We start from the raw sequence: 135,058 nt of genomic DNA on the forward strand, positions 1-135,058 counted from the left end.
TATTCATCTCCGGGTGAAGTTTTGTAGCGGCCCCGCCTCGTGATGATGGCGTGAGGCCCTTTAGAATCCCAGCCCCGATCAGGGCTCCAATTATCTGAGCCACAATGTACAAGATAGTCCGAGCCAAACTCACTCGCCTCGTCACAAAATGAGCAAACGTGATAGAGGGGTTTATGTGACCACCACTCACGTGATTAAACGTCCAGATAACAGTGGCATAGCAAAGCCCAAAACAAAGAGATACCCTCACCACTTTGTTTTCCTTATCCCAATCTATGCACGAACCACAACCTACAAGAATCAGCAGGAGTGACCCGACACATTCGGCCACTACGGCCTTCCAGAAGCGGAGGGATCGAAGGTCGTCAATACTCGTCAACATCCTAAAGCGGCGCTTCCAGTCTCCGGATACGATTCTTTTAGACAAACTTCTCCGAGCAGGTCTTTCCATGAAGCCAAAGGGAAAATGTGACCAGATTCAAATATTGCAGCAAAATAACAATTGTATCGTTTTTGTTTTTATACGAAGTGATCATGATGAGGAAAGTAAAAATGATGGTGTGAGTGTGTGTCGACAAAAGTAGGCCTCTACGCCTGGGGCAGCACTTTGAGTGCATTCATCAGCTCTCACCGTGACAGAAAAGGGCCGGAGTATGGTTCCGTCACGCAAAGCATCACAGACATTTAGATCAGTACTGGGTGATCCATATCCCACCATCAGAAGCCGATGTAACATAAAAATAAGATCCCACAATGCATAGTCCCAGAGAAACTGCATTAGGTTAATCAAATAGATATTGGTCCAACTCAGAAATGTACTGATGGCATTATAATTAGTCGCGGGAATAAAAAAGGCCAGCAAAATATCATCAGATATTAATTTCATCATGTTGTTGTCTTTGATTTATCACATAAAGGTGATATGGTGTTGATACTTTAATTAATCACTAATCTAACTTCTAATGCTACATTATAATGGATATTGTTCCATTCAGGATGAGATATGCTATGAATTGTATGATTTTCATTTATCAAAGTGTACATGTTTTCGCAGAACCTTTGAAGGGAGGTAAACTATTGATGTCAAATAGAATTGATTATAGAGGTAGTATAAAGCATATCTCTGAAGAACACTCATATTTCACCCATATAATACCAAATAATCAAATATCATCCAATATTCAAGTTTCGGGTCAATTACCTTTAGTGATTTCAATATTTTAGAACATATCTTTGTTATCTGATGTATTTCAGATGATGAAATTTCAAAGTTAATGATCAATAACATCAATATTGTAAAATTATGTCTCTGATCCCACCTTTAGAGGTCCGTGTTTACTCTGTTCCAGGTTTGTATTGTTCAGTGACGTTTAAGCTTGAATATACTGTTTGTTATCTCCTTAAAGCTTATTTCATATAAAAGTATGTTTCAGATTTCAGATTTATCAACAAGTCATTGATTTGTACGTTAGGAAATAATTTGTGAAATACATGCTTTGCATTTCAATATTTTTCTTAAAGAATAAACATAGTTTTTGAACAAACAATAAGCAATTTTTGTGAGCTGGATTTGATATAAATAAAAAATATTGACAAGTAATTTTTAAACACGTTGTTGTGAAATGGTATAAACTTAAGCAAATTCTCGACTTTTCTGAAGTAATATTCTGTGGATCATAATCAACCATAAAACTAGATTTTTCAATTTAAAAAAATACACTCTTGAGAAAATTTAGCATCAAAATTCAATGTTCCCATTGCTGACATTTCAATAATTAAGTGTATTTATGCCATTGCAAGTGGAAACATAGACTAATTTTCAATTTGTCTGCTTAGAAAATCTCAAATCTGCAGTAAATTTTCTTGAAACAAACTCATCATAGTTACGGTATTAGAAAAAATACAAAATCACATAAAAATTATACCTCAAACGTAAAAAAAGATATAAACTAAATAAAAAATTAAAATTATTTTACAGAATCTAGACAGTGATTCACTCAGAAATAACAAATAGCAACAAGAATGTTGTGCGCAAAATCACACTGCAAAAAGGGTGTTTTGTTCCTTCTCAATCTGCAGTAAAATGTCGTGCACAATATTGAACAGCAACAAGAATGTTGTGTGCGGCATCACACTACAAAAAGGATGTTTTGCTCATTCCAAAACTGCAGTAAAAATATTGTGGGCAATGTTGAACAGCAACAAGACTTCTTTGCGTAATATCAAAAGCAACCAGATTTCTGCGCAGATTATCAAAAATTTAAAAGAAAATCTGTGTTCAATATCATACTGCGGAAGACCCCTTTGTGCAAATTATCAAATATTTTAGTTACATCTATTGCACACACGACGTAGAGAAAAAAAACATTAAATCTTTCAAGTGTTTTATTATGCTGAAAAGATACATATAATAAAAATATATCAGAAAATATACACTAAAAGTGTTTACTAATCAATGAAACTGATAACCTGTAAATTGTTTGAAGAATTATAAATTTCTCAAACCAAGCACATGTTTATGGAATATATATAATTTTATGGAAGACAAGGATTAAGTTTTTAAACATGTATTGTATATCTTCCACCCTTCCAGAGTCATTACTCGTCATCACAACACATCCTCATTTTTTGCACTCCTTGGGAGTGTCTTTTTTATGACGGCGTGCCCTGAAACTTGGTAGAAATGGAATGTAACTGAAAATGTTATGCCTGTACAAGAAGTCCGTGACGTAGGGTAGTTCATACACCCGAAGTCTTCTCCTCTTGTCGTCTGCTGAGTCAGACGATACCTGCTTCTTCCATTTCAGCATTCCTCGCTCCTCTCGGCTACCTGGGAAAAAGAAAGTCAGCTACAGAATTAGACAATTATCATGTTGTAAATTTTGAATTTACTAGGGAGAGGTAAATGGAAAATTAACGACATGATAACCAAGCAAATAATATAATTTAAGCACACTGATTTTTAATTCTTGTACATAAATTATCTTTTGGAAATTTTCTTTAAAGAAAAGGATAAAAATGAAAAGCTGCTAATAATAATTTTGGAAAGAATAAATTTGTACAGAGAGATTTACTCGTCTAAAAATAAATTAGTGTAAAAGTATTGAAATTAATATTAATTAATTGATTGAGTGAAACTACTACCTATATTCGATTTTTCGAATTAACCTTTCTCAGAAATGCAGTACGAGAAATTTCTAATCTATAATTTATTGAAACGTGTCATCGAAGACTGCCGTTTTCATGAAACACACGCACTCGCTCTTATTTTTGCAAACGAAACTGACAATGGCGACTCATTGATTACATATACGGTTCTTAAAAAAATATTGCATTTGGGGCAGTGAGACTTTTTCTACAATTTATTGTGCGTAGAGATGCGAACGAGTCTGACCAATATTTTCTTCGCTGTTAATATTGACAACTGTTGAAGACTGGGTCTTTATGCCCACTCAAGTAGAATATCTAAATACATTAGGAAATTAACTCTTTATTGATAAAAAGTTCACGCGGGGTTAGAAGACTCGGAATATTATTCAAGTGCAAAGAATTAAAATTGGGAGTTTAAATTTTTCTACATGCGATTTTAAACGCCTTGGTGAATAAACATTCAGTGGCCAACAGTTGGACATTGGTCAATACTAATTCGATCGGATCATAAAAGTACACCAAGAGCAACAGCCATAATGGAATTGCTACATACACTCCAAGAAGAAATCTTGACGTTAAATTGTTTAAATCTGGAATAGTTCCGAAAGGGAATTGTAATCATTCCAATCTATAATAGTTCCGAAAGGGAATTGTACAAAACAGGACGTCTTTGATTTGATTTGATAAATATAATGTAGAATCATCGGTGAATATCTGATTTATTCCACAGACAATTAAAAATATTGGTTACGAGGGCAGCCATGTGAAAAATATACCATTGATTACAAATAGTGGTGTTGAAATTTTCCAAGTGAATGAAAGTCCGTGTAACATGGGGAAGCAGAGCAGTAAACTAGGACCTAGGGAGCTCAGTGACCTTAATCTACAGACCAACTTCACCGAAGAGGAACTTCAGCAATGGTACAAAGGATTCATAAAAGAGTGCCCAAAGGGCAGTCTCACTATGGAGGAGTTCAAGAAAGTTTACGCCAATTTTTTTCCACGTGGAGACGCCACATCATTTGCTGAATATGTGTTCAAGGCTTTCGATGAGAATAAAGATGGTTCGTTAGACTTTAGAGAATTTATGTGTGCTCTCAGCGTCTCTTCAAGGGGAACTTTAGATGAAAAAATACAATTCGCCTTCAGAATCTATGATTTAGATGGAGATGGTTATATTACGAAGCCTGAGATGTTAGAAATCATTAAGGTAAGCCGACACGGGACACATGACTTTAAAACTCAAGTTTAATGTTTATTGATTTTCACAGGTTATGAATAATGGAAAAAACCGTATATGATAAATGCACGTTTCTGATATTTTTGTATTCATATGTGAATCAATATAGGTTCCATTATAAAGACCACTAATGACAATATTTTTAAATTTTCAGGCAATCCATAAAATGGTTGCATCTACAATGAAGTCTGAGCATAAGAAATCTACCCCAGAGGAAAGGACTGAACTCATTTTCAAACGCATGGACAAAAACGCAGACGACAAACTGTCGCTGGCAGAATTTAGGGATGGGGTGAAGGCGGATCAATCCATTGTTAATTTTCTGCAAGGACTGACATAAAATCAAACCACCCATTTGTAAGAATGGTACCGGATAGTGATGTCTGTTACTGTAAGCAGTCTCTGTATTAGGAGATAAAACATTTGTCTATAAATAAGTAAGTGTGGTATTGCAACACTTTCTATCGAATCTTGATTCAAAACACTCTACCGACTCACATCGAAGTTCATATTGAAAAATCAAACCTCGTACATGTATAAGGAGTCATCACAATAACAAAAGAAATAAATTTCAAAGGATTTGTGTATAAACGGAAATTTGGTTTTAAGCTTTAGATCCGTTAAGCAGGAATTCCAGCTTCTGATCAACATATTGCTAAACCTTCGCTGCACATGTATGCTTAATTGGACTTACAGTAAGTTTAAATAAATTAAAGTAAATTTTAGCTGAAGATATTTATCATCCTACTAATTCGCTAAGAGAGTTTTCCCATACTGCTTGAACTTTTTTACATTTAATCACAACCATTAACATAAACATTTAGAAATTTCTTACAAAAACTTTCTGTACAAGTCACCGAACAATCAACGCATGTCTATGCGAGTCTCGACTTTTTTGTACGGAAGATATATTCGTTTATGACGATAGGGAAAGTAACAACATGTTACTCCTAAATCGTAGAACGTAACTTGTCAACAGAAAACTCACCCGGCCTTGTCTGGTCAACTTGTTGTGCAAAAACGATACATTTGTACGTAAATGATCAATATAGCTTATCAACTGTAAGAGAGGATTTTGATTTTTACCTGGCACCGTGTTATCTAGGAGGAAGCCCACCACCCCTCCCACAAACATCGACGTACTCAGTAACACGAGTATCACTTGATCTGCTTCTGCATTGCCTTGGTGAAGTAGATATTAAATTGATTAATCAGTTATTTGTACATTTATAAACTATTGAATTGGAGCAAATAAAGTACGATATTTGTTATGTATATAATTTCTTTATCCATTTTCCTGAGCATCTTATACTGGGGTTACTGTGGAACAAACAGATACAGTAATTCTTACCTGTGTTTATGACCCCTTTTCGTTTGTTGAGGTAATTGGGAATCATAAGTCCTAGCAACAGTGAAAGTCCTATAATGCAGAGATTTCTTCCAGACGACAAGTTCACAAACTGTAAACTGGATAAACCCACTGACGTCACCATTCCAAAACTGATGACGACAATACCTCCCAGAACTGGTTTTGGCATCATAGTCAAAAGAGCGCCAAATTTACCAAATATTCCACACAGGATAAAAATAATTCCAGCTGCCTGAAAGGCTCTTCTACTGGCAATCTTAAAGAAAAAAGTTTTCGATTATTTTCAGCAGAAATAGAATATTGAATGGAAAATGGAAGTGCTGTGAGCAGCAAGCTCACAAAAAGATACCCCTATTCCCCTCTGAGTACAAAAGCAAAGTACGTTTTTTACTTTGATAAAGTCCTAAAATCTGTCTGATCAAAACATTTAGAAGGAGCATATATTAATAAAAATAAAGATTCTGTGAAATCTGAACGAATTTTATTTAGTTAAGTAGCAAAGTAGAAGACTGTTGATGATAAGAGATGAGCATCCCTAAGCGTAACAGACGTACAAAACGACTGACAGACGGAAAGACGGACACCCGCTCATCAAGCGGGGGAGGGAGTATAATAAGCATTCAAGAAGCAATCAGAAAACATACCTTAGTAAAACCAATAGCACCAACGTTTTGACTGTAAGAAGTAGTTGCACCCCCTGAGCCCACCGCTCCTGAGATTAGGCTGCCAAAGCCTTCTATAGCAATGCCTCTGTTTACAGCATGTGCAGGCGGCGGTGATTCGCCGGATATCCGTGCACATGCGTAGTAATCGCCCACAGATTCAATGATAGAAGTTAATGTTGCTGCCATCATACCCATATAGCTTGCTGCACTTACTGTCGGCAGTCCCCACTGACCTAGGTAGGCAATAATTTGTTGCAATTCCCTCATGTAAATTAAAGTTGCTATTTGACTATAACTCCCTCATGTAAATTAAAGTTGCTATATTATTACTATTTATTGTTGGTGCAGAATCTTTACTGAGATGCTTAAAGACATACGGATGCCTTGTAAATTATATGGTTATTAATATTCGCTCACCTGGGTATGGGAAGAAGAACCAGTTGGCGTTGTGTAAGACTTTAACACTGGCATCCGTTCTCGCCTGATACTCCAGAGCCTTAGGATTGTCAGAGAAGGCGCCAGAGATCGTCAGGATACCACATACCAGCCAAGATATCAGTACGGCCAATATAACCTTAAACGGTGGAAAGGATCTCACATCTCAAATAAATGTATGTGCAATTAATAAACCAGACATCTTGATATAATTAACTTTTATTAAACATGGAGAGGTACAGAGAACCGTAATATAATTTCCCTCAATAAACCTACGAAACAGAGAGGATGGTAATTTTCAAAATAAAAAGGAACATTAACTTCCAAGCTGAGCTTAGTTAATGTAGGATATTAACTCACAGGGAGCAGTTTGAAGGCCGGGTAGCTGATGTACACGCATCCTTTCTTTCTCTGGTAGACCTTCATTGGAATAGATACGTTTCCGAGATACAAAGAGAACAGTATAACTAGGAATAACGTCCTGTAAAAGATAGCAAAGTAACAGAAACAAAAGCACAGTATAACCAGGAATAACGTCCTGCAAAAGATAGCAAAGTAACAGAAACAAAAACACAGTATAACTAGGAATAACGTCCTGCAAAAGATAGCAAAGTAACAGAAACAAAAGCACAGTATAACTAGGAATAACGTCCTGCAAAAGATAGCAAAGTAACAGAAACAAAAGCACAGTATAACTAGGAATAACGTCCTGCAAAAGATAGCAAAGTAACAGAAACAAAAACACAGTATAACCAGGAATAACGTCCTGCAAAAGATAGCAAAGTAACAGAAACAAAAACACAGTATAACCAGGAATAACGTCCTGCAAAAGATAGCAAAGTAACAGAAACAAAAACACAGTATAACCAGGAATAACGTCCTGCAAAAGATAGCAAAGTAACAGAAACAAAAACACAGTATAACCAGGAATAACGTCCTGCAAAAGATAACAAAGCAACAGAAACAAACACAGGACAGTATAACTAGGAATAACGTTCTGCAACAAAACAACAACAAAGTAACAGAAACAAAAACACAATGTAGTCGGGAATAACTTTCTACAAAAGGAAACCAAGTAAAAGAAACATACAGTGCCGATTGCGGTTGTGTTTGCATCGCGAGTGATGAAAACATCGAGCTTCGATCAAAAGAGAGAGGGAAAAGTTTAAAAATTAACAGAAACAAATTACTAAAAGTAAGGTCAGTGTGCCTCAAGATTTCAAAACAGTAAAGGGAAAGATCGATAATTTTGGAGAGTTTGTGATTTTTTAGACTAGACAAATACATCTCGTATATGCGAGGGCTGTTCAATAAATAATGTCCTGAACTGTATGACATACAATACAGATATCATAATTATGACATTAAAATTGACTTTCTCTCATTACTGAATCTTTAATGAATTTATAACAGTTTATGTGACCACTTTTCATCACATAGTTTCATCGTGAGAAGCTGGGAAACAAGGGTTATTCGAGACACTGCATTATAAATGAATGGTAAAGAATCAGTGAACTCGAGTGAAAATAAAAACTTCATTAAAGCTGCTTTAAAACTTTTTAAAAATCCCAAAGAAATATTCACTGAAATATGTGACATTTACAGCAACCAATGACTGTTTTATAGACAAATGAGCAGGTGGATTTCAATGATAAAATTTTATATAATGGGCATCAAAAATGGGTACCGTCCTTGCCAACAAAAATCATAACAACTTATGTACTGTTTGCCAAATTTCAACAAATAATATTTAATGATGTACGATTGACTTTAAGACACATAGCAAATTTGATAGACATCATATCGGGAGTAGTTTACACAGTTTTTAAGAAACGTTTGACGGTAAAAAAGCTTGGTACTCAAACGTCACACTATATTTTGAAAAATAAGTGAAAACGACAGCGTGTACGAATGTCTGAACAATTATTTTAAAATATCAGTAATTGTAGTTATCCACGTTTGTTTGATATTCAAACAGATAATGGAACATGAATCTATTGCTTAAAACCCTCAAAACAAAATTTACCATAAGATGTACTTGATAATTTTAAAAACAGCGAAGGTCTGACAAGAGCAAAGATATGCAAGAGAACAAAGACATATTTATATGTAATTTTCTTAAATATAATATTAGTGGTATTGTTGTTCAAATTCGTATTCGGGGAGACAGTTTAATTTCTGGAGGAGTCTAGAAAGCAATTTTTTTGCAAAAAAATCGAAAGGTTTATTAGAGGAAGGACCCAGAATCAGGAATCCACTACAAATTTCTTCATGACAGCTTCCAAACCCGCACACCCTGAAGAGTAAAGGGTTTTCGGGATAAACAGAAAGTTAATGTTTTTTTCACATTAACAATATTTGCCAGATCTTTGACCTTTTGACTTGTTTCTATTTCCAAACTTGAAAAAACACCTTTCAGAAGGAAGAAACAAGTCCAGGAAATTATTGGATCTTCCATTTTCTAGTATACTAAGGGTCATACCCAAAAATGAGTTCTTAAAACAATCAGACATTGGATAAAAAAATGTTACGGACACGTGTTTTAATTAAAAGAGATTAATAAGTAAAATCATGAAGACTAAATCATTGAAAAGCGTCTTTTGCTTCTTTCCGAGCACCTAGGACATTATTTATTGAACAGCCCTCGTATGCTGTACTCAATAGTCTTGTTCGATCAGTATTTCTTGCAGGCCTGTGGAACTACGGGTGTTGGTGCTAGGTCTCCTACTGTTTTGCACTCACAATTTTGGGTGAGGGTGGACAATTTGGCGACGCTATTTCATAAAAAAATTGACCAGTACTTAAAAGAAGACTCTACTCCATCCGGAGTTTTGGCAGTGAATATCTTTGTCTAACTCATATAATTTTTGTGTCCCCGATCGTTGTGACGGACTTGTCTTGTGTTGTATGCCTCATGTTATGATCTTTGAGAAAATAAATACATATGTATCTTTAAGGTTGTTGCTGTCTTTGGAATATTTCGGGTTGATCGATTTCGTAAATATCGGAGTAAAATACGGTACAGCCAGTGTTTAACGTCAGACAAAGGGAAACCAAGTATGGTATAATGAAGACAACAAAAACAAACAGTGCAGGTAGAAATTGTTCTAAATGGGAAATAAAAATGAAAGAAAAATTCATTCAGGAAACAGGGAGTTTTACTGGTTTTTCAAATATCGGAAATTCAAAAAATTGCAAAAAAGGGCAAAAAAGGAAGGATTTTTTTTAGATATTAAAGTAAGAAGCTGTAATTTAAGCTACTCAATAAATTTGCACCTTCATTAAAATACCAGTATATTCCAATGTCTTTCAAAATAATTAAGTTGTCTTACATAGCTGCTATGCCCCAGTGTGTCTCACAGAACACAATGGAGACGTCTATCAGGGACAACCCGACCAGCGTGATAGTAGGCACGATTGTCAGTGGTCCGATAAACTTCAAAAGCCAGCCCAGCAGCCCAGTGGCACCAATCAAAATTTGTGTTAGTGAGGCCAACATTATCCCACCTTGAATCTAAATAAAACATTCAAGATATTGATATATCTATAAATTATACATCCTAGTTTTATGAAATATTCAGGGAAATGTTTACCATAATTTCAAATTACTTCATTTATTCCCACAGTCTTGTAGAAGTTATGTCGCAGCGCAGTTTTGAATATACGACAACGCAATATCATTTTGCATTCTATATTATTTTGTTTTTATATGGTCATTTTAAAATAGAGAGCATGATTTACTGCCTTTAGAAAAAGTTAATTAACGAAATCACACGTGTGCGATATTATAATGACGTTTAACTTGCCTCTCTCATACGTGACTGCCATACTTCAGTAGGGTCGTACACAGGAGGCGAGGTGCCGTTACTGCTACTGTTGGTAATTGTAAGGTTCCCCGATGACGAGGCTGTCAAATTAAAATTAAGAGTTTATGTTTTATCTACAGCGTTTTCCATCCAGTTGAAAGTGTCGAATTTTGATTCATTAAAAGAACCGGATAATGGCAGAAATATGATTACCATATCGTTTGAAGGGGATCAACAGGCCAATCAAAATGATAATGGTTTTAATTGTTTATTTTCTTTAATTTAAAAATAGAATTTAAGTATAAAATCATGGAAGAAAGAAGAAGTTCTGTTAGAATACCTATCTTTTTTCACTCTGTAATTGAGTATTTCTGCTTGTTTAAGAATACCATTATCAAGGTTAAAGTATTTTTTTTTAAAAGAAAAACCTTGGATTTCTGGACACTTCCATATTGGGATGCTCATCAGGGCCGAGATGGCGGGAAGGAACTTATGGCAGCCGCCCTGTATCAGCGGAAGTCTACAACACAGGGGTTCTCATTGACATATGAATAAAGATTTGATTCAAATGTAAGATTTCTTTTATTATTTAGAACTAAGATTTTAATTTGTGGTCATGCAAAAGATAAATGAGGAGATATTTTCAGACCAGCTTGTTGTTATGACATCCGGCTACTTCAGGATATACTTTTAATTTTTTTTATTGATTCATACTTTTTAAAATGTTTATTTTATGATTTTCCTGGAATTGTTCTTGCGCACTGATGACGGGATGGGGGATGGGGGTGGGGATCAATCTAAGCTTCATCCTAAAACGGACCAAATGCAATGAAACTAATCTAAATTGAACTTTACTTGAAAGTCACACACGACCACATTTTATTTAAGTGTGTGCTCTGATCCATGTCAAATAGAACTTAATTATTGAATAACTCGACCAACGACCTTCAAATCTTAATCAATGACCAGAACAGTGGACCTGGCGATATACTACTATATGATTGTGAATGTTTAATTTCAAGGAGAAGAGTGTCTGTTTGTTGATTCCATTATAGAGGCAAACAAAATTATAACTTGCAGAAAGGGCACAAAATGAATTCTGTTGTAAATATATATTTAATGTGTTACAGTTTATATACATCTTAATAGCATTGTCTCGGTATATCCTGTCCAAAGCTTGCATATTGATTTTATAAGTACATGTTGTCAATGTTCAGTTGTATAAATCAGTTTTTTTCATTGATTTTCATAATGAAATAATTATTTCAAAATAATACGTTTTTTAAATTAGATGAGAGTTCTAAGGAAACCCAAATTTTCCATTTCTGTATATCAACTTTAATTTCCAAGTCAATATTAACTTTAAAATACTACAAACTCTAATTTTGTCATATCCCTCCCCAAGTTTACTACTGACCTGTTACCTATTTTATCTTATCAAAATGAACATGCTGTGCCACAGTTTATAACATGTGTCAGGGCAAGTGCTCTACAGATTTGGTTTGGTTTGTACAAAGCCTGAACAAATAACCATTCTTCAATATAACAAAATACATTTAAATCAAATAAAACATAAAAAAAAATCTATCGATAAACATTTTATGAAACTACACAGATATCCCTGCAAATACATGTAGCTTGTTTTTTTTTTTTAAAAAAAATCATATATGTATGTAGCATGTGTATCATTGTTATTTCCCCCAGCAAAGAAATAGACATATTTTATCCCCCGCGCTCCATACTTAGCATTCTTGTGAGGTTAAGTGCTTGACCAGCTGTCTCACCTGACGCCGATCGTACACTGTAGGAACGTACACACGCCGACCATAAACAGGAAAGTGGACATGATCTCCGCCGTCACGAGCTCCATGTCCCCTACACAGATGTAACGACTGACGATAATAGGGATGGAAATCGTCGAACTGATGCTCAGCAGGACTTGCTATTAAAAAGATTTTTAAAATTAAATATTTTCCTCTTAGAGAAAGAGAGAGAGAAAGAGAGAGACTCAGAGAGAGAGAGATTCATTGTCACAATCTTCTCCAAGTTTATACTTGCTACTGTGAAGAAAGTAAGGATAGTGTCGAAGGATAATATTGCTGCTGAAGTCATAAAACACATGTATTTACCTGTAATCCATACACAAAGCATAGATGAATGGGAGGGTCATCGGCCACACGGTATTCCAGCTGGCGGGCTATGTCACTGATACCCTCCTGGGAATCCTCCGCTGGGAGGGGGGCCCCACAGCAGGGCACCGTAACCTCCGTAATCTTAGGGGTAGGGGCTTTAACGCCATTGTCGTCCGATCTGGAAGTAAGAGGAACGCGAACTTCACTATCATTCATGATTGTTTACGAAAAAGCTCTAAAGCAGTACGCACGTACAACGACCTGATTTTTATCACTCGTAAGGCAGGAAAATATGACAAATAGAAAAACTGTCAGTCAACAGGCCGAAGCCAGCTGTGCTCAAAAGACATTAATTAATTACTACAGCTAGTTATTATAAATGCCAATTATTTCACTTTATGATGATTAAGATGCTACACGACTGAGGAAAGGGGGAGGGGGTGACCCATCATTTTGACATTTAATTACATAATAATATATACCCTCCTTCGATATTGAAATTGATGAATTTACTCGTATTGTTCTAAAAATGTTTACTTCTAAATAAGAAGTAGAATCAAAGTCCTTTTATGGCTATCCCTTGTTGGTTAAATATTTACCCATAATCAACTTGTTCTCTAAAAAAAGGTCTAAAAAAGATTTTGAAAATTTGCTCTATGACCCCTCTTTCTCCGAAACAAACATCAGATTGTTGGTAATTCGGTCTCTATATTTTCAGCTCACCCGAGCCAAAGTCTTGATTCAGCTTTCCTTAAAATATACCTGTCATTTGATGTCTGTAGATATTCCAAATTCGCGACTGATGGGTCAATTTCATCTTAGTTTTTTTCCAAAGTGATTTAGTCGAAAAAAATCATTCCGTATTTGCTTATCCTGAATACATTGATTTGGGCTACAAATAACAGTAATAACAGTTTTCCAGAGAGAGAGAGAGACTGCAACCTCAAGCTGTTTTTAACATCTTGTCTTGCTTTCTTGAAAGCATCTTTTATAATCCTGTTTAAGAATTATTTTCTTTAATTTTCCCATGTATTTCTTGTATTTAAAATTTACAGAAATTTTCACAGAATCAAGACAATATCACTAGGTGATGGTATTAGTAGATAAAATTTGGCCGTTTTGCATTTGAGTCAATGCCAGGTCAAGGTCATTATCTTTTCCCAGGACATAGAGGAAAAATATTACTGTTGCCAATCGTTATAAAAAGATCAATTTTTTATATTTATATTTAATTTTTAATCTTTGCTCAAAGCAAAGCCCAGGGGTCTCGGCTTTGAGAAACGAATGGTGTATAGAAAATGCATAGACAAAAGACGAATAGGAAAAGGTAAAATTTGTCAAATCGATATCAAACCTCGATATACTGTAAATTAAGATTGTTTAATTTATGGACTGACAAAATTATTTGCTTCCAAAAATAGGCTGATGATTCAGGTGAGCGGTTTGCCCCACAGGCCTCTTGATGCAATTTTCGCCTTTTCAACACTTTACTCTGTGGTTTGTGACAATATTGATGTTTAATATAGCCTACACCTATCCTAAAGGTAAAGGTCAAATAAACTTACTTCTGGTATTTGAATGATAACATCCAATCGTTACATTATTAAACAATTAACCGATCCTTACTTCTAAATAAGGAAGGAGAAAACACAACCAGCAATACAGAACAATCAGACGTGTATCCATATGTACAATGTATATCAAATTTCCCTTGGAATGTACACATAATAAACCCTTTTTCTCCATAAGAAAGCTTCGTGGTGTTTTGATACTGAAGTATACAATATGTAGAAATCTGTATAATAATATACGTGTAATTATTATAAATATTATATACAATTTACAGAGATTAAAAGATAATTGAAACAAATGGCTAAAACTTCTGTTCTAAATTTTGAATATACCGGATGGTAGTACGTTAAATATAAAATTTAGAACAGGACTCTATTCATTTTTAAGGAAAATCTGTTAACTACATGTAATAATACTATAGCTCTTGTTTGACCATACTTACATTACTGAAAGGCTGAAGTTTTGGGTCATGTTTTCCACAAATCAAAAATAAAAACTGAAAAAAATATAAAAAAAAATATTAAGCAATTGTTGACATTACATTTGATTTAAAAAAAAAATATATATATATATTTCATGTATATACAGGAGTGTGCTTGTTACATTTCGTTTGTCATGTTTTTATTAAAATATTTCTTCTTTTTAAGGTCTTCCGTTTCAGACGGAAGACCTTATAGTGATTCTACTGTTTCTTTTTATTATTATTATTTTTTTCCCCTTTTCTTGTCAGGCGGATTTCTCAGAGATGGATGGACGGATTTTCTTGAAATTTTCAGGGATGATAGAGAATGAAAATACGCTCAGAATATTTTTTCATTTTTTCAAAAATCACTTCCGGTCGTCAGATATGTCCGATTTCCGTCTTATTCAAAAATATTTTGTCATAGTCATATCTCAGAAACGGTAAGAGATTAAGACACCAAACTTATATGAGTAATAGATCTTGATAAGTAGGCGAGTCCATTTGGGTTAAGATTGTCCGCCGTCACTTCCGGTCGTCACAGGAAGTGATCAAAGAAATCGAAAATTTCAACTTTTTCTTTTTTGGAACTTTTTTTGCATCATTTTATAGCATCTTATTTGTAGTTTCGAAATATGTCAGTCCCACCGGAAACAAAAACGACAACTTCCGGTTATTCGAGAAAAACTGCATAATTTGAGTATTTTTCTTTCTCATAAATATTTTTTATAGATTAAGTATTTGTAATGATTTTTGGATATGTAATGCAAACTACAACTGTCTACAATAAAGTCAAATATCTTTTTAAAATTCACTTCCGGTCGCGTGATTTTCTGTCCTCAAAATGAAAAGTTTTCATAGCTAGATCTCATCAACGGTAAAAGATTAAGACACCAAACTTTAACAAGTGGTAGATCTTGAATAGGCAAAACCTCTCACTTCCGGTCGTCACGGGAAGTGATCAAAGAAATCGAAAAATTCAACTTTTCTTAATGAAAACTTTTTTGCATCACATTATAGCATCTTATTTGTAGTTTTGAAATATGTCAGTACCACCGGAAACAAAAACGACAACTTCCGGTTATGAGAGAAAAACTGCATAAATTAAGTGTCGTACTATCCCATAAATATTTTTTGTGGATAAAGTATTTGTAATGATTTTTGGATATGTTTATCAGACTGCAACTGTCTACATTAAAGCCAAAAATCTTTGTAAAATTCAATTCCGGTTGCGTTATTTCCTGTCTTCAAAATGGGAAGTTATCATAGCTAGATCTTGTAAACGGTAAAAGATTAAGACACAAGACTTATAGGAGTGATAGACCTCGACGAGTAGGCAAACTCGTTTGGGTTTCCATTGTCCGCCGTCACTTCCGTTTGTCACAGGAAGTGAACAAATAAATCAAAAATTTCAATTTGTTTTATGGAATCTTTCTTAGTAATACATTTTAGCATCTTATTTGTAGTTTTGGAATATGTCAGTACCACTGGAAACAAAAACGACTTCTTCCGGTTATGAGAGAAAAACTGCATAAATTAAGTGTCGTACTATCCCATAAATATTTTTTTTTTATATAAAAAGAGCATTTGAGATGATTTTAGGGCATGTTATTCACACTGAAATGTCTAGAAAAACCGCAAATATCTTTTCAAAAATTTACTTCCGGTCACGTGATTTCTTGTGATAACATTACGAGATCTCTTAAACTGTAAGAGATCAAAACACTAAACTTTTTTGAATGATATACCATGAAGATAGGGCAACAGATATAGAGTAAATTGCGTTCGACGTCAATTCCAGTCGTCACAGAAAGTGATAAAAACAAGCTAATTCAGAAAATTCGTGTCCCCCGCTTAGGGAAAAAGTCGGATCCCCCTGACTGAATTAGTAGAATTAATAAATGTATACATGTATACTGATGCAAATAAAATACATGTATGTCAATATGCGTATAAAGATTTGATTGCTTATTCTCTATTATGTGTATAGAAGATTCTTTTTATATGGAATATTTATCACACTGTAATAATGCTTTTATAACCTCATAAATTTTTCTTTTTACATGCTGAATACTATCATTTTAAAAAAAAAAAGAAAATTTAAAAAAAAAAGGATCGTCCGAGATTTGATCCCGGGACCTCTCACTTATGAAGCGGGACACATACCACTAGACCACGGAGGCGCTTTAAATGTTGTCGCGTATATGCAGAAGTGAAGTCACATACATGTATATATTCATGCTCGATATTGTCAAAATTTTACACAATCCATGGTGTTTGATTTATTTAGCCTTTATTAAACAGTTCTAATAGATGGTATAAGAATATAAAAACGTGTTTTATACGCAATAACTCTCCGCATGCCCCTGTGCTAAAAATAGCGACATGTAATACTATAAATACTAATAAAACAAACGGGGCGGGGCACTTTGAGAGGGGTGAGAGAGGTCCTAGGGAGTTTTGGTATAAAATTACATTGCATAAGCTCAAAATCTTCTTGAAATATCGCCCGGGAATGATAGTGTTACACACAGACAGAATGTATAAATTTACGACCTTGAACTTTGACCTTTTGACCTCAAAATCGATAGGGGTCTTCCCTAGGCCACTGGGAGTTGTTATGTAAAATTTCATTGCAATAGCTCAAATGGTTCTAGAGATATCGTGTGGAAACGAAAGTGTTATAACAGACAGAATTTGCTTATTTATGACCTTGACCTTTGACCTTTTGACCTCAAAATCAATAGGGGTCTTCTTTAGTCCATAGGGAGTTGCTATGCTAAATTTCATTGCAAAAGCTCAATGGGTTCTCGAGATATCGTGTGGAAACGAAAGCGTTACAGACAGACAGAAAGACGGACGGACAAACCCAAATTAATATCCCCCACTTTTCAAGCGGGGAACAAAAATTGAAAATAATTTTTGTAAATGTAATTAAGACTATCATTGTCTAAAGTAACGTCGAGAATCGAATCTTGGTAAGTTACACCTCCGGCCGTTTGTTTTCCTTAAATCATTTAAAATATTATATGCCTTTTTAACATAGATAAAAGCTCATTCATGCAAATAAATAGAGGAGAACGGAAGACCTTCTTTGTTGCTGTAGCAACAAGAGTTTCTAGTTTTTTATATTTTTTTATTGGCTTTCACAAGTACACAAAGCAGACTATATATATATATATATATATATATATATATATATATATATATATATATATATATATATATATATATATATATATATATATATATATATAAGCAAAGCATATAAACACATATACATGGTGAATGTCTTGATAATTTCGTTCGTTTACAGCAGTACAAAGTTTACTTGTATACGTGAAAGTTATTTTATTTTAAAAGAAAAAAAGGGGGGGGTCAGCAGTAGTAGGAAAATGCATTCAAATGTTTATAATTAACTAATGTAAATCCTAAAAATTAGCATATAATTACATTTTACCATAAAAATAAATGATTTTTTTTTCAAAGTACATCACAGATTTTTTGCCAGTGCCTTTCATATTCCATATATTTACAACTTTGTAATAACAACACCTTTTTTATAAAAATTCTGTCTATAATCCTCTTTAAAATATTTCTTAATTTGCTACAAAAGAGTTTGAAAATCATAAGAATTCGGTTATTCATTGGTGATGCGAAATCCAAAACTCCATACAAAACTGAAAGTAAGCAGAACTGTTATATTTTTAAATATCAGCTAATGGATATGAACTGCTATGTTGTCCTTTGTCAACAACTTTATTACCTGCTTCAATTGACCATTCTGCTTAGCAAGCAAGTTACGTTTGATTTTTGTGACAAATTGCAAGGCAGAAAATTGTGAAATATAGTGTTTCATGTTTTGAAGATTTTTAAAAGAGTGAAAATCGACCAAAGTTTAAAAACTGAGGAGAAGCTTACGTCAAAATTTTAAAATTTAAACATTTCAATTTCTAATTTTAACAAAATGTTTATTAAAATTATGTTTGAGCAATATTTAAGGTTCATTGATACTATGAAAAGAGAGATAACTTTTAACGACAAAAATGCATGTCATTCCTTCATAAATTTGTCTATTGAAGTGTCTTTTTTGGCCAATTTTGCCCTGCAAGCTATGCTAAAAGGATTTTTGAATCTTAAATATTGAAGTTTTTGACTTAAGAGTCAAATACATGAATACTTTAGCTGAAAGCTTATCAATAAAACCTATTTACGCGCATAATGCTTGTATATTAGTTCTGCTTGTGTCGGTTCAATGACCGTTAATAAAGAAATTCGAAACAACAAGCCTGCACAGATATGACTTTTGCAATAATTTTAATATAAAAAATTAAAGTGCATATTTAATGTTCACGCAGAGAAGTTAAAAAAGACAAAACTTAAGATACCGATTAAAAACTTTTAAGCACAGTCATATATATGCATATTTACCCGGTATTATACATGAAACATATCAAATCATTAAAACTGTTGACCACTCACACGACTCTTCACCTTTTGATCTCCATTTGTCCCATCTCTTCTCTGTCTACGATCTAGATCCCGTCTAACTAAAGATGTTTGATAACATTCTCCTTTATAATGTACATTCTTATACTGTGAGATTCCGTGATATGCAAATGTTTTCCTTGAAAAGCATTTCCAGAAAATTTTCGTGCAAATAATGGATTGGTTCGTCTTTAATCAATGAAATTCTAACAACGGGGTTTTATTTCAACGGTAATTGAAATCCTCATTAATAATGATAGAAACCAAACCTTTCAAAAGTTAAACATTTAGCCACTTTAATAATACATGTAATAAAAAAAAGGTTTTTTCAGAACTGTTCCAGGTCATATAAAACAAAATCTACCAACCTTCACAAAAATGAACGACAGCAAATTTTGATTTATTTTGTAAAATAAATATCTGTAAATGTCCGTATTTTAAATACGGTAAATATACACTTCTAGCCATTCTACGTCAGAATCAAGAAGCATCTCAGAAAAATTCATTGAAAATGGAAGAGTCCTAAGGATATATTTCCTTCAAACTTGTTTTTAAAGTAAACATAAATATTTACTTACTCAGTTTAAACAAATTAAAACCTTGAAGTAATGTGACACCCTTACCGGTCACCCACCCGCTCTCTAAGGCCAGCAATTACTCGTGACTGGACAACACTTTCCTCCAAACTAATGTTTACCTGTTTCATCTGCTCGACAGAGCGTCCTCTAGCAACAAAATGTCCTCTTTATCTAGAGTTAGATCTGAAGAACCTTTTTATGGAAGGTTTATAAAGGTAAAAAAGTATTTTCAATAAACGGTGAAAAGAGCACTATTTGTCATATATGTATGTGAAGTTGGTGTCACTCGTCATAAAACATCCAAAAAAAAAAAAAAGGAACAGACGCGACAGTCTTCATGGTCTATATTTTATGTCGAGTTCACCTTGAGAACTGGGGTATATGGTAGCTGCAGAACTGTAGCTCTCCGAAAAAATATTTTGACAGACCGGAGAGCTACATTGCCACCCATTGAAAAAACTGTATATTTATTGCGCACAAAAAAGTGCGCTGTTTATCGATTTATTTCTCAAAGTTTTTAAATCTATCATCTCAAAATATTACTAACCGTGTGTTCCTAACATATTTTTTCACTGTTTCCACAACAAAACATTCCATATAATTGTTGTTAATAGCCCTCCTGGCTCCTGGCCCTGAACACGAGATCATCGAAAATTTCGTCTATTTATACTGCCATTTTGGTTTGCAAGATGATTCGGATTATTGCGCCATGTGTAGATGTCAACTACAAAAGTACTTGATAGAGAAGTACAGAATTTGTCAAAATCCAAATTTTATGCAATTGAGGTAAAAATTTGGAAGAATTAATCCATAACCAAGCGCAACAATAAATATACAGTTTTTTCAATGTGTGTCACTGTAGCTCTCCCGTCTGTCAAAATAATTTTTCGGAGAGCTACAGTTCTGCATCTAGGGTATGTAGACGAAAATAACTATTTCTTTATAAAACATCCAAAAAACGAACAGACGCGACAGACTTCATGGTCTATATTTGATGTCAAGTTCACCTTGAGAACTGGGATATATAGACAAAAACAACTAGTTCTTTATAAAACATCCAAAAAACGAACAGACGCGACAGACTTCCTGGTCTATATTTGATGTCAAGTTTACCTTGAGAACTGGGGTATATAGACGAAAACAACTAGTTCTTTGTAAAACATCCAAAAAACGAACAGACGCGAAAGACTTCGTGGTCTATACTTTATGTCAAGTTCATTTGAGAACTGGGGTAAATAGACGAAAACAACTAGTTCTTTATAAAACTTTGTCGACAGACTACAAGAGTTTTCTTCTCAGTCAGTCACACCAACAAAATTTACCCTTAATGCGGGTGAATGGGTCGAAAAATTTACCAATCGGGGACACATAAAATTAGGAAATTATGAAAAGGAGGAATAATGTGTAACAGATTCAATGATATTAGCATATTCCATGTTTTTTATGCTTTAGATTAGGGGGGATACTCTGAGTACCTGTGGCTGAAACGTGCATAGATAACTCCTATAAAACTTATACTATAGTAGATGATAAAGTTGAGGATAACGAACAATCATAAAGCTAAATAATCAACAGAAAGTACAAATCCGTGAACGGGGCATGAAACTGGACATTTCAGAGTTGGAATCAGATGTCTAAGATAAATAAGCATCCCTTGTTGATCGGACATAAACGCAATGAACCCTTTGATAAGGTAGATAGAATAATCTGTAGTCAAAGTTCAGTATAGAACAAAGCCTAATGAAATCCAATGACATGTTGTTTTTGTTAACAACGTCATTAATGTGACCATAGCATTTACAAAAAAACTTACGTTAAATGAGGTTGTTGACATCCCAGAAGCATTGACATATTTGTCAGTTGCCTGCCTTGGTTACGCAATATATAGAGTACCTTTTAACGAGTGTATCTTCAAATATCAGACGAGGGGGCTTGTCCCATTTTGAAAGAGGCACCATTGTTTATCATAATTATACACTTAGCATGCTTTAACTTTGGTTACTTAATACCCAGAGGTAGATCAGAGTAACAAAGAGAAATTGCATTTCCACTTTATTACTAGTTGTGCACCCCACCCCACACACCCCACAGGAACTACTGACCCTGGTGTCACACATTTCAAAATTTGGAAATTTTATAAATTTTACTTCATCATAAAAGGTTAATTAATACCAAAGAGAAGATTTCAAAGCATTAATTTATTTTCAGACTATGTAACCCCTGACCCAGGGACCCTGAAATTAATTATTTTGGAAGAGGTACTTTCTTAATCATAAATATGTATTTAGATCATTGGCATAATACCCAGGAGCAAAGGAAAAGATTTTCAAAGAAATCATGCATTTTCATTATATAATCAGGGGAGCCCCGCCCTAACACCAGAACCCATGACCCAAGGGTCCTGAAATTCACAAATTTGGAAGAAGCTTCCTTCCTCATTATAATTATGTACAAATGTACATAGCTCATTGGTTAATACCCAGGAGCAGAGGAGAAGATTTTTAAAGAAATTATGCATTTTCACTATACATGTATAATCAATAGAGCCCCACCTTAACACCGAATCCCTGACCTTGGGGCCATGAAATTCACAATTTTGAAAGTGACATTCTCGCTCATCATAACTATGTACTTGGTTAGTTTGTTTAATACCCAAGAACAGAGAGGATTTTCAAAGAATTTATGTACTTTCAGTCTTTCACTATACAATTAATAGAGCCCCGGCCTAACACCAGAACCTCTGACCCAGGGGCCATGAAATTTCACAATATTGGAAGAGGCAGTCTTATTCAAAATAACTACATGTATGTCCTAGTTCTTAGTAGTTTATTTATTGCAGAGGAGCAGGGAAGAAGATTTTCAAAGAAATAATGCATTTTCACTATATATTAGTATATGATTTATTTAGTCCACCCTAGCACTAGAACCCCCTGACCCTGGGGCCACGAATTTCACAATATTGGCAGAGGACTCAATGCTGATTACAATCATGCAAACAGTTTGACAGCTTGATGTTCAGGAGTAAAGAACAAGATTTTCAAAAATTACATTAATTTTTGTGGCTTTGGCCCCACCCCTCAGACCCCAGGGGGCAGGGATCCTGAAATTCACAATTTTTATTTCCTTTAACTATAGATGCTTTATGCCTAATTTGGTTAAAACTGGTTTAGCAGTTCAAGAGAAGAAGCTGAAAATGTTAAAAAATTTACGACCGATTGACGACAAACGACGAACAACGATGGACGAAAACGGACAGCAATAGGTCACTTGAGTGAATCAGGTGACCTAAAAAAGGATAGTTCGGAAGGAAAAGTTAGTCATCTTGTTTTTCATAAACAAGGTGGAACCGGGCAGGAAAATTGCCCTAATCACAACTCTAACAGGATGACAGATATCTTTGGGGATTTAGGTTGAGATGCAAGAAAAACATAAATTATTTTTCAGGATGGGTATGCTTAACGAAAGGAATCATTTAGTTTTCTAGGGCAAAGAAACATTGCATTCCAAACTTCAAATATCTCAAGATTCTTTATAAAGTCAATTTTAGCAAGCTTAGAGTGTTATTGGTGTACATTCCACCGCAGAATGAAAGAATGAAAAGGTGGAGATAACGAACAGCGATCGTTCCAATAAAAACTATAAATAATACAAATCAGGGCATAAACACGGACCTCCGGAAATTGTAGAGGGGGGATCAGGCGCCCGAGAAAAGTGAGCATCCCCTGTTGACCGGTCACACTTAACTCGAGCCCTATGTATTGATCAAATCGATAAAACACTAAGTAGTAAACTCAGTACAAACACAAAGACCCAATAAAACAAGTCAGTCTTAAAATGATCCATTGATTATATTTGCTATAATAAGGTCACTTAAATGACCACAGAAGAACTATGCACGGTAACTCTCGATCCCCGCCTACATTTTACAACCATTTAATTCAATATTGATGACAAGACAATTTGACCATAAAAGCTTTGTTTAATACAAAGAACAGTTCAATTGTAATTGAATAATTATTTTTTGTACCAGTGCTTAATAGTATATTATCCCTAGTTCCAGCTCTTGAATAAGGGGTGGGTGGTAGACGATATTTCCACAGAAATCAGGCTATTACGCATCACCATATTAAGAAATAGTCTTGGATATGAATAAATGTAACAGTTTCTTAAATCTTTTCTTATGTTTTATACATGTAAAATTAAGCATACCGGTATATATTAGTAAAATACAATGTTTCAGTTGTTAAGCACTTAGAAATTGCTAAAAAAAAATAGGCATTTTTGTCGTTTTCTCGTCTATAAATAGATGTTCTTTCCGTGAAACACAAAAAGTCTGGGTATAAATTTGTAAAATAACAGTCCATATTACCCGCAAAAAGGATTTTGACTAGGAGGTAGACGGAAGAACAATATTATCGTTCGCAGGTCTTAAAATCAATGTGACATCAACTTATGTGTGAATATCCCGCAGCAGTTTAAACAAGAAACTTTCAAGATCTGATTGGTCGAGAGTTAGCGTCGCTTTATACGATTTGTAAGACAGTAGACATGTTTTGTAGAGGAGGCTGAGAGAAAATTTACTGTTAGATAAAATCGTTCACCTGAGTAGCTTTGACAATGCTGTTCTTTACTTAATTCCCCCTTGTAATACCTATTGTGACCCACCCTATCCCATGGGTCATAATTTGGACAATTTAAAATCTACACTACCCCGGGATGCTTTCACATAAGTTTCAGCTTTTCTGGCCACGTAGTTCTTGAGAAGAAGAGTTTTAAAGATTTTTTCTTCTATATTTCAATGTAAAACTTGGGTTCCCTACTGTGGCCCCGCCCAACCCCCGGGGATCATGATTTGAACAAATTAGAATCTACACTACCCCAGGATGCTTTACTTAAGTTTCAGCTTTTCTGCCCAATAGTTATTGAGAAGAGAAGATTTTTGAAAAAGTTTCCTATATAGTTCGATGTGAAAATTGGATTCCCTTTTGTGGCCTCGCCCTACCCACGGGGGTCATGATTTGAACAATTTAGAGTTAACACTACCCCAGGATGCTTCCACATATGTTTCAGCTTTTCTGGCTCAGTAGTTATTGAGAAGATGATTTTTTAAGTTTTTCTCATATATATTTCTTTGTAAACCTTCGATTCATTATTGTAGCCCCTTTCAACCCCCTGGGATCATGATTTGTAAAATTTAGAATCTACACTACCCCAGGATGCTTTCACATATTTTTCAGCTTTTCTTGCCTAGTGGTTCTTTTAATGACCCATCCTATTTTTGTATTTCTTGATTATTTCCCCTTGTGAAGGGATTTCGCCCTTCATTTTAACGATTTAAATTCACCCATGGATGCTTTGTACCAAGTTTATTTAAAATTGGCCCATTGGTTCTTGAGAAGAAGTCGAAAATGTGAAAAGTTTACAGACGGACGGACGACGGACAAAATGTGATCAGAAAAGCTCACTTGAGCCTTCGGCTCAGGTGAGCTGAAAATTGAACGTACTCAGACAATACTCTTCAGAATTTAATAAGCTAGGATCGGAATATTATTAAATACGTCTGAAAAAATAATCATTCGGACCAAGCAGTGTCTTCGAGGGGTCTTTTTTGTAGGATTAATTCAAAGAGTTTACGAGTACCATTATGCTCAGGGTTATCATCTGAATTTCATAGACAGCACCTGATGGCACAATTATGGCTCCGACTCGATCTTATATTATCAACGAAGGCTCCTGGAAATACATAGTAAGCAATTCTTTATGTATACTTTTGTAACATAACATCGTCGAAATTTAACATATTTTTCGGCAAAAGAGAAAAGCACAATTTAAAATTACAAAAATTTATTTTGATACTCGTTAGTAATACGTGTTTTACATAATTAAACCCCCGGTACTTACGTGTCTTTAGTTAGATTTTGCAAGCAAAGGAGATCATAATACCAAAAGTTAAAAAAAAATATGTATAATAAATACCACTGTGAACAGGACAGTTGCATGTATCCAATGTATGGATGTCGATAGTCGTCTATATTTGTTTTCAATCAATTCATGTCATGAGCTTATTGACCGAACACATTTCTTCAATGTTCGCAAAGTCTAAATGTTGAAGAAGAACTGTGCGAAGCATTTTTAGCACTTCCAATTTCCTGCTTGATATTGTCAGTAAACGAAGAGACAACAAATTATCTTCGTTTTTTAAGAAAGACAGCGTCTCCGATTCAAAATGGTCATTCATGATCTCCATTATTTTTCTGAAAATAGGAGAATCTGTATTGAGTTTACTGGTTTCATCATTCAGAGACTGTAAGCACAGAAAATAACCCAGCTGACGGGAATCCGTCTCAAAGAAATTAACAGTTCCATGTAAAGGTGCATTTTTAAGATAGCCCAAATGGGGCTCTAGATCAGGTAGCCTTGCTTGTGCTCGAAATCCTTCAATACAACAAGATAGCAAACCAAGCCTCTCACAAGATAGCAAACCAAGCCTCTCACAAGATTCATTCCCAGTAAACAGGTCAAGACTTGGAAACCCGCAATAAGCAGCAAATTCGGCAATGGAATACTTTCCTAAAAATTGTTTAATCAAGTCCTGGACAATTTGCAAAAGGTCAGTGTTCTCCAATAGGATCTGAGAGACAATCGAATGACGACCGATCCACAACAAATGAAGCAACAGAACAGGTGATGAACGTACAGATTCCTTGACTTCATTTGGAAAGCGTGCGAATGCCTTCTCAATAATGTAAATCCCATGATTAGCGGATATTAGAATAGTTTTGATATTTTCATCACTAAAGAAATTCTGTAAGCAGAAAATATCTTTCAATTCAAAAATTAAGTCTACACATAATCTACTTCCCTTGAATAATTTTAACAAATTCCGATTTTCAATATGCAAATGAGCGTATTTTCGGAGAAGATACTCTGCAAACTCTAATTGATTTGAATAACAAGATTCCAAAACTAAACCAATTAAATCCTCGGTTTCTATGTCCAATCCCTGATACGATATAATGTCCATTACAGTTTTTGCTTTTTCTGCTTCTATCGCGTCGTATAAAATTTTCAAGACCGTTCTCTTAAATTCAGAGGCTTTTAGACATCCTTTATACACATTGAGTAGTGCATTGGTTAACTTTGAATGGCCAGCTTTAGATGACCTGAAAATTCCCTCCTTTAATAATTCCAAATCTCGAATGAAACCTTTTTTAAACAATATACTGACTACATCATCGCAACCAAAACTACAAGCCTGTAAGAAATATGGATCAGGTTTCAAATCTTTGACTAAAAGTTCAACAACACTAGCATGATTATTATAACTTGCATAGTTGACCGCTTCCTCTAAAACATGTTGCGGAATACCGGACGAAAAGCAAGTCTTCGCAGTTCTTAGATGACCCCATTTTGATGCTTCTATTAAAATTTGGTAGACATCACTCGGTAGTAAATCCTTATTTACAATAGATGACTCAAGCTGAGAGAAAAACTGTTCAGAAAACTCTGTATCTTCCATGACAGGATGGAATAAAACATGGGGAATAATTTTCTTGTCAAAAATGATTTCTGAAATAAATCGTTTTGCAAGTGATTCAAAACAATCCAAGTCTAATCTTAAGATAACCTCTCCTTCTCTCTCAGTATAACGCTCTGGTCTTATCAGTTGAAACAAAGTATCCTTGTTACAATGCTCCACCACCAGTTCAGGAAAAACCAGTCCACAAGAAAGGACTGTTGCCTCCAAAAACGTAAAGTGGATGAACTCGTATGTATCTCGACTTCCAGTTGTCATTCTAATGTAATCATTCACCAGTTCCTCGATTGCGTCTGCTATCACTCTTTTGCATTCAATTCTGTTTTGAACTTTTAAGTTTAGGGATTCTGCAATAATAGTAATACAGTCCATGTTTAAATTTCTATGGTTGATCACGTTTCCTGAGACTGCGGTATACGACAAAACAGCTAATTTCCATCTTTCCTTTGCTTCGGTAGATTTCCTGAATGAGTCAATTTCTGCTACTAATGTCTTCCTCGGTTGCTCAAAGAACCTCAGTCCGAGATGAAGATGCTTATCTGACTTTGTGAATAAGAAACATAAAAGAGGAAACTGATGAGCATTTGTATGAGCAATGGCCTCCACTGTAAATTGATCAATACTGGGCTCATCACATTTCTGCGTCTCCTTTTTCGTTCTCAATACACGGATTCCTTTGCTCTGCAAATGATTTCTTAACATAGTTCTCTTTTCTTCTAGATTTAGACTGTTCTCCTCTGCAGTTAGATCAATTACATGTTTGCATTCAAACAGTCTTGATTCTTCTAAATAGTTGTGCCATCTTTCGTAAATTGATTTCCGAATAGTCAACACAACTTTGGTACTACTATTTTTCACACAAGCAAAAATTGTGCTAAAAAGAGGTTTTACCTCCAAAATCCCAGCAAGGGACGTATTTGATGCCCCCAAAAAGTCATCAATTAAGACAACAGGATTAGATTTTGGATTAATAAGTTTGCTCCAGTCTTGAACCTGATTGAGCTTGATCACAGTTTTGTCATTGGAATACATTTGTCGGATAACTTCCAAACCTATTGAGGACTTCCCGCTTCCATGCAAGGTAGCCAACAACAACAGCAATGCCATAGTGATCCAGTGAGTGTATAATAGACTGTGTTACTTTTATCGGCGTAAACGAGTCATCTTTCTCGTGTTCTTCTACCTCACAAAGTGTGTTTTCTAAAATAACAAGAAAAAGTTATAATACCATTAACAAAGCTTTGCTCATTGCTTACATTGCACAATTTGATTTTATTTTACCTTAAATAGTTCAATACGACATTTAATTACTTGTGCTTGTATCAAATACCTAGATATCTGGACAATTCCGGTTTGTATTTGTAAACTAGCTCAGCTTCCAGAATGATCTCTTCTTTAAACTCTTTGGAAACAAGATCAGCAATATCAGAAAGTGATATTAAAGCCTTGTTCCAGAGTAATTCGAATTCCTCTCCATCTATTGATGACTTTTCTAAGTGTATTACTTCATTTCTGTGCTTCTGAGCAGTCTTGATGGTGTTCTCGTATTGATTTGGACAAATGTTGCGCAAAAGAACACAAGCAAGAGAAAAATCGAGCTGATCCACCGTCATCCATTCTCGAGCTTTATATACATGGAAGCAGTCGGTGCAGTTGTTTGGACAAGAGTTACTCCGAGATGTATATAAATTATTCCACTCGGCCTCCTTTAATACTGAATTTCTCTGTCTGAAACCACAACAGCACTGTTTGCCTTTCATGTGAAACAGGATTTCTTTCTTATCATTAAGAAAATCGACAAAACTGCCAGTGGATTTATCGACGGCCTCTTGGTGCAGCAGTCTGCGGAGAGCCTTTGGGAAGACGCCTCTGTAAAAATGTGTCAGCTTTGAAAGATGGGGACAAATGGGACAGTCGTCCATGATGGAATCCTTCCAAGAAAGAAAAATGTTTAACTTACTTGTATGCTAACTGCGTGTTATTAATGTACAGAACATCAACGATCTGTTTGAAATTTATGAAACAAAAAATATGACTTTTTAGGATGTCTTTCGAATAAAGAAGTTCCTTATTACTTTATCTTACATGTTTATTATAAACTATTATAGAGTAACTGTCATATTTTTACCATTCCATCAAAAAAAAAAAAAAATTTTTAAATTTAATTATAAAATAAAAAAAAAAACTATACAGAAGTTTTTTTTTTTTTAATTTTCATTTTTTATACATATTTTGTATAATACAGCAGAAATAATCAAATAGTTTTCCCCTATACTTGATATGTACACTAAAATCAATGTAAGTTACATATGCAAAGTAGAGTTTTCTGTTGAGTTTCTTCAATTAGATATATTTACTGTCACATATCAAACTAATTACTAGTATACATTTCATTGTTCAAAACAGGCATGATTTCATTTTCGAGTTAGTCGACTTAAAATATGACGTTTCCTTATACAGTAAACCTGCAATTAACTTAGAGGATGCGGCATTTAAATTAGGCGTAGGTGCGACAATGCATTGCTTGTGTCCTTGAAATTTTGATGTATTTCATTTTTTCTTTTAACCCCCTTCCCCGCATTAACGCATTTGAACGCATATACCAATTCCTACTTCTAACGCAGAAACACGTATATACCGTTTCCCTGCATGCGCAATCACGAAGTCTTCTTCAATTAAATGCCAAGTTCCTTTTATTTTATGGTTGCTAAAATCTCATAAAATAAGAAAAGTTATTTTCTGATTAAAATATTAGATCATAATATTATTTACGCTAAACTTAAGAGAAACTTACAAGTACCGCGCTAGAAAGTGCTTGCGGAGAAAAGGTAACGTCATATTTCTATGACGTGAACATTAAGTTTATGTTGCATAACAGTTCAGTAAGTTGTAAAGAGTTAACTACCACACTTCTTAACATTTCAAGTGTAATTAATTATTTACGGTCTCATTTCATTGTTCAAAACAGGAATAATTTCATATTCGAGTTAGCCGACTTAAAATATGACGACACTGGCCCACCGTAGAAAGTTATCAAATCTATGCTAAGTATAAATTATCAAAGGCGGGTCGAAGACTCGGAAAAGAATAAAAGATGATAAAAGAGCTGACGAAAAGATCGACGATTTTAAAAACAAATTAAATACTCGTTTAAAAAATGTTTGGAAGCTTACCAATTTTTACTGGAATGGAGCATTGCTTTGTTTACTAGCTGTTATGGCCCAGGGAATTTCCTAACATGCACTATGGCACGGCGTTGATGTTTATTTTTAATATTTAAAACAAGTCAAAAGTCCGTACCAAAGATATGCTCTGACCATCGATTTTTAATTTGTATTTTTAAAAAATGGGCTAGAAGTATAACTCTTACTATAGCGATTTATGTAAATTAAGATTAAAATGTAACAATATAACAGTGGTTTAATTCATACGTTGAGACTAAAAAAAAGACTAGGACACATCTGCTTTCATATCTGGAAATTTTAATTGAAAAGACATTAAAAGTGAACTATGGTAATTAACCGATCTTCATGATAAAAAAGATGACCAACTTTTCTATCGTCTATTTCACTTATTCATGTTATTTGTGTAGCAATATGCAATGATCGCCTCCATATTTATGCCCTCAGTTGGTTCCATTCAAAATGACATGTACATGTTCTTCGTATGTACATTTTCTAAAGCAAGACAAACTTCTATCAGTTAGATGCAAAGGCACTTTATATCATAATTCAACATACTGCAAAGTCCAGGGTCGACACAATGATATTGTTTGCAATTAAAGTACAGTCGACTTCTTTCGCAAAGCTGAGTATTTCAAGGGTCCATGTTTGCTCTGCTCACAATTTGTATTATTTCAACGGACTTTTGAGCCATTCTAATGAAAATCAAGCCTGACAATCAAAAATAAAAAGGATCCAGCTTGTGAACAGCATGATTACTGTTTGCGACAAGAGCATGTTCTACGTATGAACAATTTCTAAAACGAGGTAAATTATGACGAACAAGTTGATGAAACAAGACTTTCAGAAGCCTCGTATAAAGTCATCATTTCGCAAGTTCTATGGTCGATACAATGACCTTGTCAGCAAATACAATTTATCATTGAGTCAAATGATGACTGACGTTTTTAATACTACTTGTATTTGTTAGTTCATTAGTTATACACTGAATTGACGACGGATTTTCTCGTTATTTCCCGATCACAACATGGAGCACACGGCGGGTGTGCCCAGTCGGCAGGGGATTCTCATTCCTCCATGGTACCTGATCCCTACCTCCGATGTTTTGGAGGTTCGTGTTTGCTCTGCTCTTTTTAAAGCCACTTTTCCTAATTATTAAGAATAGAATTAAAATTTGTGAAAGTTCAAGGATGTGTCAATCAAACCCGTCTAAAAATTTGAAATTTTAATAACTTTTAGATGAAATAAGATTTTTTTTTATATATATATTTTTGTGTGAAATGTATTAAAATATATAAGTCGTAATATTATACAGAAAATATTCACTTCAAATCTGTGTCCATGCACCTTTAACCAGTTCTTTTATTCAGAATATTAAACAATCAGATGAGTTTCACCAGAAAAAAGTTTTTAATTTACAACGGTATGTGGTTTATTAAGTCTCCATATGAGTAAAAATACTCGTACAGAAGGTAAAATCTTGACAATATTTTTTTTTCCTTCAAAATTTAACTCATCCAGTCCGATAAAGCCATTTGGTTATATCGATACGATATACTAGAATACCGGTGAGCCTGAAATTAAAGATACCACAGAGTCTGACATATCTGTTTCATATTTGGATATTTAACTAGAAAAAGACGTAAATGGCAATCTAACAACAAGCTCTATGATAAACTTGATGACTTTAACTTAAATTTCAATCGTCAAATTCCCTTACTTATGCAGCCATATACCCTTATCACCTGCACACGCGGTTTATATCTCTCACTCGCAGTTGATTCGACAAGTAAAAACATGCTCTAAGTATGTACAATTTCTAAAACGAGGTAAGATATTGACAAACAAGTTGATCATTACGCAAGCTCTATGGTCGATAAAGGACCTTGTCAGCAAATACAATTTATCTTGAAGTCAAATGGTGACCGAAGTCTTTCATACTAATTGTTAGTCTATTATATACACATTATTTCCGTTATTTCCGGATCATGACAAGGAGCACACAGTGTGACCTGACAACTAAGTGTGCTTACTCCTCCATGGCACCTGATCTCACCTATGATATTTTGAATGTTCGTGACAACTCTACTCCAAATTTGTATTGTGCCCGTATACTGTTCGTTATCTCCATATACTGTAAATGTATTATATTTAGCGTTTACGATATTTGGCGGAAATTGAATAATGAACTGTTTAGCAGAAATTTAATTTAGCGTATCTCATAAAATTCTTCTTTATTTGCATATGTACAAGATATTTAACATTGTACTTGAATAAGCGGAACTTGCTTTCCACCAAAAGCGCTATTAAAAAAGAATACACAGCCAAATGTAATACGTTTACAGTATTTTTCATCTCCATATATTCCATGCATGTACAAACCGATTGTCTACAATTACATGCATATTTTTTTTTGTTTTGTATTTTTAATAAAGATTTTTTTTTTTTATTTATTGACATATTTATATCACAGATAACTAAAACATTGTAACAACATGGGTGTTAAAACCACATACTTCGTTCACAAGAATATATGTATATTACATATATACCCACTTATACTACATAGCTACACTGTAATAATACATGTGTTAAAATCATTTATACATGTACTTATACATCCACTTTTACTACATAACCCTCTCCTAATTGTTTACAGAGCATAAAATTCAAAATCCAGACAAAGTTTTGTCTGTTGTTTTTTTTTAAACAATTATTTAAGAAGTCATGAACTCACTAAGTTCTGATAAAATTCTGAAGAAAAAAACCCTGAAAATTGGCCTGTGTGGCTTGCCATGTTTACTGAAGTTTATACATTGATTGTATTGCATAAAAATATGTTAACTTAATATAAGATAAATTTTAATGCAAAAGGAGATTATTGCACACATATATAAATAAACCAGAAGTCTCTGTCGAGACTGTAGCTCTACTGGTTTATACTTAAAACAAAGGAAGAGAAAAGTAGCAGTTGGGACTTGAGACTTTAAATCAGCAATAAATAGAAAAATGATCCTTGTCACTCATCAAAATAAAAACCAATGCACAGAATTATGTATCTTAGTATAGTCTACTTGTGTGCCAAGTTATACTGAAATCAGACCAAAACTGCAGGAGGAGTAGCATTTTGAAAGAATTTCACAGAAATTTCTATTTTTAGTAACCATGGCAACATTGTTCATTGAAATCAAAACCCGATGCACAGAATTATGTATCTTAGTGTAGTCTACTTTTGTGCCAAGTTATATTGAAATCAGACCAAAACTGTAGGAGGAGTAGCATTTTGAAAGAATTTCACAGAAATTTCTATTTTTAGTAACCACGGCAACACCGTTCATCGAAATCAAAAACCGATGCACAGAACTATGTATCTTAGTGTAGTCTACTTGTGTGCCAAGTTATACTCAAATCGGACCAAATCTGTAGGAGGAGTAGCATTTTGAAAGAATTTGTGTGCAACACCGTTCATCGTAAAAACCGATGCACAGAATATGAAGTCTACTTGTGTGCCAAGTTATACCAAAATCTGTAGGAGGAGTAGCATTTTGAAAGAATTTCAAAGAAATTTCTATTTTTAGTAACCACGGCAACACCGTTCATCGAAATCAAAACCCGATGCACAGAATTATGTATCTTAGTGTAGTCTACTTTTGTGCCAAGTTATATTGAAATCAGACCAAAACTGTAGGAGGAGTAGCATTTTGAAAGAATTTCACAGAAATTTCTATTTTTAGTAACCACGGCAACACCGTTCATCGAAATCAAAAACCGATGCACAAAATTATGTATCTCAGTGTAGTCTACTTGTGTGCCAAGTTATATTGAAATCGGACCAAAACTGTAGGAGGAGTAGCATTTTGAAAAATTGTTTACAGACAGACAGACAGACGGATGGACGACGGACGCATTACTATCGCATAAGCTCTTCTGGTCTCTGACCAGTAGAGCTAAAAATAAACATTAGAGATTGGAATGTTACAATACTACAATAAATCTCATCTCTAATGGAATGATGGCAACTTCAACTGACTAGTTCCTTCTTCTCTGATTTATATTGTTTGTTCTCTCCAAAGATTAACTTCATTTTCATTCCTAACTGATGTCAATTTGAATGAAAATCTCTTAATCCATTCCTCAATTCATAACATAGATATTTACAAATACACATTTTCTATGTATAGAATAAAGTTTCCTTTTCTTCACTGTCAGACATGTTAATGTTATTAAAATGAAATACTGGTATGAAACTTATGTTTAGGAAATGAAACATCTGGAGTATGGGGACATGTGGTATCTGTCTTGTTCTCTATAACACATGTTATTAATGTACATAAAATGTATGTGTGAACTGTGATAGAGAACACAGAGATTAACCCTGTGCCTGGGTCAAAATTATGTCAGGAAATTTAAGAAAAATATGTAATCAACTTCTAGTATTCGAATATTTTAAAATACATGTATATTTCCAGTAGAGTTGCTTTCATAAAACTCCAATAATCAAACATCAAATAATTTCTTCAAAGTTTCTTAGAGAAACTATGAGATTAAGATTTACATTATCTCAAGATTCAGTAGAAATTAGATGTAAAGGAAACTTGTGTTTAATAGGAAGAGGTTTTTAATTCACTTCAGGTTGTTTTTATTACTTTTCATTGTTCTTAAAGCTGAACACCATTATAAAAAGACATGTGCCATATTAGTTTTCCTATCTCAGATATCAGCAATGGGGTATACCCTTCACATTTAATACATCTGACTACTTCCTTGCAATGAGTCCCTGCATAGAATGAACAATTGGTCATCTTACATTTACCTTTGTTTACATTTTATAGCTGTTATTGTATTTTTGTTTGTATACTGTACTGACCTGTCCAAGTGTTTTAAGTTCTTCAGTAAATTACTCTCCTGCCATGGAAGAAGCTCACAGTTATTTTTTTCTACCAAGTTTTTAACTTACAAATAGTTATCCTATGTATGATGTAGTATATGTCTGTCTATACAGAAGAAAGTTGATTACACTAAACTGGGAATAAGTGAATGGCTTAAATGAGGCCTCAGATATAAAGAGAGAATAAATGATTATGGCAGGAAAAAGGAAAATTCCTTTTATGAATTGTGTTCAGATTTAATTACAAGAGTCCTAATATATAATACCCCTGACATTACTGAGATGCAGATCTGTTTTCAAACCAAAAGTTAATCTTGTACATGCTCAGAAATCACAACTTTAAGTCCTTTTTTTTTTTTATAATTTTATATATACACGTTTTGAGATTGATTTTTAATTATTAAATTCAATGCATGCCTCCATGCATCAACTGTATATTGCTTACCTTCATTTCACAACACAAATAACAGGAAATACCAAAATAGTTAAGACTAACAGGACACCTAATACTAGCTCTTAACACCAATTAACACAATAATTAAGATGATAATGAGACATGTGAGTATGATGATGATCAACATTTTGCGGTTTTTCTTCTGGTATTTTTCGGCCTTCTTTAACTGCTGTAGTCCTTTCTCCACCTGAACACTAGCATGCTCTACGTTATAGTCGATGCGGTCTAAAATAGTGCCCTGGTCCACCACCATCTGTGACAGGTCACGGAAAATGTCATTTAGATCCTGAATAGATTTGACAATTAGTGTTATTTCTTTTTCTCGATGTCGGACAGCTGTTGTGTTGTCTTCCACTAATTGCATCTGGGCCTTACTAAAACCCTGTCAATAAACGGCATCAGGAGGAGTTGGACCTTTTTACATTATAGTTTGTATAAATCAAAATCTAATTCTCAAATGATGGAAATCAATGAAATCCTCAGAGATTATTATAAATCATTACAGAGAGGAAAATGAGTAATTTTGTATGTATTTATGAAACTGGAATCTCTCCCATATCTATCACAAACAAAGCAAGCAACACTCAGCATACGGCAGACATTGTTATCATTTATCCAGTACAAGTTAGTAAAACATGTCCAATCAATGAGAAGTCAATGGCATTCATCAACAATAATGGTGCTGGTTACACTTTTAACAACTGTTATAGCTGCATGGTTCCTTTCATGTGTCTTCAACAACTTATCTACATGCACCTTGCAAAACATTTCTATTGCCCCCACATTCTAACTATGCCAAGATTTAAATACATTATTTTCTGAGAGTAGCCTCCTACTTCTCACTATGCAAAGATTATTAGGTGGTTATACTGTCTGAGAGAGTTAAGCAATCAACTTTATACAAGAACACAGATTCTCTGATACAAAGTAAATACTGTTACCCCAGTATCCAGCTCCTGTTTAGGAAAAGAAATCATTATACACAAAATGGCTGACTTAGTTCTTGATTAAGATAATTACTTATGTTTCTGAAATATGAATTTGTTACGTAGGAAATTATGAATGAGAAATCCATGACTCAATATTTATCAATTTTCCAAAATTGCACAATATAGAATCTATCTTTGCAGATAATCAGAGTAATTTAACTATAGAGTGTTATTTTGTTTACCTTATCGTAGTGTTCTGAGAAAAGGTCGGATTCCTGCATTAATGCTGAGTCAGGGCCAATACTGGAGTCAAAAAACTCACGAGATCTCTCCTCCCGAGATTTGATTTCTGAAAAAATTATATCATAGACAGCTGATAATGAAAATTAATGTGAAAGACAAAAATATCATAAAAATTCCAATACACCTACTGCAAACTTCTGACTGTATGTTTGTACAATTTTTTTTATCAAAATATGTGCAGTAGTAAAATAACAACATTTCTTGTCTTGATAAATGTTAAAATTGAATTTCAAAATTCAAATTTCTTTATATACTACTAGTCTAATAAGACTTAAATCGAACAAGCTTGTTAAAATCATGATAAAGCTAATAAAATGCAATGTTTACTTCTCTGCACTGCAGCACTGATCAATTTTATGCCCATATTAAGAAGGGGAATTACTGTTGTCTGTTTTGAAGTTGTTGAACAAATTTTGTCCATTTTTCAAGTTGATGAAGAAATTCCCATATGTTTTACTACATATTTGTCTTATTATTACAATATTTTATCAAACACACCTTATCAAAAAATGTTTGAAAAACTTTTAAAAGTTTATTGTGCATCAATTTAGTACAAAAGTTAGAATGAGAAAAATAGTCAAATCTTGGTTATAAGAAACAAGCTTACTGCATTTTGAATCTTTTTTTTTACAAAAGAAACTGAAGATAATATTTCTCTTAAATCTAAAATTTACAATTAAATATTAAAACTGTAATTAAGAATAGTGGCCAATATTTTCTATGGATGTAATACAGCAGTGATCCCCTTCAGACATTTTTGTTTGTTTAATTTTTGCATTTTCACGGCGGGGAATCTACGTCATCGTAAGGGATTAGGACACACAAAAATGGAGGACAAATGCTCCGCTTCGATGTAAGAAATTGATATTTTTGCACTTACAAAGAATGGATATTAAACCCGTATCCTGCCTAAAGTATGTCAAAGAACGTCAACTACAATATATATTGTACGTTTGTTCGTGATGGAATCTTATTGCTCCAAACACTTCGACACAGTTTGAAAACAAGTGAGAAAAACCCGGGATGTGGGGCACACATTTTTAAAATTCGACCTATTATTCGCATGTCCAGATGTACTAGACATTTTATTCTTCCGCGTTTACACTAGAACTAATATTTTAAAAAGTCCAGATTTGTTTAATAGTTTATTACGCTTGAATTATCCAAGAAAAAAGTATAAATCATTTTGTTTTCAGAAATGATGTAGGGCACACCAACACTAAAACGGATATGGGACACACAACAAGTTACTTTCAAATTGAAACATCGAGCATTCATATCTTAATGTTTCCATTTACATGACTGCAGTTAGATAGTATATAAACAATAACCTGTAAAATTCATCTTTATAATACTCATCCATATACTTGATTCCCTTGGTTTGCTTGTATCCAAACAAAAAATATAAGTTGAAAATGCTGGTCTATTCCTCAACAAAAGCTTCCAACAAGAATTTTAAATTTTGACTTTTATTAAATTTCATGTAGAAATTTACCGGTGTTCACTTGTGCATATCTATACTATAGAAAGTGGGGGGCCGAAGTCCGGAGATTGTGTTTATTTTATGATATTTCTATTTTAAGTTACACGACATCGCCCCCCCCCCCAAAAAAAAAAACAACAACACAAAAACAAAATAAAAATACACACACACTCACGAAATAAGTTCTTTTTAGGTTGGTTGTTTACTCTATTGCTTGTCAAAATAGTTTGGAGTCAGAAAATTCTTTGGAGTTTGTGTGGACCCCCCCCTCCCTTTTCCATCCCGAAAAAAGTTCCTAAATCTGCATATTGATATTAATAATAAGATCTTGGGCACTAGCATGTCTTTTAATATGGGAAAGAGATCAAGAACTTTTCTTATGCTCAAATATTTGCAACAACTGACCCTCCAGGTGAATATAAGAATTTTTTTTCCCTACACATGCTACAATGGTCTATAAATACATCGGGAAATTCCAAATTGAAACACATAGTTTCGGAAAGCAATTTTATTTGCTCCTAACTTGCACTCAGATGAACATAAAATTAGTAATCGAATATATGAAAGTGGTTGCTAGTGATGGGGAGGGCCAAAACAAAAATGGAAGTTAAAAATTGTCTTTTCGTTGTTGCCAATCAAAGGCTTTTAGCTGTCATTTTTCTCTGATAATGCCCCCCCCCCCTCCAAAACTTATCCTATAAAAGAGCTTGACATTATTTCTTTTTTTTTTTGGTACAGCTACTACAGTACTTTTTACAAAAAATCCCAATTTATACTGCCATAGTATTATTTATTTATCCCTGCTCCTATCATTGCTTTTGGCCAATATTCCAGCAAATGTAAAGAAGATGGAATGAACTGCTTTATGGGTACGTAATATTTAATCACTGATTCATACATGTATAATAAAACAATAATTGTTGTTGTTTTTTTTTCAATTTAGCCACCTTCGAAGTACAATATTCAACTTTGTCTTTTTTTTTTTTCTCAAATATGGAGTCGAAAATAAACTATTAGAATTTTGACACAAGTTTGTCAGCTGTTGCAAATATTTGAGCATTAGAAAAGTTCCTTAATCTCCGCTTGCTATCAGCTGACATACTAGAGTCTTGCCGACAAAGATGTAATAAATACAAACACTGAATATACGAATACAGAAACTTTTCGAGGGGGGGGGGTCCACATAAACTAAAAAAAGTTCTGACTCCAAGGTATTTTTACAAGCAAAGAAATTAAACAATCAACCTAAAAAGAGCTATTTCATGTGTATTCAATAGGGTCTGGGTCGTGTTACTTAAATAGAAATATCGTAGAGTACGTAAAATATACATACACGTAGACTCCGGACTTCAACCCTCCTTTTAGATCCGCACATGTATATACTAGTATCTTTCAATATGATATTTAATAAAAGTCAAAATTTGAAATTCATTTTGGCAGCTTTTGTTGAGGATCACGCAGACCATTTCAACTAATAATATTTGAGTTTTGTATGGATACAAGCAATTTAAACATTCTTTTTTTTAACAATATAATTTTTTTAAACAGTTATATAAATGACCAAGTTACATAATAATATTGTTCTCAGTGTCAATGATCATACATAATTAATACAAGTGTCCAGAAGAATGTCAATGATCACAAAACAATACAAAAATGTGATGCTATACATGTATAAATTTAAATGGCTTAGCATGCATAAACATGATGACAGAATCTACGTATTTATACATTGGTTCTTTTACCATTTTCAGACATAAATTTTCCAAGTAAGCATAAAATTTCTTTATTTTTATTATTCAATATCCATATAAGTTTTTCAGCAGGACTGTCAAAGAAGAGAATTTGGGTTGATTTTTGATATTGTTTCCATTACTTGCAACCTTTCATTGCTGTATTTTGGACAAATAAGCAAAAAATGTTGTTCATCTTCAACTTCCTGTATATTACATTGAGAACACTTTCTAGACTCAGGGGGAAGTCCTGCATATCTCCCCCTTTCAATATTTAATTAATGTGCAGAAATGCGAAGTTTAGTTCTATTTTTCCTCTGATCATAGTTCTTGACAAGTGTTCTCTTCCAAAATTGGTTTTGAAGATGTAATAAGTTCTTAGTTTACCATCATTTTGCTGCCTATTTTCTCTATACCATTGGTTTATAAAATATTGTCTTTTATCCGATGTTTAACCCTTTATCCCGTTGATACAGCTCACGTGATATCGTTTTCATAATACATGATGACTTCTTTTTAAATGAACAAGTACTATATTTTGATAAGTCAATATTTTTGAAAGCAGTTAAATGACCCAAAATTGTCTCAATGGATGCAAACCAAGATGGTTTATTTTCTAAAAAGAGGCTTTTTTAGACTGAGTATGCTTCTTTGAGTAGGACAAAGGATGGATGTAATGTTTTAGTCGAAACCAGTAAATTAGCATAGCTTTAATAACTGAATGATACAGTGGAGGAGTCATTATTCATATACTACCAAACAGCAGTCATTTAAATGGAAACATTAAGATATGAATGCTCGATGTTTCAATTTGAAAGTAACTTGTTGTGTGTCCCATATCCGTTTTAGTGTTGGTGTGCCCTACATCATTTCTGAAAACAAAATGATTTATACTTTTTTCTTGGATAATTCAAGCATAATAAACTATTAAACAAATCTTGACTTTTTAAAATATTAGTTCTAGTGTAAACGCGGAAGAATAAAATGTCTAGTACATCTGGACATGCGAATAATAGGTCGAATTTTAAAAATGTGTGCCCCACATCCCGGGTTTTTCTCACTTGTTTTCAAACTGTGTCGAAGTGTTTGGAGCAATAAGATTCCATCACAAACAAACGTACAATATATATTGTAGTTGACGTTCTTTGGCATACTTTAGGCAGGATACGGATTTAATATCCATTCTTTATAAGTGCAAAAATATCAATTTCTTACATCGAAGCGGAGCATTTGTCCTCCATTTTTGTGTGTCCTAATCCCTTACGATGACGTAGATTCCCCGCCGTGATTTTGCAACATTAATAATTATACATTGAAATTTAAACACAAAATGTTGTGTTTTGCTTAGTGGGAAAGAGAGAGTTACTTTTTAAGTAGACAGACTGGCTTTTTCTGAAGTTGGTGGACATTTCCTGCAGTGATCGGACAAGAGACGATACAATGTTGGACGACAGTCGTTTCTCCTGTTCAGTCCCCCGAACACTTCGACTGCTGATCTGTTGAACCAATCTCTGACATCTGGTGAACATCTGGAAATCATCAGGTTAATTCAGAACTTGAATTACAAAAGAAAACAGGATATCAAGCATTCTTCATGGTTTTCTAATTTATGATGTAAACTTACTTGTGTGATTTCTCCTGTCATGATTTCTATGGTATGTTCTTCTTGAATGCTATCATCAAGTGTTGGACGATTCAAATGTTTGTCATGAAGAGTGGCAAGCTCCTTCACTGAAAATTCAAAAGAAGAGCTTTCATGCAGGTATCTGTATAAAATTATGCAATAAAAATACATTGTAAATCTGTCTTCTATAGCCTGAACCTGCAATATCTGTCCTTAATGATAAATGCATTAAATGCAGGGCATAGCCGCATAATAATTAATGCTTTGGTAAAGAGAATTATTTATCTGTCAGCACAGCCCAGATGCCTTCCATTTATTTAGTGTTCTGTAAGACATCATAGAAAAAAAATTTAAACACAAGTTGAAACAAGTGGCCCATGGGCCTTATAGGTCACCTGAGCATCATGCAACAACTTTCAAATGATTGAATTTGGTTCATGTTTTAAGCTAGATGCTATGGCATTCACAATTTTGAAAGAGGCACCATTGCTAATCATAACTATACACTTAGCAATTGCTTAGTTTGTTTACTTAATACCCATAGGCAGGGTAGGGTAACAAAAAATACATTTCAACTAATCAATAATATTCAGCAATAATCAGAAGAGCCCCAACCAAACATGAACCCCTGACCCTAGGTCTACACATTGCACAATTTTTGAAAAGGCACACTTGGTTTTCAAAAATGTTTGATTAATACCAAGGAGCAAATTTTAAACAATTCATTTTCAGTATATAAGTAGACCCCCCCTCTTTGGTATCCCTGATCCAGGGGCCTTGAAATTCACAATTCTGGAAGAAAAGCCCTTGCACATCAAAACTATATAGGTAGTTCATCTGCTTATTACCCAAGAGCATAGAAAAATATTTTCATAGATGTAATGCATTTTCACTATAAAATCATTATAGAGCCGCACTCTAACACCAGAACCCCTATGGGGCCATGAAATTCACAATTTTGGTAGAAGTATTCTTGCTCATCATAACTATGTACTTAGTTGGTTTATTTAATACCCAAAAGCAGAGAAAAAGATTTTCAAAGAATTAATGCATTTTCACAATATAATCAATAGAGCCCCACCCTAACACCAGAATCCCTGACCCTGGGGCAATAAAATTCACAATTTTGGAAGAGGCATTCTTGCTCATCATAACTATTTACTTAGTTGGTTTATTTAATACCCAGAAGCAGAGAGGAAGATTTTCAAAGAATTAATGCATTTTCACTATATAATCAACAGAACCCCTGACCCTGAGGCCATAAAATTCACAATTTTGGTAGAGGCACTCTTATTCAACATAACTATGCAATTAGTTAGTTTATTTAATACCAAGAAGCAGAGAAGAAGATTTTCAAAGAAATAATGCATTTTCACTATAGCCCTGCCCTAGCACTAGAACCCCTGACCCTGGGGCCATGAATTTCAAAATTTTGATAAGAGGACTCAATGCTCATTACAATCATACCAACAGTTTAACTGCTTGATGTCCAGGGGTAAAGAAGAAGATTTTCAAAGATTGCACTAATTTTAGTTGTTTTGGCCCCACCCCCCTGGCCCCAGGGGGGCAGGGACCATGAAATTCACAATTTTTGTTCCCCTTCACCCATAGATGCTATATGCCAAAATTAGTTGAAATTGGTTCAGCGGTTTCAGAGAAGAAGCTGAAAATGTTTAAATGTTAAAGCACGACGAATGACGACGGACGAAAACGGATAGCAATAGGTCACCTGAGTTTACTCAGGTGACCTAAAAAAAAAACCTTTGACCCTAAAATAACTCCTAGTACATAGATCTTGCTAAATCTTATATCTCCCAGTAAAATTACTTCATACAAAAAATGTCATATACATGATTGTATGTAGCCTACATGTAGCTCATCTGATAAAAATAAATTTCCATCTTCTCACTTTTTTGCTTGATTCTTGACATTTCAAACTGGACTTCCTCCACGCCATCTACCCTACAATACAAAAGTTACTACTGAATACTGGTTATAATTAAGTTATATCACCAATAAAAAAAATTGCAATTCCATATACAACATATTATTAAGAGTTACAAGTACTTTATTACAAACATCAGTCTTTTGTGTGATATTTATAGGTTTATTACACCTCTACTGATTTTTCACTATACAAAAGTAAATCGATATATTTTTCTGATTTCCTGAAAATCACCGTGAATAAACCAATTTCCTGCAAAACAGACTGATTTGCTGCAAAAAAAGTTCTTGTTTTTATGAACTGATACACACCTATTCGGAACACTTAGCATTTTCTTTAAACTTGTGACAAACTTATAAATGTTCCGAATAAACTCATGAAATTCATTAATGAATCGAAATGCATCGTGAGTCAAGTGGTCTCATATCAATCAAAAAGAACAAGTTTACTGGTAGCAAACAATAACAGAAATGGCGAGTATTGAATATAACTTTTTCAAATGTCTTGTTTGTAAGGGTATAATAAAACAGTTAAAGTATATCATTGAAGGAGTCAGCAAGATTCCAGTTCCCCAAGAGCAAGTCTATTTCCCGAGGTGCTTCGAATAGAGTAAAATCTTATTGCAATTTCAGGTAAAACTTTAAAAAATTTCAAAGGAATATAACCATTCTGGAGGCATTCTAGCAGACTCAGTGCTATCTATTTCTTACTTACCATTCTGGTGGCAATCTAGCAGATTTGGTGCTGGCTATTTCTTACTTACCATTCTGGTGGCAATCTAGCAGATTAGGTGCTGGCTATTTCTTACTTACCATTCTGGTGGCAGTCTAGCAGACTTGGTGCTGGCTATTTCTTACTTACCATTCTGGTGGCAGTCTAGCAGACTCAGTGCTCTCTATTTCTTACTTACCATTCTGGTGGCAGTCTAGCAGACTTGGTGCTGGCTATTCCTAACTCTGGATCAACATGACAACTGGAAACCAAGGCCATTCTGTCATCAGCAAGCTGAAATCAAGGGAATAAATTAAAACTCAGTACAGACCCAGCCCATTTTTTGAATGTCACAAACTTTGTCCATTGCGTGTTTTTTTTTTTTTTTTGCTTATGTTTCTTTAATACCTCTTCTTTAAATTCAAGAAAATTTGTGCAAAAGCAGCAATGATTTTAATATCTATTATTTCTAGCCTTTAAATACATGTCTGGCACAATCACTTGCTTTAGCTGTATATAGCCCTTGCTTGAATATTTATATAGCAAAATCAGATTATATTTGTAAGTAGACTATAGTCCAAAAATTCTTACATTTTTCAGGTTTTTTTTTAATGATTTTGATATTTTACATGCCAGGAAAATGGCGCCATTTTGTAAATGGGAATTTGCCACCTCCAACCGGAGACGGCATTCTTGGGTTCATTTTTAATACTTGCTAACTGAATTTTATATCAAACTCAAAATATATCAATAGAACAAAACTTTTAGTAGTTACTAATATCATTTTTATGGTTCAGACAATCAGTTATAAAATATACAATCCAACGAAAACATTTTATCAGACTCACTGTCAAGATTTGTTTTCATTTCATGCATTAATAAATCTAAAAGTCCTGTATGGTATGGAAATGTGGAGAGATGTCTTCTTTTATTGATGGGTACGAGAATCATTAATTCATTTGCTATTGATAAATTCAGATTTCGACGTTTGGTTTGGTTTGCATGTTTCTAAAATCAAGTCAAGTTGGAGACAGCGAAATTTCCAGTTTTTATAATGCCGCCAGTTCTGACGTTTTCCTGGCACGTACAATATCAAAATCTTTAAAAAGCCTGGAAAATGTAAGATTTTTCGGACTAAGCCTGTAAGCTGGGCATTATCCTGTTATTCGCTCCGCGGAGTGAATAATATTTGACGTTGTTGACGTTACGTTTTTCTTCATATTTATACTTGCCTTTGAACATGTTGAAAGAATACATAAATACTTTCAGATATTAGCCTTTATTCCGTGGTAATTTTTTTATCACGACTAAATTTCATTACAGGGCATATTGGATAAAATTTTAGATGTGAGAGAATTATTCAATGCAATGTATAGCGTTTATTCCGTGAATTTCTCTTATACGCATGAGGAAACGGCAACTGATATCAATTAATTTACTCTCTATATATACTATTTAACGGAATAAACAGCTAGTATTTTCATAAATGATTTCATGTTTATACATTTATCAGGGAATAAAATGTTATATATTATGTTTGTTTTATTACGAAATAAACTACATGGTTTATTGAGTAAAATTTTAAATGTGAGAGAATTATTTGGTATATATAACGTTTATTCCGTAAATGTCTCTTATATGCATGAGGAAAACGAAAACTGTTATCAATTTAATTTCTATATTATTTAACGGAATAAACAATATTTTCATGAATAATTTTATGTTTATACATTTATCAGGGAATAAAATGTAATATGTTATGTTTTTACGCTTGTTTTGTCACGGAATAAACCACATGGTATATCTTCTTGTTTTGTCCATTGTTTGCTTACATGTTAAATTTCATTGCGTAGGACTCAAAAACATGTAGAAATGTGATAAATTGTATGTTTATTTATACACCTGTAACGGAATAAACCATATTTTTATGCTACTTAAATTATATTGTTCTATAAATTAAGGAATCCATGCCTTGAAGTGGTACAGGTATATCCAAGTGAGTTTACAATATCATTCGAACAGTGAATGAATCTCTGTACATACATGATTTTATTTCCTGTTTACTATATCAGACCTAATTCAAATTGAATACCATAACAAAAATCGAAAAAGAAAAACACGCTTTCACGTTTACTACTTAACAATACGAACAATGACCGAATGCATGAATAGTGTTCACCTTATTGCTATGGTTCAGTTATACTCAGTATGGTCTTTGTAAAAATCTTCCCCCGTTTATTCGCACCGGTGCTAATAAGTATACCTCTATTTTCATCCATTTTAAAAATACTTTTCTCACAATGAATATCCACCAAATATTCCAGTTTAGCTTGAACATGGAAAGATCGTCTGTATATATATACTCCTGTTATTCGCACCGGTGCGAATAATTTTCACACTATATTCATTCATTAAATGTATTTTAGAGTGTCTCCCCCCAAAAATATCCAAGCCCCATTTTTTTATATTCTCTCCCCCAAAGAAACCCTATTCCCGGGAATACTTCCCTTTCCTGGACATTTAGCTTGAAATCTGGAACTTCGTCTGTATATATATACTCCTGTTATTCGCACCGGTGCGAATAATTTTCACACTATATTCATTCATTAAATGTATTTTAGAGTGTCTCCCCCCAAAAATATCCAAGCCCCATTTTTTTTATATTCTCTCCCCCAAAGAAACCCTTTTCTCGGGAATACTTCCCTTTCCTGGGCATTTAGCTTGAAATCTGGAACTTCGTCTGTATATATATACTCCTGTTATTCGCACCGGTGCGAATAATTTTCACACTATATTCATTCATTAAATGTATTTTCGAGTGTCTCCCCCCCAAAATATCCAAGCCCCATTTTTTTTATATTCTCTCCCCCAAAGAAACCCTTTTCCCGGGAATACTTCCCTTTCCTGGGCATTTAGCTTGAAATCTGGAACTTCGTCTGTATATATATATACTCCTGTTATTCGCACCGGTGCGAATAATTTTCACACTATATTCATTCATTAAATGTATTTTAGAGTGTCTCCCCCCAAAAATATCCAAGCCCCATTTTTTTTTATATTCTCTCCCCCAAAGAAACCCTTTTCCCGGGAATACTTCCCTTTCCTGGGCATTTAGCTTGAAATCTGGAACTTCGTCTGTATATATATACTCCTGTTATTCGCACCGGTGCGAATAATTTTCACACTATATTCATTCATTAAATGTATTTTCGAGTGTCTCCCCCCAAAAATATCCAAGCCCCATTTTTTTTATATTCTCTCCCCCAAAGAAACCCTTTTCCCGGGAATACTTCCCTTTCCTGGGCATTTAGCTTGAAATCTGGAACTTCGACTGTATATATATACTCCTGTTATTCGCACCGGTGCGAATAATTTTCACACTATATTCATTCATTAAATATATGATATGAAAACGGAGAATGTTTTGGATTTCTTTAATTCATACATTTGTATTCTTTAAATTTTAAGAATAACAAAACACTTGATATTTGCATTTTTATTATATAAATGTTAGTAAGGAATGCATTTTCTCATTACTGTTATTAGTTTCACCTGAGATCTTATTTTTAATTTCGACCTTGACCTAAGATAAATGGATCGTACTGAGGTTTGTTTTAGTTTTATTTGCTATTTCTGCATCCAAGCACAGGAGTCTGAAGTTTTAATCGTCAAAAAAAAAAAAAAAAAAAAAAAAAAAATTCCGGAAAATTTTTTTCCTACCCTTAACTAAAAAAAACCCCAGGATGGCAACGTGTTTTGGGGGGACCCACCTAAACAAATAGATCTGGGCTTGGTCGGAAAAATCTCGCAACTAATTTAGTATCCGGAGTGTTTGTATTTATTCAAGTTAAGAAATCAAATCTGCTTGACGACTACGGGCTGTTCATGACCTGTTTTCCAGTTTGACAGCTCATCCTGGACTCCATGCCACTAAACCGGAAGTGAACTTAGAGGTGAATATATGACGTAATTGAAGAAAAGAACCAAAAAAAAATGCATGTAAAACTTCATGTACAATTTTATGTTACCATACGTGATCAATAAAAAGATATATTTTTCAAACAAAATAATGCTTTATAAGGGCGCTTAGTCTAACTGTCTGGCTCTTTGTCGACATGGCTTTTCAGTGATTTAAATTTGGCGCTTGTAAAAACTGAATTATCTGTCCTTGGTACACATCGTCGTACAAGTAAGAAAAAGAATAAATAACTTTTTAAAGTTCTCTTAAATATATTTAAAATAACTGAATAAAATTACGTTGAACAATTATTTATTTTATTTCATTTGAACAAGTATTCATAAACGTCAAATATACACTGCGAGATTCTCTTCCGGTTTAGTGGCATGGAGTCCAGGATGAGCTGTCAAATGGAAAAGGGGCTAGGAACGGCCCGTAGTCGTCAAGCAGATTGAATTTTTCACATTAAATGAATAACAAAAACGCTCCGGAAACTGAATTAGTCGCGAGATTTTTCTGGCCAAGCCCAGATTTATTTGTTTAGGTGGGTCACCCCAAAACACGTTGCCATCCTGGGGTTTTTTTAGTTGAGGGTAGGAAAAAATTTTTCCGGATTTTTTTTTTTTTTTTTTGGACGATTAAAACTTCAGACTCCTGTGATCCAAGGAATGTTTTGACGTTACGTCAACAACGTCAAATATTATTCACTCCGCGGAGCGAATAACAGGATAATGCCGTAAGCTGTACCTGATAAATAAGTCTATGATCAATGATTAAACCAGACACCTTCATTAAGGTCGATTATTAGTGAGTACTTTTAAGATGTTAATTAATACATGTTCATCCAACAAAATAAACAACTCTAATGAATAAAATATCTTTCAAAATCAAAATATATTCATCAAGTCAGTTTACAAACCTGTTCTGAAAACATGTTTCTGCTTTGAAGCGCATTGTTACGCATCAAAATAAACACTTCTGTTAAACTTCTGGTCGCCATTTCGAAATGATAACAATATTCTCTCCCAAAACAGTATCAAATTTTGCCGATCATGACCATCTTAAGATTTACATTGGGGTTTCCCATTTTCGTGTCCACCACAACCGGAAACAGTAATATTATTTCAGTTGTACAACAAATGTTTCGGCATTGATAATAGCAACGAAGACTGTTTCGGATAAAGTACCGTCAAAAATATGTGGGGAGGTGGAGAAACCTTACGGATGCAGGATTTATTACTTGCTCTTAAAATTAATGAATTAATTACTTGTTTCTCTTATTTTCTGCGGCTTGTTTCTTATTTTTATCACATGGAAGGTGCAAGATTTTGAGAAGACATTTACAAACACTTTGTGAGGATGATTCAAAGCAAATGAAAACAAACTAATCTTATCCTTAATTATTCCATTTATATTATAAAACTTTAAAGGTGCTTGGTCACAGATTTATATTTTTAATATTTTCTCAATTTTTTTGTATAATTTCATGACTTACATGGTTGCTGTACTCATTTCGTTCGATTCCGAGTCACTCATCCTTGCAATTTCACTAGGGACGTTTATACTAATATAGTGTATATAGGTCCCTGCTTTCACAAAATTTTATTTTACTCTTAACACTTAAATAAGAAAAGTGGCAATTTGGAGCTAGTAGAAATGCGAGAAAGCAAAACCCGCCCACAGCATTGTCAGTCTGTGCTCAATGGTGTGTACAGAGAAACAATATTGAACACACCCAGCGAATCGTAAACATTAACAAGCAAATTCAAAAAATTGTGGTCCCCCGCCTTCGGTGTCTTTGTGGATGAGATATTGTGTCAAATATGAACGCCCTTTCATATGTAATTCAGAAGTTATCACCGAAGTTGATTTTCTTTAAAATAAGGTCAATCGTAAAGGTCAAGGTCAAGGGGTTAGAAATCATAGCAAGCTCGGAAATATCTTGTCACAGGAAATGCACATTTCAAATATGAAAGTCCTATCACTTCTCAAGCAAAAGTTATAAGTAAAAATTAACAGTTTTGAAAAATAGGTCAAAGTTTAAGGACAAGGTCACAAAAAGAAAAATCGTAATATATTTAGAAAGGTCTTGTCACAAGCAATACACGGATTTAATATGAATGCCTTATCTCTTTTCATTCAAAAGATATGAGAAAAGTTAAAGCTTTTAAAAAGTAGGTCAAACTTCGGTCAAAGTAACGAGGTTAAAAATGATAAAGTATCTAGAAAGATCTTACCACAGATTATACACATCTTTATTATGAAAGTCCTATCTCTTCTAATTCATACGTCATGAACAAGGTTAAAGTTCTAGTTTCAATGTCAAGGTCACGGGGTCAAAAATCATAGTGTACTAAAAAGGTCTTGTCACAGTTAATACTTTTTTATAATATGAAAGCCCTACCTCCTCTCATTTAAAAGTTATGACCAATTAAATGTAATGTTTAGTTTTTTAAGTAGATCAAATTTCAAGGTCACGGGGTCAAAAATCATAGTTTATTTAGAAAGGTCTTGTCACAGGTAATATACATGTATAATATGAAAGCCCTATCTCTTCTCATTCAAAAGATATGACCAAGGTTACAGACTGACAGACGCATTATATTTATTGTACTCTCGCTTTCGCGAAACCGGGGGACAACAATAACAGAGCTCGTGCGCTAGTTGTCCCCCGCTTGAAAAGTGGGGGATATTAATTTGGGTTTGTCCATCTGTCCGTCCATCTTTCTGTCTGTCTGTAACACTTTCGTTTCCACATGACATCTCGAGAACCCTTTGAACTTTTGCAATGAAATTTGGCATAGCAACTCCCTATGGACTAAAGAAGACCCCTATTGATTTTGAGGTCAAAAGGTCAAAGGTCAAGGTCATAAATAAGCAAATTCTGTCTGTTATAACACTTTCGTTTCCACACGATATCTCTGGAACCATTTGAGCTATTGCATTGAAATTTTACAAAACAACTCCCTGTGGCCGAAGGAAGACCCCTATCGATTTTGAGGTCAAAAGGTCAAAATTCAAGGTCGTAAATTTGAACATTCTGTCTGTGTGTAACACTATCATTTCCGGGCGATATTTCAAGAAGATTTTGAGCTTATGCAATGTAATTTTATACCAAAACTCCCTAGGACCTCTCTCACCCTTCTCAAAGTGCCCCGCCCCGTTTGTTTTATTAGTATTTATAGTATTACATGTCGCTATTTTTAGCACAGGGGCATGAGGAGAGTTATTGCGTATAAAACAGGTTCTCGGCGGACTTTATATTCTTATTACATCTATTAGAACTGTTTAAGAAAGGCTAAATAAATCAAACACCATGGATTGTGTAAAATTTTGAGAATACCGAGCATGAATATATACATGTATGTGACTTTAGTTCTGCATATATATACCTGTCACCATGTAAAGCGACTCCGTGGTCTAGTGGTATGTCTCTCGCTTCACATGTGAGAGGTCCCGGGCTCGAATTTCGGTCGATCCTTATTTTTTTTTTCTAAATACTTTTCTTTTTTTTTACTAAATGATAGTATTCAGCATGTGAAATGAAAAAATTACGAGGTTATAAAATCATCATTACAGTGTGATATATATTATATATAAAAAGAATCTTCTATACACATAATAAAGAATAAGCAATCAAATCTTTATATGCATATTGACATCGTACATGTATTTTATTTGCTTCAGTATACATGTATACATTTAATAATTTTACAAATTCAGTCAGGGGGATCCGACTTTTTCCCTAAGCGGGGGACACGAATTCTCTGAATTAGCTTGTTTACGTTTCACGTATGTATTCAATTTGATAAACTCTGTACACAACACTGAGCATGGAATGACTAGTGGGTGGGTTTTTTTCCCCCAAACATTTCTACTCTGAAATTTCAGGATTAAAGATGCAATATTTTCATTAATACGCAACATAATCCCTTTTTCTTAAGTACTAATTATAAAGTTAAAATTTGAGAAAGTGCAAGGATGTGTTAATCAAACGCATCCCGGAATTCGTAATCCCAATAATTTCCAGATAAATTAATTTTTTTTATCATATTTTCGTGTGAAATGCTATTGCAATATATAAGTGGTGATTTTATACAGAAATAAATTGGAGAAAATACTACGTTCAAATCTGTGCCTAAGCACCTTTAATCCCACAGAACAACTACCTGAGAACGCTTGGACCATATCAATATGACAGATCAAAGATCTGAGTTCTTGAGGAGAAGATTTATTAAGATTTTTTTAGTATGTAAAACTTTGATCACGCATTGAGGACTAGGTCCTTGATGGGGCCTTATTTCGGGGCTGGTTTGGGTTCGAGTTAGACACTGATTCCATGATGTAGTGGACGTTCCATTGGTTGGGTACTCACTCTGTAAGTTTCAATTAATTGCAGAAACAAAATTCTAGGGAACAAACTACAGTGTATGTAATGTTAACGTAGTAATACATATTAAAGTAAAGAATCAGCCTAGCTTTCAGCTCGTATGAATAACAGTAACAGAGAATCAAAAAATCCCTTGTCCCTTGCCCGTTTTAAGTATATATTTTTCAGAGAAAAATGTGACTGATTTTGTTACCAACAAAGTATAACTTTACAAAGGAAACAAATTAAAAACTCATCATTTATCGATATTTTGGATTTATTTTTTTTTTAGAAGTAATGAAATAATAATTCCATATACGACAGCCACCAGCTCTTCCAATGCTTCCAGCAAACTGTTCAATGCCTTTGTTACCAACTGCTCACTGCTAATTTTAAAAAGTACTTATAAATGACAATTCATATATTATGTTTTCTTTAATAAACCTTACGATAGTAACAATATTGCAGTGATAACAACATTTACAGATACAATATTGGAGGAGAAAATAATGTGGGAAAAGAAATTATCCCTCCTAAAAACAAAACATCTGTGTTCCGAATTTCATCAAAACACAGTCATTCAAAAGTTATATTTATTTTCTCTTTGGTATAATAAGAGATTTTAAGTTTGAATACGCCAAACAGAAAAAGGAGGTATTTTATTTATGTCTGAAGATTCTTATGTTGGATCGAACAAAGTTTTAGTAGAATCTTGTGTATCATCACTTCTTGATATATATACTTATAGAACTTAAAATCGTTTCAGAAAAATCATTAATACTCTTACCAATGAAAAAATATAAATTGTGATATCTTATTGTGCATGCACGTCTTTTTCTTGAATATCATAATTCAGAAGGGAGATCTACTCTTTTGATTTCATTGAGAATTTCTACATGTGTATCTTATTTAAATCGATTAAACCTATAGAATTTTGGAGGAAAGAGCAAACACAATTTTCAATATACACTTTACAATGCGTATTTTTCAACGGATCCCCCTCCCCCCTCACTGTGCATTGAAATTGCTTCTTGTGCAATTTACTCAACGTCAATTTAGCAACGTTATATTTATCAACAGAAGGAGAAAAAAGTATCGGGTGTTATATTCTTGCTGTAAATTTGATGTAGTAAAGAAGGGTTTTTGGAGAGCAAAGAGTTCATCTAGATACATGTATAAAAGATATCTCACGACTTTCGTTACAGTTTTTGTATCTAAAGACAAACCTTAATGTAGCATTTGCATTAATAATCGCATCAATAATGATATTTTTCCAAAAAAATGTCAGTTAAATTTTTTCAGAACCACACATGCCTAAACCCACACAAAAAATGCTTGTCAAAGGATTTATCTCCCTTTTTCAAATTTATGAGCAGGTAGTCAACAATGATGTGTCTCTATGTGGTGCCAGACTTCCCGAACTTTCACAGGAAGCGAATCCTGTCTTCCACACTTCCGCTATGTCAGTTAAGTCATCTGGGTACTGGTATAACTTATCTGTCAGGAGATGCGAGTCCGAGCTTATATGGGCGCGGTAGTAATGTATCACGGGAGATCGAGTGTTTCCGCTTCCTGTACGTTTGTTTGGTTTGGTAACGATATCTGTAGATGGATCACGACATACGTTACTCTCTTTAACCTTGACGTTATATGTTATATCACCAAATATCAGCTTTGGTATGGAAGGTTTTATAAAATGGAACTTAAATGTGAAATCAGATGGAGAAGAAATATAAGACGTGGAACAAGGATTATCTATAGTGACATGTTTGTTGCCTTTGTTGATCCTAAAGCATTCTTTTGCCTGAAGAATTCCACTATTATCAGATTCCCATATGATGAACTTATCTTTTGAACTTTCCTTATACGATAGTTTGAAAATCTTGTCCTCCTTATTTCTGATGTCATAGATGCTAATCAAACGAATAAAAGCAATCTGAGAACTCCCAGTGCTCGTGTCAAATACTGGATGGTTTAGATATATACTGACGTTATCAAAGTATTTCTCTTCGTGGAATTTTCCTTCAAAAGCTGTTTTCGGTAAATTGAACTGTACAGCTCCATCCGGGTGTCTTTCAAACTGTGTGAGCATAAAAACAGCGACTGACCCAGCTAATATACATATCAACCCAAACATGATGAAGACCCTATATGCCACGTGACGCCGTGATTCCGCGGTTCGTTTTTTAGCTTCCTCTAGATTCTTTTTCGAGCAATATCGAATTAGAGATACAATAATTCTTATAACAACTCCGATGATTAAAACAGATGCCTTGACCAGCTGGAAGTAACTAATGGCCTCCTCTCGACATAAAACGATCAGAACGTTAATGATAATTTGTGGTACGTCCTCTATCCATATGGTGATGGTTGAGGCTAGATCTGAATCAATCCAGGGATTATTTCGGAAAATCTCCCACCAAAGATTTACCACCTCGAAAATAAAAGTCAGCGTTCCCAAAATAGAGAAAGCTAGTAAAGCGTACGTGAGCGCATCTTCCGGGGGTCCATACACAAGACCTTCCTCTGTGATGAACACATCACGGAAAAGCAGCCAATCAGAAATCAGATCAGCACTGTCTAGAACAAGGACCACAAGGAATACAAACACTTTGAAGCACATCTTGTTTTGAACCCGGATACAGCAGTGGATATCCTCCATTATTTCTTCCACTTTGTCCACAATATTGGGATCATGGTGATTCGACTCTGCAGTTTTCACGGCTATCACTTTAGGCTTGTCCGTCTTCTTGTCGTCTTTCGTCGATGTCTTCGTTTCCTCTTTCGGTACCTTCCCATTTTCTTGTTTCCCATTTTCTTGCTTTGTTTCGTTATTTTGAACTGCTGTCATCTCCATATTTGAATCGCCCACCTTGGACGACCGCCTTTTCTTATCCGCACTCATGATAACAGCCCTTTGAAAATTAAATTTACAATGTACGTTAGCGAATGTTTCCTTTATATCTTCGGAAATTTGTAAAGATTTATGGCGCTAAATCAAAAGCAGTATTTCATTTTTTGACACACAGCGGGAAAAATATCCAAATTGTTGCCAAAAATGAGATATTTGCCTATTTTTAGGTTATCTGATGGATGAAATCATCAATTAAAACAAAACTGTATGAATTCAATTAAGAATTCATGACAGGCTCAAGGGGTAAAAACTTACCCGACGGATACTTTTAAAACCTCAGAGACAAAAACTTTCTTTATCTTATCAAAACATGCACCATTTCCAGGTAGAGGCTTTCCATTTTTGAGAGCTAGTGCACATGCCTAAATCAGGTTTCTGTCCATTTGGCCGGGTTTGATCGATCTACCTAATCTGGTCAGATAGGAGACCCATATTAGGTAGATATCATTTGTTTTGACTCCGGTTATAGTTGATAAGAGACACAGGAATTTGTATTTGTACAATATTAGTAAACTGTCACTTCTTCATTGATTTGTCACATTGTCCGATTCCAGAGTACACAGAACATGCATTGAAATCATAAAATTTCCTTATTTTTCTTATGATAACATTCTAGTGGATAGAACATATTAAACAGAAATAATTTATCTTACACAATCTCAGCTGAATAGTACGAGGGGCATTTCAAAAGTTCTGGCAACTGTTTAATAAAAAATTAACCGTTTTATGGAAATTATTGAGTTTGATATCATTGGAAAGATCAGAAAAATATACACCTATTGTGACGTTACTTTATAATTTTTTTGACGTAATAACTCCAAAAATGACGTCAGAATATAGAATGTTTAGTATACTAACCATAAAAATGACGTAACAAAAGACAAAACTTGATCAAGTTAAAATTTTCAAGACAACTTTTGGTCATTACTCGGACGCAAGCTAACGGACGCAAATGCAAGATGGTAGAATGTTTACATAGACTACAATCTATCATTTGGTGTTCTATTTCGGAGATCTTTTTGTTGTGAAATGGTTTTAGCGAGTGTCAGACTTAGCATGTTTTGATCGAATCTCGCTCAAACTATTGTGTAAAAGGGACGTAACTGTGAGAAAAAGACAAAGTTGACAATCAAAGAAAAATAGGCGATCGTACGTGTTCCAAAATTTGATGGCATAAATTCGTCAGGTGTTTTAACCAGATTTGTGGGATCGATGAAGGCTCCAGAGAAGTTAAGTTTAGTGTGCCCCATATTTTCTCGTAAAATCCAAAATGGCGGCAGCGCAGTTGTAACCCCACCGTACCTCCACATATTCGCAAATTTTAATGCATCGAAAATGAATAAGATTTCAAATGTCTGTGTAACTTATATTTATTTTTTGGATTCAAGAGTCAAAAGCAGTAGTGAGTTTTGGGGCGCCGAAGTTGAATTAATATGAAAAAAATACGGACAGAATCAAGTCAGGTGCAAGATTTAGTATACATTTTATTCGTAAATGGTAAGAGTCCTATTACTCAAAATATATTTGATGAAAACTGCATTAATATACTTCAGTTTAATACAGGACATGTTTTATTTCAAACAATGGAGAGCTATATAAAAGACCGAAAATCCAGCCGTATCATGTAAATAAGAATCTTAAATGAATGTCGATGATAGCATAACCGGACATAAACCGTGCTAGTATACAGACTATACAATGAATAATGAAATTGCTGATAAACAGTATCATAGTCCTACTCTACCTCTTTGCAAATTAAAAATTTGTTTGAAATATTTTTTTCAAATAAGCCTTTGGCAGCACTTTTAAAATCGTCTCATATAGATAAAAACGCAACTTTTCAGTATGCTAAACATTCTATATTCTGACGTCATTTTCGGAGTTATTACGTCATAAAATTTATAAAGTGACGTCACAATAGGTGTATATTTTTCTGATCTTTCCAATGATACCAAACTCAATAACTTCCGTAAAACGGTTATTTTTTTATTAAACAGTTGCCAGAACTTTTGAATTGCCCCTCGTAGATATGTTTGTTTTCCTAACATAGTAAATTTCTCCCGGAAAAAAGATTTTTTGCAAAAATCAGAAGCAATAAAACACATTTATTCAACGATTCCCCACGATAAATGAAACCTTTTTCAACTCAGAAAACTGCTTTCTCAATTAATGAGCTAACAAATTTATATCTTATCATTGGTCATTTACTTTGTTAAAATCATTCTGATTCTGCAAGCAAGTAATCTGATGTTGATATTGAAAAGATGCTCGAGTTGTTTTCCAGTTGATTGTCTAAGAGCATGTTCTTCATACGAACAAATGAGACAGATTATTTAAGAATATGTTACAACAACGTGAGTATCATAAATCCCGTAATTAAAGTCAACAATTCTATGATCAATAACCTGGTTTGAAAACAACCTCTTTGTTAACCCTAATTTTGAATGCCTGTTTTCATACGTAAGGTTCTTGAATCTTGCACGGATTTCTCAGTTTATCAGATCCTGAAAAAGGAACTAACGGTGGGTGTGACCTTTTGACAGGGGGTGTTTACTCCTCTAAATTACTTGTACATCTATCACTGATGTTATCAGAGGTCTGTGTTGTTCATCCTTATATTTGGACTTTTTCAAGAATGCTGTTCATTATCTTCACGTTTTACGCTAGATATTGATCAAATTATAAAACAAGAATTGGAAAACTGTATAAATACGATTTTCATTATAATTGGAAGTGCCTTAAAATGTCATCGAAATAATAAAAAAGAATTATGAAGCAATATGTTTTGTTTGTGTATAATGAAATACTTGTTCTCTTTTTTGTTGTCTTGTATGACATGAAAGTTCTTTTAGTTAACTTTTCATCAAAAACATTTATCTTAAATAAACATTTATTTGCTATGTTTTAATTTTTCCTCCATAATCTGTTTGAAGCTTCAGCCGGTTTGTAACGTAAACGTATCTGTAAAATCATTACAATGAACCTGGTCAATTTAGAAAAAATACAATGAAGCAAGTTTGAACAAATTTTTATTCACCACGATGTGATATAAAACAGAAAAGAGTGAGATTGTATGACAGTCACTGCTCGCTGACTCGGACATTCAGCGCAGCGAGGACTTTGGTAACTAGCTCTTGTTTCTTGTCTTTGGTTCTACATTGGACACCCCTGGTTTTCAGCCATGATATCATTGTCACACTGTTCACTTTGTTTAACTGTAAAAAGGTTACAATTAGAACTCGAATATTACATGTAAGTGAATAGATCCCCATACCCTGAAAGTATGTAGGAATTAAAAGTATATTATTAATCAATTAAAAATTAAAAAGTAAATGACACAACCCTCTACTTATAGCAGATCCCTCAGTGCAATGAAAATAATGAGGGCAGCATCCTTACATACTGAGTTCAAAGCAAAACGGTAATTTTAAGTCACCCACTATTGGCACAATAATTCCCTACAATACCACACGTGAAACTTTTTTTATACTGAAGGCGTGGCTTTTTATGTCTTATATGAATCAGTAATTTTAAAATGAACGGAATGAAATGAACAAAAAGAACCAGGGACAGATGCATAGACAAATGAACAAATATAACCATCTGTATCGCCTCAAGCCATAGTTCGGAGTCCGCATACAGCTCTCTCCAAGAATGGGAGAGGATCGTACATTTGGCCGTGGTTTGCGACGATGAACCATCTGTAACATTTTCGAATTCTGCCTCATTAAAACTGTTAACAAAAGTTCATCCTGAAGGACCGATTATAACTCCTATATATACAATACAATCTATACCTGTCCTTCTATTGCCAAGGCCTCTACGTCCACGTTCTGTACTGCAGGCTTTGATCTGGGTTTCTTAGATACAACATTGTCTGGTTGCTGGAAATTAAAAAAACCCATAAAATTATCACATTTCCTGATATAAACTCAAAATCAACTAAAAAACTGACAAAGAGAAGATTCCGCAAAGGAAGTGAAAGGAAAGTAAATACTTTCGTTGAGGTTCATTGAAAACAGACGTAAAGTATCACTATAAAAAATTATATATTTAGACACACCATGCAGACACACAGATATTAGTAAATATAGTGGTATCACCGCAAAATCTATAGAAGTCCTGTTCCCAAAGTCAAGGTTGTGAAGTATTTGTGTAACTTTGTAACTTGAAAAATGTTCTAATAAAAACTGTTTGAGCCATCGACTCACACCAAAGGTCTTAAAGATGTCAGAATGAACAATGTGATTTCTATGGAACATTTTCCTAAGGATCAGTTGCTTAACAACATATCAGGAATTTACCTCATTATTTGGTCTCTTTTTAACACAAACAGATGGTGACTTCAGGAAATCGTCATCGGAATCCTGATCATAATTGTTCACGGTCCGAGATATGGGAGTGGATTTCTGTCCACTTTCAGTCTGCAGTAAAGTTGACAGCCTTTTTGGAGTGGCGTTTGGTGTATTTTTTGGTGTATTTCGATAAACTGTAGCAGACGTTATTTGAGAAGGGGTTCTGTGATGAACTCCTTGTGACAAAGACGGTGTTAAAGCTGGTACTGTTCTGCATGGTGTAGATGGAAGCGGATGTGACGAGTTCAAACCATTTTCTCGTCTCAGCAAAGTTGGTGTGATTGGAGGCTTGATGTCTACAAACGTGATTGTATACTACATTCTACAGTAATCATTTAAACAATAAAATATAACTTCCATGTAATGATCCTAATGCATTAATATATATACTGTAAAATCACATATTTTCGAGGGGTCAAATTTTCGTGGTTTGAGGAAAATATATTGGTTCAGGGGTATTTGATTTCGTGGTTGAAGAATTGTTCAGTAGTAATATACTAGTATGTGAAAAATTGCATTTCTGGTGGATATAAATTCATGGGTCTCACCACACCTTGAAAACCACGAAAATTGACCCCCCCACGAAAATTAATTTCCAGTAAACGCTTCTAGTGATTTAGAAGCAATATCTATTATTTGCATGCACATTTTATTTTAAAATAGTACAATACATAAACATTAATTTAGTTTCTATGTAGAAACATGCATTTACACTCTTCATTGATTCTGCGGTTCATTTTACCCCAAAAATAAATGAAGTGACTTACTTTTGTTGAGTTGCTGACTTGTAACTTGTCCAGTGGATGATTTCGTCATCATATCAGAGATTTTTGAGGAAACTGTTAATCTTGGCGTAGAAACCTTTAAAAAAGTACAAGTCGTTAGATTAAAAAAGGTAAAAAAAATGAGAAAAAAAAATTTTCAATAACAAGATATTTACACTTTTGAATATGACTGGTTGTTTCTGTTTTTCTGTACTTGGCTCCTTTTGTAGCTTTTTACCACTCCCTGTTGTTTTTCCACTGGCTACCTTTCCTTTGAATACTGGAACAATTCTGGAAGGTTGTGAATCTATACTTGAGGTTGTCTTTGTCACAAAATTAGTAGGTTTCTTTGCTTGGAACCTTGGAACGATCCTTTCTTCTCCCAAACTGGCAACACACGTATCAGAGTTTGCTGCTTGAGTAGGTGGAATCACATGTCTGTCATTAGTGTTCTGAGATGCCAAATGTGTCTGACCTGAGTTGAAAACTTTTGGGATTTCACTCATATCTGAACTAACAGCAGTTCTACCTTGAGTTCCTTTTGTATTTGTGATGGACTCTGCGGCATTTCCAGTAAAACCACCTCTTCCCAAGGATTCAGTGTTACTTTTTGTTACATTATCTGTTTTGGTATGTGTGTCACTGGTTACTGCATCTGACGATCTGACGGGGGGTATAGACGTACTTGAGATAACATTACTTTGAGATGGATTCTGGGAAGGGAGTGGGAAGTTTCTGTAGATAACTTTACCAGGAGTCTTACATTTCTGTCCCAGATTACTGTTATCTGTCTTCTCTTGCTCCTTCTGACCAACGAAAAAATAAATCTGTAACCTTAATGTACATACTGATGTTTGAAATATGAATCATAAATACATTTTATTTATTTATCTATGTAGCAAGTTTTTGTGGCGGCGATTTACATAGGAGGGAACAAATCGCACAAAAAACGCACTTTACATGTATGTCTTCCTCGTTTTCCTTCTTGACTTATTCATTGATTTATAAGATAAAAACAGCTTAGTTGCGTTCTTTGCCAATCACATTTAATTCCTTAATTTCAATATGCAATAAAAACACAAAAACAATTTAAATTTGACATTTAATGTAACAGAGCTAAGCGAGCAGGGAAAGTCGAAGACAAAAACAATCTTCAATGCATATACCTTGTTACGAACCTCGCATTAATCGAACAATATTTCCCAAACAACTATATAGTTCTGCTTGACACGTCATTACAGGTGACGTGAGTATAGTAAATAATGAGGACCTTAAATCACATTAATTATAAATATCATAAAATTTCATAAAAGAACTAAAGATTAGGACTTCAAATCCTTCAAACATTCATAAATATTATGAATTCTTGTGTTAGAATCAATGGAGTACGAGAAATGGAGAATGGAGTATTCTTAAAATTGTTTTTCTCGAGGTGTTGATATTGAATTTGAACCAACATACTAATAACGGATATTTCAACTAAAAAATATTCTTCTAAACAAAAATACACAGCCGGTTCTAGTAAATGTTCTCCCAAGTCTCTATAGTCCTCACTAAAATATATTAAAATTGGTAAAGTATATAATATGGAGACTCCAGGAGTACTGTGTAACAAATATATTCGATAAGTGGTAAATCAGATGTGGATACTTAAAAATTCCAAAAGACCTTTAGAAGATTTAAGATGACAAAATCTACTAGAATCAATAACATCGAAACAAACGACTTTTCAGCAATAAAGTTCAGTCCAGGCGTTCTGACACCAAAGACAGCTGTTTTTCAATAAAAAGTCATTGATCATTTGCCAAATTATTTTGTTAAAACATTTTTACTGTACACATTAATACTCCGAACTTAGTATTTACGATGCTTGAGTTTCTAACAGTTACGACTTAGGTTTTGGAGATCAAGTCTTCCTACAGTCTGTTAAATCATGGGTACCCATTGGGCAGCCATTTTAAACAGACCTGTCAAAAACATGCCCGAGAAGAAAACAATTGCATGGCCGTCGACTTCACATTTTAATACATCGATGACGTATGAATAGTTACTTTCATTCATTTGTCGACTCGAATTAATTCATACCCGAGAAATTGAATTAACAGATACCACAGAGTCCATCGTCGCAAACCACGGCCAAAATGTACGATCCTCTCCCATTCTGAGAGCTATATGCGGACTCCGGACCGTGGCTTGAGACGATGCACAGTGTCTGACTCATTTGTTTAATATTGAAATACATGTACTTCAGAAAAAGGCGCTAAAGGTGACAAAATAACAGAGTTTCATGATAAACATTATGACTTCAACTTGGATCTGTAACCCTGGTTTATCTGTCTCTTCACAACACAGACTGGTACACTTTCACTTAGATATATGTTTTTAAACAAGTTCGAGAATTGATTAACATATTTACATGTTCAATAAATAAAAGAATACAATACTCACCTTATTAACAGAACAGAGTTCCATAGTTAGATAGCTCGCCTTGGACTGAAACTGTAATCGGTAGCCACACACCGTGGACATCTTGTTTTTCAGGTCCTGGAGAAAGGCGACAAGTATAGGTTTGGGGTTAACCCGGGGGAGACAGTGGATGTCCCGGGCCCTCAGACATACATCAGGGTAAGTGATGTCAGTCAGGGAGAAATAAAATTAATATCGATTCCTTTTCTTTAAAGACAGTGTTTAAAAAAAACACAGATGCCTTAAAGCAATTGAATTTTTTCTAGTTGGTTTAAATAGTTTAGTCGCATTAAGTTTCATTTTTCATTTAAACTTTGTTAATAATGTTAAATCATGATAAAAAATTGATTAAATTTTTAAGTGCGGTAACAAAAGGGAATAAATTTGAAAATCAAAGAAAGTCTACAATTTTGCAATAAAATACCAGTATGATAGAGATTTGATATATATCGACGACGCATCACCAAAAAACATAAGTAATTCTATTCATATGACGACTTGATATATCCAAGAGAGTTCAACATGAAAGATACCACAGAGTCTGACATATGTTTCACAGTTTAATGTTTTACTTGAAAAAGAAGTTAATGGTAATGGTAGTCTAAAAATAAAGCTTAATGATAAAGTTAACGTGATTACGTAAACTCTTTATCATTAACTTCCCTTTAAATACAGCGATATAATTTTATCAGCTGAATATCATCTCTTTCAGTTGATTTAATACACAAGAGCAAGCTCTTAGTCTAATTTTATACAATTTCTAAAAGAGGCAAGCTGTTGACAAACAAGTTGATGAAACAAAAGTATCAATAGTTCTACGGTCGATACAATGACATTGTCATCAAATACACTATATCATTAAGTCAAATGCTGACTGACATTTTGCATTCTAATTGTTAGGCAATTATATACACACTGTATTGTCGACGGATTTTTTCCGTTATTTCCTGATCCTGACTAGAAGCACACAGCGCGTGTGACCGGTCGGTACTTTTCAATAGTGCCAGATCCAACCTCTGATTGTTTGCTCTGCTTCTGATTTTGTTGTTTGAATTGATTTTTTAGCTTCAATACTGGCTTGAAAACCAATCTAAGTCCAAAAAATATAAATCAACCCATTAGTTTATTCTTCTTGTTTGTTTCAGTTGTATCCTTAAGTTGAAAATCAAAATATTTATTAATAATCATTTCCATGTGAGCATAATTGCAGAAGAGATGTAACAGGACTGTAAGTTTTTTTTTCACCATTTCCTTTTTGAATTAATAACATTTTTTTTTCATCTCCGATTTGACTTTATATATTTCTGAAATCTATAAAAAGAGGATGTGACTACTCGACAGTTAATAAACCAATGTATTTTTAAGATGGTACATGTATATTAAAGGATATGTAAACACCCGGTCCCCCAGAGGTCTGAAATGGATCTGGTAGTAGATTATGTCCTCCTCGTTTTCAGGTAGTCGATATCCATACTGCAAAATTAAGCAGAAAAGAAACAAAAATAAAATCAAACAAAAAAAAAATCAAAGAAAATCATATGATACACTTCTTCAAATTTTTTATCCCACAGGAAATACTATTATTGTCAGTAAAGATATAAATTGATTATTACAAAATTAGAATACATTTGATCAATTGATCTTGACTTACTGAATTTTTCCAGTGTCTTTTGATTTCTTTGTAGGATTTGAACGGACCATCTGTAGGCAGCTGTCGACCAATGCCCACTATCTGTCCCTTTTTCATACTGAGGTTGAAGTTTCTTTTTTGATCACATTCTTTAACTTTGGTTACATTGTCAAAATAGATTTTTGAGCGCTTTGAATTAACAATTGGCAAAAAAAAAAAATGAAATTTAAAAAAAAGCTAACGTACCTTGGTAACACGTGGCACCATGTAGAACCAATAGAATCTCCAGAAATAACAAAGTTACGGTCTTCCGTAAACTTTTTTAAACTTTGAGGAAGAAGTTCAATGTCAGAAAGCTACAATTTAGAAAACAACTTAAACTGAACTGAGTAAGATAACTGTTTAGTACATAATATGGATATCTAGTCAATTCTCTCTTGTAGAATGTTGGTGAAACGCACTAGTTTTACACCTTACCTGTAGGGCAGGAAACCTGACAGTGGACGCTACGAGGGACAGATGCAGCTGACCAAAAGTGACCACCAGGTCCATTTCTGGGTAAAGATAAGTACAATACTTCAAGATGCTCATTCATGAAAAGGAAAGAACGACAACTCGAAGAGAAAAATGAACTTACTGACGGCATTATCATATCCTTGGTGTGATAGAAAATCTCGACCTAGAGAAGACATTTTGGCTTTAGCACTATAATATAACTAAACTCAGGAATCACAAAATTGTATGTCTTGTTTAATTTGTCTCTTTTACCCTGAATGAGCCACTGCCCTGCTTTGTTCCAGGATGGGGCGATTCTGGCCAGCAAGGTGTAGTGTATACAGGACTGGAACAAGGCTGTCGTCACAGGCTGGGGGTCACTACACTAAACATACAATGTGTAGTTAGTACACCCTCACAAACTGTGCACCTCCTCCGTAATTACTTGCCTAAATATAATTGAACCTTACCAGGACAAAGCGTTATATATTGATTTTCAGATGGACGATATCAATGAAGCCTTTATAAATGTAACCAAAACTTGTTGACCAGAATAAGTCCATTGTCATGTTCTAAATTTTGAATTTACCGGGTGGGAGTAAACACAAAATTTAGAAGTTGTCATGTTCTAAGTTTTGTATTTACTCCCACCCGGTAAATTCAAAATTTAGAACAAGACACCATGATGAGATGCAATGCACCCTGTCCTAGTGTCTGTATTTCTTTCACCTAAATCTGGACACCATGTACTTTATGTAAGAAATGCATTTCCCATTGTTCTTTAACTTGATCTTGCCAACTCTGGTTACACGAGACATAATCATTATGACTTTGTAAGTAGACTCAATTACTTGTGGTAACTGGAAACCCAGCCCAACTCAGCTTTGTTATTTCTCTTGGATCAAATTATAACACCTGTTTTTCAAAAATTTCATGTTAATATTTATTCAGCCATGCGTCATGTACTATCTCATATGGAATAAATACCTGTAAACCGATCTTGGAAAATCTTGCTTGTAATTTCCCAGTGTTAAATAACGTCCTCTGAAATGAACCACACGAATTTACATTTTGTATTTCAGTGCCCTTTAAATTTATTAAATTTTTGTGAATATAACAAATGCTTATAAATAGGATGTTATATATACATGTGTACATGAAGTTTGCTGAACACGGGAAGGAAAAAAATTACCTTCAGTACAACGTGAAATGCATTGTCCGTGTTAAAGGAAGGCGTTGCTATAATTTCTGGCTCCGTAAATATTAGCTCTCTGTAAAATATTAAACTTATTTTCTAGTAAAAAACTTTACATGTACATAATATTTGAATGTTTAACAAAATAATAAAACAGCGTCGTGATTCCACCGAAATAAGCTTTGCGTTAAATAAAACAGGTTTCACTTGTGAAAAAAATAAGCTATGTAGACCATTTGCTTCATTTTAGGCTGTAGCTTTTTTGTTGGTCTTTGTTCATATCTGATTTTTTTTTTCGTAGATGCAAATAACTTAAAAATACCGAAGACATGTATATTATAAACATGCATTTGGCATCTTAAGTATAACCTCTGGAACACAATGATAAAATCCTTTTTGAAAATAATATTTTTTTTTTAGAAAACATAGAATCAATTTATAACGTTCTTACGCATGACGGCACCCTCAACATGATTTATGCATATCATGACTATCTATGTTTAAGATAAATTCATCTGTTTACTAATATAAAAATGGAATATATATTATATTTTTTGAATAAACTAGAAATACAATGTGTTAGTAAAATGCCCAAGATTATTACAGTAATACGGTATACGGTAAAAATTGACCAAAAATAACGTTTTACATTGAAATGATCATTTAGAGTTATTTCTCTTATCAGCCTACATGTATCATTGACGTCTTCATGAGAAATAATACTATAATTTCTTGAGAAAAAAATGTACTGTCATATAAAAAAAATCTAATTACCATTTTTTGCAGAACTGCAGGTAGATGGGGAAAAAATCGGTCAGGTAAGTTACGAATCTACTCGTAAAATTTTCCATTTATGGTATGTTTTTTTTTTTGGCCCCCGTAATTGAAGATTCGGGATGGGGATAGATTTTGCCCTGTCCGTCCATTTTTCTGTCCGTCTGTGTGTTTGTCTCTTTGTCCGCAAAAATTTTAACCTTGCCCATAACTTTTAAGTGGATGGGGCTATGGTTTCATATTTCACAGGTGTACAGTGAACCAAACTTCTAAGTGTTCACGGTCACCTAACATTTTTAAGTTATAAAGAACAAATGCATACAAAAAATAATATCTTTAATTCATGGTTAATGATGCATATTTCAGTTCGATGTTGCGTAATTTTCAAGTAAGTATCTCGTAAGATTTTAAAGCAAAGTGTCATGGACATAATGTACGCTCAAAATAAAATTCACATAAAACAATATTTATGGAATTAGACCACCACTCGCTCTAATTACTGCGACATCCTTTTCTCATGGATACCATGTAGCCCAGAATAGGAGATTGACCCATCTGCTGCCACACGTTTTGCAGGGATCTTTCAAAACCGTTGAAATTGTGTGGAGGGGGGGGGGGGGCTTTGACATTACTGTTAAAAGTCCCAAATGTGTTCAATGGGATTCAGATCCGGTGAGTTAGCAGGCCAATGCGCGAAAAAGCCTTTTGGTCTTTATCTTGGGCGTTTGTAGGTAAGTACACCTCTTTCAGGATGATTCAGACTGTTTAAGATGATACTGGACTGCCATGCGCACCAAATTGTCGCCATTTTCTTACTGTTGAAGTTGTTGATTTAAATGTTTCTAAAGTGGTTCAGGACCATGTAACAATGTTTTTGACCTCGTTGTAACGAGAAACCTTGGCCTCAGACGAAGATTCAGATCACTTCTGGTTTGGTTAAATTTTGTCCAAAGCTTACAAATTGTGAAAAGTATGCGATGAGAATGACAAGTAGTTTTTAAATAAATACATTTATTAGAGTGAAACTTAGAAGTTTTGTTAAGTGTATTCCTTGTGACAACACCTTTCTGAGGGTACCACCAAATTTGACCTCTTGATCTTGGAATCTGACCCCCTTTTACCAAAAAGGCCCTAACTTTAACCTTGGCAATAACTTTTGAATAGTTGGTGCTAGCCCTCTGCTAGGGCTTACATACATGTACTTTACATAAGTTTTTTTACTGTGACAAGACCTTTCCATGGGTATAAATATTTTTGACCTTTTGAACTTGACTTTAGAGTTTGACTTTTAAAAATCTTTAACTTTGGCCACAACTATTGAATAGTTTTATACTTCACAGGTGTATTCCTTGTGACAAAATCTTCTTTAGATGCGAACAATTTTGTTTTTGAATTTGAATTTAAATTGAATTTGAGAATCTTCAGTCCTCGCTATGGGCTTCTATATATGGGGGCATGAGTTTTCCACAAACACTTCTAGTTTAATATGGCAAGTTTGAACTTCATGTACCTAATATTGTACTCCTTCATCCAATGTATTGCATCAAAAATTATTTTTAAAGTACTTTATTTGCGAACCTCTGTCTATCCGAATTTTCGTTCCCAGAGAGCTACAATTTTGTAATAGTATAGTTACGCCTGGTTATATGTGCAACGAATCATAATTTCATTTCCTTCACGGGGCCTTGTTTGTTTGTTTGTCTATAGTGGTAAAATTTATTGTCGGGCAAAGAAGGTACGTCACCGTAGAGATACCAGTTGTCCAAACATTATGAGATGATATTCCTTATAAATCTATGGCCTAATACTAGAAAATGCTGTCAAATTCTTTTACAGAATACACGTGTACATGTATGATGTATACGAGTCTGCCAAGACAGCGGGTACTAAGCTAACAAAGTGCCTGTGCCCTGTAGTTCTACCAGGCCCTGGTGTACTTGAATATTTTACTTACCTGCATCGTATGATGTGAGGTTGTAGAGTTGATGAAATATGGAGGTTTCTTGTTATGCATACGGTAATTGCAAGCAATTCTTCTAAGGGAGGACATTCAGCCAAAACAATGACAGGTGTGGAAATATTGTCTTTACCGTACATCTTGACTTTACAGTCGGAACCAAAATAAAACGTCTGCTGTATCTTTGTTCAATATTTTTGGAATCCCGTTCCCGAAAATATTTTTTTTTTAATCAAACAAAAGATGGAAAAAGATCTATCAAGATTGTCAAAAAGATGGATAAGAAATAAACAGGTAAATAAACAGATAAGTAAATACACTTTTTACTTTACGAGAAGATTTTTTTTTTGTGATTTTGATCTAATCCTATAGTTTATGAATTTGTTTCCGAGGGAATGCTCGATTAAATCTCTGACTGAATTCTTTGGCAATATAAGGTACATATTTCATCTTTTCACTGGTTTGACGGGTGAAAAATTAATGTCTAGGCTGCCCTTATTTTTACCGTCTTAAAACAGACATTAATACCCCGGACTTACCGACCTCCTACCGTTTCTAATTTCAAATGGAAAGAAATATTTCAATGGCAAGAAGTATCACGTTTATTGAAGTTTTCCTGAGTAAATGTACGTGTATATATAAGTTAATTTTAAAGGCTAGCTTAAATCGTACAAACAAAATGTGTTAAATAATCGAAATGAGTATATACGTAACAAAAAGTTGTGTATGCATATAACTATTCAAGGTTTGAATAACTGAGAAAATAATGCAAAATTCGAGTATTTTGTAAGCTTTGTGAAGGTTTAAAAAAAAGGAGAAATTTTACAAGAACAAATTTTCTTAATTTCATTTTACGACAGAATAAATTAACATATAAAGTATTTGCTTGAGAAAAGGGCCCGCTTCAATGATTAAGGAATACTGTATACAGGGTTATTTTATAATTGCAAACCATTTCCCCCCTTTCAAATTCGCCGTCACGGTTCTATTTTTAAAACATTTTACTGTTTTCTTTGAATTCGTCCCATCTTAAATTCGCCCACTTGTGTCTAGGTTAAGAGGGGTGATTTTAAATAAAACGGAGGCGAAATTTTCCCTGTATACATTAGTACATGTTTTATGTTCAATATCTACATGTACATGATCTTCGGACGTAAATTAATTAACACAAAATAAATATATCGCAATGGGAGAATATGCAAGAATTTCTAAGGTAGCTATGTTGTTGTACATTTTACGTCGCTAGTCTTTATAAATTATATACATGTATGCATTTTTATTACACACTTAGTAATAAATACAGGTTTTTTGCATATGCGATATGGCTGACGTCACAATAGCTGTATCAGTCCTGCAGGGCTGATATGGATTTGCGGGGCTGATAACCTATATCAGCCCTGCAAATCCATATCAGCCCTGCAGGGCTGATACGGCTATTGTGACGTCAATATCACACCCTTAGTAATTTAAACCACTAAACAGTACTTGTGATCATTAAACAGTACTTGTGATCATATACAATTTTTGGTGGGTTCATATTCTCTTAATCTTAACTTTTTGAAAAAAAGGTTAATCTTAATTTACAAATACATGTAATAGATTATTTTCAAATTACGGATCGAGTGCATTGAAATAGAAGTAGAAACAAACCCAAATTGTTTGAGACAATAGACCATGTACACGTATGTAAAAAGTCCATGCATGATTATTTGCTTATTTTCTTCTCAACTTAATGGATGCTGTATTTTATTACTAATCATGTAATAAACATATTAATACATATATCCTTTTCCACATCACATCCTGTATCAGCCCTCGACCAATATCAGCCCTCGGGCCTTCGGCCCTCTGGCTGATATTGGTGTCTCGGGCTGATACAGAATGTGATACCGGTATGGAAAAGGGTATGTATTATTCTCTATATGGTCCTTGTAATTTTGGTTCAAAATCTCTAACATGTAAGCAAAAATTATATATCGTTTTAACTGTCTAAATTAATCTCTATATGGTGCAACAATATACATACATCAGTTAACTTTAGATATTATCCCATCTGAAGAGATATTATGCGTGATGCCATTTGAACCCAAATAAAAAGTGAAACATATCTTAAATGCTGAAAATCAGAATACTGAACTGACTGAATTGCTTATTTTTTTCAAACAAGGTACGATCCAGACAAATTAATCGTCCTCTTCTTCTCGCAGAGGTTTCTCTTCCATTTTGCCATTGACAACAGTTTTATCGCCATTCACAGCCAGTGATATATCGCCCCTTTTCGACACGTCCTCCTTGGGCATATTTGCATACTTATCCCTGTTACACCGCTTGTAGATAAGATAGATAATGGTCAACAAGAAGAGAGGTAAGGGCGTCATTACCCCAGAAGCTATGGGGGCCACGGCCGCAATTTCCCCATCGGGTGGCGGGGAGGCCGTGAACATAAGTAATATGGCGATTCCCTGATTCTGAATCCCGGTCTCTATAATGATTGTTTTAACCTTGGTCCACGACTGACGCAGAATCAGAGAAATGATTCCTGACAGCACATAACCACAATATGGCAGTAAAGCACCAGCGAGTATGACTTTAGGCTCGAAGAACTTAAAAATAAACAAGTTTGTGTAGATGCCGACTGACAGTAGGACGACGATGGCGATGATAGTGACGGGGGTGATGATCTTCATCAGAATCTTCGTTAGACGTGGTAATTTGTACTTAATGGCGACCCCTACCAGTAACGGCACCACCAGGATCACCAGGGTCGTGAAAATGTTCAGGAACGGGATGTTCATCTCCGTGTCAGTGCTCAGTTCATTGATAAAAACTTGACCAAGTGTGTAGATCCATAGCGGCATCATTGCTGCAAGTATAGAAAATTAAATCTGAATGTAATCACGATCAAAGCGTTTTAATATGCATTTTAATTGTGTTGTTGTTAAGAAAACAAGAAAAATATAATTTAAAAAACTCATTTTTAGATTCTGTAAATCAGTTTCAATACCTAAGGCTGCAATTGTGCTGATGGTCGTCATGGTGATTGAGAGTGACAGGTCTCCATCCAGTAAATGAGAGTATATGTTGCTAACCCCGCCTCCTGGACATGTACCGGAAATGAAAATCCCCAGACCCACGGCATGGTCCTCTGGAATCACCAGCTTTGCTATGCCAAATGCAATCTAAACGTCAAGAAGTAAGATATTTTTAAAGTTTAGAATAAGAAATATCAAAGATAGAAAAACTATACTTATTTTGCTGCTGACGTAATGAGCCTGATATTAATTTCTCATACGAATCAGTACTGTACATGTTCCACTTGATCCGAGATAAACTTCACTTTATTTTTTTCTATGGATCCAATGAAGTAGAACAGAACAAAACGGGTAAGTTTTATTATTTCAACAAAATTACATTTTTATCAGATAAAGTCAAAGTAATTAAATCCCCCTCCCTTTTCTCTGCAAGTTGCTTGATGGATCAGACCTAAAACTTTTTTCAGAGAGAATGAGAGTCAACCACTCTAAAATCTGCAGATAGATAGATGTGAAATGTTATGTGCTTACCAATGGCATTAGGATATACTGACAACTGATTCCGATCGCTGGGGCAACAGGGCGGCGCAAGTTCTCCTTTACAACTCCAAGGTCAAGTTTACATCCAAAGGCCAAAGTTACGAAAACAAGGAAAATGTAAATAACAACACGGAAAATCGTATCGAGCACTCCCATTTTTCTAAAGACAACAACATGATAAGTGCTATAGTCTTCAACAGATAGGTTGTTTTGCATGTTTCCTAATTTACGGAGTTCAAAGGCCAGAAATGTCCGTCCTATGAGTTCGCCGTAAAGGTTAAAGGTTAAGTTTCCTCTAATGCCCATGCGATGAATCACGTGATAAGGCTGGGAGACTGTAGATGCATCCTTGCCCATAGGTAAAACGTTTGGTCCGTCAGTAACATTTACCAAAATTTCAGTGGCATTTCCACAGGAAATGATCGTGCTGTCTGTTTGTCTGACGGTGAATACCTTTTTTCCTTTACTAAATACTCCCAGTCGGTATTTTTCGCTGCTATGATTACAATACAAGGTATATTCTACACTGAACGTAGTCTGTTGATACATCATTAGAATGAACGGTTGATGCGGTCCCCACTTCAGCTCAAAGTGGTCGTGTGTACGATTTGGCATTATTTCTTCGACATCGTATCCTTGTCTGGCATTTACACCCACCACAGTCACCAGAATTAAGGAACAAACCACTTGTTTCATAATTTGTAACATCGTATACAACACTAGCACTTTCTCAGTTTCGCATGCTTTAGGTGCAATACGAAGTTTGTTGTGGTAAATCAGCCGATCGTGTAATCTCCTTTAGAAGTCTTGGCGATATAAAAGGATGTCAGGTAAATCTGATAGCAGGTAAGTCATACCTGTAAATTAATCCAATCAAACTCGGCTTTAAATTCAGTGGCCCAACTTCACGGACTGTTAAATCTCAGAAGCTGAAAGATATCTCTAAAGAAAACAAATTCTTCACTTGATTAAGATCCTATCCGATACTTACACTGTTTTTGTTTACCTGTTAGGAATGTCGATGTTATTTGATTCTCAGACTGAACGCTCTTAATTAACATTCAAAGCCTACTTAAATGAAAGGACCTTTTAACAAGAAATGATGTAAGAATGACTTAATTTAGTTAGATTCGAATGACAATATAAATAATGGCTCAATATTTTCCCGAAAATTAAACGTGGTATTGCTACCAGACTAGAAAAATCAAATGAATACGACAAAAATTACAAGATTAAAGAATCCTCAAGGTTCCCTTTATCAAATAGGATTACATATTATGTATACATAGCCTGATTACACAGTTTTTCTGAACAGGTTAAATGGTGAAGAATGTGCATATTCAGTATTAATTTTTATTACCGGCGGTGAAGCACTGAAGACTACGAGACGGACGTTTAATTGACCGTTTTCCAAATAAGAAAATAATTTTAAAAAATAATATATTTTTAAAAAATCCTAACAACAACATTTCAGGTTCCCCCCTCATCATAAATTAAATATTATTGTGTTTTTATTGGCCAGTCGATGTTTTGATTTTGTGAAATTGCACGCATTTAAACCTGAACTTGAACTGTTGAAATGATTTATTCTTAATATTTGAATGAATAACAATTTTAAAATATGAAATACATACAGATTGTGCTAGAGCGTTAAAATAAACAAAGTGACATCTCAAGTTTGCAAACAGGCATTGAAATGTTTTAGATACTGTCACCTGGTTTAGATTTTCATATGTGTGTATACTTAATAAAATCCTGATACTCTCCCTGACAGAGACTGTCCACTCGTGTTTTATTGACTTATCACGGGGCCATTGTTTGTACAGCCAACACACTCCTTTATTGGCAAAACAATATGATATTTTAATGATAGGTCTGAATTTTTACTGACCGATAGAAAAGTGCATGGGGTTATAAGTAAACGGCACTTTTAAAAAGTCAGACATTCCATCACACAGTAAGGGTGTCAGTGATGGAATATGGCAGAAGAAACAGTTTTTTTTCGGTCAAAAGAAATTTCACAAATAACAAACAGTTATTTTCAATCTTTAAGAGTTTGTTAAAATAATTATTATTACTGTATTTATTTGGATTTACCCAATTTCATCTTAAATAATCACAGTCGATCACTTTGTAGTGGTGAAAAATTATTCCAAATCACTATGAAGTAGAATTTATTCAAAAACTTCTACATGAGAAAGAGAAAACACTTTCTTTCACCTTCAAATCGATATCCAGATATATTTACGACGTGTTATCAATAAACAATCAAGAATCCATTTATATGTTCAATCAAACTTGCAATGAAAAAGCACCACATATTCTGTCGCATGTTTCATATTTGGACATGACGATAGGGCCAACTTTTGACTAAATTGTATATAAAGATGACCAGTTTCACTAACATGTTCTGGATACGACCAACTTTTAAACCAAAGCAGGCTACTGAGAGACAAGTTAATGCTACAAGGATTTCAAATATCTCGTTTAAATTTAATAGTTCGTAAATTCCATAATCATTAATATGACAAAGTTAGCAAATATAGTCCATCATTAGGCAGTTAGGTCGCTTTTGATCGATGTGTTGGTACCAGTAGTTAAGTTTTTTAATTATGCTAAAGTTGACAACAGAATATTCAATCTTTCTGCTCATGTACAAAAAAAAAACCCTTGGCGGTTGAGACCGGTCGACAAGGATGGCTACTCTTCCAAAGATCCTAATTCCCTGACTGGAATTTCTGGGTGCTCTTTGACTCATTCACAGGTTAGTATTATTTGTAGATTACTAGTACTTCACCTTTTTTATATACCAGTACATTTTTGCAAGTGGCATTGGTGGTCATTGTAGGGTCATAAGTTAACCATTTGAGCCCTGTGTAGAGTCTCCCGGACTCTGAACCCATTGGGGAATTTTTCAACTCTGGTAGATAACTTCTCGATTATTCTTGTTATAGTTTAATTGATTTTCTATCTTTCATCTTGGCTCATCTTCATCAAGTATACAGACAGTTCTGCAAAATGTCCATAAGTTGAAAGAAAATTATCAGATGTCCTATATCCATTTTAACCTCGCTTGTACTATGAGGATTTTTTTCAACCCTGATTTTTGAGAGGTCAATGTTTGCTGTGCTCCTGATTTGTATTGTTTGAATGGACTACTGTTCGTTATCTCCATATATTATGTCATGCATAACTGCTTGATATGACAATGCCAACTGTTTTGTGCTAGTTGTCTAAGAGTAATTGCTTTCGAAAATTGCACTTAAAACTTTTAGTTCTCCAAAGTCCTCAGTCATAAAACAACCCACTTTTTTCTCCGTAATTGCGATGAACAATAATTGATTGATTTTTTTTCTCACTTTATAGTCAATAAGCTGGAAAATCCTATATCTTTAGGAACGAGACAAGTCGACAGACAGAGACAGATAGTACTATCAGGTCATTTCACCCAGGGACGACGCAAGGCAACAACATAGAAAGAGGGCAATAGGACACATTTAAAAGTCTTGGACGACGGACGGCGACAACGGATCGGGTCAGAGAAAACAGGGCACGTGATGATTGAGTCAGGGAAACGCAAGGCGACAACGGAGACAGAGAGCAACAGGACACGTTAAGTCACTCAGGCATGACAGGGGAGAAAGAGAGCAACAGATCACGTGAGTGTGTCAGTGATGACGCAAAGTGACAGACGGAGATAGAAAGCAACTGATTACCAATATAAAAATTTAACAATTAAACTTTTACATACCAACAGGTTCAACCAATTCGAATTTTCCTCTCCAAAGTCCCAACTGTACTCCAAAATGCCATTAAAATACGGTGTTCAAGTAAGGCATAAAATGCATAAACTAATATGAAATTGGAGTTCTTGTACAAATTTTGAGCTGCCGACCAGAATTTTTTTTCACCTTTCTATACAATACAATGATTTTTCGGTAAGGTCAAAACTAGTTTTGCCTACCATGAACTTTGGTCTAAGATAAGGAAAATAATATGGTTTACTCAAGATTTTTGAATGCGTTTAAAATATTATCTCATTCGAAGTAATTCTTCTCGAAGAGTAGTAAGGGTTAAGATATCTTCAAATGACTTCAATGATAGTAAAGATTGCACATAAGAGCCTAGTAAATCTAGATTAAGGGTCAAAAGGTTAAGGTCATGGGTTGATATCTATGAAGAAGTGAGACCACTCCCGGTAAATTCTTGTTCTGCTCTGTGATACACTTACTACTCTTTTCTCAGCTTTAGCATTTTTAATGATAACCTGGTCCGGACACCATAAGTTTTTGCCTTCATAGAAAAGTACAATTATCCTAATATGACAAATATGCGACGATGAATCGCAAGGCCAGAAACAGGCAAACATTGACAGCAGATTTATCCTCATTATCTATAACCAATGTGCATGAGAAATGAACTTTTGTTAGGGACTGCAAAAATGTTCACAGGAACTTTAAATGTCAAAAACTGTGTACACATACAGCTAGTTTTCGTGACACACATGTTGTAAATTATTGTCCTGGTTGATCTAGCAAGTTATTTTTGAAATTATATCAATTGAATTCTAAATATAAATTAAGCCATTAAAATTACCTTGAAGCTGTCATACAAAAATGATTAAAACCCAAACTCCACACCAAATATCAAAATCAAAAATGATTTTCCTCTCAGTGAAAGCAACTATTTATTTCTGTTATCAACACATAGGATGTATAAACCAAAGATAAAACACCTGTGCCATGCAGTGACATGCAATGATCCATGATTTTTATTTTTCAAAGAGCGGCTGGAGTGTAGTTAGGGATTCACCCTGATTTAAACATGTATGTTTGAGTATATATAATTGTTGTACTTTACCTAAGAATAAATTTTAAAACAGAATAAAAATTAATTGAAATTTTAATTTAAAAAAAACCTCGAAAATAAATAAAATGAAAAAAAGATTTGAAAATGGAAATTGGAATATTCACATGTTAAGGAATACAACTGACTGAAAAAGGAAGCGTTGGATACACATTGACACTTTTTCGATTGGAAAATCAACAAAAACTATAACTATTCCCTCTTGGGAATATCTTTTTACATCATGCCGGATCATATACAATGTACTGTTATTTTTCAGTAATGATTATCTTCATTAAACAATTGAAACGTATGAATTGCTGATAGATATTTATTTTCACTTCAACAAAAGGTAACAATTTGCTCAGAAACTTAGTCTATAAAATTTAACTATTAAAAATAACTGAAGGGAAAAATCATTCCATTCAACAAATTTTTTGAGTAAATTTATATTTTTCTCATATCTTAGTTCAAAGAGAGTTGAGGAATACAAGGAGTTTGCTGTCTTCACAGAAACAGATCCATTGATACACTGCACCATAAGACGACTGAGTCTTGACAATTGTGTAAAGAGAACTCTCCTGCAATGGCCAGCACTACAGTCCTATTTCCCAAGTCACAAAGATGTTGAAAGATCTGGAGGACGAGTGAAAAAGATTGCAGAACTACTGACCAATCCTGAAGTCAAACTTTACTTCTTGTTCCTTGATTTTATCCTTGTACCTCTCAATGAGTTCAACACTCTTTTTCCGGTAAAATTAATGAATATGTGGTGCTTTAAGGTTTCGTCAAAGGTCAAAATGTCTAAAAAATTATTTTTACAATAGCTCAAAAACTATGTGTGGTATAAAGTCAAAACGTTAATAGTTTATAAATATATTATTGATAAATAGATAGAAAGTATCACTTGGTAACAAATATTTTTTGAGAAAAATTGTATCAGAAAATGTGCAAATTTAAAGAAAAATGCACCTGCTTTATTCTGTCCTTTTTGTGAAAACCATCATTGCAGAAATAATATATGTTTATCATTTAAGGGCAAGTTGGACGTGAATGGTCTCTGAAAGGCTGTTATTGAAAGCATGACATGTATAAAGACAAGACCCCTATAAAATCCGCCATTTGCAATGTACTTTCACTTTCAAGTCTTAATTAACATTTGGACAAAATAAACAGGGAAAACAACTTTCCAGAGGCTGTCCAAGTCCAACTTGCCCTTCATTGATCAACATATTTTGTTTCTGCAATGATGGTTTTCTCTTAGAGAACGGAATTAATTAGGTGTATTTTTTGAAAATATATGCATTTTAAAGAAGAATTTTTCTCAAATAATATTTTTTCCAAGTATTTTTTTTATCAAGTGATATTTTCTATCTGTTAATCAATGAAAAATTTATAAACAGTAAAAGTTTTAACTTTATACCTCACATAGTTTTGGGGCTATTGTAAAAATAAATTTTTGGACATCTTGACCTTTGACGAAACCTTAAAATCTAGAAATAATTTAGTATTGAAATAAATTATGATTGATGTCTTTTTTTGTCATTTCAACAGTGTGATCGTTGTCTGCTGGGATCTGTGAAGTCAGAAATGGAAAGACTCCTAAAAAAATACACAGCAAACTTCATCAAAAAGTCCGTCATTTGAGAACACAACACAGACCTTACTAAAGTACTATTCTACTCTAATGAGGCCCAACTTACAGATGAACGCCTGGCTGTTGGAATGTCAGCTAGATCTTTCCTGGCAGAAGAGGAGGAAAACATTCCAATTGCAACACCATCAAGATTTTTCATATAAGTAATACAGAATCAAAATTTCACTTTGAAACATAATAAACAAAATTTAAAAAAAGTAAAAATAAAAATTTAGAAATTATGTTGTTTCTCATTGTAGGTTTGTCAGAAAATTCTACCAGGCTGTGGTTTCTAAAATGGTGAAGAAATTTCCATCTAATGATTCTTGTTACAGGATCTCAGAATCATTGATCCCCAAAATAGAAAGGATATTACAGCTGAGACAGGTTACAACAGTTATTTATTTCAAAGACATGTGCACTTAAAAAAAAATAAAATCATACACTCTGATAATTTTATTCTTGTAATTCAGCAATGAACTTGACTAAGAGGTTCAAAATTCTTCAAGATGAGGACCTGGACTCTTAAGTGCTTTGGCTGATGAGTGTCATGATTATGCAGTTTCCCCCGATGATGACCTTCCATCAGCTGAACAGGAAATCAACACATTTTGGATTGAAATGTCCCGAAAGAAGCTGGCCAATGATGAGCTCAGATTTCCCAAACTTTGCTCTATAATTAAAGCCATGATGGCAATTCCAAAGTCAAATTTTGAGTGTGAAAGAGTGTCTTCTTGTTAAAAGAAAATCCAAACCAGTTTCAGGTCAGAGTTATCTCAGGAGACCATCTGTTTCATTCTAGCAAGTACACTTAACAATGACAATGTTTGCTTTCAGTCTATTCCAACAAAGTCAACTCTCCAAATGGCAAGAATAGCCACTAAACCTACTGTGAAGAACACAAAAACTTTTGTCTGATTTAGTATTGTTGTTAATCTCATTATTCATTATAGCAGAATTTGAACATTTAGCAAAAATGCCGCGGAAAATGCCGCGCACAATGCTCCCTCTTTTGTAGTAAAAATCTCCCTATTTTTCACCACTGCAGGTTAACGTGTATGATGGAATATTCACGTGTCAAAGAATATAACTAACTAAACTAACTAAAATAGGAAGCGATGGATACATATTGATACTTTTTCGATAGGAAAATCAACAAAAACTATCATGTTTATTCTTCTACTGTGGTATTTTCACTTAGTAAATATCAATTTTCACATTATTTTTGTCATGAACATGTATTTTATTTACAGATTAGAAATTGTATTTCCATTATTTCTACATTTAAAATATACCGAAAGTTACATTTTCAACTAGAGTATTAATTTATTTTACTCGAAGAAGAAAATAAAATATTTGGGCCTGAAAGACAACAAATTGTATGGGTAAGATGTACACATTTTCATAATCATTACATGAACTCTTAATAAGTCATATATTATAATTATAAAAATTATAATCTTATTTGAGTTTGGAAAAAAAAAAACAGCTGATAGCTTATCGCACATATCAGGAAAAATGAATATTCAGATTTTTATTTATCAATAAAAATATATCGGAAATAAAACACAATATCGCTATTCTTAACCTGCAACCAAGCTTTATGATAATTAAACGTGATAACTATAACTTTGCTATCGTCACCTTCCCTTACGTATACTGCAATGTGGTTTCGTCGCCTGCGTCGGAGTTTGTGTATCTCAGTTGATTCGATTCACAGGAGCATGCTCTACGTGTGGGCAATTTCTTGAGCGAGGTAAGTAATTGACAAACGGGTTGATGGGGCAGGTGAGTCTGCAGTATCGTTGGGAGTCATTATTTCGAAAATTCTATGGTCCATACAATGACCTTGTCAGCGGATACAATTTGTCGTGGAGTCGGGAGCTGACTGGCGTTTTTCATGCTTGTTGTTGGTTGTTGGTCCGTTGTTTTTACACTGAGATGATGGCAGATTTTCCTTTGTTACCCGATCATGACAAGGAGCACACCACGGGTGTGATTGGTCGGCAGGCGATGCGCACTCCTCCATAGCACCTGATCCCACCTCTGAAGTTTTTCAGCTCTGTGTTTGCTCTGCTCCGATTTTGTATTGTTTATATAGCCTTTTGATCTTGAAGACTATTCGATCTCCATATGTTTCACTCCGCTGATTTAAAGCAAATCTGCAATAGGGAGCTTTAGTGTTCGTTCTTGTCTTCCGTGATCTGTCTTTCGCTTTCAATTTTATAATTTCGACATTTTCTTAACAGCAATCTTGACAATTTTACCAAGTTTGGCATGGATCATCCTTGTGTTAAGGATTCAAAATGGGCTATGTCCTTTTTCAGAAGAGATAAATTGATACATGTACATTAAGATTTAATCTAATTTGGCAAAGAATTCTTGCTGAATTTCATCAACCATCGTTACTACTAGTTGACTCCACTTAAGTAACAGCTGTGTGGGTTACACAAGAATTCAGACGTTTCGTATTATTCAGACTATACCCGAACTTACCGTTCAAATTCATATTTAAAACAGAGAGGAATATATAGAGCGATTCAAGAGCAATTCGATTCTTCTCTTCTCATCTTGTATTTGATACTGAATTGAATTATGAGAGATGGCTCAAATATCAACATACACAATATACTTAAGGCAGTATTAGATTAAAGATGTGGCATCTGATTTAAAAGACGCAAATAGTCAGTCACTGGAACATGATTTAGAAAAGAACATCCATTGTAAATTGATGCCAATTCATTCTTCTTAGAGGTCACAAAGGAGGATGAATTCCAAGTGCACAAACACAGATCTGAAAAGTACGAATACTATAAAAGTGACGATATCGGTATATACATAGAAAAAGCAGATAGAAACAGTAGGTTTTTGAAAGATGCAGTCTCAAAGCACCTCTTTGCAGTTATGAAGCACGAATTTGTAACTATTTTTCAGCTCACCGCAACGAACTTGATCGTGGGGAGCTTACGCAATACCCTTGGCTTCGGCATGTTGGCTACCAAGGTTGAAGTTTTTGGAGCGAGCAGATTTCTTTTCAACTACTTCTATGCCCTTCTTTAATCAGAGATGTACATAAAATGCTTCCTTATTTTTCTTTGAACCAGTTAAAGATTCAGATGCTTCAATTTAGTAAAGAATGATCAGACTAGTGTTTTGGGGGCCGGATGAAATTGCAGTAGGTCGCATTTCCAAGTAAATGTAAGTCCTACTTGAGTTTTGGTCCTTGCATGGATGATAATTTTTAGGATGCACACTACCAGACTTGCTTGGGATGCTCGACCAGTGTTCATTTTCCGGATGAGTGACCAGGTTAAAATTTTTGGTAAGACGATATATCAAATAAAGGCATTTTCATCTCGGACTAAACTCTGACGAAAAGTCATAAACCAACTGTACCTTTAAACCAAATTTTGGTTTTGAGAACTCTAAATTGAAAGGGAACGATTATCATACCAAAACTTTCCTCAAGATGAAAGGTTTTGTCATAGATGTAACAACAATTAAGTTGATGATGAAAAACATTTTTTTTATTCTTCTGCAGTCATATAAAGGGAAAAAGGGCTATTTTGTATAAGATATAAGAAAACTGTTGTAAGAATTTTGACAAGATGGACAATGACCAAAAACTCGTATGGTTAATAACCAATGAAAATGTTGGAATTCTTAGTCAAGTATGTGAAATGATTTAAAATAAAGGCATATGACTCCTGAAGAATGGTATCTGCTACCAGGCCAGCAGAATATATACTTAATTATGTAACAGTACCATAGTAATTTTATGATTATTTGCTAGCTTTTATCTACTGATTTCTAATCTAGTCTGTTCATTGAAGTGTAAAGCAGTTTGGTTTTTCCTTAATATTGTATTATTATATATCATATGCGATGCTCATATATTTGATTTCACTGAGAACATTACAAAGTACCAGTAATTCAACTGTGAGAACTTTTGCAAGTGAAGATTAGGCTAATATTACACTTACCGGGTAATACATGTACATGTACATCCAATACCTGTTCATGGTGTTATAATCATGATTACATGTGCAGTGAAAACTGTCTAATCCGACACCTGAATAATCCGACACACTGTGCATTCCGACATTAAATTTCTTTCCCATTTTAGTATTTTCCTTGTTTTAACACTGTGCAATCCAACATCCTGTCTATTCCGACACAAAAATCGTCTCCCAGTGCATATCGGATTAGACAGGTTTCACTGTATATTGTTTTTAATTGCACTGAAGAGTATATATTTCCAAGTAACACAGAGAAGTGCCTCAATCAAACTTTAATGGATGATGTATTAAGAGATGCACACGATTAGATTCTTCTTCCTCCATCCGGCCTCCATCAGGTTGAAGGTTTAGTTTGGGACTTTGCCTTACATAAAGAAAACATTTGTTGAGGTGAGATTAGTTATTTATCTGAGTAAATTTAATTAAAAAAAATAACTCTGCCATGTCTGCAAATGTGAATAATATTTCATAATGATCTTATCCATTATTAGTTAAGATACAATTAATGGAAGAACAATTAAAACAGCTACTAAAGTGTTTGATTTGCATTTTTACTTGGCATTAAATTTTGTGACATCAGAATAAGGATCATAAACTTTTTACCTCTTCCTTGTTTTGGAAATTTTAGTGCCAAAGCGTTCCACACATTCAATAAAGAATCCAAGTACTAGTTAACGACCCTGTACCTACAGTCTTCACCATTTTGCTACGGACCCTGAACAAACCCAATCATCAACCTATTGTATGGGTCATCTTCAAAAAAAAGGTTCATTTTTTTGAATGACATATTTTTGGAAAAATGAAAGTGGTTTTACTATGATTTTTTCAACTTATTTGAATAATACAGTAATAAACTACTAAAATCCACTGCATTGCAGAAAAGAAAATATTTCTTTTAAAAAATATTGACATTATATCTTAGTCATTTTAACTTTAATGTCCTTCCTGTTACTTTCATAAAAAGAGCTGTAAATTTTAATTTAAAGAAAAACAAATGACAAAACTTAAATAGGTATATAAATACCAGGATAATTTGTCCCTCCTGTTACAATTTCTGTCCATTCTGTTACAGGAGTGCATGTTTAAGTTATAATGGCACTATTTGAAGCACAAACATATTTCAATATGATTTACGAAGTTTTTTAACATGTGTTATTAAACTTTTACCAGGTATTACTTAGAAAAATAAAAGTAATTTTTTTATTGTTAAAACTCAAGAAATGAAGTCCAGTTTTCCGTACTGTTACCATGTTAATGGTAACAGGAATGACAGTAACAGGATGGACGTTTCTCATATAAATCACCCGTTATTTAGTATAATGTACTCTTTATGCATCATCGAGACATTGAAACTATTTCTTTGTAACTTAGTTCATCTAATTGTTCTAGCAGAATAAAAAATTTAAAGAGTACTTGCATATTATTAAGGTAACACATAGGGCATATTTTCATTATACACTACCATTAAGACAAACTTATCGACCTTTGAACCCTTTCTTTATTCACTTTCAAATCATGGCGCTCATAAACTTGAGACAACAGAAAATGATGATATATTGAGGATCGCGAAAACAGTTCCTAGGAAAGTGAGATAACTTTTATTTTAACATTTTCTTTTTGGTAACAAGAATGACATTAACTGGTAGGACATGTCACTTCCGGAATGTTAAATGCACAATACTAGTATTTAGTGGGCGGCATAAGTAAAACACCCATATTAAATTAATCTGTGAATGAATTCAATTAATAAGAGGTGTAAAATTTGTACATATCTACACAGGGTAATATTTTCCCTATCATTTAACTAAGCGCGTTATAAAATTTCTTTTAATGTGACATGGTTTACTGTTAAATTTTACTTGGTTAATTATTTTAACTCTTATCATAATTAATCAGATGTAACCATGGCAATAAATTTTATTTTATTTGACGTAAAATAGTTTGAATAATATTTATCATTAAACAAATCTTGCAAATTAATGCGCGTAAATTATTTTGTTACCTTTTTGCACTAAAAAGTAACATATTTGGGGTGTTGAAAAACTAAATAGGCAATAAATTTTTTTCTTAAATCAAGCTTTTTACGGCTTAAGTGCTGTTCAGTCGCAAGTATCCAGTACTTTAAAATAATGAAAGAAAAAGTTGGGGTCAGTGATGTTAATTTTGAAATATTGGTCAAAATATGTGATTTTCAGGCGAAAAATGGTGTAAATTTTATCTTAACTAATTTGACATATCATTATTTTTGGCAAAGTTTGTTGAAGGAAGGTGTAAAACTTGATCGAAAAATATAAATTAAGACCTATATTTAATATTCTTGCTTCTTGCTTTCTTTGTAGCTTTTTGAGCAGTTTTCTCGTTGAATGTTAAATCATTAACAATTTGAATATGTTATAAAAATTGAATTTTGATAAATAGTTTTGATGTAAGAGGTTCTGCGTGAACTTTTCCAAAAAGCTGACGAGTGACATACCTTAAATGCATAGAATATTTTTTATAAAACACCTGGGAGATGATCATAAAATAACTTATAAGCTGTATGACCATGTATATTCACCAACGGGAAAAAATTTCACTCTAAAGAATATTTTTCCTATTATTTTGATCAAAAGACAAAAAAAGTGAACTTTTTTTTGAAAATGACCCATATAGCTACAGTCCTGAACAACAAAATTGTCATTTTAGCTATACATGTATAGACCCTGTACTTGACGATCATTTCCCTACTCGCTACATGCCCTGGACAAGCTATTTCGAACAAAGTAAACACCAAACTCCAAACTGCTAATTACATGTTCGGTTTTTGGTAACGCAAGAAATATTGTTAAATATGAGAAAAAGGTTATCTTAGAGGAGAATGAAGAAAGAGAGACGACTCCAAACAACGTTGAATTCTTGAATGAGGATTTTCGCTGCAGAGCATTTTGACAATTTCCCCGTCTACACTAATGATAAATGAAGGTTTACGACAGTGAAGTCTTTATTCCTGTAATTATAAGTATATATCTACAGCAGCTATTAACAAACATCGAGAGTTGTCCCATTTTTCGGAGATACTTATTTTTTTCGTTGCAACAAGATCTGGACTACAGATTGCAAAAAAGGTAAATTCTGTTTATGAAAACTTTATTTAACTTATTTTCTTATTTGAAAGAGAGGTATTTCGTGAAATTAAAAAAATAAAATATATGTTTATTATTTTTCAATATTACAGCATAATGTATTACACAGTAGAAATTACATGCAACCAGTGGCCTCGAAAGTATGTGCAATTTTTATAGAGGTCATTTAAAAACCTCGACTTTCTTAATTTTCAAAGATATGCTCAATATCACTTTAGCAAAAACCATATGATCACATGCTTTTTTAAAAAATCATATGATGTAGTCTGATGAAATAGATTTCTTATGCTTTGTTAACAGTTTTCCAAGTGTCCATTTACATGATTTTAGTGCACAAGGTTACATGTTTCTCATTAATGCTGTTCTCAGCTCTTTTTCACAAAAATAAGCAAAATCATCGGAAAATTGTTACATATATGAAGTAAGACGAATATGAAGATCTATTTGCGAAGTATATTTTCATTAATAAGGCTCTGTATTTATATATAGATCGATTGGAAGGCCGAAATCCTACTCCTAAGTTGGAGACACTGAATGTAACAGCACTTGACTTTACATGACTACACATCTCGTTGATTAACTCTAAGACGAAGCTTCATGGTAGGTGATGAATACATGTATGTGAGCATAATTACTGAAACTATATGGCAATTAATATAATACGAACACGTCCTACAATAACATCTGTGAGTAATCCTATAATTTTCTCTAAATTCGCTCATCATGCTATTACATTGGTATGTACATCATATATAAGCTGTTATTTTGTTTTAAGTCCAGAGGAAGATTGGATTGAGATGTGAGAACTGTAGATAACGTTGTTTTTGTAACTTCTTTTCGCGAGATATAGCTTTCTATTATTATTCACAAGCTGTTGTATATAAACTAGTAATCCTTACTGTCCTCTACAAAAATTTGATTTTTTCAATTAAAATTTGTATATGACAATAATTAGCACATTTTGATTTTTTTTTCCATCGTGATATTACCAATAGAAATATATGCGGGGATAATTTTTTTGCGAACAGTTACAGTTAGACTCGCGGAATTACGCGAAAATAAAGATAATACCAAAGAGCATGCACTGAAAAAATAACTAGTTAAAGTCACTAAGAAGACTAGTAAATTTACTGTCCATACGATCACTACCTTAAAAGTAGTTTTACTGGGTATTGGGTGGATTTACTAGATAAGATTAGTCAATCTAGAATTTAAAAGTAACTTTCACTAGTAAGTATCTATACGACCCCTCTCCACTTCTCACTAGCTTAGTCAGTAAATTGAAAGTTTACTAATCACGACAAACGTTTTTCGAGGCACACTAGTTTAATTAACCTGTTATTTCTTTCTGTGCAGATTTTAAAACTTCAGTACATGTATTTATACAATTATTAGTGCCCCCCCCCCCCACCACCACCATGCACCACACCATACCCCATAACCCAGGGGTCAAGTTATTCACAATTTTGGAAGAGGTACTCATCAAAACTATTTACTTAAATCATCCGATTAATATCCAAGAGCAGATGAGAAGATTTTCAAGGAATTAATGCATTTTTCTATATAATCATTAGAGCCCCGCCCTACCATCAGAACCCCTGATCCAGGGGGCCTGAAATTCATAAAATTGGTAGGAAGCTTAAAGCTTATTTCAATTATGCCAACAGTTTGACTGCTTGATGTCCAGGGGTCAATAAGACTTTTGAAGATTGCATTACATTGATGTTGTAGCTCATGCCCTTAATGCTATTGGGCGTTTTAAGGGTGGCAGGGACCTACTTGTTTACTTTCGATACTTTTTTTCGTTCTATTCCTCGGCTCTTTAAGCTTCTACCCGAGCAAACCATCTCGATCAGTCCTTCTGAACACGTCCTACCTTTGAAGGTAGTCAATTACTGACAAGATTTGTGAAATTATTACCCTGCAAAACATTGTTACTTCTTGTTTAACTCCTCAAATATGTATATTATGTTGGTAGATCAATTTAAGCTTTGGAAATGCGTTTAGGGTACTTTTCAAACCCGTCACCCGGATACCGTAATTTTCTCACTTTCTCAAGTAAAGATAGCAATTTAACATGGTCAAAATATTGAAATTTTCGTTGTCCTTCGTTGCTACCATAGCATACAATACAAAAAATGTATGTTTTTTGCATCAGATTTTATTCAAAGAAACTAAGTACTGGTAATTCAGTAGATATGAATAGAAGTGCGGTAAAGATAGCTTTTATCACTAAACATCCATGTTGAACAAAGTGTGTATATATAATGCAGTTTTTGGTTTCTAAGTTTTATCTATATTATCTCCTTAATACATTACCTATGTACACACCGAAACTAAGAATACAGTTTATCAAGATCTCGGGAATTTCGAGATGTCAAGAGAATCTATCAAAACTGCCTCCCGACGAACATATTTCATTTAAATTGACCTCGATAAATTTTCTCTTATCATCGAAGTTCTCACCAAATTAAATCTTTAAAGTGATGAACGTTCGATTTAATACAACCAATTGAAAGGATGGCCTCGAAAGAAAAACAAGAACCTGAAACGCAAAGCCCAACTGGACCATCAACTGCACAGAAAGTCGTCAAGACTGGCTTTTTGGTTTTTATATGGATCTGTATAGTAAGTGAAAGAAAAATGACGACTTTATTTTGAACATTGATCTCCCATTTTATGCAATAAGAACACATGTAGTAAATAGTCGTTTACGCTAATAATGGTAAATGTATTCTTGTTTTAATCCAGTAATTTTTTTTCGATATATAGGGTCTAAATTTGGAAATAACTGGACCAACACTGAAAGACCTTAAACTTCGTGCACATCTGGACTATGAAGAGGTATCGAGAGCTGTTTCCGGTCGAAGTATCGGGTTCTTTATTGGAGCTGCAATGGGAGGGTTTATTGTGGATAAACTCGATCCTCTCTGTGACCTAGTGCTGGCTATTTGTCTGGACCTAATGGGAACAGCTACTATTGTAGCTCCACATTCTGAAAATATCGGCTTGATGTGGTTCCTTTTTGTTATGCAAGGCACATTTGAAGGAGTGATCAATATAGGTACAGTCATAAAAGAGTTATACTTTGGCTTAACCAATCATATAATGTCATCTAAAGATTTTTTAAACTCTCATTGACACAAACTGATTATTTATGATTTTATAATTGCAGCTGGTCAAAAGCTTATTCTGGAAATTTGGCAAGAAAAAGCGTCATCTCCTCTTTTTCTTTTACACTTTGGATTTGGAATTGGGTCCTTTATCGTTCCACAGATTGCAAATCCTTTTCTAGCTGTCCTTAAACCCAGCGCCGCAGCGAATGCCACTAACATCACCACGGTCGTACCTATATCAACAACGGAGACAACCGAATTACTGAGGGAGTCCAGAATAGAGTGGGCATACCTCATCGTTGCTTTAATTGCCGTAGGGGTTTCATTTGTGTTTTATTACTACCAGTTCTGCGGTAAATGGTCAAGGAATACTCAAGCCAGTAAATCTAAAAGTGATACGGATGCTCAGCTAACAATCCGCGAAATAATTGATCCTGCAACATGTGCAAATGGGAATCGTCTGTTTGGTATACACGTCCTGGGACTTCTCTTTCTTTTCTTTTTTAATTGTACTGGCGGTGAACGAGTTTATGGTAAATTCATTCGCAGTTTCGCTATTGACCACAACAAACTAGACGGAGATGAGGCATCTCTGATGAACAGCTCCTTCTGGATTAGTTTTGCTATTGGGCGTTTTTCTGGATTTGTTGCTGCAAACTGGATTTCCATTCGGATTATTGTTTTGATAGAGGCAACAGGAGCAATGGTCTCCGCGGTTCTTCTCAACATATTTGCAGAGGACAGCACTACGATGCTATGGGTCCTAACGCAGCCAATGGCCTTCTTCATTGCCCCTTGTTTTCCGTCCGGTGTTGGATGGGGCGATTTTCATATTCATATGTCTGGAGTTGGAATAACTTTTCTCCTTTTAGGAGGAGCGTTAGGTGGTGTTTGCTACATGTGGATCATAGGGTACTTGTATGAGAACAACGGTCCTCTTTCTTTCTTTCGCACTATACTGGCCTATGGGATTATAATGTGTGTCCTGGCTTTCATAATGCATTTCTCGACCTGGGGTAAAGGGCATCGATTTATAAAGGAGACAAAAGAAGTCGAGGTAGAGGCTGTGGATCCAAAAGCCGTGAATCTTAAATTTGATGAGAAGTTGCATAGTGAGAAATTATAATTATAAGCAAAATCCAATAATTATTATCATTTTGAAGAATTCTTATCATTATCAATAAAGATTGTTTTCATTAATTGTTTTATGTTTACTATAGCAATAAAAACTTTACATTCTCAAAGGGCACCCTTAGTGAAATATTTTCTTTTCACAATTCAATAAAAATAATTTACCCACCAAGACATGAAAAATCTGCACCTCTTTATCCGCAAGATAAAAATACATGTAACTATATCTTTCCTTGATAAATAAATCTTCCAAAAAGCACCTGGACCGAAAAGAGTATTTATTAAAATTTTCTAGTTAAATTGAAATTTCTTCAAAATTCCAGTGGTTAACAATGGTGATCTGGAAGTTACATCAGCGACAGTAACATTGCCTCTCAAACAAAGCAAAATATCCTATATGTTTTCCAGTATTCATGTAATACTTTTGCATATAAACCTGTTCCATCAGGTTCCCAGTTACCATATTTTTTTTTCGAAACAATCTTGCAAAGGTCGTTGATGTTCTTGACATCTGTAGATTCTATTTTCTATGTTCATTTCACCCGAACCCGGCAATAAGATGTCGCGACAGTTAGTTTGAAGATTTGCAAAGGGAAATAGTTAGGTTAAAATAAGTCATTATTGACATTAATATGTGGTCGGGGGACTTGTGGCAAGGCTAGTGCCAAAGTGAGGAAAAACATTTTTCAAAGGAAATTTTAAAGGAAAATTTCTGATTAGTGATGATTAGTGCTTTAAAGTGCAAGCTTCATAATATAGTGTAGAATATTTTCTTTTTTACAAAACCTTGGCTCCAAGGGTTAAGGTCTAAAGTGGAACCATACTAGATGATTAAACTTGTAAATAGAATAAAGAGGAAAACAGAAGAATTCTTATTGATCATATTAATATGATTTGCATGTAAAAAAGCTGGTACATAACAAACAGTGATCCATCTCAAATTAAACATAAAAGCAAACAAAACAAAAATATGAACGGCGCATGAAACACGGACCCCTGGAAATTTCAATGGTGAGATCAGGTGCCTATAAGGAGTATTCATCCCCGGTCACTTTGTCATCATCGCAGTGGGCATTAGTGTTTATCGACAGAATATTCCACAGTCAAAATTACCATAAAAAACATATCATAATTCTAGAAATTGGATGATACACCAATGAGGGCAACTATAACAACAATAAAATTTATGAAATGTTCACGTTTCAAGAAGTTATCAAAATTCCTGAAACATCGACTTATCTATCAGGAGCCTGTTTCGTGTAACATATTGATCGCACACAACTCTTGGTCATCACATTGTTTTGGAGACATCAACACCATATGAACGTGAGACAGAATATTTCTACATAAATAAGGATTGGTCAATTGATTGATGTAACTTTTTTTCTTTTACGTCTGTTACGAGATAATGAAAGGGCTTTAAATTTTGACCTATGCTAGGCATTCAAAGTCATTAAGCAGTGAGGTTTTTAATTTTTATCTCCCCTACGCCTTCAACGACACTGAATCTTGTTTTTCAAGGTCTCGTGAAAAATTTATAGAGGCAAGGATCTATATTCAAGCTCAAAAGTTCATTTAACAATATGAATCAAAGCGACAAAAGACCTATAAAACATTGTATGTTGGATCAGGTGCCATGGAGGAGTGGGTATACCCTGCTTACTTTAACCTTTATTCCAAGTGCTTCTCGAAGGAACATTCACAACTTATGTTTAAGGTTGAAGCGATGCTTCACACGACAATCTAAACAGTGACCTCCCGATAACGAAGCAACCGCTCTATCATAAGGGTACCATAAAAATATAAACAGGAAAGTGAACTCGTTTGTCATAAAATTATTATAATGGTAAATGCACAGAAATGATGGGGCACGATTAATCATATCAACTTAATAGCAAACTACGTAGTCAGATGCGTTAGTCCAAAACATGGATCTATTGGGTTAGGTAGAAGCCAAAAAAAAATTAAATAAGATGTTATTTAATAGGTTCAGACCAGAGAAAAAAAAACTTTCATAAATATTTTTATCCAAATGCAGTGCTTTCTGGTGAACATTGTGGAGTATTGGTCTCTTCTTTGAAAGTTTGGTATTATTTCTGAAGTTTTAAATAAAAGTCAGTATGTATTCCTCATCATGCCTGATTTTGAGGTCTCATGCACAATTAATCAGAAAAAAACCTAATTTTCTTTATAACTTTTAATTTTAAGAACCAAAATATAAGTGTTTTGATAATATTTCAATACAAAGCTTGTTTTGCCTAAAAGGCAGGTAAATTTTATCATTCAGGATCGTTGATTAAAAAATTGTTATGCCTTTTATTTAAATGATATATGTTGGACATTAACTTTCAAATTATAGGATAACATGTCTGTATCTGATGAACGTGAACCTAAGATGGCACATACAGGGCCATCCAAGACACAAAAAATTATTAAGACTGTCTTCCTAGTCTCTATATGGATATGCATCGTAAGTAACAAAAAACTACAAGGCCATCTTTAAAAAATTATTTGTTTGCTCTCTCCCGACCGATTGGCTTAAAATACAAACTCAAAACTTCTAGGAAACGGTAGTTTTAATTTTACTCCCCTCCCCCGTATCTTGTCGGAATTTTCCGAGAAAAATATACCCCCATCAGGTACTTACCTATCCTTTTTTTTTTTCATTCTGAGTCTGGAGATTACAAAAAAATATTTTAAAGATGTTCTAACCATATGCGCACGATTACTTGATTTGTTTTATGACTTTAACTATCATGGATCTTGCTATTTTTTTTATCAAATGTTTTCCTTTCTAGCTAATATTTTTATATTGATATATTTGTGTTATACCTAGGGACTCTGTATTGAAATTGCCGGACCAACACTGAAAGACCTGAAGCTCCGGGTTGACCTTGACTATGAGGAAGTATCAAGAGCTGTTTCCGGTCGAAGTGGTGGATACTTTATAGGAAGTGCAATGGGGGGCTTGTTTGTCGACAAACTTGACCCCTACTGCGATCTGATGCTAGCGACCAGCCTTGACCTGATGGGTACAGCAACTATTGTTCTCCCATTTTCTCAAAGTATCGGTCTCATGTGGTTTCTATTTGTAATGCAGGGAACATTCGAAGGAATACTTAACATTGGTATTTAATTATTTTTTTATATGAATTTCCAGTCCTGCACATATTGAATTTTGTTTCCGATGATATGTCAATTCTTTTTAACTTAATGCTAAATATATTTGTATTTTTAGTTGGACAAAAGCTTGTTCTAGAAATTTGGCGGGAAAAGGCATCCTCTCCTCTTTTTGTTTTACACTTAGGGTTTGGGATCGGATCCTTCATCGTTCCACAGATAGCAAATCCGTTCTTAGCAGTTCCTAGGACATCAACAGCACAAAATTCTTCCAATGTATCAACCGTTCTTTTATCTACACAGACATATATCAATGACTCTCTCTTAAAAGAATATCTAAAGGAGTCCAGAATAGAGTGGGCATATTTGATTGTTGCTATAATTACTATAGGGTTGTCAGTTGTGTTTTATTATTACCAATTTTGTGGGCAATGGTCAAGGAATACAAAAGTCATTTATTCAAAGATGAATTCGTTTACCCCACCAACGATTCGTGACATCATTGACCCTGCAACCTGTGCAAATGGAAATCGCCTCTTTGGCGTCCATATTTTAGGACTTCTTTTCCTTTTCTTTTTCAATGCTGTTGGAGGTGAGCGTGTTTATGGAAAATTCATCCGCAGTTTTGCTATTGATTACAACAAGTTCGACGGTAATGAGGCATCTCTGATAAATAGTTCTTTTTGGATTAGTTTTGCTCTTGGGCGTTTCGCTGGATTCATTGCTGCACGATGGATTCCAATTCGAATTATCATTCTAATAGAAGGAACGGGAGCCTTAGTATCAGCGATATTGCTGAACATCTTTGCTGATGACAGCTCCATTATGCTCTGGATTTTAACACAACCGATGGCCTTTTTTATTGCTCCTTGCTTTCCGTCCGGTGTAGGGTGGGGCGATTTTCACATTCATTTGTCTGGACTTGGAATAACTTTTCTCCTTTTAGGAGGAGCGTTAGGTGGTGTTTGCTACATGTGGATCATTGGATATTTCTACAAGAACAACGGCCCTCTTTCTTTCTTTTATGTTATGCAGGCCTATGGAATTTCAATGTTTGTTTTAGTATTCATAATGCACTTCTCCACTTGGGGAAAGGGGCATCGTTTTCAAGACGAAGTAAAAGGAGTGGTAGAGACTGTGGAAATGGAGGAAGAAAAACCAAGTGTTAAAGAAGCATTTAATGAAAAAAAGCAGAAAGATGTTTACAATCTATAGAGTCAAAGGATTGACACCTAATATGGTCAATGAGTTTGAATAAAAATTAATGAAAACAAAATATATCCTTTGAAGAATTTTGTTGTAATATTTAAGAATAAGCCAACTCGCATATTTTTAGTGGCCCCTGTTTAATCTGCTCCCTGATTTGTATTGTTTTAGTGAAATACTGTGTTACTGCTTTATATTCATATTACCCGGTACACAAGTTGAATTGTATGTTCTATTTTAAAGTGTGCTTACACTTTCATAAACATGTACTTGTTTGCACTAGTTTGTTTTCTTTGTAAATCGAACTTTCATTTGATTAAAAAGGAAAAATATACCCTTATACAGCATTGTTATTCTGTTGATAGTTATCACAATTTTAGCAATGCTTTGGATTTATTTCTGAATGAAATGGATTGTGTGATTGCTGAAATTTCCATGATTCGCGTGGTTTTTTATACCTCTGATTTGTATCATATGAAAACTGTGAGATAATGAAATAATTAGATAAATGCATTAGTTTCTTTTATGAAATTGTGCAATTCTGATTATTTTTTATTATTCGTAATAAAGAATTCGTTTATTGAAGATGTAAATCATAGTTATAAATAAAATTTTCAGGGAAAGCTAATTTCAGTGAAATACAGTACATCGACCCATACCTTTAATTCAGTTTGGATAATTTTCATTATTTTCATGTTCTTAGACAGAAGTTGAATAAGGTAGATTTTTGGGAGGTGAGTTTAAAGTATAAAGAGAATACCTGATATATGATATATGATTTAGTATCGAAAAAGCCTGTACAATTTTTTTCACCAATTTCTATAAAATTATTTAGTAAAATTCTATCCTAAAATGAACCAACTAGATGACCATTGTCTCTATAAAAGCGTGTTTTAAATTAGAGGTATCGCAAATTTACCTTAAATTCTGGTTTCAAATTGTTGTAACTCCCTAAGGCTTCATAAACCATGCCAATATTCGCAAATTACTTAAAGATACATTTCTTCTTGTAAAGTGCATCTCTAAATTTATTTTGAAGAAGAAATGGTCATGTTTTTCCTATTGATATAGATGTGGTTCAGATAAACAGCTGGTGCTTTTTCGGTCTTCAATTCAATAAAACAGCTTCGGGTAGTATGCAAAAGAGCATACAATCTCATATGCGTCAATGTGAAACTTTAGTTATCAGGTAAATTTCGGATGTTCACTGAAATATTTTTTGAGAAATGAAGGCCCTGAGATAATTCAAGGTACCATCTGTTATAAATTGAATAAGAAATGTATGTAGTTAAGCAACCCGGAACCATATTTTAGCTGATATAAAGTACGTACATAGCCTTAACTCGGTATGATTGAAAAAAAAATCTCGAATGTAATTTTAACAACATAAATCACTCTAAGCTTAAATTATACCAGCAATTAAATCGTGTATCTTAATATGTATTTGACAAAGAACAGTAGACAAAAGTGAAGATATACCAGTATTTTTTTTTTTATTTTAATCTTTTTTTCATAAAATGCTTGTCTGAGAACCGATCGGAAAAACACGCGAGTAACCGGTTACAGAAAATTATTTATCAACCTTATATATACACTGATCCAAACTTCCGAGTGTTCACCTAACATTTTTTTTTAAGTTTTAAAGAACAAATGCATAAAATAAATAATTCTTCAATTAATGTTTAATGATGCATATTTCAGTTCGATTTTTTGTAAATTTCATATAAGTATCTCGTAGAATTTTAAGCAAAGTGTCAAGGACATGATGTACAACTGTACCCTCAAAATGAAAATTCACATAAAACAATCTCTATGGAGTAAGACCATCTCTCGCTTTAATTACTGCAAGACATCCTTTTTCAATTGATACCATATACCCCTGAATAGGAGATTGGCCCATCTGGTGCCACACCTTCTGCATGGATTTTCTAAACAGTTGAAATTGTGAGGAGGGGGGTGGACTTTGACATTACAAATTCCAAATGTGTTTAATGGGACACATATCCGGGTATTTTGCAGTGGATCATCACACAGAGGCCTTTTTGGCCAATATTCTTGGACGTTTAGCACGTACGTATACGCTTTAAGGATGATTCAGACTGATGAGCTGATATTAGACTGCCACGAGCACCAATTTCTTATCATTTTCATAGCATTGGAGTTGTTTGTTTTAGCCTTTCTAAAATTGTTCCAGGACAATGTATCACTCTTTTAACCTGGTTGTGGCACGAAACCTTAGGCTCAGACCAAAATTTAGATAATTCCGGTTTGGTTAAATTTTGTCCAAAGCTTTCAAATTGTGATAAGTTGGCGATGAAAATGATGCACAACCTTTATAAAATGTGTATATATTGGTTTTTATACTGGTTGTTAATTTTTAAAAGTAATTTCAACGACAAATAAGCACTTAAATAAAAGTGAGTAAAACGTGGTGCAAGTATGATCCAGATATCACCAACAACTCTCTTTTCTCAATGGTCATTTTGCCAATGTTTTGTTTTTAGTTAAACAGGTTGATCACAAAAAGGTTGCGTATTATGCAAATCACGTGCCGTAAAGTACAGATTTATTGTTTTTATGCTGCGTCACGGCACATTGGTTTTACATCGGTGATAATCAATCTTTGAACAACTAATTGATTATAATAATTTGAAAATATCATATCATTCTATCTTGTAGTTTTCAAATAAATACATTTATTAGAGTGAACACTTAAAAAGTCTTGTTGAGTGTACAATAAACGGTATACGCGACTGTTTAGTTTTTACCTGTCTATGTAAAATTATATATAAGGTAAATCGAAATTGAGGATCTTGTTAAAAAAAACAAACAAACAACAACAATAACAACTTTAAAATACAGAAAACATTAAAAACGAATTTCATAGTCCCCACCCACTGACGTCAGACACAATGACAGTCGATTAATATTGAACGAAGCCTAAAAAATCATCGAAATGTATAATCCATTTTTCAGTTTACTCTTTTACTTTCAGTTTTTGATCTTGTTTGCTGTATTTGATCAAGTTTCCTGTTTTTCAAACTCTGAAAAAAATGTAAGAAAACTGTTTCTGATTATGACAAAATTGGTTACAATTAATTAAGGTTATAGTTTTTTTGGTTTCCAACTTTGTTGTATTTCATGTTGCGATTATGAAACAGTCGTTCTTGTGTTTTTTTCTGTAAAATAATTTTGTCAACTTTGAAATTAATAAAGGTTAATTTAATTTTACAGACTTTGATATTGAATACTGTACGTTATCGCCATATCGTTCATAATTAAATTGAAAATCTAAGAAAAATAAGAGGCCCCTTTTTGAGTTTTCTTACGACTACAACTACGAAATATTTTCCCAATCTTCAAAAATTAGCTGAGCTATTATATACTTCACCAAAATTTATTTTCTACTTCGTATCAATATTTTGTATAAAATTTTATGTACATGACAGAAATTAGAGCAGAGCAAAATTTTTGTCTAAGTCGTAAGACTTTTGTTAAAAGGGCAGCTGAATATCATGAAACCACAAAGCAGCTATTTTTTTAAAAAATATAAGATAGGGTGGATTTAGCACAATTAAATCCTTATTTTCCTCAGCAATGTGGATTTTTTCATAATTATCTTGAAACAAAATTGTGACCACAATTTTTCGTTTTTGACATTACATTTTATTAGCATTATTTTATCATTATAGCAAAAATAACCATTTAATTCTCGAATGAAAAGAATATTTTCATTTTGCACGTATCCCTAATTTACGCATACGACATCCAATGTTATTAAGGGATTGTCCTATTTAGTAACTTAATTTTCCCAAAGAATTTAAAGAAAAAGGGGGGGGGGGAGAGATAAACAACAAAAATTATAAATGTTCTATTTTTCTATCATTGAAATAGTTAATTCCAAACTTGTAACAAAATTTTTCCATGTCAAATTTGCAGCTCATATTGCTTCAATTTTCACAATCAATTTTCTTATTTTACTTGCTTCATTTTTGTGTTTCTTCTTTGTCATGTTCATATACATGTTCAATGCGTATAAGTAGTTGTAGCCTTGTGTGAAAAAAAATAAAGTTTATATTAACGTTCAATGTAGAGAAATATATATATATATTGAAACTTTGGAAATAAAACTATTCATTTATATTTTTTGAATGTTTTCCAGACTTTCATAATTTCTAAAATACATCAATCTACTGTTCCATTGAATAGATTTTAGAGAAATAATATGATGAGAAAATCTTAACACTTTTCCTTAAAATTATCAGCAATTAACTTGTTTTAAAAATCAGACAAAGTTTTTTTATGGTGAGAAATCCTAAAATTATCTTGACAGTGAAAATAAAAAGGAAGAAATGAGTGGAACAAAAATATGCACGAAATGCACGGAATTGCTGCACTTTATACACTGTACAATATTTATGTATCGTGTCTTTTGTCATCAGACTTTGAAATTAGCTATAATTACAAAAATTCTACAGTTAAGGATTTCATTAGTTGTATTATGTTATTATACAGTTTCTAAGAGGACAGAAATTGATAATGCTTTGAAAATATAATCATAATTTTAGGCTTGTGTCTCAAATTACATTAAAATATCAATGAGAAAATGGATCTCTAATTTAAAGTATTATTTTTAAAAATTTAATTACTCACATTAGATGCACTAGAAAATAAGTTACTGGAGGTGTGTACTTAAAATATGATGTTTAAAAAAAACGAAAATAAACTTTGATTATATGCTACTCCTACATGAATCTTAGAAGGCTAATTTGGAGAGAAACGACTTTTTGATATTGATTTTGAATTTTGTACGCCATACTCCTTTTCTGTTTCATAGAATTTTAGAAGTTTGGTGAAATATGCTGTTTGATTATTTATTTGTACTTTACAAGAGGGGAAATTGGTGGGATTCTCCGTATAAATCCATTAAAATATTATCAAGATAAGACCAAAATAGACACAGAATGCGTAATCCAGTCCATCAAAACATTTCTTTAAATTATTTTCCTTTTTTAAAGTTTAATCTTCAAATGGGAGATGTCATAAATGGTATTTTATTTTTATCTTTAATTTGAACGAGGGGATTTTTCTCTCGATATCTTCTGTACGTAGTTTGTTGTTCTTATACAAAAGGAGTGAACTAATCATCTATCGACACAAACAACTCAATTATACACTTGCAGAATCGGCCAAAGATCGTATAAATTTTAACAGAATTTTCAAGGTAACGTATTTTAGCACATTTTATTCTACGGGGCCACAATGAACTTAATTAACCTCATATTCTAACTGATGTCTTTTGTATTTTTCTAGAGCAAATATTTCTTTGTAAAACCTCCGTTTGTTGTGTTAATTCAAGATGATAACAAATAATCTCTTAATCAGTCATATGATTTCATTTTACGCGGTGTGCTCCTTGTCATGATCAGGAAATAAAGGAAAAACCCGTCGTCAACACAATGTGTAAATAATGGACTAACAATAAGTATGAACAACGTCAGTCAGGATTTGACTCAGTGATCAACTGCATTTGTTGACAAGGTCATTGTATCGACCATAAAAATTAATTAATACATTAAGATGACTTCCAACGAGACTGCTGATATTCTTGTTTCGTCAAGTTGTTTGTCGTTTTAGAAATTGTTCATACGTAGAGCATGCTCTTCCGTATCAACTGAGATATATAAACTCCGTATGGAGGTGATGAAGGTATATTGCTGCATAAGTAAGGAAAGTTGACGATAGAAAAGTTAAGGTCATCACGTTGTTCATAGAGCTTGGTTGTTATTACCATTAACATCTTTTTCAAGTGAAATATCCAATAATGAAACAGATATGTCAGAATCCTTTATTTCATGCTCACCAGGATATATCGTATCGACATAAGAATGGAAATTACCATTGTTAAGGTGGCTCATTACATCCACAGTTTATTTTAGATTTCAATACAGCACCACTTATAATGTAGATGTCAAATATCCAGATGGTGGTCTTGATATCGTAAATATTTTTAATAGAATTTTTTAGTTTTTGTCTAATTTTAGTGAAATGTTTTATTTCAAGCCTATTATTAACAGAATTTCAGTTCAGAACTTTCAGTGTCAAATGATGGGCATCTTCTTCAGACAAGTACACACGGTGAAAATACCTCATAATACCTTATAATAATTTTATTAGAAAAAATAATTTTCTCCTAGAAAACAATTAATGTCATAATCTTTTTAATCTATGCATAAAACATTAAGAAAATGTGTTCTGAAGAGACAAGGAATGTATTTCAATGAATTACATGTGTCAAATTGAATGAAGAAAGTTTAAACGAAATGAAAAATCCAATTTAAAAAATATTTGGTATAAAAAGTCCACTTTCAAGAGTTATCTTTCCTAATTAGCCAAGACTCAAAACACTATGGAACGTTTGACATTACATCTAAAATTCAGAACAAAGCTTTAAATTGCCAGAGTATACATTTAAATCAATAAAGCAAATATATAAATTAACACCAACACAGTAAATAGCGCAAGTAAATAACTTTTTAATTTCAACAAGGTTGTAGATTTTAACTCGAATTTCCTCCATACATACATGTCATTGATTGATAGAGCTCACTACATGCATGGCTATGAAAGTGACATTACTTGTTTGGCGAAGATTTGACTGTTGTTTTCTTTTATTTCTGCTTAAAAGCAATTCTTCTTGGTTTATGCATAATGATTCCGTTACTTTGTTTTCACTGTTTACAACACCGCATGTTTCACCTATTTTTAAAGCGTTTTAAAGGTCAGGGTCATATTATAGAGGTACCTGTACAATTCGTCCCCAGCGGAAACCGGTTGACACAATGGAGGTTTATTTTTTTGTGTAGTACGTCATCAAAAAGTGGTGTAATGAGCCTCCTTAAGTGACAATACGTCGTCAATATATCTTAATGTCGAGTTGAATGCCACAGTAAATGTTTTCTTTTCACGTATTAGATTTGGGACAAATTCTGCTTCATATGAATACAAAAATAGGTCTGCCTTATAACGGGGCGCAATTGGTACCCATGAGAATTCAAATAGATTGCTGTACAAAGAATTTTATCGAATCATCGTAGAAATGAAAAAAAATGTTGCAAATTTGTAAAAAGGCGCTCATATATCGTAAGTTCTATGGTCGATACGATGACCTTGTCAGCAAATACAGTTTATCATTGAGTCAAATGGTGACCGATGTTTTTCATACTTACTGTTAGTCCATTTTTTATACACTGAATGGAAGTAGGATTTTCTGTTATTTCCCGATTATGACAAGGAGCACATCGCGTTTGTGACTGGCCAGCAGGGGATACTCACTCCTCCATGGCACCTGATCCCACCACTGATATTTTGGATGTTCCTGTTTGCTCTGCTCCTATTTTGTATTTTTTTTTTTGGACTTTTGATATTGAATACTGTTCGTTATCTCCAGATGATTCATCTAAATTTTGAATTAAAGACCACAACACTAGACTTTTACTTTATTTACTTCGTTTGATTTTAAATGTTTGTGTGTTGGTTTTTTCTTTTCTTTTTCATCTTTGTATAGTTTTTCCGGGGTGTTTGTGTTGTTTTTTAAAGTGTGTGTGTGTGGTTTTTTTAATTTTTTTTTTTTTGAAAATTGCAGCCACGTAGCATCGGTTTTGAAAATGAGGAGGGGGCAGCCAGAGAAATTTTTTTTACTTACCTGAAAAAGTTGACAAGCAAAAAGAAAAAAAGGGAAAAGTCTCCCAAAGTCGAAAATTCTATTTCGTGAGGGGGGGGGGGGGGGGAGGAGTATAAGACAACTTTGTTCAATACCCCCCGATAAGTTCCTTCCATAAAAGTAAGTAATACTTATGCAGTAGTCCTGTTGGTGTGTCGTTGCAGTACATGTATACGCTTGACCATGGGCACTTCCGGTTCCGGTTTCAGTGAATTTCCGGTTAAACCCTAGGATGGTTTAGTGGTATCTAATCTAGCAATTTTTATATGTTGTATGGAATTATAACTACTTGACGTGCTGATATCTTGCATTGTAATTGATTGTAAACGCCTCACCTTTATCAATGATGTAATCTTTTCTGATTGAAGGATATCCAGTTTCTGTATATCCTATGTCGTCTATAAACTTCTCATGTTCTTCTATTTCATCTAAAGATTCTGCAGTTTTATTCAGATTCTTAGATGGACAGCTTAAAAACTTACGACTTTTAAACATTATACACAACCATTCCCCACGATAAATTAAAGTCCAGGCTTTCTGATCTCATTGACAGCTGCTTTTTCAGCTAAATGGAACTGAATGGAACTCGTAAATTGACTTACTTGGTCATTTGTCATTTGCAAAATTATTTTGTAAAAACACATTCTGATTGCACACACAAGTACTCTGAAGTTGACATCAAAAAGATACTTGAGTTTCTGATTGACAATATCTATGTGGTTTTTGGAAACCATGTCTTCCAACAATATGTTGGAATTTCCATGGGTACCAATTGCGCTCCGTTATTAGCAGACCTATTTTTGTATTCATATGAAGCAGAATTTGTGTAAAATCTTATGCATGAAAAGAAGAAAACACTTGCTGTGACCTTCAACTCAACATTTAGATAAATCGACGACGTATTGTCAATTAACAATGGTAATTTTCATTCCTATGTCGATACGATATAACCTGGTGAGCTTGAGATAAAAGATACCACAGAGTCTGACACATCTGTTTAATACTTGGATATTTTGTTTGAAAAAGATGTTAATGGTAATAACAACCAAGCTCTATGAACAACGTGATGACCTTAACTTTTCTATCGTCAACTTTCCTTACTTATGCAGCAATATACCTTCATCACCTGCATACGGAGTTTATATATCTCAGTTGATTCGATATGCAAGTGCATTCTCTACGTATGAACAATTTCTAAAGCGAGTTAATTATTGACAAACAAGTTGATGAAACAAGAATATCAGCAGTGTCGTTTAAAGTCATCATTTCGTAAGTTCTTTGGTCGATACAATGACCGACCTTGTCAGCAAATACAATTTATCCTTGAGTCAAATGCTGACCTATGTTTTTCATGCTAATTGTTAGTCAATTATTTATACATTGAGTTGACGACGGATTTTTCCGCAATTTCCCGATCATGACAAGGAGCACACGGCGGGTGTGACTGGTCAGCAGGGGATGCTCACTTTTCCCATGGCACCTGATCCCACCTCTGATGTTTAAGAGGTATGTTTTATTTTGTATTGTTTTATGGACTTTGATATTGAATACTTTTCGTTATTTCCATATCCTTTATCAAATACTTTTATATATATAATTAAAATGAGAATGAATCTGCATAAAAAATAAAGTGGATAAAGGAAGAGAAATATTCTCCGTGTACAAAAAGAACTCTTTTTTTTTTAACATTCAGATTCAACAAAATTTCAATGAACATTCAGGTAAAATATTTAAATTACTCGCAATACAAAAGCAAACATACATAATTAAGTAAAACAACATTTTATTACATTGATCCATTAGTTTTTATTTTGCCATATATATTGTGCCATATTACAAAATATACAAAACAATTCTGTTGATTGGAATTGTTGATTATTACAAAATTTAACAAAATCACAAATACTAAATCATGAAAATTTGTAAGAGAATACTAAAGGATAATCGAATCTCATTATTACTCATTTTAATAGAATAAAAGTAGAATTGTATTCGCCACGTTAGAGTGTTGTGCTTTTTCACAAAAGGCAGAAAGGCGATAAGAATACAGACGATATTGATTGAAACCTGCCTGTATATAACTTGTTTTAATTGTTAATACGGCTTAAAAAACCAGGCATTCAATGATTACTTCTGACGGGAGCTGTGTATACTATGGCAAATGAAATGCAATTGGAGCTATATATCTTTGATATAAGCATGGAAAAGGTTCTAGGAAGTTAACGGCATCATGTAGTTTATTTATTTAATGATAATTTATTTTTCGTTATTTTTAAATTAAATTTTCTAATGAATTATTTCTTTTTAAAATTTATTATTCTCTGTGTAGATACATCTGTTTAACGGCTAGAAAAATTATTATTAATGCCCCTTCCTCCATTTAAAATCTTGTGTATTTTAATGGCTTAAAATTAATGAAAATTTTTAGATATCAATTTTAAATTAATTTTAAATTTCAACAGAAAGCAATTCAGAAGTATTTAAACATGGTATGTTGTAATCTCAATGTAAAAATAGCCTTTTTATAATACCTAGACAGAAAATAACACTAGCTTAGAAGCTTTAGTAATCAAAACGGAAAAATGAAGAAGTCAACTTAACGAAATAAATGGTGATAACGAACAGTTTTCAAGCTCAAAAGTCACGGAGTTGTGAGTATTTCCTGTCGACCGGTCACACCCCCAGTGTGCTCCTGGTCATGACTGGGAAATGACAAAAAAAGTCCGTCGACAAATTAGTGTTTAAAAAAATGACCAAACAAAAAGTATGAAGAACGTCAGTCAGCATTTGACTCAATGATAAATTGTATTTTCTGACATGGTCATTGTATTGACCATAGAACTTACGAAACTTTATAACGAGCTTGCTGATACTATTCTTTCATCATCTTTTTTGTCAATAACTTATTTTGTTTTAGACACTGTTCATACGTGGAGCACGCTCTTGGGTATAGAATCAACTGATAGATATATACCTCGTATGCAGGTGATGAAGGTATATTGCGTAATAAATAAAGGAAGTTGCCGATTGAAAAGTTAAAGTCATTTTGTTTATCATAGAGCTTGGTTGTTAGATGAAACAAATATGTGATATATGTCGGAATCTGGTTTCTTTATTTCAAGCTCACCGGGATATATCGTAAATGAAATAAGAATAGAAATAACCATGGTTAATACGTTGTCGATACAGATTATTATCGAGTTGAAGGCTACAACAAGTGTTTTCCTCTTTTGTCGTATAAGATTTTAAGCATTAAGTGTTATTAAGTACAGATGATGTTGGAATTTCCAGTACCTTGCTGGGAGGAAAAAATAGCTTAGTGGTGATTAATTTTAAAATTTTTAAAGGAACCGGAATTTTGTAAAATCTATTGTTTAGGGTGTTGAAAAGCCTTGAAAAACATATCCATGATACACGTATCATTAAAAATTAAGCTGATACTCAAAGTACATAGTTAACCTATCAACAGTATTACAAAATTACTATTTTAAAAAGTTCAGTTATAACAATTCTTCAGAAGTCGGAAAAAATGAGGTTGAATTTTTAAAAAATATATTACATACCAGTATCTGGTTGTGTTGAATTTTTTTTTCTAAAAATATATTACAATGTACATGTCTTCTCGCAGTATGCTTATTTCCTGCCTTCTCTCAGAAGGAGAGATTAAAGGTAAGATCTAGACTGTGTTATTAGTGTCAGTCCAATAACTCTGCAGGGACTGTCCATGAGACAAAGTGCAATTTCACTGTATTGATCTAAACTCCTATTTCAAATTAATGAAAACAGGACGTGGCTCTATCAGTTTTCAAGAAGAACATTAAAATAATGTTTAGATAAAATAGTGCGGTAGAGAAATTTTTAAAAGAGATACTAATCATCCGAAAGTCTCAAATAAATATGCTAATCTCACCAAAAATAAAAATAAAACAAATGAACTATAGAGTAAACGAAGAGTATTCAAGCTCAGAAAGTCCATTCAAATTTTATCAATCAGAAACAGCGCAATTTTGCTCCTCTATAACATCAGAGATGGGATCAAATGAAAATACATGTATAGTTCTTAAAGTTCAATGTGCGTGCTCTTTTTAACGAATTAAATATTTGGAGCGATCACTATTGACTTACATATTAATAAGGTATTTTTTGCAAAGATTTAAAGAGAAAATATGAAAACCCCTCAATATATATGATTATAAGAGGATATATAAATTCAAGTTATTTTGTTGTTGTTGTTGTTTTTATTTCAATACTACAAGGACCATCATTATTTTTTTAAACAATCTCTACTTTGAATTTTTGGTTGCTTTGTCTCAGTATCTATTCATTTCATGTCATTTAGTACATCTACCTTTTGAGTAGAGAATTTCATTTCCTCTTTTCCACTCCTTATCTAAATTAACTCTTCTTAAATTGAATTTCTAACATATATTCGTTGCTTTTAGTACGAACAGAGAGATATCAGACATTAATTGAAGATAAAAATTCAGTTCCATCCTTTACATCAAGCACGATATTGAGTGATTTTTGCGACAGTAAAGTGATAATGACACATGCAATGCAAACGATTAAATCCCACCATAATAACCTACAGCCTCTGGGAGTCTTCAACTGGAATAGATCTATTTACATATTGGAGTATTAAATGTAATGTTGATAAACACGTGCACAACACATTGTTTTATAATGGGCTACTAATGTTGGTTTTTGGCAATATATACTTCCGTAGAAATTCAGTTTTTAAGTTATAAAGAGGAGAATTATGTTGTTTCGGATAGACTATGCTGGGAGCATTTAAATCTCCGAAATGTAAAGATACTCTTCAATCCAAGACGAAAGTTTGCACAAAAAGCAATATAAACTATGAAGTTCGCTGTAAATGAAAAATAGTATATATTTTGAAGAATTTGATTGATGTAATAATCCTGTAAATTAGATGAGTCTTCTTCATTTAACAAGAAAGAGATCTGATAGCAGAGTCTAAATATAAAACATGGACTGCTGAACACGACATGGGACAGACTGATCAACAAGAGAACACGAGCTATTCGGAGGAGGGATCTCTCTCGTCTTGATATCCTGATATTTGAATGATATCTAAAGAAAGAGACTCTGATATCTTTCATAAGAAGATGTCTACCAACACATGCACAAATGATAGTTATTGTAATTATTCCTGGTAGCAAGAAGGTGACTACCATGTCAATGAAGAACACCAATCGTGTCAGCAGGGCTCGCTGGTCACTTCCTGGTGTACAGACCAGCATGTTGGACCTTTGTTCCACTCGTGTGGACCATAGTGTCGTAGAGTATAGAAGAAGAGAAGTGGCGATAAGGCAAGAAACAAGAATTTTAGCCTTTCGACGTTTACATACGAACCTGGCTGCTCTGATATGGTGGACAATGACATAATGTTCAAAGGTGATTACAGCAATCAACCAAACCGTCATAAAACTGCAGACATAAGTCAGAAATACGACCAGTTGACAAATTCCATTTTGATTTATGACTGGAACATTTACCACAGCTAACCATGACAACAGAACTAGCAGCATGTAGACACTGGTGAAACAGGATAAAGAAGCCAGGTACAGATTGGAGGAATTCAGACGAAGGTTCTTTGAGGTGAAGACACGTGCCGCAGTAAGGTTACCGAGAAACCCTATCACACAGATAACCGGTTGAACGTAGATCTCTGTTATCCTCCAAGCATCAATTAGTGCTTGGCTTGGTATATCTTCTTCATCAGCGGATTTCAAAATTTCAATTAGAATGGAATAGTACTCTTCAATACTGAAGTTCATTTTTCTGAAAGGTTCTTTGTGGATTATCCTTTTTGAATGTTTTCACGGTGTCCAGACTGTCGTTCAAACTGCGTTCTGAAACATCGCTGATGCTTTTATTTTACACTGCACACTTTTTTTCCTTTGTAATAGCCATCAATCAATATTTAGTAACATACCTTGTGTTACGATAATGGTTTCTTATCAGCATATTAGCAGTGTGATATTACCATTCGATGCATCTAAATGACTGATTTATTAAAACAAGGTTATAACATTTCTGGGATTTCTGGTCATCTTATCACGTACTTCCGGATTTGTTGGACGACATAGACATACTAATGAATAAAGTTTGTCGGGCATATTAATTTTATTTTATTTGAATAATGTGAAAGTCGCCTGAACTTTTCAACAATACCGCCTGATTTATCCCAAACATGACATTCAATCTGGAAAGATAAAATGCATCTGCTGTGTTGTACATGCTATTGGTTATTTACAATCGTTCACTTCATGTTATCAAATTTTTAATTAAGTGGGAGACAAATCAGTGGAGATTGTCTATATCTTACTTTCGATATTGCAATCATGTCCATGTGTTCGTTTGCGTTCAATGGGTTGTGATTAAATAAATTGTTTGCAGAAAACTGGAATATAGAAAGGGTTTTATTGTTTGTTAAAAGACCAGCATCAAATTGTTAAAGATCAGGGTTAACATAAGATAGAAACTGATCCAAATTGGAGTGCACTGTGACAGGAATTTTAAGTCGAAATAGACAGGATGCCGGATTGCAAAGTGAAAAGAACATGGAAAATAAAAAAAAAGGAATAATTATGATTTTACAGTTGTCCCATTTGAAAGTATAAATTGTACTTTCGTACATTATCTAAGAAAAACGTAAAATCTCTCCCGTTTTTAAAGGGGGAGGCAAAATACATCAGAAACTCAAGCATATTTTTGATGTCGACTTCCGAGTACTTGTGTGTACAATCAGAATGCTTTTTAACAAAATAATTGTGCAATTGACCAATAATAAGCTAAGTAAATTTTCGAGTTCTTTTTTATTGAAAAAGCAGCTGTCAATGATATTGAAAAGTCTGGATTTTAATTTGTCCTTGGGAATGGTTGTGTATAAAGTCGTAAGTTTTTAAGCTGCTGATTTTCGTGATTTCAAAGTTTCTTTAAGTTCCTTGGAATTTTTAAGTATCCACATCTGATTCACACCACTTCTTGAATATATTGTTGCACAGTACTCGTGAAGTTTTTCCTTCACTACTGTTAATATCTTCGCGAGGAGTAAAGAAAGAGGCTTGGTTGAACATTTTCTGGAACCCGCTATGTATCTTGGTTTGTAAGGATTCTTATGAAGTTTTGGAATAAATTACCTTTAAAAAAATATTCAAGAGGCGATGTCTTACAATCAATATTAATTAATTGCCGATTTTCTACATAAAATATTAACACTTTAACCCCCTTCCCCGCAGTCACGCATTTTAACGCATATAGCATTTCCTATTTCTAACGCAAAATCACGCATATACCGTTTCCCCGCAATCACGCATTTTCACGCACTTTTAAAAGTTCATTTAATCTTAAATTTAATGCCAATTTCCTTCTATTTTATACTTGCAAAATTCTCATCAAATAAGAAAAGTTATATTTGTATCAAAATATTACGTCATGATATTATTTACGCTGAACTTTAATGAAACGTGTACCTCGCTATAAGGTGCTTGCGGGGAAATGGTAAATATCTATTTCTATGACGTGAACATTCAGTGTATGTTGCATAACAGTTCAGTAAGTTGTAAAGAGTTAAATGTAGACTGATATGAAAATGCTATACATTTATATGTTACAGTAAATATATGTGAAATCAGGAATTCCATGTATTTCCTAAACCATTCAGTAAATATATGTATACTGGAGAAAATAATGTAATTACTGAAAAGCGAGGAAATTCATGTATTTACTGAAAATTTTAGACAATGTTACATATTTTTACTGAACTAAGCTGGATGACTATACATATCCCTGAAAATATTCAGTAAGTACAAATACTAGTATGCGGTTTTTTTAAAGCAGCATTTATTAAGAATTGTTTCTAGAAAGATGACGTTATGCATTAATTTTGAATTCTGGGCAAGACTCAGTGCACTGACTTTCTAAAACTCCATTAGTGAAAATTAATGGTTTTTCTATTTCGAACCATTAAAATTGTGAGGGTGGAAAATTCTTAAAGTAAAGTTTCATCTTGAATTACTGACTTTAATTTCATTACATTTTATGTATTTTCTGGCATTTTTCACCATACAGCAAAACAACTGTTTTAATTGCAAATAAGATTTTTTTTCAGGGTTGCAAATTTCCTGACAATAAATTCAAAGTAGCATCGTATGAATATCTAATAAAGTAAGAAATAATTGTAAGTATTTTGTGATATCGATAACACATTCCAGAAAATGTAACCAGTGCATCATTATGCTTTGGGGGATGGGGGTATACATGCATTTACAAATAAGGCATTTTTGAAATTTATGAATCAATAAAGGTTTATTTCAAATACTATTTAGTCACATATGATGTGACTGATATATGCATTGAATGTACTGTACATCTGTTCATATTTATGATTCATATTTTAAATTATCTCTCCAAAACACAGTCAGTAAATATGTGTAAAAGGATTTAAAAAATTCAGTAAACACATGTATTCCCTAACTGAAATCAGTAAATATGTGTGTTTCCTAAGCAGAATAGGAATTTCATGTTTTCCTAAATTTCAGGAAATATATGAAATTCCTGATTACACATATTTACTGTAACATATACATGTATGAATAGGAACAAAAATAGGAAAATGACGGATGGCTAACAAGAGGTTTTGCAGCAATAAGCAAGGATTTTTTTCACTATATTTTTAACATAAAATATATATTCCTTGCAGTATCTAAACGTTGTGAAATTTTTATCCATGGAAATAGAATCATTTCGAGTTAACGCTCTTAGATTACAATCAATGGAGAGAGAAACAATTTTCTACAAGAAATCAAACTTTTAAAACTGCATTCATTTCTAAAACGTTTATTTATAACAATTGGACATATCTATTTATTTAATCTTAAACATTCATCTGAGATGATAGATCCGGTTTTTCACGTCATTTGTGTATAAATGTCCTTCGTGTACATGTTTATTTTTGTTCACAATGTACATTTATAAATTTTGTTAATTATGTAACACATGTAAAACATTTCTTACTATGAATACATTTATAAATTTTACTTGTAATACATTTTTATATTTTGCTTTATTGTAATACATTTCTATATTTTGCTTTATTGTAATACATTTATAAATTTTATTTATAGTGTAATACAATTATATATTAATCATAATAAAATACATTTATTAATTTTCTTTTAATGTAATACATTAATTAATTCTGTTTATAATGTAATATAATTTATAAATTTTGTTCACTATGTAGCACTTGTATCAATTTTGTTTGTAATGTAAAACATGTGCATTTTTTTCTACAAAGTAACACATGCATGAAATTTGTCCGCAATTTCATGTAAGTATATTTTGTTCACAATTTAATAAAAGTATGAATTTTGTTCACAACGCAACACAAATATAAGTTTTGTTTACTTTGTAATACGTGCATAATTTTTTTTTTCAATACGTAATACATATTTAAGTTTTGTTCGTATTGTAATACGGAAAAAAATTTCGTTGTATAATACATATTTTGTTCATAGTTTAATATATGTAATTTTTTTCATTCTTTCCGTTTTGCAGCCCAACATTGCTGAATCAAGACATCTTTTTAGCGATATTATTTTTTAAGTAGTGTGAGTAGCATTTTTGAGAATTTTACCTTGCTATTATAATGTTTCATTACGATGTATGTTAAAGTAATTTAAACGTTTATATATAATTAGACTAAAATAAAGTATTTAGTAAATAATTAAATTGATTCAAAAGAAAGACCTTTGTACAATCAAATATTTGGTATTATTTCAGAAAACAATATTGTACAGGACGACAATAATGCTTGTTAACAATTATTCTATTACAAATCTGAACAACAGAAGTTTATGAATGTTCTTTTTTGTCTTTGAAATAATTTTTGACAATTTTGCAACAGAATTTTTTTACATCAAAGTTGCAGTTCATATTTCTTTAAACAGAAATTTAGGCATTGAGGTAATTTAAACACATTATATACAACAGTAGACCTATTAGAGAAAATTCCATAATTGTCGAAAATAACAATAATTTTCAAAAATAAATAATTTTTGGATTGAAAAAAAAACCCATCATCCATGATCAAGTAAATCTTTTCTGATTTATTAACAATTACTTAATGTACATAATAAAATAAATAAGATCTCTTTTTTCTCTGACATTATAGCACAATATCCAAAGTTTAAATATTAAAGTAATAGCGTTTTTTTTAACCAGACCTTATTTACAAATAAAATTTCAACTACATGTATGTTAATTGCATAGCCCCTTTTTGTACATTTTTAAATCATTACTTTTATTATTCAGTCACATATGAATTCCATTTTTCTTAACTTCAGATTTATTTTTCTTATCTTTTTGAAATTTAATTGTCAACTCACGATGAAAATTTCTTAATAATTATATTCATTTGACAAGAATGTGTGAATGTTCAATCTGTCTTGTGCGGTTACCTAATATGAATTGTATGTGACATCGTTGACGGATTTTTTTGGTACTTAAGAATGATGTTTATAGCATTTCGTTTTAGGTGTTTCTTGTACACAGTGAATTGAATTTATATAATATTTGGAGCTACGAGACAAACAACACCCACTTCTTAATCCAACTGTTACAAATCATGTTTCCTTTAGTTTAATGTGTCCGTTAAACTAGTTATGAAAAAATGTTAAATATTTACTGCATAAAGCATGCTTTCTTTTTAACAAAGGCAATAAAAATATTGCCTTCATCCATAAAAAATGGTAACCTTCAACAGCAATATTCCGACAATATTGAAAAGTTTAAATTTATGTTATGCTCTTTCAGCTGCAAATTAATTGTAATCAAAATGCATTATTTTACCTAAAAGATATGGATCTTCAAACAAAACAGAATGTAACAGTAAACAATCATATTTACTAGGAAAATATTTTACTTCAATAAAACATGGAGAAAACAAACAATAATCAAGCTTGAAAGACCACTGAAACAATATAAACGAGAGCAGACCAAACACGGACCCCTGAAACCATCAGAGGTGGGATCAGATGCCATGGAGGTGTAGGCATTCACTGTCGATCAGTCATTTCTTGCCATGTGCTTCTTGCAGTGTTTGAGCAAACGAAAAATCCATTGACAATTCAGTTTGTAAAAATTGCACTTACTTCGTATGAAAAACATCAGTCAACATGTGAATGATAGATTGAATTCGCCGTCAAGATCATTTTGTCGAGTATGAACTTGCAAAATGTTTATAGTCTATTTGAGTCTTCTGATATCCTTGTTTCATCAACTTGTTTCTCAAAGGTTACCTTATTTAAGAAATTATTAAATTCATATGTTTTTCATGCTCTTGCGTATTAAATCAACTGGAAGACAAAAACTCTACATACAGTTGGAGATGGTGCATGTATATTGTAAAAGGAAATTGGAAAGTTGACGACTGAAAAGTTTGAATCATCACATTTATAATGAGTTGAAAATGCTTTAAAATTGTTTCTTTAAACACATTAGTTATTGTGTAAAATATACAAAAGACAATATCTCATCCTTCGCATAAAAGATCTGAAGGATGATCCAGAACTAACTCTATCACATTTATATGCAATAGCGATAGAAGCATTCGACTTCATGCGGATGTAAGCCAAATAAGTCGATATTTTAATTGTTTTCTAATGTGTTGTGTAATCGTTTACTGAGCGGCCTGTCTCTGTCATGGTAATTGATTCCTCAGTGAGATAACAGAAACATTGACATGTTGATGGATATCATTTCACGGGCATGTTTCATCATCATGATTAAATGTGGTTCTTTGATGTGTACAGTGTAGTGTGAATCTCTGTGTTCATCATCACTTACTGGAGTTACAGGAAGCGCTTAACTTATATTCTGTTTATGATGATGTTTTGTTGTAAACTGTCAAAATTCGTGTTTTTCTGATAGTGTCACGTGCCACACTATATCGTGTAATTGTGAGCACAACATCAACAGAAATTCTGACTTCGTTTCTCAGTGTTTATTTTACTATGAACATCTGATAAAATGTCGACATGAGTGACACGTATACAACATAAATAACAAAAGCTTATCAAATTTATTTGTTGAGGTGTCTTTGGTACAATTTGTTGATATAACTTAGGTACAATATGTAAAGGTAACTTAGGTACATATTGTACATATACAAAGGATTGTTTATGGGATTTGACTACCTTTCGATTAAATGTTGCTTGTAGGAATTCAATTATGATGTTAACATGCAATTCGTTCATATCCTTTATATAGGAAATGATATTAGCTGATACACCTTAAACTTCATATAAATCTTAGCTTTACCTTTTTCATTTAATACTAATGGTTTGTTATTCACGGTTGTATAATTTGCTTATTTTTTTCAGTATATAATCACACATGCTTGATTTTGCACAAAATTCATTTTTCCTTGAAAGTGCATGAATTTCTAATTCATTTTTTTTCTTTGACTTGTTGATTCTATTAAAGACCAAACATCACAAACTTGTTACTGCAACTTGGTTCCTCTCTTTCTGTTAAATAACAAAAGTAAAAGATACCCGTGAAAATTAAATGAAAGTTGTCTATTTACCTATTTACCTCTATTATTTAACAGAAATATATGGAGATATCGATCAGTATATTCAAACTCAAAAGTCCATAATACAATACATGATTTACGAGGGGTGATCAAAAAGTTCGCAAACTATCTCTATATCTACAAAACCACAATTCGAAATTCGGTACACACATAGCCATACACAAGGTCTATAAATAGCATATGCTGAATAAAGTTTCTCTCCTTGTTTGTGACGTCACAATGTGAAAATGACGTCACTATTTAGGTCACTTGTGACGAAAAATGGTTGTCTCAGTCGAACTCGTTCAACAAACGACTGTACAATTTATTGTAATATCTTAAAAATCCTTCTATAGTATCATATAATAATTTGTACACAGTTTATTGAGATAAATGAGTTCCTATAAATTCAATTAATGATTGGATTAATCGTTTTAGTGAATGAAGGCTGATGGTTTAAAATGATACTTGTCATCTTGCCCAGTGAAAGCAAGTTTGAAAAGATATTTATTTTTAATTAAGCAATTTGCGATCAAAGACCTCCAATTAGCACTTTGAAAAATAGTTGAATATTTGAACAATGATATAAGTATTAAATACCTAAGATATCGTTTACTTTAGATTTTAAACATATTAGATATGATAAAAAGGATGCACCCATTCTCTATCCACCTTGAATAAAGGTCTCTCCTGAGACAGAAGATTTGTGTTTTAATGGTCGCCATGCTTATTTTTGGAAAGGATGTTATTATCCACCCATTCTGTTGCCGAGATATGACCATTTCTAACAAATTAACTGTTCTTGTCATAAAAATTAACTCACATGGAAAGAAATTGTGACAGAACGCTACGGAGGGGGTCACGTGACCGCCAATATCACGTAATTCGCGCATGCGCAGAACGGTGGTTGATGTGCATTAAAATCGGGGAGGTCTATGATTTAAAATATAATCAACATTAAAATCAAATATTGTTTCTTGTATGGAAGTTATTCAATTAGTTTGCGAACTTTTTGATCACCCCTCGTAGTCTGTCCTCTATAATTTTTTCCCTCATTTATTTCATTATTACCTGTTTTTACGTGTTTTTCCCCCTCTTTTTTCACTTTCTTTTTCTCCTATTTCTTTGTCTGATTATGTATATCATATACTTATACCTCTTACCTGAATATATATATGCTATAAATAGTTTTCATTGTCCTCATGTACCATGTATTTTAAAATGTTTACTTTTGAGTGAATAAATGAACTTGAACTTGAAAGGTTAACAAATCTTTACTGTACCTTGAACTAAATCATTGTGGTCATTTAATATATGCAGAGTCCCTCTGAAACAAATGTCTTCTACAGAATTCTGTACTTTCTGTTGGACACTGGCCTGTCATTTTACTCTTGACACTTACTTACCTTATATCTGTGGTGTCAGTATAGCATATCTGTATACCTAATACTGACCACACGTCTTTATATTTTGGTATATTTCTTGTGCTATATTTTTGTAGTAAGAAAAATTCAACAAAGAGGTATATTCAAGTATTCGAAAAGAAGCCAGGCGCGGATCCAGGAATTGAAGTTAGAGGGGGCGCCAAAAGTAGTCAAGGGGTCTGGGGGCTCCTGGATTCTAGAGAATTTGTAGGGTAAAAATGAGGTCTACCAAGTAGACATATTTACATTTTCTAGAAGAAACTGTGATTTACGTTAACTTTGACAATTTTAGGGGGGCACGCGCAGGGTGCGCCCCCCTTAAATCCGCCACTGGAAGCTATAGACGAACAATTTTATATTGTATTGTGAGAATGCGAGATCCAGAGAAACTGGACAGTTTTATTATTGGTCAATCTAAGTTATTTTACTAAGACTGGCATAAAAAATGAATTAATCTAAAAATAGTTTTCTTTAATTTTACCTCATATTTAATAAGCTGTAACTATGTAAAAAAAATTCTTTGTCTTCTTTCCTTAAAACATTAATCTGAAGAAGGAATATGAAAATTACATAAAACAAATTTCCTCACTAAATTCTTAAAATGAAAAATTCCATGTCTTTGCTGATTAGCAAAACGGGAAAGTACATGCCATAAAGTAATTCGTTCTGAAACATATATTCATAATTGATTAAGACAATAAACAAAGTATATTTTGACTGGTGAACAGTTAGGCCGGGCTGGGAATTGAGGCTGACACTCACAGACAGATGCTTCCTTAGATTCTGTGAGGAATATTTATATTGACGTACAGCAATTCTCCTGTCAAATTATCGCGAAATAGCACGGAATCGTCACATTTGATAGCTATTTGAGAGTGTAAATTTGAAGATAATACTTTTTTTTAACTCTTTGTTTACATTTATCTTTGTGCAATTTGTTATCAAGTCCTTATCGAAACAAACCAAATACACGTACACAGTACATACATCTATCAAGGAGAAATCATAACGACTCATGAAGAATTTCGATGATTTGTTCAACGTCATTTACAATGAATTTTTCGCAGTGATTTTACACTTGGGTTTTCTTCTTTGATGTCTTTCTTTCTCGATGTGATTATTACTCAGGAAAAGAGGTGTCACATGATACTCTTGAGATTATTTTTGGCATTACATTTTAGTTCAGTGGAAAATCCACAAGCTTCAATAAATTTGACTGCAGACTCAGATCCCGATGGAAATGAGTTTTCCCTGGCGATCTTCATTATATTCCTGAAATCGGAAACCAAATCAATTTTGCTATGATTGTAAAGATAAAGAGAAATGTAATAGAATTTGTATCACTGTAAACATTTGATTTTCTTTTTTTATTGTATAATTCGGTTTTAAACATGAAACAGCACGTTTAATTGACGAAGATGATTATCAGGCAATTCAATTTTTCAAGCACGCAGCAAAGTAACGTGAAAAGTTAAAATGCACATGTTTTATTTTCTTGAAATAACTCTTAGCATTTTTTTTACAACTACATGTAGTAAGTATGTTTTCTTTAAAATAAATTTTGTGCTTTCAAAAGCGTATCTTTATTCCTTTGTAAAATGTATTCCATAAACTGCTCACTTAAAATAAATATCGAACACGATCGCAATTTGTATTAACATGTTTTTAATATATAATATGACTCAAATTCACGGAATGATATGAAATAATGTTCTAATACTCTTAATGTCATAATTCACAGTCAAACGGGTATTCCTTCCATGACGTCATCACGCTTGATCCACCTAAAACTCCACAGGATAGGACAGAAGACTGACAAAGCCACGCCCATTATGGCCAGCATGTAGCTCCACCCCACGCTACACTGCCCTGTATAATAGGGTCCTGCCGCGGAACCACAATAGTACCGAAAAAAATGGCTTCCAAATCCGAGGGGGTAGGTCAGAAGAGCAGACATTACGACGAGCACTGGAAACAATTGAAAAAAGGAGTGATTATTATATATCTTTTATGTAAGATGACTTTACATCCAAAACAGGTACCATAGTTACACAAAATAATATATATCTCCTAAAAAGACAACGTCCATCTACATGTATGTATATATACCAATGACTAGCTAGGGTATTTTGATCTTTCATAGTAAAGCATATGTTAACATATATAGGATCCATACTTATACAAATTTTATTTGCCTAAAACATTAGCAAATGGGATATTTTTTGGGAGATCACCATCAGTCTTTGTTGAAGAAACTAGTGAATTTAAGCTCTTGAACTCTTTAGTGAATTTTCCGTTCTGTTAGAAACGATATCTTGGTATTTGAATTAAGTTCATTTTAAAAGGACTTCGCAAATTTTTTCACTTGTTTAACTTGCTTTAAAATAAATTGATAACCTTTCTGTCGAATACGTATGTGGATTTTTAATTAATTTTTTTTTAAATTCCAGAAATTAACTCTTCCATTGATCGCCATGTAAAATACACAGTAGCAGAACTAATTCTTATCTGTACTCTCTCTCTCTCTCTCTCTCTCTCTCTCTCTCTCTCTCTCTCTCTCTCTCTCCAAAATGCAAGTTTGAAAGTATGTTGTTTTTTACAACATGTTAAATAACCGTGTCCCTTTAGTGATCCTGAGGAAATTTTTGACATTATCAAAAAGAAAATAATCTTTTTGACCCCCTGATCGCGGGTGTGTGTTTGTGTTTTGTAAGATAATAAGCTTATTAACAAGACATTGATAGTTTTACCACATGTCCCTGCAAAGGATTACAGATAACACCGCAACCAACGGCAAAGTTTATGAATATTGCTAAAAAAATCGGGCCGATTCAAAGAGAGTTTTGCTCAGAATTTACGATGTAATGCTATATTGTAAAGATTAGATTGAGATGCAGAAGGTGCCACACAAGTGTCGTGTTGGCTAAAAAATGGAGCTTTATTGGCGTTTATTGCCACTACTGGTGATGTACTATTATGTATGAACGCACTTTTGACTTGAGCTCAAACGTTCGATTTATCAGGTCCTATAGACACGAGCATGGAGCGGCGGTAGATAATTTCCTACTTTGAAACCATTTTTTTTTCAGATGGCGGATGATGCAGGAAGACAGTAATTGATTACTTAATTATTCATTTTGCAAAAGTACATCCAAATCGTTTTTTAGTTTCCCAATAACTGTTGATTTTTATGAAAAATTACATTGAATTTTGTTTATCTATTCATTATCTAAAAAAAATATTAACTCAGACACAATTTTTAACAAAGTAATAAATGTCAGAGCATCACAAAACAGCAAAACAAATTTACATGTTGAATATTAATCAAACTAGCAAAATCCTAATATCCTCTAAGTCTTATCTTACATTACCTGCAGTTGATTGAATATATTTCGTTGTTGTGGACACATATTTATCCCATTTTCCTTGGATGAATAGTGACATAAGTCCAGTTAGTACACTAGCAATGAAGAGGAGAATTCCAGAAGAAAAGAGGAGAAATGCCGCCCTCCAGGTCCCTGATGGAATGTTTCCTATGTGTAACTCTTTCCCGTAGGACAAGCACTTCCTCTGTAGCGCACTGCCATGTACATCCCCTCGTTCCTGGGTGTCTAACACACAGTACTTCTGTAGTCCAAACGAGTGGACATTGTCCGGGTGTAGTACCCATACCGGCTGTAGCAGACTCACAGACCAAACGGCTGCAATAGCGGCGGTCAAAAGTATCCACAGACAAAACACAAAAGATACCATTATATTTCATTGTAACAAGTAGATCGCAGACGACACACAGCGAGGCGAGCTCCCTCCATCCTTTTTGATGTAAGATTAACGACTGTCCCTCTTTCACTAATTAAAACTGTTAATACTTTTCACATTTTCATCAAATAGTGCTTAGGTATTGATTTCACATCCAAAGCTTTTACTCATCAAATGGTCCAAATGTTTACTTTCCTTTTTACTCTTTGAAAAGCCACTTTCGATCTAAAACAATAAATCGATCCCCTCATATATAAAACATCACAAGAATCAAATATATATGGAAATGCTCTTCATTACCATCGTTAGAGTACAAGAATGAGAAAATCAACTATCGTTCCTGTGAAGTCTTTATAGAACCTATCGCCGCAAACACCTGTAGACGGGGTTATTTCCCGAGGGACTAATCCTATTAGGTCCATTCACATCTGATGTATATATCTATGAAGAGTTGTTAACTCAATCAGTGGATGAAAACCAATACCACGGATACTAGAAACCTGATCCCCGCTTTATCCCCGGCTCCTCACGATAAAAAATATCCCCTGTTGATACTTCGTTATCGGAAAATAAACCGCATCATTGCTGTCATGCACTTCCTTTGACTTAAAACTGACCAACCATGTTCTGCATTCTCTCAATAAGCCTCTCCCCTTGTAATTAAGAAACAAAACACATTATATTACGCTAGTCATGAAGCACGTGCGCGCATGCTGCGATGGTACAGAGTCTCCCACTTGGAATAACCAAATTCAATGCAATATCTCTTCCCCTCTAATTTAAAAAGTCTTTGAAATCGTGCATGTTAATAGTTTTCAGGTCTTATTCCGGATAAACTAAACCAACAGGAAATCTTGGGGTATCAGAATTTATGGTGTCCCCGGCAGTGAATTAACTTTGTTTGGATTAAATCTTATTTTCAAACAAATTTTATGAGAGCATGTTTTTTATATATTGAGGTACATATGGTTACAAGGTGAATAATCAATGCCCTGAAATTCAGCAATTTTCTTCATTTTGAGCAATTTTGCTCTGCGCGGAATTGAATTCTCCGGAGACACCTGCCTAAAACTGAAATTGAGCTACTTATGCCTTTATTATTTCTTAAGTGAAACTTGATGTTTACTTTTCGACTTTTATTTTGTTGGCTCCTGTTCAAGTAGCTTAATTTAAGGCTAAGTGTGAAGTTTTGTTTCTGACAATATACAGAAATTTCCCATTACTGCTAACGTTGGATTCTATATAATTCATAAAAATAATCACAGTATAATATTTTTGAATTTATTTCATTTTTCTACATCAATACAATTCTAAAAAGCATATTAGTTAGAATAAAGCGAATTCTTAAAGGCCAAGCTGAAGTGTTCATCAATTCTGTCACGGCTTATATAGATAGTAATCCAATTGTCTTCTAATGAGTGTTTTAAGAGCGAGCGAGAGAGGAGAGAGTATGTTTGCCTTCCTTTGATGACCCGAGTGTTCCTTGATTGTAGGATCACACAGGATACCCCGGCCAAATCAATAGATATATCATCGACACACTCTAACACGCAGTCTAGAACACGATAAAACACTAAATCCACAAATTTAATATCTCAAGGATTTCATATACTTAGAGGGGAAATGTAAATTGTCCTAAGATTTTGTTCCACATAAACCGATTATTTGTTATGATTGGGACATCTTGTTTAAACATTTTTTACAGCAATAATAGCACACTTTATATCGATGATTTGAGCAGATATCTCAGAACACTTAAACTTTATCATTACTTATAATCTGTTGCTTTAATTAAGTGCCTGTCATACCTTTATATATTACACGTATTCTATACATATGGAATTATTTTTTTTAACCAATGCATTTAAATGCATCGTCTGAAATTTGATATATAGTAGAATTGTTTCTGGCATCTTTGCAGGCCACGAGTTTTGTGTCCATTCTGTGGAAATAAATTGGACACAAACCATGCCAACTCCGTGGCTTGCGACGTAGTGTTTCTGAGAGAGTTGTTTTGTGTTCTCAAATTGATTAAAATTCTTTGGTAAATAACTAAGGTGTAACTTAGCTCTAAATTAGTTTAAATTAATATTCAAAAGATACTGAGTATTCAAAAAATAAAATAAAAGAATTCAATGAAATATTAAAGTCAACACTATCATTGCAATGTTGAATATAATGCAATAACTGAAAACCAAAAAAAAAAAAAAAGAGTTGATTGGAACATGCATGCTTGAAAGATAGAATTCAAACTTAAACTTAACCAATACAAACCTTAACATTGGACCCCTCGTACAATACGCCTCCTCTTTAACACTGTATAGCCCAGAATAAGGTTATATTGTCAAGTAAGAAGCATCACTAATGATGGTCTACAATGTTACACGGGTCCTTTTACAATTTTCTAACTGGAGCAGTCTTTAAAGTTGAATAGATGCAAAGTTTGTACTCAAGTTACACCTTTGCCGGATAGTTATTTTCCTGGTAATTCTGCTGTTTTGATTTGAGTTGTTTGAAAAAGTCTGCGAGTGCAGTCGGAAGCAAGCAATGAGATAACAACAGAAGTGCTGGAATATAACAGATTTGTAAATATATGACAGTCTCTGATCAATAGTAACTCAATTGTACATAATAGCTTTCCTTTAATCCTTTATGAATACATACAATTTTCACCATCGAAAATCTCCTGTTCAGTGGTTATGAATGATTTTGCATGGAGTTTTTTGCGATGGTTTTGTATCGAGGAGGCTACAATGGAATTCCTTTAGGACTTGTGTAATGTCTTTGAAATGAGCTTTCAACAATTCTTTATGCCTTGCCAAGTCAGTGCTTTGATGAATAATATATGAAAAGAGATCAAGATTGGAGATGTGTAGCGTTATGTACGTCAAACGTAATAATTTAAAAACCATAAATCATCACTCTTCAAATGAATGCAATCAGCATAGCTGTTAAAAATGCCATTATTTCCAAATTTTTATTCTTTTTTGAAATTCAAAATCAATTAAACATATATTGTCTTGAATAATTAAAACTAAGTGTATTTGTCAAGGCGACAAGGAATTGTTTTGAAGAAAACTGTCTCCGATGCTGATCAGAATTCCGATGACCTGGGCCTATTGTGACGTTTTTAATCAATGGCATGCAGTACTCCAGGACCTGTCAAGGAAAGTCTTATAACTTACTCCGGGTCTGTTTCCCGTCAATCAATCAGGGCAACACAAATGCCTTTCTCCATTCCATTCCATTTATCGCTGTCTATTTATACACTTGAGTTTCCGATATGGACCATTGTATACTCCCGTGATAATATCCCCGGTACATCCCAGACCTGATTAGCGACCAATTACCCGAGGTCCCCAGCATCGTCTGTGTATTAATGTCATGCCAGTGAGGCCCGGTGGGAGAACAATCGTGACATTACCCACTTAACAGTCTGCTCCTGAAGTAGACTCCCCTTTATTGCAGATTTATTCTTAAGAGATGGTAGTTAAGTATAATAGCAATGAGTGATTACCATTCTTGTGTCTGATATATCCATAAAAGGCTTCGTGTTTTTAGAGGCTGTCTAGTAAAATTTCTTTTTTCAGGAGCAAAAAGATTTTTTTGGCCTTATTTAGGTTTTTATATGATGCAATATAGATAGGAAAATAAAGTATGTATATTTTTTTCCCATTTAAGGGCATAATTTACTTGAATGGAACTAGGCCAGTCGTTGCATTAATTGTCTAATTTATACATGTACCTGAAAGGCTTCTTTTTTAAGAATGCGTCTAGTAAAACTAATTTTCTTCCTGAGTAGAGAGGTGGGATATATTTTTTTCTAATCAAGGTTTATATGCTGCACAGACAGATATTCTGTGATCAAAGGGAATGATGTACTTAAATATAGAAGCTGGTGCCACTTTCTTTCTTTTTGTGTACCATAAAAATTAATTTTACCCCTTAAGGCTTCTCATTACTTGTGTATCAATTAACAGCCACAGAATTTATAGTGAAAATTTTAATATTGAGAATGTTGAATAATGGCTGGATTTCACGGCTTTTTTGGATTTATCAAATATACTCCAATATCAAATAGCTCCTTGTATTGATGTCGACAAGGCTTTAGGTATAATTGTAAAGTCCCTTGTATTGACCATGCTTTGGGTAGCAAATAACGGCATTCTTTATCACACTATATCTGGCACTGCTACAAAACGACAATGATATGGCTAAGGTCTGCCTATGAAGATTCTTTATGTATGGATGTAGACATGAAATGACCGGTCATCACCCGGAAAGAAATCCTGTCTCAATGCCTCATATAAAGCGGTCACACACATTAATTGAAGGAAGGACGAAAATTTTATCTATGCCTAATGTCATTGTCTTCTTTGCATATCGATGGTTATAACTTGATAATACGTATCTCCTTTTAAAAGTAAAAGTTTGGATAAAACAAATATGAACACCAAACTAGTCGTAAATGATGGTGAATGTTAATTGCCTGTCATTAAGAATAACTCATATATTCTAATACTTTGATAGTTAATTAAATAAATAAATTGATATTATCTATTTTTCATTGATTCGATACTAAGATGATGCTCTAGGTAGGAGCAATTTTCTAAAACGATGCAAGCTACTAACGAATAAGTTGATGATACATGGGTATCAAAAGCCCTTTTTGATCAAATAAGATTCGCTTAGAAAATATTCGTCAATGTTGGTGAATGTGTATTGCCTTTTATTAAAACAACCTCATATATTCTTATAAATTCATAGTTGTTAAATAAAATATTATCTAATTTTCCTTGATTCGATGCTTAAGATCATGCTCTAGATAGGAGCTATTTCTTAAACGATGCAAGCTACTGATGAAAAAGTTGATGATTCATGGATGAAAAAAGCCCTTTTCTATGTCAATATTTCGCAAATTTTATGGCCTATATGATCTTTCAGGGAACTATAATCTATTATAGTTAAGTCAAATTTTAGATGATGTTTTGAATTCAAATTCTAAGGCCATTATTTTTATAGCGATAACAAATGCGGTCATGACAAATGACCAAGACTAGGAGCGGATGTGACCGGTTAACAGGGAATGCTTACTTCTCCATGGCACCTGAGTCCACTTCTGATGATTTCAGTTTTCTTTGTTTTCTCTGCTCCCAATTTGTATTGCTCCAAAGGTCTTTTGAGCTTGATTTCTGTGCGTTGTCTTCATGTTCCTCGAAAAATGCTGATAATACCAGTGTACAAGAAATTCAGCTGCATGGTGTTTCAGATTCTGAATCACTATATTTCTTTGCACCTATGTAAAATGAATAAAAATGAAATACAACACTTCACGAAACAGTTTTAACATCATTTTGATTGTTTTGTCAATTTTATGCCTAAAATGAAATTGTTATGGAAATGATTTTAAATAATTTTATAAAATTCAAATTTCTTTTCTAAAAAATAATTCAGATATGCACATATTTCATTGTACTTATATTTAATCACAGTGGTTTCTTCTATGGGTTTTTAATGCTTCCAAAGTTTGATTAATAATTTATTAAAAATATACACATTGATAGATTTTGAGTTTTTTTAAAAGAGGTCAGAGATCCGTATCTAATTGATAATGAGGGGAAAAGTTTTAATAGCGTTATGAAATTGAAAAGGGTAACTTAGCTATAACTATGTCACTTTTGATTTATTGATATGATTTAAATAATGAAATTAGAGATGACATGCAGGCTCTCAGATTTCTATTTTTATCATATATTATCCTTTTCCACATGGACCCGTTCTTAATGTTTCAGAATGAGTTGGTAAAAACTTAAGTACTTCCCGAGAAACTTGAAGGATTGTGCTGGTTTCCTTTATTCAATGTTCAATTTTGCTAATAAAAATAGCTTTGACAAATCCATCAATTTGCTAAACTTAGCAGAGGAAGTTGCAATCAACGTCACTTTTAAGAATATGTCAATTCAGCAACCTTTTACCCATAACTCACGTTCCATGGACATTCGTTGTGATTAAGACAGTATAAAAATCTTCATTATCTCTCTATCATAAATGTTTGGCTATTATAGACCCGTGAATCATAATTCCACCTGCAGCGATAGAGAACAATTAACTTTGATTGATGGCCTCCCCTTGTGCTCTTTGAAATCTTTATTCGTCAAACATGTGAAATATTCATTAAAGAGTGTCTGTTGTAGATTTAGAGAAGGATATCTCCGTATTAATGACGTTGACCAATGGGCGAGGGAGGGTGGCTTCCATGTTTCTGCCAACCCTGATCAAGTCGCACCTCGGAGTCAGCGCGAAGTAAGTACTACCAGAATATAGCTACTCCAGTGACGATAGATCGTACGCAGAGTGAGCCAAATAAATCAAAGGTTCCAAAATTCAGTTTTGACATTTCTAAATTCTCCAGATGTGCAGTGTTTGGTGCAGAGAATATGCCTCTGTTTTTATTGGCCTTCGGTGAACGCTTCCTGCTGCTGATGAAGAGCCTATAGCTAAATGCTGTATAATTATAACATGTCTAAAAGGTGCTATGTGTAAACAAAAATCACGACTCTAGTTACGAAGAACAACTGTGTTCGCTTAATTCAATGTGTCAAAACAAACATCATAAAAAGACTTTATTTATTCAGTGTATTTTTTCTCTTTGGAAAAAAGCACAAGATGAGAAAGTTTTATTTTTCCAAGTGCGCTTCAAATTAAATTATCATACTGAGACAAAATACTTTTCGCAACTTTTTTTGTTTTGAAATTACGCAATCACTCTTCAGGGATTTGACGGCATTTGTAATCGCTAAGATTCTGCTTTTGTGAAATTGATTTCGTTATATCAGTAAAGTTTTCTCACTTTTTTGCTCTATTATCTGTAAAAAGTTGTTTGTTGTATCATACAAAGCAATAACGAAACAAGCCATCTTGTTATTTAGTGCTTGGTATATGTTATTTAGTGTTTGCTATGAAAGACATGACAAGATGTTGCAAGATAGTGAATACGTTGAATGCCAATTGATATCGAGATTCCTAGCCTTCTTCTTGATGTGTAGAGACTGCTCTTGCTAATAGTTACTTATTCCTTCCCGGAAAAAAAAAAAGCATTGGAAAATTTGACGAAAATCATTTTGACGCTTTCGGGTCTTTTTATTTCAAGAATTCTATTAAATTGCTTGAAGTCTGTTTCGAATGGTAGACTGACTTTTAATTTTGCAATGACTTATAAAAAAGACAATAATAATAATTTTACCCTTGAACAATTGTCGCTGAAGGTTATATTTTCATCTGTAAATAGAATGTTTAAGTCACGAACTTCCTAGTAGACCTAAAAATAAAAAAAAATAATAGTTTCATTTTTTCAACTCAATATGCATTGGTAGATTGGGGTTCCTCAAAGAAATAAGGCGTATTATTTATCAAATTCTGAGATTGGAATAAAAATCTTGTTTGCAAATACAACCTGTTTTCAGGTTGAATGTTGACTGAGGTTTTTAATACATATGTATAAAAATATATAATATAAATAAAAGATATATAAAATATCATGGGTCATAATTTTTAAACATACTTGAGTGACTACGTGTTTATCCGTTTACCCAATCATGAAAAAGAGCTTACGGCAGGTGTAACCTGTCAACAGGGGGTGATTACTCCTCCATGGTATCTGATCCATCCGCTGAGCCTTTTCTAAAACTCTTGTTTGTCTTCCTCTTGGTTGTATAAATAGCATTACGTTCAGGCATTTAGGTATCATGGACATTTGACAACCAGATGTGTCAGACTCTGTGGTATCTTTTATATCAAGCTCACCAGGAAATATCGTATCGACATAGGAATGGAAATTACCATTATTTATTGACAATATGTCATCGATATATCTAAATGTCGAGTTGAAGGCCACAGCGACTGCTTTCTTCTTTTCACGCATAAGATTTTGCACAAATTCTGCTTCATATGAATACAAAAATAGGTCTGCTAATAACGGAGCGCAATTGTTCTCCATGGGAATTCCAATAGATCGTTGGAATACCTGGTCTCCAAAAACCACATAGATATTGTCCATCAGAAACTCAAGCATCTTTTTGATGTCAACTTCAGAGTACTTGTGTGTGCAATCAGAATGTGTTTTAACAAAATAATTTTGCAAATGACCAATGACCAAGTAAGTAAATTTACGAGTTCCATTTTTATTGAAAAAGCAGCTGTCAATGATATCAAAAAGCCTGGACTTTAATTTATCGTGGGGAATGGTTGTGTATAAAGTTGAAAAGTCTAAGTTTTTAAGCTGTTGATTTTGGTAAAATCTTCTGATTTCAAATTGTCCAAGAGTTCTTTGGAATTTTTGAGTATCCATATGTGATTCACACTACTTCTTGAATATATTGTTGCACAGTACTCTTGAAGTTTTTCCTTCACTGCGTTCAATATCTTAGTGAGGAGTAAAGAGAGAGGCTTGATTGAACATTTACTGGAACCCGCAATGTATCTTTGTAAGAATTCTTATGAAGTTTTGGAATCCAATATATAAAAGACACCACATATTTTTAAATATCCTCTTTATATTTGGATATTTTACTAGATAAAGATAAAAATAATTACCTTACAATTAAACTTAATTTATGACAAACGTGATGACTTCAACTTTTCTATCATCAAGTTTCCTCAATTATGCATGCTATACGTACGATAAATGTTTAAAAAAAACAAGCAAAGCTACTCACTAGCAAGTTGATGAAACCAGGACATCATCAGTCTTTTCTTAAATCATTTCTCAAGTTTTATGATCGATATTATGACCTTATCATCAAATACAATCTATCATTAAGTCAAATGCTGACCGACATTTTTCATACTCATTGTTAGACTATTATTAACATTTTTCTGTTAAGACAATCATGACAAGGAGCACACGGCGGGTTTGACCGGTTGACAGGGGATGCTTACTCCTCCATGGCACCTGATCCAACCTTTTATGTCCGTAATTTCCCCACTCCCAATTTGTATTGTTTAAATGGACCATTTAAATACTGTTGGTTATGTCAATAATTTATTAAACTGACATTGATCTTTGTTAAACTGTTTAATATCCTCATATTACCAAAGTATTGGAATCCCTTGTAATATTCATAAAGTCGAATTAAGTAAAGGAATACAATTTCTAGTATTATAAGCTTATTCACTTATTCAAATGTCCTCTCAAAACAAATATTAAGTACAGAATACCAGAAACATCCAATCTTATATGAGTATCGTCCCAATAAATCGCTAAAAAATATTGTTACTTTATTATGTACTACTGTTATTCTTTAGATATCTCTTTTGCATGTTGGCATGTCTGCACATGATTACTACTAGGTATTTTGATACAAATCACTTCATTTAGAATTGCAGAGAGACTTAAAGGAGACATGTTTACGAACAGATAGGAAACAATCTGCATTTAACCTTCCTGTGGTACAAAAAAATCTCACTCTTGCTTTGATGATCTTAATTACAAAAATGCGTCCCTACATTCCGGAATTTATTGAACCAGGGTCTTGCGTCTGCATTTTGGACAGTTCTGCCGCTATACATATACTTCAATATGCCCTCGACGACCAAAGAATGCAATATAAATCAGAAATTGCTTTTTAACCAATTAATGCTTTATTCGATGGAATGATTATGTTTTATCGGCCAGGAATAACATATAATCCTTTGTTCTTTTTTTTTTCTTGTCATATTGCGTGGTATCTAATTTTGTAAAACTGTACGAGATCAACCGTCATTAACTTTTGTTTGTCTTAATCGAAAATCAAATAAATGTGAAAAAAATGTTCAAATAAACTGATGCATTATGGTTTGGGTATGCATTAGTCTATAGCATATTGTCAGCTAATATTCAGGTAGTCTGGTTATGTGCCGTATTACATGATTCCAATAAAGTTTTCCCATCTCTATTCATGGGTGTCTGAACTCGAAGATTTTAAGAAATCACAAAGACTGAATGTGCATGTGTTTGTGTCATAGCGCGGATTATTCTAATGACAATAAAATTAGCGAATCCTCTGATTTGTCCTGACGCCGAACCTCTTCCTTTTATTATATTTCTATAAAATTCAGTAGTTTTCTAATTAATCATCTACAACCGAATGTCAGAAAATCTAGAACAGTGCTGGATCGCCGGATGTCACTGCCGTGGAACTATAGAATTCACCGTTAAACGGAAACTTATCAATAATGAAACGACAATTAATGTTAGAATTCTATAAAAAGATGCGAGACCAGTCCTCTTTTTTTATTATGATCAGTATTATTCATCCATTACAACTAGTGTACTATTGTCGTTCTTTTATAAATTAATACAGAGACACAGCATGTTCTGTGTTGTTCAAAATTGGCTGTTGCCACTATTGTCATTAATATGTTGATAATCTTAAGCGATAGATGTGTCCCTGTACATGTACAGTGAGGAGATTTACTCGTGTCAACGCCTACTGATGCTAGAAATGTTCAAAACAACTTCATTCCCATTGGTGTAATAAGAAATTCTACTGCATCTTATTCCAGAAATTTTACCATAAAGAAAACTAAAACCCTAGCTTATTCGTGAAAATGATAAGCAAAAAAGTTCTAATTATGTTGCCGGACCTTTTACCTGATGATTAGTTTGCCGTATTAAGGGCACCCATACTTATTTTTTTAGCTCACCTGAGCCGAAGGCTCAAGTGAGCTTTTCTGATCACATTTTGTCCGTCGTCCGTCCGTCCGTCCGTCTAGCTGTCTGTCTGTCCGTCCGTCTGTAAACTTTTCACATTTTCGACCCCTTCTCAAGAACCACTGGGCCAATTTTGACCAAACCTGGTACAAAGCATCCTTGGGTGAAGGGAAATTTAAATTGTAAATATGAAGGGCCAAATCCCCTCACAAGGGGAGATAATCAAGAAAAGACAAAAATAGGGTGGGGTCATTAAAAAATCTTCTTCTCAAGAACCACTGGGCCAATAAGGCTGAAACTTATGTGGAAGCAGCCTGGGATAGTGTAGATTCTAAATTGTTCAAATCATGACCCCTGGTGGTTGGGCGGGGCCACAATGGGGAATCAAAATTTTACGTAGACATATATAGGAAAAATCTTTGAAAATCTTCTTCTCAAGAACCACTGGGCCAGAAAAGCTGAAACTCATGTGGAATCATTGTTGGGTAGTGTAGATTCTAAATTGTTCAAATCATGACCCCCGGGGGTAAGGTGGGGCTACAATGGGGGATCAAAGTTTTACATAGAAATATATAGGAAAAATCTTTGAAAATCTTCTTCTCAAGAACCACTGGGCCAGTAAAGCTGAAACTTATGTGGAAGCATCCTGGTGTAGTGTAGATTCTAAATTGTTCAAATCATGACTCACGAGGGTAGGGCGGGGCCACAATGGGGAATCAAAGTTTTACATAGAAATATATAGGAAAAATCTTTAAAAATCTTCTCAAGAACCACTGGACCAGAAAAGCTGAAACTTATGTGGAAGCACCCTTGGTTAGTGTAGAATCTAAATTGTTCAAATCATGACCCCCGGGGGTAGGGCGGGGCTACAATGGGGAATCAAAATTTTACATAGAAATATATAGGAAAAATCTTTGAAAATCTTCTTTTCAAGAACCACTGGACCAGAAAAGCTGAAACTTATGTGGAAGCATCCTGGGTAGTGTAGATTTCAAATTGTGTAAATTATGATCATTGGGGTAGTGTGGGGTCGCAATATGTATTACAAGGGGGAAATCTGGTAAAGAACAATATGATAAAAGATTCTCAGGTGAGCGATGTGGCCCATGGGCCTCTTGTTTACTACAACGCACCGACCTCATTTTCAGTCACCTCCACTTCAAGCCAGTATTTTATCATTTAATCAATCATTAACTCACCTCATTAAGAGAGCTTCTCGAGATTTTTCTTCTTTTCAATGATGTCGTTCTAGGTGTTTTGGTCAAGCCTTTTGTTAATTAAATGTACTCATTTATTCCTTAAAAAAATACTTAATGACATTGCAAGACTTCAGACAAGAAACAATATCCGGTTAGGGTTAAAATGAACGATAAAACCAGAGACTTCAGGATGAAAAGCCTGGAAGTATCTGATTTTATTCAACACTATATGCCTAACCGGCGTTTATGAATCCTGCGTTTAGTCTTAAAATGTTGAGATCTTTTGTGAGGAATAATTGAGTGGGTTACAAAATTGAGTGGGTTACAATTAAAAGAGGCTCGAGCGAGGACGTCTGGGACAACTTATTAGAAAAACAATTCTCGATACAAACTATGTACTGTTAGAGTAGGTTAATAATTGATAAAGTAATAAAATACGAGTGTGAATGAGTATTCAGTTGTTATTTGTATGTTGTTTAACGTCATCTCTCAAGAATTTTTCACTCATATGGAGACACCACCACTTGCCGATGGAGAGCTGTCCTATACTTGGACTCAATGGTAAATTGTATTTGCTTACAAGGTCATTGTAACAACCATAGAACTTGCCAAATAATTACTTTACTCGAGACTTCTTATTTTCTTGGTTCATCAACTAGTTTGTCAACTAGCCTCGTTTTAGAAATTGTACATACGTAGAGAATTCTCTTGCGTATGGAATCAACTGAGAGATATAAGTCCCGTATGCAGGTGATAAAGCTGTACATACACTAGACAAAATTGCTAACGCACCACCAAAAGAAAGTAATATTTTACTTGTATTTGATATATTATTATGTTACAAAAGCAAAAATTAAAGTATTTAAATGTCTTAATTGATAAATAACTACAATGTTAAATGAAGCGTGACCATTTCATAGAAAACGTGAAAATCGTGTCCATACTGATTTGGGGGGCTAAATTTCTAATTTTTTCTTTGCATTTTTGTTCTTTATGTTTGTACTAATTAGAAAATCAGAAATAAAATTATACCGTATGCGGCATTTGATCCCAGGAGAGCGTGATAAAACAGACAGTATGGTGTCTGTAGGGGGTTCCTTTGGAAAGATATGTAAAAAATTAAAACAATGAAAACAGTATTTATTCTTCCGGTGCGAAATTGTTGCAGATAGATTAGTAGACATAAAAATGTTCACTCTAGATAGCCAAGCCATTAAGTAAACACCACACCACAATTTCAATGTCGTTCCACAAAATTGGGGCAACCGGAAGTTGAGTGGACTGGGTATGGACCCAAAGGCATTGGATGACTAGCAGGCGATACAAGAGTCAATCGCTGAATATTATTTTATTTTTTTATCTGGGAGACTGTTTCTGGTGTAACCTCAAGGACCATCACCGGTAATTTGCAATGCATATATCTAGGCAGAAAAGAGGTACGCAAAGCATGTCGGGGAATTGGTTTTGGGCAAGAAGGTCGTTTTTGGGTTTTGTTCTGACTCAAAGACATTTGCCAATCCCACTGAATTGGAAAATATGACGTTTTATATATACTAATACCGATAAGGCAAATGTTCAATTCACATAGATGAATTTTAAGTGGTGCGTTAGCAATTTTGTCTAGTGTACACTGATTCGGCTTCAGTAAAAACAATAATTGCTGGTATTCAACAATGTTTTTAAAAAGTTGTTTCCAAATATTTAATGAAATCTAACGAGTACATGTATATATAAACAATGACATTATTTTGTAAATGCTTAATATGTGTTTAGTGATGCTTGGCATCAGATAAGGTCAGTGGTTTGCATGTCTGTGTATTGAGACAGGACTGGACAGAACATGGCCAGGGCAGTCCCCACGATGGCCAGAACGAGGCCCCAGCCCACCTCGCACTGGTCACTGTTATACATGAGGGATTTCTCCCCGCAGTGCTTCCGGATAAACTTAGAATCAAATCCCAGAGGATAGATGAACAGGCCAGCAATCATCACCAATACTGTAAAAAAAAAAAAGAAGAATAAAAATAAAATAACATATTAACATTTCAAGCTTTTATCAGGAATTGACAAACAAGTTGATGAAACAAGACTATCAGCAGGCTCATTTACAATCATCATTTCTTAAGTTCTATGGTCAATTGTATTGTTTTATGAACTTTGATATTGAATACTGTTCGTTATCTCCATTCCCTTCATCAACATTAAAACATGTGAAGATCGATATTATCAAAGCAGTGAAAATGAAAATTACTATTAAAAAAAAAACAGATATAATTTGTAATATCTTTGATATAAAATATAAAAGTCAAATGTTTTTTCTCTATTGTGTCT

The 135,058-nt window shown here is 33.6% G+C and overlaps 12 protein-coding genes and 1 pseudogene across 27 annotated transcripts; 4 read left to right on the forward strand and 9 right to left on the reverse strand.

Moving 5' to 3' along the window:
- Nucleotides 1-4: 4 nt before the first annotated feature.
- LOC134257929 (aquaporin-4-like) lies at nucleotides 5-525 on the reverse strand (the record flags this gene model as incomplete). Its single annotated transcript, XM_062740499.1, has 1 exon — nucleotides 5-525. A coding segment is annotated over exon 1 (447 nt), but the record flags the coding sequence as incomplete, so codon positions are not given.
- Nucleotides 526-2,367: 1,842 nt separating this feature from the next.
- On the reverse strand, nucleotides 2,368-20,078 carry LOC134257938 (solute carrier family 23 member 1-like). 11 transcript variants are annotated; one of them, XM_062740513.1, is made up of 14 exons: nucleotides 20,015-20,029; nucleotides 19,312-19,379; nucleotides 14,812-14,865; nucleotides 12,795-12,975; nucleotides 12,450-12,607; nucleotides 11,094-11,185; nucleotides 10,666-10,766; nucleotides 10,192-10,373; nucleotides 7,220-7,340; nucleotides 6,842-6,998; nucleotides 6,404-6,657; nucleotides 5,742-6,015; nucleotides 5,477-5,572; nucleotides 2,368-2,830 (listed from the first exon to the last, which is right to left on the reverse strand). In XM_062740513.1, the coding sequence occupies exons 3-14, from the start codon at nucleotides 14,838-14,840 to the stop codon at nucleotides 2,622-2,624; spliced, it is 1,854 nt and encodes a 617-aa protein (XP_062596497.1). In that variant the 5' UTR covers nucleotides 14,841-14,865; nucleotides 19,312-19,379; nucleotides 20,015-20,029; the 3' UTR covers nucleotides 2,368-2,621. The 11 variants fall into 11 exon arrangements, with proteins under 11 accessions (XP_062596497.1, XP_062596495.1, XP_062596496.1 ...); XM_062740511.1 differs by lacking the exon at nucleotides 20,015-20,029 and adding an exon at nucleotides 19,941-20,011; XM_062740512.1 differs by lacking the exon at nucleotides 20,015-20,029 and adding an exon at nucleotides 19,896-19,960.
- LOC134257940 (neurocalcin homolog) lies at nucleotides 3,330-5,479 on the forward strand. The gene is made up of 2 exons (XM_062740520.1): nucleotides 3,330-4,360; nucleotides 4,545-5,479. Exons 1-2 carry the CDS (start codon nucleotides 3,983-3,985, stop codon nucleotides 4,728-4,730), a joined length of 564 nt encoding a protein of 187 aa, XP_062596504.1. The 5' UTR covers nucleotides 3,330-3,982; the 3' UTR covers nucleotides 4,731-5,479.
- A 5,866-nt stretch (nucleotides 20,079-25,944) lies between the features above and the next one.
- Nucleotides 25,945-30,648, reverse strand: LOC134257935 (uncharacterized). The gene is made up of 3 exons (XM_062740506.1): nucleotides 30,606-30,648; nucleotides 28,763-29,363; nucleotides 25,945-28,632 (listed from the first exon to the last, which is right to left on the reverse strand). The coding sequence occupies exon 3, from the start codon at nucleotides 28,537-28,539 to the stop codon at nucleotides 25,945-25,947; it is 2,595 nt and encodes an 864-aa protein (XP_062596490.1). The 5' UTR covers nucleotides 28,540-28,632; nucleotides 28,763-29,363; nucleotides 30,606-30,648.
- A 2,652-nt stretch (nucleotides 30,649-33,300) lies between these two features.
- LOC134257941 (syntaxin-16-like) lies at nucleotides 33,301-49,763 on the reverse strand. 2 transcript variants are annotated; one of them, XR_009990037.1, is made up of 9 exons: nucleotides 49,562-49,763; nucleotides 44,884-44,978; nucleotides 43,938-43,990; nucleotides 42,029-42,135; nucleotides 41,771-41,933; nucleotides 37,128-37,234; nucleotides 36,898-36,912; nucleotides 34,574-36,338; nucleotides 33,301-33,524 (listed from the first exon to the last, which is right to left on the reverse strand). XR_009990037.1 is itself a non-coding variant. In XM_062740521.1 (7 exons), the coding sequence occupies exons 1-7, from the start codon at nucleotides 49,640-49,642 to the stop codon at nucleotides 36,012-36,014; spliced, it is 933 nt and encodes a 310-aa protein (XP_062596505.1). In that variant the 5' UTR covers nucleotides 49,643-49,763; the 3' UTR covers nucleotides 35,258-36,011. The 2 variants fall into 2 exon arrangements, 1 of the variants encoding a protein (XP_062596505.1); XM_062740521.1 differs by lacking the exons at nucleotides 33,301-33,524; nucleotides 36,898-36,912 and having other exon boundaries at nucleotides 35,258-36,338.
- Nucleotides 49,764-54,288: 4,525 nt separating this feature from the next.
- Nucleotides 54,289-56,355, reverse strand: LOC134257933 (uncharacterized). The gene is made up of 2 exons (XM_062740503.1): nucleotides 56,181-56,355; nucleotides 54,289-55,926 (listed from the first exon to the last, which is right to left on the reverse strand). The coding sequence occupies exon 2, from the start codon at nucleotides 55,914-55,916 to the stop codon at nucleotides 54,378-54,380; it is 1,539 nt and encodes a 512-aa protein (XP_062596487.1). The 5' UTR covers nucleotides 55,917-55,926; nucleotides 56,181-56,355; the 3' UTR covers nucleotides 54,289-54,377.
- Nucleotides 56,356-59,005: 2,650 nt separating this feature from the next.
- Nucleotides 59,006-69,769, reverse strand: LOC134257934 (uncharacterized protein C18orf63-like). Its single transcript, XM_062740504.1, has 15 exons — nucleotides 69,559-69,769; nucleotides 66,828-66,906; nucleotides 66,623-66,679; nucleotides 65,909-66,020; nucleotides 65,778-65,819; nucleotides 65,618-65,694; nucleotides 65,387-65,496; nucleotides 65,162-65,258; nucleotides 64,901-64,983; nucleotides 63,493-63,673; nucleotides 61,221-61,850; nucleotides 61,048-61,141; nucleotides 60,230-60,576; nucleotides 59,723-59,809; nucleotides 59,006-59,140 (listed from the first exon to the last, which is right to left on the reverse strand). Exons 1-15 carry the CDS (start codon nucleotides 69,699-69,701, stop codon nucleotides 59,006-59,008), a joined length of 2,274 nt encoding a protein of 757 aa, XP_062596488.1. The 5' UTR covers nucleotides 69,702-69,769.
- Nucleotides 69,770-71,540: 1,771 nt separating this feature from the next.
- Nucleotides 71,541-76,929, reverse strand: LOC134257930 (ileal sodium/bile acid cotransporter-like). 2 transcript variants are annotated; one of them, XM_062740500.1, is made up of 4 exons: nucleotides 76,885-76,929; nucleotides 73,125-74,073; nucleotides 72,566-72,740; nucleotides 71,541-72,424 (listed from the first exon to the last, which is right to left on the reverse strand). In XM_062740500.1, exons 2-4 carry the CDS (start codon nucleotides 73,839-73,841, stop codon nucleotides 71,745-71,747), a joined length of 1,572 nt encoding a protein of 523 aa, XP_062596484.1. In that variant the 5' UTR covers nucleotides 73,842-74,073; nucleotides 76,885-76,929; the 3' UTR covers nucleotides 71,541-71,744. The 2 variants fall into 2 exon arrangements, with proteins under 2 accessions (XP_062596484.1, XP_062596485.1); XM_062740501.1 differs by lacking the exon at nucleotides 76,885-76,929 and having other exon boundaries at nucleotides 73,125-74,129.
- On the forward strand, nucleotides 76,762-80,143 carry LOC134257936 (uncharacterized; annotated as a pseudogene).
- Nucleotides 80,144-86,576: 6,433 nt separating this feature from the next.
- On the forward strand, nucleotides 86,577-95,666 carry LOC134257943 (sodium-dependent glucose transporter 1B-like). Of its 4 annotated transcripts, XM_062740524.1 has the most exons (6): nucleotides 86,577-86,737; nucleotides 86,848-86,916; nucleotides 87,245-87,355; nucleotides 93,362-93,472; nucleotides 93,839-94,130; nucleotides 94,241-95,666. In XM_062740524.1, the coding sequence occupies exons 3-6, from the start codon at nucleotides 87,353-87,355 to the stop codon at nucleotides 95,335-95,337; spliced, it is 1,503 nt and encodes a 500-aa protein (XP_062596508.1). In that variant the 5' UTR covers nucleotides 86,577-86,737; nucleotides 86,848-86,916; nucleotides 87,245-87,352; the 3' UTR covers nucleotides 95,338-95,666. The 4 variants fall into 4 exon arrangements, with proteins under 4 accessions (XP_062596508.1, XP_062596507.1, XP_062596510.1 ...); XM_062740523.1 differs by lacking the exon at nucleotides 86,848-86,916; XM_062740526.1 differs by lacking the exons at nucleotides 86,848-86,916; nucleotides 93,362-93,472 and having other exon boundaries at nucleotides 87,245-87,372.
- Nucleotides 88,909-91,070, forward strand: LOC134257932 (sodium-dependent glucose transporter 1B-like). Its single transcript, XM_062740502.1, has 3 exons — nucleotides 88,909-89,383; nucleotides 89,528-89,819; nucleotides 89,931-91,070. Exons 1-3 carry the CDS (start codon nucleotides 89,276-89,278, stop codon nucleotides 90,995-90,997), a joined length of 1,467 nt encoding a protein of 488 aa, XP_062596486.1. The 5' UTR covers nucleotides 88,909-89,275; the 3' UTR covers nucleotides 90,998-91,070.
- Nucleotides 95,667-108,028: 12,362 nt separating the features above from the next.
- On the reverse strand, nucleotides 108,029-108,852 carry LOC134257937 (B1 bradykinin receptor-like). Its single transcript, XM_062740507.1, has 2 exons — nucleotides 108,247-108,852; nucleotides 108,029-108,145 (listed from the first exon to the last, which is right to left on the reverse strand). Exons 1-2 carry the CDS (start codon nucleotides 108,850-108,852, stop codon nucleotides 108,029-108,031), a joined length of 723 nt encoding a protein of 240 aa, XP_062596491.1.
- A 9,871-nt stretch (nucleotides 108,853-118,723) lies between these two features.
- Nucleotides 118,724-123,463, reverse strand: LOC134257942 (LHFPL tetraspan subfamily member 7 protein-like). The gene is made up of 3 exons (XM_062740522.1): nucleotides 123,113-123,463; nucleotides 120,451-121,491; nucleotides 118,724-119,047 (listed from the first exon to the last, which is right to left on the reverse strand). The coding sequence occupies exons 2-3, from the start codon at nucleotides 120,830-120,832 to the stop codon at nucleotides 118,821-118,823; spliced, it is 609 nt and encodes a 202-aa protein (XP_062596506.1). The 5' UTR covers nucleotides 120,833-121,491; nucleotides 123,113-123,463; the 3' UTR covers nucleotides 118,724-118,820.
- Nucleotides 123,464-135,058: the final 11,595 nt, after the last annotated feature.

Source organism: Saccostrea cucullata, unplaced genomic scaffold (genome assembly GCF_032062105.1).
Source record: "Saccostrea cucullata isolate Sc308-1 unplaced genomic scaffold, CSIRO_AGI_Scuc_v1 ctg800, whole genome shotgun sequence".
NCBI lineage: Eukaryota > Metazoa > Mollusca > Bivalvia > Ostreida > Ostreidae > Saccostrea > Saccostrea cuccullata.

Bases quoted from the DNA above. Each gene is read 5' to 3' on its own strand.
- LOC134257940 (XM_062740520.1), top strand. From the start codon at position 3,983: ATGGGGAAGCAGAGCAGTAAACTAGGACCTAGGGAGCTCAGTGACCTT. The intron at 4,361-4,544 runs GTAAGCCGACAC...TTAAATTTTCAG, and splicing joins AGATGTTAGAAATCATTAAG to GCAATCCATAAAATGGTTGC.
- LOC134257938 (XM_062740508.1), bottom strand. From the start codon at position 13,013: ATGAATGATAGTGAAGTTCGCGTTCCTCTTACTTCCAGATCGGACGAC. The intron at 11,186-12,449 runs GTGAGACAGCTG...CCTGTGTTGTAG, and splicing joins CAGTGTACGATCGGCGTCAG to ACTTCCGCTGATACAGGGCG. The intron at 2,831-5,476 runs GTAAAAATCAAA...TCTTTTTCCCAG, and splicing joins CCTAGATAACACGGTGCCAG to GTAGCCGAGAGGAGCGAGGA.
- LOC134257935 (XM_062740506.1), bottom strand. From the start codon at position 28,539: ATGGCATTGCTGTTGTTGTTGGCTACCTTGCATGGAAGCGGGAAGTCC.
- LOC134257941 (XM_062740521.1), bottom strand. From the start codon at position 49,642: ATGGCGACCAGAAGTTTAACAGAAGTGTTTATTTTGATGCGTAACAAT. The intron at 37,235-41,770 runs GTAACTCTCTCT...TAATTTTTTCAG, and splicing joins CCAGTCTGTCTACTTAAAAA to AAATCAAATCTCGGGAGGAG. The intron at 36,339-37,127 runs GTAAACAAAATA...GTTTATTGACAG, and splicing joins TCTCAGAACACTACGATAAG to GGTTTTAGTAAGGCCCAGAT.
- LOC134257933 (XM_062740503.1), bottom strand. From the start codon at position 55,916: ATGAGTGCGGATAAGAAAAGGCGGTCGTCCAAGGTGGGCGATTCAAAT.
- LOC134257934 (XM_062740504.1), bottom strand. From the start codon at position 69,701: ATGTACGGTAAAGACAATATTTCCACACCTGTCATTGTTTTGGCTGAA. The intron at 65,695-65,777 runs GTAAGTTCATTT...ATCTTTACCCAG, and splicing joins AGGATATGATAATGCCGTCA to AAATGGACCTGGTGGTCACT. The intron at 60,577-61,047 runs GTAAGTCACTTC...TCACGTTTGTAG, and splicing joins AAGTCAGCAACTCAACAAAA to ACATCAAGCCTCCAATCACA.
- LOC134257930 (XM_062740500.1), bottom strand. From the start codon at position 73,841: ATGTTACAAATTATGAAACAAGTGGTTTGTTCCTTAATTCTGGTGACT. The intron at 72,741-73,124 runs GTAAGCACATAA...CTTGACGTTTAG, and splicing joins AGTATATCCTAATGCCATTG to ATTGCATTTGGCATAGCAAA. The intron at 72,425-72,565 runs GTATTGAAACTG...CTATACTTGCAG, and splicing joins CAGCACAATTGCAGCCTTAG to CAATGATGCCGCTATGGATC.
- LOC134257943 (XM_062740524.1), top strand. The intron at 93,473-93,838 runs GTAAGTAACAAA...TGTTATACCTAG, and splicing joins TCTCTATATGGATATGCATC to GGACTCTGTATTGAAATTGC. The intron at 94,131-94,240 runs GTATTTAATTAT...TTGTATTTTTAG, and splicing joins CGAAGGAATACTTAACATTG to TTGGACAAAAGCTTGTTCTA.
- LOC134257932 (XM_062740502.1), top strand. From the start codon at position 89,276: ATGGCCTCGAAAGAAAAACAAGAACCTGAAACGCAAAGCCCAACTGGA. The intron at 89,384-89,527 runs GTAAGTGAAAGA...TTCGATATATAG, and splicing joins TTTTTATATGGATCTGTATA to GGTCTAAATTTGGAAATAAC. The intron at 89,820-89,930 runs GTACAGTCATAA...TTATAATTGCAG, and splicing joins TGAAGGAGTGATCAATATAG to CTGGTCAAAAGCTTATTCTG.
- LOC134257937 (XM_062740507.1), bottom strand. From the start codon at position 108,852: ATGAACTTCAGTATTGAAGAGTACTATTCCATTCTAATTGAAATTTTG. The intron at 108,146-108,246 runs GTAGTCACCTTC...CTCTTTCTTTAG, and splicing joins TGGTGTTCTTCATTGACATG to ATATCATTCAAATATCAGGA.
- LOC134257942 (XM_062740522.1), bottom strand. From the start codon at position 120,832: ATGGTATCTTTTGTGTTTTGTCTGTGGATACTTTTGACCGCCGCTATT. The intron at 119,048-120,450 runs GTAATGTAAGAT...AATTGTTTCCAG, and splicing joins ATATATTCAATCAACTGCAG to TGCTCGTCGTAATGTCTGCT.